This window comes from Centropristis striata, chromosome 17, assembly GCF_030273125.1.
Source record: "Centropristis striata isolate RG_2023a ecotype Rhode Island chromosome 17, C.striata_1.0, whole genome shotgun sequence".
Lineage (NCBI taxonomy): Eukaryota > Metazoa > Chordata > Actinopteri > Perciformes > Serranidae > Centropristis > Centropristis striata.
In genome coordinates, this window is record NC_081533.1 from 7,783,597 (window position 1) to 7,894,261 (window position 110,665).

The following is a 110,665-nucleotide window of genomic DNA, read 5'->3' on the forward strand; positions in this document are numbered from 1 at the left end:
TGGGAGCGGAGACTGTAGGCCCTATTGTTCACGGTTAAAAGGGAAGATAAATAAGATGGAGTCATCTGAAGAATAGCCCTATAAATTAACTGGTACCAATGGCTGAGCCGGCGCACATATAGAGATGGCCAATTCACTTTACTGTATAAGACACAGTGATGAGTTTGAGCTCCATAGTTTGTAATAAACCTCAAAGCACCGTGATACACACTATCGAGCATGTGGAGGCATTGTGCAGAGGCATTCATATATAACACATCACCGTAATCAATAATTGGAAGAAAGGTTGACTCCACTAGCCTCTGTTTCACCCTAAAAGAAAAGCAAGACTTATTCCTAAAATAAAATCCAAGTAAAACCTTCAGCTTCTTTATAGTATATTGAATATGTGCCTTAAAAGACAAGTGGTCATCAATCAGGAACCCCAGGTATTTGAAAGTAGTTACAAGTTCAATTTGTTGACCATTGCTGGTGACAATGACAGACTGACTTGGTCTTGCTGATTTAGAATTAGTGAAGAACATAAGTTTTGTTTTATCAGCATTTAGAACAAGTTGCAGTTGGCAGAGTTGTTCTTGCACTTTATTAAATGCATTCTGCAGATATGAAAACACTTCTGCAGGTGTGGGTGCAAAGCAGTATATGACTGTGTCATCAGCATAAAAATGGAAGGCTGCATTTGGGATATTCATTCCAATATTATTTATAAACAAAGTAAATAACAAAGGGCCTAGCACTGAACCTTGGGGCACCCCCTTGTGGACAAACTCAACCTCAGAAGAGACACCTTCTAATTGGACAGCCTGGCTTCTGTCTTTAAGATAGTTTGCAAACCATCCAACTGCATGCACAGAAAACCCAACTGCTGCAAGACGTTCAATCAAAATGTCATGGTCCACGGTGTCAAAGGCCTTAGAAAAGTCTATAAAAAGAGAAAGACAACACTGTTTATTGTCTAAGGCTTCAGTTATGTCATTTATAACCTTCAAGGCTGCAGTGGTAGTACTATGTTTTTTACGAAATCCTGACTGAGAAATCGATAGGATAAAATTAGTGGCCAGGTATTCTTTTACTTGTTCACTAACAAGGAATTCAAGTACCTTAGCCAGAACAGGCAGTTTAGAAATAGGCCTATAATTGTTTAAAATAGTTGGATCTCCTCCTTTCAAAAGGGGGATAACAAATGCAGATTTCCAGACTTTTGGAATTACATTGGTCGATAAACTAAGATTAAAAATATAACACAATGGAACAGCTACAATATCAGATGCCAGTTTTAAAAACAGAGGCTCCAATTTATCTGGTCCCAGTGATTTTTTAGGATCAAGGTCTTTAAGAGCTTTAGCAACCTCTGCTGTAGAGAAAGGTGTGAAATTAAAAGCCTGAATGTTACCAGGGGTCCTATCAACCGGTGGAGGGTCATTGGAGGCCTGTTCACTAGGTGTGGGTTGTTTAGAGGGGTTTTTAGAGTTAAACAAGAACCCGGAGGAAATAAAATGCTTGTTAAAACAACTTAATATGTCTGTTCTGTCAGTTACTCTGCTTCCATCAATCAGCATACTGGAAGGGAGATTAACTAAATTAGAGGTAGACGATAAAGACTTAATTGCTTTCCAAAATTTCTTTGGATTTTTCAGACTTTCAGTAGTCATGGACAAGTAAAACTCAGCCTTTGTATGTCGGAGAAGAGAGGTAAATTTATTTCTCAATTGTCTAAAATAAAGCCAGTCAGTTTCCAAGCCTGATTTGCGTGCTCTGGCCCATGCATAGTTTCGCTCATGCAGAACTTCTGCTAGTTCGGTTGTAAACCATGGATTATCACGACCTTTAATTCTGAAATTGCGCAGGGGGGCATGTTTGTTAATGATATGACTGAAACTTTCATGAAAGTAACTCCAAGCTAATTCAACATCATCAAAAAGAGCAATCCTTTCCCAGTCAAAATGATAAAGGTCATGCAAGAAAGCCTGTTCAACAAACATTTTCATATTGCGCTTCTCTACAAAGCGTGGCTTACTTTTAGGAAGCCTTGTGTCTCTCACGGCCGCTATCACACAGTGATCACTCAAATCATTTGGAAAGACACCTGTTGTCACATATTTGGTAGGCATATTGGTTAAAACTAAGTCAATGAGTGTTGCTTTTGAGGAACATTTGGGGTTGGGTCTGGTAGGGGAATTAATTAATTGTGTGAGGTTAAGAGAATCACATTGTGCTTTCAGGTCGTCAGACACAGGCTATTTAATTGTTGTTTTTCCCTGTCCTTATATTGTAATCATCAGTCCCAGTTTAAATCTCCCACCAAAAGTAATTCCCTGTATTTCAGCTGTGATAAGAATTTAACAAGGGAAGACAATGTGCATTTTTAGGAGCAGATGGTGGTCTATAGCATCCTACCAGCATGATACAGTGATTCTTTGTTAATTCTATTTCAAGAGCAAGCAACTCAAGTTCTTTAGATACTGACTCTTTAAGCACTAAATTAACATCAAAATTGCTCCTGATATACATCGCAACACCGCCCCCTTTTCTTGGACGATCAGCACGATAAACATTGTAGCCATTGACAGAAATATCCTTATCGAGCACAGATTTGGTGAGCCAGGTTTCAGATAAGACAATGACATCAGCATTTGTTGAGTTTATCCAGACCTTTAATAAGTCCATCTTATTTAGTAGACTCCTTGCATTTATATGGATTAATCCAAGACCAGTTCTAGATTTAAAGTCTGCAGGGGTGTAACAATGTGCCGGTGTATCAGGGCCCGGGTTAGTCTCAACATTCCCTGAGAGCAGTAGCAATAGTATAACTAAACGTTTAAGTTTGATGCTACAACCTTTTACATCCGACACTTGGCCGGAGGGGTAAATGTTAGCAGCAGAGGAGGTTGTAGAATTACAAAAATGCTCACTCAAGACAAGGAGACAGCAAAACTGCAGGGACATGTCAGATTTAAGCAGCCACTTGGATATGCTCAAAGACACGGCTATCCTATGCTCATGTGAAGATGTAAGAGTAACTCTGCAACAGTCATTGTGGGGCAAAGTCACATTTTCATAGCTGTGGTCTACCCAGTCGAATATGTCCTCCTGAGATGATGTTTTAGGAGGAGGAGGACTGCCACACATGTGGGGCCACCACCCAGCTGGTCCAACCAAGGAAATAAAGCCTAATACAATGATAAGCGACATTGTAAAAGAAGACAGATAAACTGAAAACTTCACTGGAGGCTTGGGTTGGATGGAAGCAGAGCAGGGTGGATGGAACAGACCTCAGGCTGCAGAGCAGGGTGGATGGAGCAGGCCTCAAGCAGCAGAGCAGGGTGGATGGAGCAGGCCTCAAGCAGCAGAGCAGGGTGGATGGAGCAGGCCTCAAGCAGCAGAGCAGGGTGGATGGAGCAGGCCTCAAGCAGCAGAGCAGGGTGGATGGAGCAGGCCTCAAGCCGCAGAGCAGGGTGGATGGAGATGGAGAGGGCCTCAGGCAGCACAGCAGGGTGGATGGAGATGGAGAGGGCCTCAGGCAGCAGAGCAGGGTGGATGGAGATGGAGAGGGCCTCAGGCAGCAGAGCAGGGTGGATGAAACAGACCTTAGGCTGCAGACCAGGGAGGAGGGAGAGGGCCTCAAGCAGCAGAACTGCTGTATGCTGGTGTAATTTAGAATCAATCTCAAGCCCCACCACAGCAGCTCCAGGCAGAAACTCAATCACACCTCACAGTTCCAAGAAGCTCAGAACAGGCTGCGGCTAGCTAACCAGTCCATAAACAAAACAATCAGGTCTGAAGGAGAGAACAACACCAGGCGACCTTGGAGCCTCTGTCTCTCTGCCTGCCTCTCTTTTTCTTTCCACACTGAAAATAACTCAAAAGATTTACTTAAAAAATATATTGTCAGTATTTGCACACAAATGATTTAAGGAAAATTTAATGCTGCAATATCAAATAACACTCACTGGCAAGTATCATTACTCAAAAATTCAGGAACACTTTATATATCTGTACATTGAAAAAACACAAAAAAACAATAGCTACTCAATAAAAATGAGGCAACAGATTGCACACAATATTATTAATTAAATCTAACTACGTTACAAGTTGAGTTAATAACAACTTAAAAGGAAGTGCCTGTCAATTAGAAACAGACAAAATTCTCTTGATTTAGAATTACATACTCATAAAGATTATATTTAAAATGATCAAAATAAGTAGAATACATTTTTATATTAAAGTTACTTAAACAACTGCCTCAAAATCAAGGACACATTTATATTGAATACATTTTATCAAATATATTAAGTAAAACAAAGTGACTACAGAACAAGTCAATTAATCACCTTTGACTTTGTAAAAAATAAAATACAATAAAAACTGAGCAGGTAAAAATTTAACTAAAGCAGCAGCTGGCAAAGCTGTTGTACTGGACATAAATATTTCATTAGACTGTGCAGGTGTCCCAATCATTTTGTACTTATTACAGATCTGGAATAGTACTTTTTAAATATGTAGTGAAAAAACTTATAACCCTCTGAAACAGAGTTTCAACATTCATTACAGAAATCACTCACACAGACATGCTCAAAACAACTTCTGGGGGAAGATCAAGACAGAAAAACAGTCTCTTAAACTTTTAGCAGTGGTGTAAGGATTATTCATACCCTTATTTAAATGAAAAAACAAACAAACAAAAAAATTACAAGTACTGCATTAAAATTTGTACTAACAGTAAATTAAAGATGTATCTCCAGCTAAAGAAATTCAAAGTAAGACTTAGTATATTTTTAAAAGAAAAATATCCAAATTTTGAGTACAAGCAGGGTAGTGACCGGCCTTGACCAGTGTGTGGATACTCCCACCTATATTTTTGTATGTATAAGACATAGTAATGTAGTATTTAAACTTATTATTACCATTATTAACCTACACCAACTGTTACTATCCCCCACACACACACAAGCACACACACACCCACGCAGCACCCACTTTTCATCTCACACACCTGTTTTCATCCCTATATTGAGTGAAGACATGCTCTTTAAATTTGACTTTGAAGTGTTTAATTCTTCAGACATCCCATTCCAAATTTTTACTCCACTGAATGAAATGCAGAACCTTTTTCTATGATATATATGTTCAGATAAATTACTTTGCCACACATGCTGAGTCACAGATTGTATTGGACGCATTTGCCCCGTGTTATGAACCAGACTGAGAAGCTTCTACAACATTTATAAGAAATGTTGCGCTCAATCACTTGGAGTTAACTCAGTTCGCACACAGTTTTAAATACAATCTTGACAGAGTCATCAATAGTTTAAAACAAACCTCCCACAATTACCCACAGACAATTCTCAGAGTAGACACACCAGATGCGATCTTTAAATTCACTCTATGAGAACAGACCCAGCCCATACATTTCAACCCTTCATGAATTACTCTGATTGATTATTATATAAACACACATGTTATGAAAACTTCTTGATTAGAACAGTCTTAATTAAAACATCTTGATTAGAACAATATTGATTGGAGAAATACAGCGAGACACTTTGCCTCCTGATTTTTGGCCGGATTTTCTAAAAAGAAAATCCCCCTTTAATCAACACAGAGAACCGTATTCTCTGTCTTCAGGCTGGATTAAAATCATGTAATCCACCTTTTCTGCAATTTATACAGCGGACTCCACGCGGATCCCTGTTTTCGGCAAGACTCGCCGGTCTCCCTTTACAACAATAGGCCTTACAGCGGGACCGTTATCCCCTGTCTTCGAGCTGGACAGTCTTATGTCCCCTCTTTCTTCTATTTTTATTTTATTTTATTTTAATTTTTTAATTAAAATAAAAAAATGTATTTGTTTTATTTCACACTCCTCAGCCTCCCCGGAAAAGTCTACTCCAGGGTGCTGGAAAGGAGGCTCCGGCCGATTGTCGAACCTCAGATTCAGGAGGAACAATGCGGCTTCCGTCCTGGCCGTGGAACAATGGACCAGCTCTTTACCCTTGCGAGACTTCTGGAGGGGGCATGGGAGTTTGCCCATCCAGTCTACATGTGTTTTGTGGACTTGGAGAAGGCCTACGACCATGTCCCTCGGGGAGTCTTGTGGGGGGTACTGCGGGAATATGGGGCACCGGGCTCGTTGCTACGAGCTATCCGGTCCCTATATAACCAAAGTGAGAGCTGTGTCCGCATACTCGGCACAACGTCAAACACGTTCCCAGTGGGTGTTGGCCTCCGCCAGGGTTGCCCCTTGTCTCCGATTCTGTTTGTGGTTTTCATGGACAGGATCTCAAGGCGCAGCCGGGGGGAGGAAGGGATCCGGTTTGGTGACCTAAGAATTGCATCTCTGCTTTTTGCAGATGATGTGGTTCTTTTGGCTTCATCAAGCCGGGACCTCCAGCACTCATTGGGGCGGTTTGCAGCCGAGTGCGAAGCGGTTGGGATGAGAGTCAGCACCTCCAAGTCTGAGGCCATGGTTCTCTGCCGGAAAACGGTGGACTGCCCCCTCTGGGTGGGGAGAGAGGTACTGCCTCAAGCGAAGGAGTTCAAGTATCTCGGGGTCTTGTTCACGAGTGAGGGTAGAACGGAGCGTGAGATGGACAGGCGGTTTGGTGCAGCGTCAGCAGTAATGCGGGCGTTGTACCGGACCGTCGTGGTGAAGAAGGAGCTGAGCCGGAAGGCAAAGCTCTCGATTTACCGGTCCATCTACATTCCAACCCTCACCTATGGTCATGAACTTTGGGTAGTGACCGAAAGAGCAAGATCGCGGATACAAGCGGCTGAAATGAGCTTCCTCCGTAGGGTGGCTGGGCTCAGCCTTAGAGATAGGGTGAGGAGCTCAGACATCCGGAGGGAGCTCGGAGTAGAGTCGCTGCTCCTTCGCATCGAAAAGAGTCAGCTTAGGTGGTTTGGGCATCTGGTAAGGATGCCTCCCGGACGCCTCCCGTTAGAGGTGTTCCGGGCACCTCCAACTGGTAGGAGGCCCCGGGGAAGACCCAGAACACGGTGGAGGGATTATATCTCTCTCCTGGCCTGGGAACGCCTCGGGGTCCCCCAGGAGGAGCTGGACGTTGTGGCTGGGGAGAGGGACGTCTGGACTGCCCTGCTTAGCCTGCTGCCCCCGCGACCCGGCCCGGATAAGCGGAAGAAAATGGATGGATGGATGGATTTGTTTTATTTATTTTTTTATTATTTTTATTTTTTTTGTAAGTCAATAAATCTTCTTGACGTATTGTATTTCTAACTATGACATCTGTTTTCTATTGACAACAACTCAATTTTGCAATTAGGCCAATTTGCACAGATTTTATTAAAAAGGTTTGTGCTCACCTTCCTTTTGATTAAGGTACCCTGCTGTTGTCAACAAAGTCTGGATGTCAGTGGTATCAGCAAGAATTCAGGCTGTTATCTATTTCCAAAGAGAAATACAGGTTAAATTTCAGATCAAGCACATATAAAAAATTAATTTTAATACTCACGTCCTCCAGCTTCCACCCCCCATCACGTCGGGGTCACCATTTGTTAGAAAAATTGCATGAGGAAACCTTCAAAATTGATAATCTGTCACCAACAGAAAAAACCTCACCATTTTTCTGCGCAGTTCGTTGATGGGGAAATGAAGAGCTGGAGACGTCCAAGTTCTCAGTTTAATATAGTTTTATTACAATACGTCAAAAAATGTGCACTTTACAGAGATTCTCCGGGTTCAAAAACTCATGTCCCTGAATACAAACAGACGTGTTTCAGTTTGTGAAGTCTGAACCACGACTCTCTCCCTGGAACCCATTAAAATAACCTTACAATTGTTTATAAAACATGCTGGTCGATTTCCTTCAGGAAGTCCCGCCCTCTTGATCGCTGATTCGCCAGTTTTAATTAATACAACGGCACGTCAATGCCAGCTGGGCAGACGATCTTGCTGCCCCGGACAAGGCCATCCTGGCCTCTTCTCCAGAAGATTCAACAAAAAACATTCTGTCTTGTTATTGTGTCTCACAAAGATAGTATGTCTACAGAGTCAAAGGAATTTCACTGTCTCACATAGATTCTAAAAGTCTAAAAAATATGAAACAGACACACATAATCATTGTATCAAATCATATTGTCTAACTTAATATAAATGCTATTAGATACTAGATATTTATTACACTCAAGGTTTGACCTTTGATAGTGACCTGCGTCACTCACAGGGACACACACAGGAAGTCAAACAACAGAGAAGCAGAAATCAAGCATAAAATCATTTACAAATATAGAAAATAATCAATTATTTTAACACTAAACATGCTGGTAGATTTCTTCCAGGAAGTTCCGCCTACTTCATCCGCTGATTCGGCAGTCTTAATCAATACAGGGACACGTCATGCCACCTGGGCAACAATCTTGCTGCCCGGAACAAGGCCGTGACATCAAGTCCTGACCTGGCCTCTTCTCCAGAACATTCAACAAAACCTCCTGCCTTGTTATGTCTTACAGAGATATTATGTCTTACAGAGATATAACAGGAGCCAAAGGGTTTTCACTGTCTTACATGGATTCTAAAGTCTAAAAAATATTAAAAAGTGTTAAAATAATTGATTATTTTCTATATTGGTAAATGATTTTATGCTTGATTTCTGCTTCTCTGTTGTTTGACTCCCTGGTGTCTGTCCCTGTGTCTGTCTCTATTGTCTGACTCTGTGTCTGTCTCTGTGCGTGACTATCAGGTCAGCCTTGGTAAATATCTCTATGCATTTATATTAAATCAGGCAATATGATTTTGATACAATGATTATGTTTGTGTGTTAATTTTGGTTTAGAAACTTTCATTACATATATTTCATTGTCTGTTTCATGTTTTTTATACTTTTAGAATCTATGTGAGACAGTGAAAATCCTTTGGCTCTGTAAGACATACTATCTTTGTAAGACATAACAAGGCAGGAGGTTTTTGTTGAATGTTCTGGAGAAGAAGCCAGGTCAGGATGGCCTTGTCCGGGGCAGCAAGATCGTATGCCCAGGTGGCATGACGTGCCGTTTTGTATTGATTAAAACTGGTGAATCAGCGGATCAAGAAGGCGGAACTTCCTGGAAGAAATGGACCAGCATGTTGTGTAAACAAATGTTAGTATTTTTAATGGGTTCAGGGAGAGAGACGTGGTTCAGACTTCACAAACTGAAACCCGTCTGTTTGTATTCAGTTTTCAATTTTCAAAGTTTCCTCATGCAAGTTTTCTAACAAATGGTGACCCCGACGTGATGGGGAGTGGAAGCTGGAGGGCGTGAGTAAAAAATTATTTTTTTATATATGCTTGATCTGAAATTCAACCTGTTTTTCTCTTTGGAAATAGATAACAGCCTGAATTCTTGCTGATACAACTGACATTCAGGCTTTGTTGACAACAGCAGGGTACCCTAATCAAGGAAGGTGAGCACAAACCTTTTTAATAAAATCTGTGCAAATTGGCCTAATTCCAAAATTGAGTTGTTGCCAATGGAAAACAGATGTCATAGTTAGAAATACAATACGTCAAGAAAATGTATTGACTTATTAAAAAAATAATAAATAAAATAAATAAAATAAATAAAATAAATAAAATAAATAAAATAAATAAAATAAATAAAATAAAAATAAAGGGAAAGGGGAGACAGAAGGGTATGTCCAGCTCGAAAACAGGGGATAACGGTCCCGCTGTAGGCCTATGTTAGAAAGGAAGACTGGACAAGTCTTGCCGATAACAGGGATAAGAGTCCGCTGTATAAATTGCAGAAAAGGTGGATTACATGATTTTAATCCAGCCTGAAGACAGAGAATACGGTTCTCTGTGTTGATTTTAAAGGGGGATTTTCTTTTTAGAAAATCCAGCCAAAAAACAGGAGGCAAGGTGTCTCGCTGTATTTTTCTAATCAAGACTGTTCTAATCAAGACTGTTCTAATCAAGAAGTTTTTATAACATGTGTTTGTTTATACAATAAGAAATCAAATTGTTTTAATCAAGACGTTTTTATAACATGTGTGTTTATATAATAATCAATCAGAGTAATCCATGAAGGGTTGAAATGTGTGGGCTGGGTCTTTTCTCATTGAGTGAATTTAAAGAACACACGTCTGGTGTGTCTACTCTGAGAATTGTCTGTGGGGAATTGTGGGAGGTTTGTTTTATACTATTGATGACTCTGTCAAGATTGTATTGAAAACTGTGTGCAAACTGAGTTAAACTCCCAGAGATTGAGCGCGAAATTCCATAGGATTTTCGTAGAAGCTTCTCAGTCTGGTTCATAACACGGGGCAATGCGTCCAATACAATCTGTGACTCAGCATGTGTGGCAAAGTAATTTATCTGAACATATTTTTCATAGAAAAAAGGTTTTGCATTTCATTCAGCGGAGTAAAAATATGGAATGGGATGTGTGAAGAATTAAAACAATGTTCAAACATTAAACACTTCAAAGTCAAATATAAAGAGCATGTCTTCACACAATATAGGGATGAAAACAGGTGTGTGAGATGAAAGTAGGTGGGTGCTGCGTGGGTGTGTGTGTGCTTGTGTGTGTGGGGGATGGTAACAAGTTATGTAGGTTAATAATGGTAATAGTAAGTTTAAATACTACATTACTATGTCTTATACATACAAAAATATAGGTGGGAGTATCCACACACTGGTCAAGGCCGGTCACTACCCTGCTTGTACTCAAAATTTGGATATTTTTCTTTTAAAAATATACTAAGTCTTACTTTGAATTTCTTTAGCTGGAAATACATCTTTAATTTAATGTCAGTGCACATTTTAATGCAGTACTTGTACATTTTTTTGTTGTTGTTTGTTTGATTTCCATTTAAATAAGGGTATGAATAATCCTTACACCACTGCTCAAAGTTTAAGAGACTGTTTCTGTCTTGACCTTCCCCCAGAAGTTGTTCTGAGCATGTCTGTGTGAGTGAAAGGTTCTTGAGTGTCTGAGTGTGTTATTTCTGTAATGAATGTTGAAAGAGGGTTATAAGTTTTCACTACATATTTGAAAAGCACTATTCCAGATCTGTAATAAGTACAAAATAATTGGGACAGCCGCACAGTCTAATGAAATATTTATGTCCAGTAAAACAGCTTTGCCAGCTTCTATTTTGGTTAAAATTTTACCTGCTCAGTTTTTATTGTATTTTATTTTTACAAAGTCAAAGGTGATCATTTGACTTGTTCTGTAGTCACTTTGTTTTACTTAATATATTTGATAAAATGTATTAAATATAAATGTGTCCTTGATTTTGAGGCAGTTGTTTAAGTAACTTTAAATATAAAAATGTATTCTACTTATTTTGATCATTTTAAATATAATCTTTATGAGTATGTAATTCTAAATCAAGAGAATTTTGAATGAATCCAACACAATAGAATTAGTTTGTTTCTAATTGACAAGCACCTCCTGTTAAGTTTTTATTAACTCTACTTGTAACGTAGTTAGATTTAATTAATAATATTGCGTGCACTCTGTTGCCTCATTTTTATTGAGTAGCTATTGTTTTTTGTTTTTTTGACAGTGTACAGATATATAACGTGTTCTTAAATTTTTGAGTAAAATTATGTTCTTGTTTATGTAAAAACAAATAGACTTTACTTAATTTGGTTAAATAAATATAACTTAAAACTTGGATGGAATTAAGTAAATGTTACTTAATATCTTCAGAACTGTTATGTTTTATGGAAAGTAAAATTTACTTGATACTTGCAAGTGAGTGTTACTTGATATTGGAGCATTCAATTTTACTTAAATCATTTGTGTGCAAATACTGACAATATATTTTTTAAGTAAATCTTTTGAGTTATTTTTCAGTGTGGAAAGAAAAAGAGAGGCAGGCAGAGAGACAGAGGCTCCAAGGTCGCCTGGTGTTGTCTCTCATTCAGGCCTGATTGTTTTGTTTATGGAGACATAACATTTTTCTTTTCAAATTAACAGTTACACTCACTTACCTATTCTGACTTTTATCTTTGGTTTATGTTTTGATTGATTTATTATCCTTTATGAGTTATGCTTTGGGTGGAGGAGTTTTTTCCTGCTCTGTGTGGAAGCGTAGTATAATTGTAATTTACTGGTGTGCAGAATGTTACTAGCCTGGCTAACACCAGACCGAAATCAAATTCGAGCGCGCAAGGCAGTCTGGGTATACCCAGGCTAGAATGTTACTGTAATGTAAACAAATGTTCCCCTGTGAGGCCAAATGGCGTTACCCCTTTGGGTTTCGTCTTACTTTTTTTTTTACTAGTGTTGTGGTGGCTCTGGTTAGAGCATTTTGTCTCGGGGGCACCTCCATGGTCAAGGGTTGGTCGCCAGTTTCTGGTTGCTTCCCCTCGCCATGGTTTCAGTGCATAAGTACCCGCCGCTGGTCATCCACATGAAGACTAGGGTTGAGATTAGGTAGACAGTAATGGTCAGGTAGTCAGTGTTAGAAAAATTGCATGAGTAAACCTTGAAAATTGAATAATCTGACACCAATAGGGAAATACCTCACCAATTATTTCTGCGCAGTCTTTGATGGGGAAAGGATGAGCTGGAGACGTCCGAGTTCTCAGTTTAACATAGTTTTATTACAATACGTCAAGAAATGTGAATTACAGAGCTCTGTGATTCACTTTAGGAATCAGTTTAACTGTCCCTGATACACACAGACAGGTTTCAGGTCATGAAGTCTGAAAACCTCGTCTCTTCCCCTGCAAAAAACCCCAGTTCCACACTAACATTGTTTAATTATATCATGAAGGTAGATTTCTTCCAGGAAGTCCCGCCTTCCCCCTCCGCTGATTCGCCAGTCTTCTTTCATACCGTCACGCGTCAGGCCACCTGGGCAACACAATCAATGCTGCCCAGGACAAGGCCATGTGACCTGCTAACAAACTTGTTATGACGAACAAACGGCCTTGTTATGTTCTACAGAAATATAACAAGAGCCCAACTATTTTTCAATGTCTACATGTTCTTTTAAAGTTTAAAAAAATATAAGACAGACAATACTATTTTTTGTGATTATAGAATCTCAATTAGTTTAAGCAAATGGAATGTATGTAATCAAAGTAATCATAGATTTCTACATCAACATTAACACACAAACACAATCATTGTATCAAAATCATTTTGCTTGATTAATATAAATGCATAGAGATAGACATTATCAAGGTTTAGTGAATTACGCATGCATAGTGACCTGTGATGACTGTTGGAGAAAAATCACAAAGAGAAAAAAGAGAGGAAGACAGTAGCATTTCATTTTCAACAACGTATAATATTCTAATTATTCTAACAACAGCTAGAGGGGAGCATTGTTTACTGTCTAGGCCATAGTGTTTGGCTGGTTGTGTATTAATTTTTTGCACACACCCAAGTATGACAAGTATTGATAAGTTATTTTTTTATTTATTTTGTTCTTTATTTTTTATTTCTCCTTTTAGTGGAGCTTGTTGGCTTTCTGCACAAAAGAGCAGCTGTTAAAAATAGCACAACATTTTGGCCTTGACGTTGGTGACAAAATTATAAAAGAGTGAAACTTGTCTTGAAGGCCAGTTAAAAAATAATTAAATAAATAAAAGAGGGGGGATTTGTCAGAAGTCCTGTCAGCTGTTTTCACCATGTAATATGTTGTCTCTGCATGTTGCAGCAACAGATTTAACGTTTAAACAGCAGAGAGGTTGCTTTAGATGCAGACAGCTTCAGATGCATAGAGAGCATGTTTAAATTTAGTCCATTCATTATATTGCAAATATATATATATATTTATATAGCAAATTGCAGCCGTTTTAAATGCAGTCTATTTTTACCCCATTGGTCAAAGTTATTTTATGATAAATTTCTATAATAGGCTAAAAGCATATTTGACTCACAGTCTGCCTGAATTTATATTCTTGCCCAACATTTCTTGCAATTTATTCTCCAATACTGATTCAGTTATCAGTGTACTGAGATATTTTGTGTTTTATTTTGGTTTCATTTCCACTGAGTGTGCTTCACTATTCTACAGTAAATGTTTTCAAGCACCAGCGACTTTGGGTGAAAGGGGGGTGCCCCTGGATTTACCACGGTTGGATCATGTGTCCTTTTGCTGTACATTAATTGCACTGGAAGCCTCCTGTCTACACAGGTCCAGGAGACATGACAGCTCCAGACAGAGAAAGCTCTGGCAGGGTGCAAGAACCTCCAAGTGTGTATGGCTGAAGGTCATCAAAAGGAAGTGGACAGAACCACGTTGGGCAAGTCCATATCAGGTTGAAAACAGCAACGACATGCTGTGAGAATCATACATTCATGAAAAAATCATATTCATATAATCAATTGTGTTTGACATTATATACTGCAAAATGTATTTTTTTTTATAAATGGGTACAGAAAGATTGCTTTGGATACGGCTGTGTTGTTCTGTTTTGAGAATCTTAATCAGTTTAAGCAAATGAAATATATTTAATTAAAGTAATCACAGTTTCTAAATCAACATTAACACACAAACATAATCATTGTATCAAAATCATATTGCCTGATTAATAGTACCAAGGTTGACCTTTGATAGTGACCTGCGTCACGCACAGAGACGGAGAACAGAGTCAGACAAAAGAAACTGTAGTCAAATCATTTAAACAACGTAGAATAATCAAATTATTTTAACAGACACCAACCGAAAATCCTCACCCCTTTCTCTGCTCCGATCGTTTGATGGGGAATGATGAGCAGGAGACGTCCAAGTTCTCAGTTTAACATAATTTTATTACAATAAGTCAAGAAATGTGCAGTACAGAGGTCTCTGGGTTCACTCTACATGTCCCTGATACACACAGGCGGGTTTCAGTTTGTGACGTCTGAACCCCTCTCCTTTCCCTCAAACCCATTATTTATCCTAACAATTGTTTACTCAGACATGAAGGTAGATTTCTTCCAGGAAGTGCTGCCTTCTTGATCCGCCGATTTGTCAGTTTTAATCAATACAGGGACAGGTCATGTCACCGGGCAACAATCTTCTCTGCCCTTCACACTGTGTCCTGACCTGGCCTGTTCTCCAAAACATTCAACAAAACCTCCTGCCTTGTTATGTCTTACAGATATAATTTGGAGACACAGATTATAGAATCTTAATCAGTTTAAGCAAATGGAATATATTTATTTAAAGTAATCACAGTTTCTAAACCAATATTAACAAACAAACATAATCATTGAATCAAAATCATATTGCATGATTAATATATAAATGCATAGAGAGAGATAGTACAACCAAGATTAGTGGATTACGCATGCATAGTGACCTTCACCACACAGAGACAGACAACAGAGACAGAAAGAGAGACAGAAAAAAGAAACAGAATAATGTTAGAAAAATAGCTTGAGGAAACCTTGAAAATTGAATAATCTGACTCCAACACCAAAAATCCTCACCTATTTTCTCTGCGCAGTCGTTGATGGGGAATGATGAGCAGGAGTACGTCCAAGTTCTCAGTTTAACAAAAGTTTATTACAATACATCAAGAAATGTGAAGTTACAGAGCTCTGGGTTCACTTTTTAAATGTCCTTAATAAATAAACAAATAAATAAACACTATACACACTACACACACTACATACACACTATACACACACTAATGGGACCTGCAATTATATTGCTCTTTTCTACACACACTATACACACTACACACTACACACACTACACACTACATACACTTGTTTTCATGGTGCATAAGAGTTAGACCCACCTTCATAATGTAGGCAGACAAATGTAGCTTTCAAAATAAGAGCATGTGGCTATGTAAACAGAGTCCACAGAATTTACAAGAAGACTTTCAAAATAAAACTGCCTTAAATAAAACAGAAGAAACGTATTCTGCTTTACAATAATTAATTTACATATGCAAAGATTCAGATGGAATAGTTCATCAGAATGAGGGAGGAACCAAGTTTAGACGTTTATTCTGCCCTACAGTCTAACTGCAGTAACTGGCAAAGGGTAAAACTGAAGAAAAAAAACAACGCTTCAAAGTATTTTAATGTTTCTAACTGGCCATCCTAATGGCTTATAGGTAGGTCAGTGATATGAGACCTATTTCTACACGTATTGATGATGTAATTTTTATGCTCTAAAATCATAACAATTTATTTGACCTCTGACCCCGAAAAGTAGTTACTGCACTCTGGTTTTGCTGTAAAAGGTTTTGATTGTAATGTTGTTGACTTCTTTCAGCTTTTATATTTAGTTTTCAGTGAAGAAACATTTTCATTTAACAAAATTGATTTTGTTAAGTGTATTAAGTGTTCATCAACTATATTCAAAGATTTGTGTATTTAGACTAAATATTATAAAGTAATGTTATATTTTAGTCTTTAGTCCTTTTCTTTAGTCTTTAGTACTCCTCCCCCTCTTACACCTGAGCCTTGTTAGAATAATTTGAATATTATACGTTGTTGAAAATGAAATGCTACTGTCTTCCTCTCTTTTTTCTCTATGTGATTTTTCTCCAACAGTCATCACAGGTCACTATGCATGCATAATTCACTAAACCTTGATAATGTCTATCTCTATGCATTTATATTAATCAGGCAAAATGATTTTGATACAATGATTGTGTTTGTGTGTTAATGTTGATGTAGAAAACTATGATTACTTTGATTACATAATATTCCATTTGCTTAAACTAATTGAGATTCTATAATCACAAAAAATAGTATTGTCTGTCTTATATTTTTTAAACTTTAAAAGAACATGTAGACATTGAAAAATAGTTGGGCTCTTGTTATATTTCTGTAGAACATAACAAGGCAGTATGTTTGTCATAACAAGTTTGTTAGCAGGTCACATGGCCTTGTCCTGGACAGCATTGATTGTGTTGCCCAGGTGGCCTGACGTGTGATGGTATGAAAGAAGACTGGCGAATCAGCGGAGGGGGAAGGCGGGACTTCCTGGAAGAAATCTACCTTCATGATATAATTAAACGATGTTAGTGTGGAACTGGGTTTTTTTTCTGCAGGGGGAGAGACGAGGTTTTCAGACTTCATGACCTGAAACCTGTCTGTGTGTATCAGGGACAGTTAAACTGATTCCTAAAGTGAATCCCAGAGCTCTGTAATTCACATTTCTTGACGTATTGTAATAAAACTATGTTAAACTGAGAACTCGGACGTCTCCAGCTCATCCTTTCCCCATCAAAGACTGCGCAGAAATAATTGGTGAGGTATTTTCCTATTGGTGTCAGATTATTCAATTTTCAAGGTTTACTCATGCAATTTTTCTAACAGCCTCCACCCTTATCTGTCACAGAGATGGGGGTGAGGTTGGAACTGGGAAGACTTTGCTCTGGGAAGGCTGCTGGTCCAGATGCTGTGTGTCCAAGGCTGCTCAAAGACTGTGCTGCCCAACTGTGTCAACCTCTCCACAAGATCTTCAACCTCAGTCTACAGTTGGGGCGTGTTCCGGCACTGTGGAAGATTTCCTGTGTTGTGCCGGTACCAAAAATAAAATGTCCAGCTGAACTTAATGACTACAGACCAGTAGCCCTCACTTCTCACATCATGAAGACCTTGGAGCGGCTGATTCTACGCCTACTGAGAGCTGAAGTCAAAGACAAACTCGACCCCCTGAAGTTTGCATACAAACAACACATGGGAGTGAACAATGCTGTCCTCTACATGCTTCATCGTGCCCTTGCTCATCTGGAGGAAACTGGTGCTTATGTGAGAATCATGTTCTTTGATTTTTCAAGGGCATTCAACACCATCCAACCCAACATACTCAAAAACAAGCTGACAGAGATGGGAGTGGATCTTTCCTTCATCTCCTGGATCACAGATTACCTGACAGGAAGACCACAGTATGTCAGGTTGGGGAACTGTGTTTCTGGGACATTAATGAGCAGCACAGGGGCTCCACAAGGGACTGTTCTGGCTCCGTTCCTGTTCACACTGTAAACAGGGGACTTCAAATACAACTCTGAGTCCTGCCACATCCAGAAGTACTCAGACGACACTGCTACTGTGGCGTGTATCAGGAATGGACAGGAATCTGAATATAGGGATCTGATAAAAGCCTTCAGTGACTGGAGTCACAAGAACTATCTCCTACTGAACACCTCAAAGACTAAGGAAATGATCAGAGATTTCTGCAGGTTCAAGCCCCCCCTTCAGCCAGTGAACACCTGTGGGGTGGACATGGAGGTGGTGCCAAGTTCTAAGTATCTAGGTGTATACTGGATAATAAGTTGGACTGGTCCCTAAACACAGACGCTCTCTACAAAAAGGGGCAGAGCCGCCTCCTTTTCTTCTTGAAGCTCAGATCTCTGGACATGTGTAGTAAGATGCTGCAGATGTTTTATCAGTCTGTGGTGGTAGTGTGTTGTTTTATGCTGCAGTCTGCTGGGGAGGCAGCATCACACACAGAGATGAAGGCGGTTGGACAGACTGGTCTAGAGAGCTGGTTCTGTGGTTGGAGCCAGGTTGGACACACTGGAGGAGGTGGTGGAGAGATGACCTGTCAACATGTTCCAGTCCATCCTGAAATACCCAGATCATCTGCTACACAAAACCTTTATGGACCAAAAAGAGATACAAAAGATCCTTCTCTCCTACAGCCATCAGGCTGTCTCATTCTAACAGAGATTCTACTAGACTAACTGAATTTACCCTTGGGGTTTAAATAAAGTAATTTTGACTGATTGATTTGATTGATATCAATATAATTCAATTTCTTTTTTTCTTTATATATAAATGCTGTCCTAACTGGAGTTGGACATATTTAGTTCTTTTGTAATGTTCGTTCTTCTTTTCTCATATAAATATACTTATTTCAGAAGAAGATTGGCCTATTTTATTTCAAAGGCTATTTTTATTTAAGATATTTTTTTTATCTAAATGTGCACTTTATGAAGCTATGATTTAAAAAAATAAAAATAAAATAAAAGGTAGTCCTGTTGTTATACAGTATTTATGTTCATTTAAACGGTTTCAATAAAACTACTTGTGACTTGTCACATTTGACTTTGCCAAAACATTTGCTCCCACTTTTTTGGGATATATATCATATATCCCAAATATATTGAGATCCTCGGTTAGAGGTCTCCTGACTTCATTTGGTTGGAAAACAGCATTTGAGCTAACAATAGTTAGCACACACACAAAATATAACACCATCCACATAATCAGGAGTTGCAATTTCATGTTCAGAAATGGAAAATAATTTTTATTTAATTTATTTGAAATCACATGTACAATCACTAGTTTAAGAAGCAGAAAAGTGCGTACGACTTTCCCCATTTAGTTGACCACAAACATAAACTGCCATGACTGTATTCTGACCTCTGTTGAGGCTACAATTTTATATTTTAAAGGATATTAACATCTTTATTGCGCATATTACAACCCCTCCATACCATAAGAGCATCCTATATTGTTATATATTTAAAAATGTATACACAATAACAATAAAAACATCTTAAAAAACAAATACTCATATGCATATCATGTCTTTCAAGTATCTCTTAGGGAAAGGTGAGTGTTACTTTCCATAAATAACAAATATCATTATACACACAACTCCAATGTAGTGGAATTTACATTTTAATCAAACGAGCACAAGTACACTTTAATTCCGTTTTATGGCACCTCATGTACGACCCAGATTCCTAAGAAGTCTGGATGTTTTCCTCAAATGTAAATATATCAGAGTGCATTCATTTGCTAATTCTTTGTGACATATGGTCAATTGAAAAAAAGACAATTTAGTTTATTAAAACTTTAACTTTTGTTTTTGTAAATATATTCTGAATTTTTAATGCATTATCTTTTTATTTATGTTTTACACAGCGTCCCAACTGTTTTGGGATGGAGGTACATTTAGCCTATGTGTAAGTTGAAGTAATAATGAAGCAGGTGGAGGAGGGACAGTGGTTGGCACAGATGGACTCTCTCTATGTTCATATTCAGAAAGTTGGACAGGATTCCTCAGGAGACCTGAGGCTTTCACTACATGGTGGCACATTTTGTAAATGCAGCTAAACTAGCACATTCATTATCTTCAAAACACATTTTAATGGGCTTTTCAGAATGACATGGTCCTGGGTAAATACACATGTGAGAAGTTAACCTGGTTACACACACTCTAAATATGACTGACATGTTGTTTGATGGGGAACATTACATAGTGGAAGCCCTGTCCTCTTCTTAGGACAGATAATGTATTTCTTTCATATTTTTTTATATTTTAAATTACATGGTTACCTGCTACTGCACTGGCTAGAAAAACTTGAACATCTTAAATATTCCTTTAATTAATTACACCCAACAGTGGAAATAGTAAAAAAAAAAAAAGAATCTCTCAGATAAAATCCCTTAGTGCTCCTTTGGCTTGCTGACATGGTCATTAGTGTGGATGGTAGAGATAGGAAAGATCTCCATGTTTACAGCTTGGGAGCATTCACTTCATTAGACAATTTGGGGTTTTAATTTTCCACAAACTTTAGAAAGTTTGGATTTTTAGAGTGGTGGATGTGTTAGTTACAGTAGTCGCATACCAAGGTTATTATAGTTAACAAAAACAAAAACAAAAAACAAAAAAAAATAGAATTGAAAAAACATTTTCGTTAACTGAAGTAAAAATAAAAGCAAGTTGTTTTTTTTTTAAAAAGATAACTAACTGAAACTGTATTTTGTGGTTACAAAACTAACAAATTATAGTGAAAATGTCCTTTGTTTTCGTCTTTGTCCACTTTTTCATAAGTTAACCTTTTTGGTTGATATGAAATCTATTTCATCTATCTGGTTTTATGACTTAATAAACTTATTGGGGCTGAGATGGATCAGACAAAGGAAATAAAGGAAACATTTATTGTGACTTATTGAATCTGGCACCCAACAAATAACCCATTACAAAAAAACTAAAACTAACACTAAAACTAATAAAAACTAAACGAAAACTAAGCATTTTCAAAAAAAATAATAATGTAATTAAAACTAGCAAACTCACTCTAAAAATGAATTAAAACTAACTTAATTTGAAAACAAAAAATCACAACGAAATTAAAACTAAAACTAATGAAAAATCCAAAACTATTATAACCTTGCGGCATACATTTGGAGAAGCAGGCTGAAGTATAGACAAAGAAGCTAAGCAGTGTACTGCAGAGGACTTGAACATCCGCTAAATGTATTTTACCCGCCTTAAAAAAACATTTTCAACTGGCTATATGCCACTTCATTAGGTACTCCCTGCTAGTACCGGGCTGGACCGCCTTTTGCCGTCAGAACTGCATAACTCTTCACGGCATGGATTCAACAAGCTGCTGGAAACATTCCTCACATATTTTGGTTCATATTGACCTGATTGCATCATGGCTGCAGATTTGTCGGCTGCTCATCCATGATGTGAATCTCCTTTTGAGCTGATTTGAGCTTTGTGACATGGTGCGTTATCCTGCTGGAAGTATCCATCAGAAGATGGGACACTGTGGTCAGAAAGGGATGGACATGAAAGCAACATTATTCAGGGAGGATGTGGTGTTTAAACCATGCTCAGGGGCCCAAAGTGGGCCAAGAAAAATATCCACCATTACACCACCATCTTTCTCCATCAGTTAGTTAGTTTGTGTTATCGTGTGGCATTTTAAAGGGTTAGTTCGTCCATCCATTCTCATCCGCTTATCCGGGGCCGGGTCGCGGGGGCAACAGGCTAAGCAGGGCATTGCAGACGTCCCTCTCCCCGGCCACAACGTCCAGCTCCTCCTGGGGGACCCCGAGGCGTTCCCAGGCCAGGCGAGAGATGTAATCCCTCCACCGTGTTCTGGGTCTTCCCCGGGGCCTCCTGCCAGTGGGACGTGCCCGGAACACCTCTAACGGGAGGCGCCCGGGAGGATCCTTACCAGATGCCCAAACCACCTCAGCTGACTCCTTTCGACGTGAAGGAGCAGCGGCTCTACTCCGAGCTCCCTCCGGATGTCTGAGCTCCTCCCCCTATCTCTAAGGCTGAGCCCAGCCACCCTACGGAGGAAGCTCATTTCAGCCGCTTGTATCCGTGATTTTGTACCCAAAGCTCATGACCATAGGGGAGGGTTGGAACGTAGATGGACCGGTAAATCGAGAGCTTTGCCTTCCGGCTCAGCTCCTTCTTCACCACGACGGTCCGTTACAACACCTGCATCACTGCTGACGCTGCACCAAACCGCCTGTCCATCTCACGCTCCGTTCTACCCTCACTGCTGAACAAGAACCCAAGATACTTGAACTACTTCTCTTAAGGCAGTACCTCTCTCCACCCAGAGGGGGCAGCCCTCCGTATTCCGGCAGAGAACCATGGCCATGGTTAGTTCAGATTCACTAAATTTGCACGATATCTCCGTCCACAGCACTACAAGGCTTAGCTTCAGTGTCTGTCCCTGCCTGCTTCTCCAAACTGGAGTGTGCCAACCGCCATCTACTGTAGCTTATACACTAAGCACCTTTTTCAACCACACATTAAGAATTTAGAGCTGTCCCTTTAAGCACCAACATAAATATATTCAGAGCTCCTTGAAAATTCTGAATTCCCCAGTCATAATTAGAAGTCCAACTGCCTTCAGCTGCAGCTGAACCAATGCAAAAAAGTTGGATCCTTTTACTTCCTTACGGTGCACCTTTATGAGAATTATTCCTTTTAGGGGATATTAAGGTTTAGCCATGTGACTGATTGACAGAAGCCTCAGCCTATCACACACAGCTGTGGTGTTTGCAGTATGCTAGCCCCTCCCCAGTTCCTCCCAGGGCTCCCATCTGACTTGATGTTTTAGTTCCAGTAAGTGACAAAGATGGCAGCAAGCAGAACACAAAAAAGCTTGAAAACATCACTTCAGACACTAGTGTGTGCGGTCATAGATTATGTCCATGTTCTTCTAAAGTCAATGGTCCTACTGACAGCAGTCGATCTATAGCATCAGGAAGGGAAGGCTCTTCCCTGCTGCAGTCACACTGTGATTTAAGCTGGTGGGGTGAAGTGTTTGACATGAAATCTTGGCTTTTGCAGCTTTATTCAACCAAAGTACGAGTTAGAAAGTCACTTAGCATGTTGACAAGTCTTTGTACATGTGTTGCCCAGCGTCCTATTGAGTCCGGACAGGCAACTGAATTCCACATTGACATTTGTCTCTCACAGCAGAGCTGCTGTGATTGGGCGGTGCTGCTGTCAGCTACAGCTTCAGCCAAGGAGGACACAGTTTCCATCTTTGGGTTATGGAACACAACACATCTGCATTTCTCTACAGTTTTGAAGAATCGATCCATTTCCTCTCAGTAGCTGCTCTCATGTCCAGTCAGGATGTACAGGTTGCTGAGTGCTGAGGGGTCATCTGTTGGTGTGCTCTGAAGAATGATGTCCCTGAGAGGGAAAAAGCTCAAAGCTCATTCAGGGTGAAGCAATTAAAAAAATGCACAGATGACCCAAAGCTTGTGATTTAATCATGCGAAAATACAGAAATACAGAAATAATCCTGAAATCTGGGAACTAGAGATGGATGAATATAAATGTTGTATTAATTCATCTCAATAATGTGAACTCTAGGTTAATCACATCCTCATAACTTATAGTCACAAGCTAGAGACCTGGAGCATTCAGGAGGAGTATGGCTGTTCCAGCTATATTAACCCATTGAGGCCTAAAACGCCTGTAAAACCTCTGGCCGATTTTAAAATAAGCCCCTAAAACCTGAAGTTTTTCTGGAAATTCAACAGAAGTGTCAACGCCTCTACTTAATAATAGATTTTTCAGCCTCTGTAGCAGATAGAAATTAAATTTAATAAGCATTTGAGAGCTTATACAAATACTACAAAACGACGTATCTGCTTTCCAGGCTTCAATGGGTTAACAGGTGGGGCTTCTCAGCAGTTTAGAGCAGCTATTCTCAACCTTGGGGTCGGGACCCCAATTGGGGTCGCGAGATGATTTCTGGGGCTCGCCAAATCATTTTGGAAGTCAGCTCTGTGTTAAAGTGTTCATGTCTTAATGTGTTTTAGTCTTTTTGGTCACTTAATGTCTTTTTTTGGTCATTGTGGATTTTTTTGGTCATTTTGTGTCCTTTTTTTGGCCATTTTGTGTCCTTTTAGGTCATTTTGTGTCTTTTTTTGATCATTTTGTGGTCAATTTGTGTCTTTTTTGGTCATTTTGTTTCTTTTTTTTTTACATTTTGTGTCTTTTTTAGTCATTTTGTGTCTTTTTTGGTCATTTTGTGTCTTTTTTGGTCAATTTGTGTCTTTTTTGGTCAATTTGTGCCTTTTCTTTGGTCAATTTGTGTCTTTTTTTGGTCATTTCGTGTCCTTTCTGGTCATTTTGTGTCTTTTTTGCTCAATTTGTGTCTTTTTTGATCATTTTGTGGTCCATTCGTGTCTTTTTTGGTCATTTTGTTTCCTTTATTTGGTCATTTTGTTTCTTTTTTGGGTGATCTGAACTGTGCGTGTGAGATTGTGCTCTGTGATTGGGGGTCACGGACAACATGCATGTTAAATTGGGGGTCGCGACTCCAAAAAGTTGAGAACTACTGGTTTAGAGAACAGAAGTGCTCGTCACCCAATCGCTGAAAATACAGAAAGCTCCAAAATATGGAACGTTTTTTAAATCAAATCACAGCATGGATTTTTCTGTAGTGTTCCTCGAGATCTTGGTGTCTTAATGTGGCATTCTGGAGGGATTTTTGACCATTAATATTGGCAAAGAAAAGGCTAAATTTAGGACCAATTGTGTGTAACAAATATCATCCCAAAAATTGCAACAATTTATGACGCACAAATGAGCATGGGAGCATAAGAATTTATATATTATATCATAATGTTATAAACCCTTAAAATGGGCTGAATGCTAAGGGGCTAATATTAAAACACTGCCTTTATTATAAATACAACTATCACCACTACTGCTTCCACTTACTTTAACCAGTTACAGTACATAACAACCATACCTATTCATACCCCAACTCCATTCTCCAACCAAGTAACTTTATTTCAATGCACAATGTAAACCACATGTACCGCATACCAAGGTTATTATAGTTAACAAAAACTAAAGAAATACAAAAAAACTAGAATTGAAAAAACATTTTCGTTAACTGAAGTAAAAATAACGTTTAAAAAAAAAAAAAAGATAACTAACTGAAACTGTATTTTGTGGTAACAAAACTAACTAAAATTATAGTGAAAGTGTCCTTTGTTTCCGTCTTTGTCCACTTTTTCATAAGTTAACCTTTTTGGTTGATATGAAATCTATTTCATCTATCTCGTTTTATGACTTAATAAACTTGGCTATTTTTCTTGTTCTTTCTTTAATTAAGTATTAGTTTAGTATCAAGCTGCCAGGAACCCAAAATACAAACTGCACAATGTAAACCACATGTTTAAGACTGTAACTGTAATCCATGGGGGAGAAAAAACCCAAGTCAGCAACAATTTAAAGTCAGCTTCAATCACCTGGCATCTAAATGTACGCAGTCTAAATATCTAGATTTTAACATTCACAGTAGGAATATAACTTGATCTTAATGAAGTGTATTCTTAAAGTAAGCCTTCAGTGACTGGAGTCACAAGAACTATCTCCTACTGAACACCTCAAAGACTAAGGATCTAAACCTTATTCTGGTTATGGTATTTGGGTTATCTCTTGGTTTTTAAATACATAGTCACTTTTCAAAGACATATGAGAAAGGCCCACATATCTGGAACACAGAGAACTGAATGTCTGCTTCAACTCTTAGGTTGAGTCTTTCCTGTTTACCACTGTCTTTTATTCAAATAAATAAACTTTTCTCCCGATGAATAATAATATTAGGAGATTAGCGTACTGTGAAAACGTACCTGCTTGTTCCCAACACTCTGAACGCTCGACTCTCGTCTGTAATTTCTTGCGTCACCTGCAGATAAAGATGAAAATCACCTTTTTATAGAGGCGGTGCAAACATGACAAACTTATGACATCAGCTGTGTCCCAGCCTGACGTAAATGGAATCCAATCACCTCGTTTGAATGAAAACTCTTCCCTTTAAGGCCGTGCTTCCAGAAAGCCAGGACACTATCCTGCAGGCAGACTGATAGAAGACGTCATGTCACTTAACAGTCAGCAGGAGCACCAGGTATCACTCACTCTTTATCACATGATTGTTTCTACCTAGAGTTTCGATGGGGAAGTCAAAGACCATCTCAGCAGCCAGCTCTTTGGATGGAAGCCCCCGGAGGTTCACAATCTTAACAGTTTCTGTCCAATGAACATCAAGATTCAGATACAGTAGATTATGAAACAGTGCACTGAAAAAAGTCATTTTGACCCTTAGTAAATGTTACATATATTATTTAAGCATATTTTAATAGAAAGTATGTGTTATTTAACTCCACTTATAAAATACATGTAATTTCAACATATAATGTCAGAATTATGACTAATAATAATAATAATAAATCTAAAATTATAAATCTTATTTTATTTAACCCCCTAAAACCTGAAGTTTTTCTGGAAAATCAACAGAAGCGTCAACGCATCCTAATAAATATAAAAAAAATTTGTGATGATTTCTGAGTTCTGGAAAAGTCCCATGTTGCATTGCGACACTCCCACATGTAATCTGATGCATTTCATTGGCCAAGAGACCGAAAACAGGTGGAAAAAAATAGAAATATTACAAAACGCCATATCCGCTTTCCCGGCTCTAATGGGTTAATTAAATGTAGCTCGGAAAAATTAAGTTAATCCAAATTTCAATTTTTTTTGTCAGTTTAGACTGTTCATTCCATCCTTATGATTCTGGTTGACAGAATATGAGCAATGTGTTTCTGCTTTATTGTGTTGTCTTGTTTGTATCATATTAAAGTTGGTGGTCTACACATCTTGTGGATCTCAGTCATGTATGATAGCTAAAAAATATTTAATTAGAATCAACTTAATAAAAAAAAAAAGGTACAATTTAAACATTTTAATTGATTTGAAAGAGTACAATATATTTAAAAAAAAAAAAATACACAATTTATTTAAGTTCATTTAAAGTGGGTTTAATTGGATTTACTAAGAAAAAATGAGTAAAATGAACTCAAAATAATTGAGAAAGAATTACATAATATAATTTTTTAAAATGTACTTAAAATGTATAAGTCCAGTCAACATAATAAAAATATCTAGATTCAGATAAAATTATTTTGTGCAACCACTTGTCATAATAAAATGATGTTGATCAACAAAACATTTTTTTGAGTGTCTAAATATGGCAGGAGGATTTGTAGCATGTGTTGAGATGGAGGTGGCTTACTTTCTAATGCAATGAGAATAGTGTCTCTGTCCAGCTGGGTCACCTGTACTGCTTTGAGTGCTCCACTGTCTGCAGAGATAAAAGAAGAGATGGATGCTCTCAGCTGGGCTCTACAAACAGGCAGTGGGGAAACACTGCAGTCCATCCTACCTGGTGATGAAATAGGCGTGCTGTTCAGCTCTATAATGTCAAACTGGAGCTGTGGGCTGATTGGACGCTTCCCGTTACTACAGTCTCTCACACCAACACACAGCTGGGGAAACTCATCTGACACCAACACCAGCAGCTCAAATATCGGCAGAGAGTCAGGAAGCCTCATCGCTATGTGCTGCAAGTCAAACACAAAGCAACACAGAGAGTCAGGTTGCATGATGATGTGTGGAGATTTCTGTTACAATTGCATTTTTTCAAGTCAAGTCAAGTCAATTTTATTTATATAGCCCAGAATCACAAATCACAGATTTGCCTCAAAGGGCTTTACAGACTGTACATGGTGCAACACCCTCTGTCCTTAGACCCTCACATCGACCAGGAGAAGAAAAAAAACCTTGGGGAGAGCAACAGAGGACTGGATGGCAAGCACTTCTGTTCTAGAAAGTGCTAAGGAACTAGGGTTGTGAAAAGTATCGATACTCCAAAAACTATCGATACTAAAACGTAGTATCCGGATACGATACTCATTTTCAAAAGTATCGACCCCCCCGGCACAGCATACAACCTCAAAATATTGTTCTAATTGTTATTGTTTATTGTATTTATTTATTTTTATTTTTGTTGCACTACCTCAGACCTGAAGGTAGACTTAAGTATTTAACCTGTGGTTCTGTTGCATTTTTCTTGTTAATAAAAATATTTCTGTTAAATTTTGGGGTCTTTGTTTTTATCTAGATAGATAGATAGATAGATAGATAGATAGATAGATAGATAGATAGATAGATAGATAGATAGATAGATAGATAGATAGATAGATAGATAGATAGATAGATAGATAGATAGATAGATAGATAGATAGATAGATAGATAGATAGATAGATAGATAGACAGATAGACAGACAGACAGACAGACAGACAGACAGACAGACAGACAGACAGACAGACAGACAGACAGATAAATAGATAGATAGATAGATAACTTTATTCATCCCCGAATTCGAATTCCCCGAGTTTGAATAAATAATAACAACAGTAGAAAAAAAACACAGAATAGAACAAGGTCACTTACGAAGTTAAAAGAAGAAGATCAGTTGGTAGGTTGGCAAGATGATGGTAATTATACTGATGATATGATGGCAACAATGCTATAGTGACTAGGCAGTATATCACAATAATAATAGTACAGTATATAATATATAATAGAATACCTACTAATAAATAGTAACAATATCAAATAAATAAATAAATAGTATACTATGTTGACTAACATCATCCCACATGAAGAACATTGAGCTCAGTGAATCCACACAAGTCTTAACTTTCCACTGATACTCAACTGCTGTAATTCCAAGACCCCAGTATATCCATAGCATTTGCTAGAACAGACAAAAAATAAAGCATTTTCTGTATACTGCATGCAAGAAACTGATCTGTCATTTTTTATTGCCAAAAATGACATAAGATTAGCATAAAGTGGGCATGTCTGTGAAGGGGAGACTTGTGGGCACAGATATATTGTGGTGAGAGGGGAAGGGAGTTCTTTGAAAAATGACCATGCCAGTTTTTTTCCTTGCCAAAACAATTTAACCTAACTTTAGGAGCATTATTTAACCCCTTTCAGATAAGTTAGCATGGCAAGGCTGGTGTCAATATCTCCACCTTAGCTCCAGCTTTTAAACTCAGCGTTACAGCAGCTTAAAGCCAGTGATGTCCACCGAGAATGCCAGTGGTCCTGCAGGTCTCAGAGGGTTAAAGAGAGAACAAATCGTTCTTGCTATAAAGCTACAGCTATGTGTCAAGGTTGTTTATCAACTTTATTAAAAACGCGTTAAAAACACAACATTGTATGCAGTTTGTGCATGTCAAAATTGTGAACAATTGGACTTATGTACAAATTGCAGCAGGGAGGTCCTGCGCCTAAATGGTTAATATGAACAGGAAGGAGATATGCTTTAAAATTTCAAAGGAAACATGGTCAGACTATTTAAACTTCTCATATAAATCGGAAATTCTTAAAAAGTAAAAGTCTGATATAGTTCAGACCTGGTTTAAAACAAACTAAAAATCTAATTTTACCTAATAGCTAATTTAAGACCAGCATAGGTTTTAGCCCCACGACAGAAATATATAAAGCATTATATTTCTCTGAAGTGTCTGCACAAACCTTTAGATGCATGAACTTCTGCAGAGGCTCATACCACAACAGAAGAACCAGGCCGGATGGAACTGCCCCACATAGAAATGTACTGTCTGTGTACGGGTTTCTAGCTGTGAGAGAGAGAGAGAGAGAGAGAGAGAGAGAGAGAGAGAGAGAGAGAGAGAGAGAGAGAGAGAGATGATTATTGTGCTATTATTATTATTATTGAATAAACGTGCAGAGTAATTAGAGTAAGGTCTTCATCACTTACCTACACTACATCTCCTACAGCCTTTAGTGTCTGGGATCTTCACAGATATGGCAAACTTTCTGTGGCTTGAAAGAGAACGCACAGTTCAGTAAGAGCCCCTTTCACAACATAGATTTCACTCATGTCAATATGTGTAGGTATACAAATATTTACTTTGGTGCCACCCAGTGGTGGTATCAAGAAAAACACTGTTACTACTACTGCAACTACAGTTCTACCCAGGCGGCAACCTCCGGGTCTGAGCATGGAGGCAAACCAGGAAGTGCCTTGAGCTGCATTCTACTGAAAATTCCAGCAGGGGGTGCTAAGTTTGGCTGCAAAAAAAATCTGTCCCTTCATTTCAGTGAGAAAACTTCTCACTTGATTTATTACCTCAGAATTTTTTTAGGACAACACTATGGTCTCAATCACTAGTAAAAAAATCTTGATGTTAATAGTTCTAATAATGGGACCATTTAGAAGAAAATAGAAGATACAGAATCTTATGATTTGGGGCGTGGCTACCTTTGATTGACAGGTCACGAACAAGGCGAGCCGTCATCAGGAGAGAAGCAGAAGGACTTTTACCGGTTTGGTTTCATAACTTTGACCCTTTCACTGTATTTTCACTTAATGACAGTTTATTTGAACGTTTTGTTCAGTAAATGTCTTGTTCAGCGTTTGGTTGGACTAACAGACACTCCAAGGAGTCGCTGCTCAGTTTTCTGAGGTCAGTAACATACATTTTGTTTTTGTTTTTTGCTAGGCAAAACTAACATCCCAGTTAATGCTCCAGTTAATGCTAACATGAATTAGCAGCGACTTCTCTCAGTCAGGTTGAGGTGTAGAGAGGCTGTAGTCAGTGATCAGATCCCTCTCCTCCTCCACAGTCCAGATATGGTCTGCTCCCCGTATCAGAAACAAGATGGCGACGAGTATAACGCTGAACTCGATGCTTCCAACAGGCCACAAACCAATGGGTGACGTCACGGTGACTACGTCCATTATTTATATACAGTCTATAGCTGTGTTCCAATATCCATACTTCCATGAGTACACCTAAACGCAGTACACTATCCGCACTTACTAAGTACAAATACCCTTTGTGTTGTTTAATCGTTGGTTTACTTCTACAATCCTGCAATATGGCTCCATTAACGCAGCAAATCATTTCGGCCGCCATTTTTTTCGAGCTGAGCGGCTGTGCCTGGCTCCGCCTCTTCCGATACGTAGACAAGATGGCGGCCGTGGAGGGCGTAAAGTGTACATCGTTGCACACTCAGTGTTTTGACCGTTATGAGGACACCATCTGGGTCCTTTAGGTACACTTCTCTTCGCCACGATCGGAATTGGAACACCGAGCGTACTCAAACTAAGTATAGTAAGTACGGGTAGTATGGCTATCAGAACACAGCGTATGGTTCTACCACAACATATCCACTGTCCTGTCCTACCTGGAGCTGATCCTCTCAGTGAGGCGGCTGGTGCTCAGTGATAAACTGCTGTGTTTCTTCTGCATATGTCCTCTCTGCTCAAACAGTGCCGGCAAACTGTGGGAATAAAGTTGGGAAGACTTCCCTGCAGGATGGATACTTTCTTAGAGCAGCAGAAACCACACAGCACTCTGTGTTTTCTGACAAAGCCATCATTTGAAGAGATTTAAAGAGATGTTTTACCTGATACGGACATCAGCACGTTGTTCATAATGTAGAGCCAGGTGCATCGCTGAGGGAGCAGCTGTGGGAACAAAGACAAAACAACTTTCAACAATTCCTTTGGGTTCAGATTTACCATGTGCTGTTCTATCCAGTGTTGCAGATAAGGGAACTACATGTCATTGAACTAGTAGTTGAACTACATTTAGCAGTAGCTTGCTGGTAGGTCAACTGCAATTATATTTGTCGACTGATTCTAGTAAATATTTATTTTATCCTGACCGTTGTGAAGGCATGCTGAAGCAATGGCATGTCCTGCATCTGTTCATAGAGATTAGCCTAAATGTCCCCTGGACCTTTTAAACACCATCAAAAATAACCAATGAAGTTTGGGACTCAGGCTATAAACGAAGACTGGCACATGGAAGACAAAGTGCCACCAGAAACTGAATTTGAATTATTTATATTTGAATTGCTTCACTTGAATAATTACATTAAAAAACTGAATTTGAATCACGTAATTTGAATTTGTATTGTTCAATTTGAATTATTGCATTGAAAAACTGAATCTGAATTGCAATTTGAAATTGAATTTATTAGTTTGGACCTGAACATTCCGTTCTCACAATTCAAATTCAATTCGCAAAATTAAATTAAAATTTTCTGTGACGAACATCCGGGTAGTTGAGGCAGAGCAAACGAGCGCAGATACATAGATCTCCTCTTCGGCCAGTCAGCACCTCTGTTTTATTTTGTAACATTTGTTACCACCTGGTTGCCACTAGCCACGAAACAGAGGAAGAAGTTAGACTGACTTGACCATGGATTGGCCGAAGAGGTGCTATGGCAACCGGGTGGCAACAAATGTTACAAAAGAAAACGGAGGTGCTGATTGGCCGAACTGAATCTGAATTGTGAGAACTGAATGTTCAGTTCCAAAGTAATACATTTAATTTTGAATTAAAATTCAGATTCAGTTTTTCAAAGCAATGATTCAAATTGAACAAAACAAATTCAAATGATGTGATTCAAATTCAGTTTTTTAATGCAGTTATTCAAGTGAAGCAATTCAAATTCAAATATAAATAATTCAAATTCAATTTCTGGGGGCACATATTTCAGCCAATACAACTCCAGTTTTTATCACAAACACATTCACCAACTCAACAAAGCATGTGTAAGATAACACAACGGCACACCTATCTCTATTTGGAATATTTTGCTGTGTATTGTGTTGCAACATATTAATGGTATTTACTTATATGAGTCATTTTTCTTACCTTCTCTAGTGTATCTTCATGAAGTTCATTAAGGTTCAGTATGTAAATACCCTCCTCTGCCCCAAGAATAAGGTATTGATCTAAGAGGGAAAAGTGTTTGTTAGAGTGAAAATACTTTTTTTTCTGCACCATAACACAAGAAAGCAGAATATTTAAAGAGCTGATGACATGTGCAGCAAAGCTGACTCTATTCTGTTATGAAGCACATCCATTTGAGACTCAGGGAATGAACATGCTCTTACCTCTTGTCTTGGGTAAAATCCATGTGACAGCACAGTGGATTTTAAGGGGACAACCATTGAAGACTTTGGAGAAGCAGGCACCCATCTACAGAACCAGCACAGCAACTCAATCACTAATGGTCTTACGTGGTTATAATGGAAATGTACAATGTTAAGTGTATGATTATTACAATATTAACTTTATGTAATCTATTTAAAGTTGCACTAGGCTACTTTGCACATCTGCGACTCCAAATCCCAGCAAGACATTTCCAAAGATACCAAATGTACCTGGCTGAATTTAGTGGAAATGTGTATAAAATGAACTCCCCTACAAAGTCTAACTGCAGTAGCTATATTTTTGGTCAAAATTGAGTTATAACTAAAAATGAACTCCTTGATGTCTGTTTTATCTTGTGACAAAGTTTTAGATTTCAATTTTGCTTTATTTCGGGGAAATAATCATGAAAATTGCAGTAACTGTTTGCTTTGACTGTTAAACAGTGAAGTCTTGTATTTCTTTATTGTGTGGAATAGTGAAGACAAGAATAATCGTAATTATATGTTTATTTGATAGGGAAATTAATATCTAGATAGTGATTAAGTAAAAAAGTGAGATAAAATGATAATAAGACTAAAAAATAACATTACTTTATAATATTAAGTCTAAAATACACTCCTCTTTGAATAGACTTGTTGATGACTTGAAATTGAAACTTGAATTTGAAAATGTTTATTCACTGAAAACAAAATATGAAAGCTGAAAGAAGAACATTGTAGTTACTGCACTCTGTGCTTTACTATTAAAACCTTTTACAGCAATGCAAAACCAGAGTGCAGTAACTACATTTTTGGGGTCAAAGGTCAAATAAATCGTCATGATTTTTGAGCATAAAAATGACATCATCAATACACGTAGAAATAAGTGTCATATCTTATCTACATAACTTACCTACCTATAACTAATTTGGCTGGCCAGTTAAAAAAACATTAAAAAACTTTAAAACAGTTTTTCCCAGTTTTACCCTTTGTGTAGTCACTGCAGTTAGACTTTGTAGAGCAGTGAAGCGAAAGCCAACAGGATTAAATTCGAATAGTGAAGCGATAAAATCATCAGCTGGGTTTTTATATACAATCTGTTCCTAGTGCAGCTTGTATCACGCCATGCAAGAAAGCTTATCTTGTTAGTCTTTGGGGCATGGCCACTGGTGAGCTTTTATTGTAGGTCACATGCTGTTAGATTTCACACTTACATGGACTTGAGGGGTGGGAGGAAGTCCATGACAATCAGCCCTCTAGAAATGTCAAAGGTTATACTTAAAAAAACATAGGGGGTGATAAAAACTGTACATCAGATGCATGACAATCAAGGTCTTGTTTGGTTTACATTAGAAAGTTATTAGGTTAGGAAATCACACAAGCTTATTGATGTTTCCAACTCATATGAGAGACAGATGTTGGGCTTAAACTCACAGCGTCCTCAGTCTTTTTCCTCAGTGTGCTCCATTCCGGTGATAGTGGCGTCTCTCTCTTTGGTGAGGAAACAGGCACAACCTTTCTCTTCTCTGCTACTGCAGCATCCCCCACAGGAAGACATGGATCACTGCAGCGCTGTCTGATGTCCTGTGTGGCTGAACACCTGGCCAACACTAGTCAAACACAAGAGAGGGGATGGGGAATGATTTCTGTCTTTCTAGGTTTTAACTTGAGGTGGCCCTGAGCTGGTTTGGACCATGGACTGTAGAAATTACACGTTCAGATGATGTCACCCATAGGTATGTGAAACAATGTTTTAAAGTCTTGAGATTGGCATTTTGGCCGTTGTGGTTTCAACCAAGGTTATTATAATTTTGGATTTCTCATTAGTTTTAGTGTGTTTGCTTGTTTGAATTAGTTTTTATTTTTTGGAAAATGCTTAGTTTTAGTTTATTTTTTATTAGTTTTAGGTTTTTTTAGGGCCGCGTTAATTAAGATTAATTAATGACACAAAAATGAACATGTTAAAAAAATTGACGCATTTTAACTAGCGTTGATGAGTTCAGACAACAACAAACCACAGTGAACATGAAGGAAGAAGCTGATGAGACCTTTGGTTGGCCCCGTGGATGATGGGACATTTAGTTACTAAAAACCAACTGATGGAAGCGTCGATAAGAGCATGGTTGTGTTGCTATGCAACAAGGAATTCACATATCACCGCAGCACATACAGCCTCAAGTATCACCTCAATGCTAAACATATAGCAGCTAGCGGCTAGTGTGGTAGCTAGTGTGGATTGTGTTTTACTTAAAAAACCAAAGTATTATAGTTTACAGAAGGTCTACCTACCTATAGGCTACCTGAATTTATGAAATGTACTATATTTATAAATATGCTATTGCTACACTTAATGGCAAATATTGCACTGGTCTGTTGGACTTGAACAAAAATAAACAATATTTTTGTTGCTTAAGCTTATGTATTCAGTCATTATTCAATGGTATACTAAAAATCCATGTGAAAATAATTACTTCTCACTGTTCTCAGGTCAAATATTAATATGCGATTCATTTCGATTAATTAATTACAAAGCCTCTAATTAATTAGATTATTTTTTTTAATCGAGTCCCAGCCCTATTTTTTTTGTAATGGGGTATTTGTTGGGTGCGAGATTCAATAAGGTCACAAAAAATGTTTCCTTTATTTCCTTTGTCTGATCCATCTCAGCCCCAATAAGGTTATTAAGTCATAAAACCAGATAGATGAAATAGATTTCATATCAACCAAAAGGTTTATGTATGAAAAAAGTTGACAAAGACAAAAACAAAGGACATTTTCATGATCATTTTAGTTAGTTTTAGTTAATTTTGTAACCAAAAAATACAGTTTCAGTTAGTTATCATATTTTTAAAAAAAACCTCTTGTTTTTATTTTTATTTCAGTTAACGAAAATGTTTTTTCAATTCTAGTATTCGTTATTTTGTTAGTTTTCGTTAACTATAATAACCTTGGTTTCAACCAGAAGTGAGGATATTAAGATAAGAGGTTGGGCCTGGGGCTGGGGAGGAAGTGCCGAGTAATCAGCCAAAGCTTGTGGTAGCCAACTCGTTTGGTGAGCAGGGTGCATTTGTAATTCATGTGAACTTTAATACAAATTTGGGTTGCTACTTTTGGCTATCAAAAAATGGCTTTAGGGGCGAACCGGTGGCACACCTGGAAGAGCTCATACCATAGAGGCTTTGTCCACTCTCTGTCTCTTCACTGTCAATAAAGCCGAAAAAACGGCCGAAAAAGAATAGCCAACTCCTTAGATGGTAGGGGTGTGCATTGGCACTTCCCTCACAATTCGATTCGATTACGATTCACCAGGTAACGATTCGATTCAATTCTACGATGCATTGCGATGCATCACAATTATACTGCACACAACAAGGGACATTTTTCGTCAGTCATGAGGCAATACAAGCAGTCAGATAGGCCTAATAACAATAGATTTTACTGGCTTTATTTTGAAAAGATGGCAAAATGAATCTCCTGCCTGAGTTCATCTAAAAGTAAGGAAGGAGAAATGCCTCCTCCTGCCATAAAAAAGGAACCTGCTGAGGTGAAATTTACATCAGCATAATGTCGAGCCCTTGTTCCTGAGGTAGGGAAGACGTTAGCGATATCCCACCTAGCTAGCTACCGCTAGTTTTCATGATGCAAAAATGTAACGTGAACGAGTTGACTTTAAATAGGCAAATACAATGGTAATCACCTATCAATAGTACTTTCTATAAAAACGTAAATGTTAGCTCTGCTGGATTGGCTCATGTGATGTGTTGTACCTGTAGTGGAGGTGGAGTCGGAAGTGACAGCTGTGTCGGGGCCCAGTGTGCAGCTGGGTCTCACCGATTGGTCACTGTCCTCTGCGTTGGGAGTTAACGAGCTGAAGGCTGGCAGGGAGGCTGTCGATGGACTAAACAAACCACTCTTCCTACCTCCCTAAAAAACACCAGCAAACACATTAACCATGTAACCATTTTGCTTCAACCAAACCAAACAAGTACTTGGTTATAATGCCATATAAGCCACAGGAAGTGACATGAATACAAGTTAATATAGTCACTGAACACTGTTGACAAAAAACAAGATAAAAACAAATAAATCTGAGGGAAATGATCTTGCTGCATGGACAGATAATTTCACTTGACAAGATTTCTTAAATTAAGATCATTTAATCTAGAAATAAGCATGTTTTGCACTGGAAATAAGAAATTAACTCTTAAAACAAGATACATTATCTAACACTTCTAAATATTAAGTTTTTTTTTATCTTGGTAAGAAACTAATAATTGTCAGGTCACTCAAGAATTTACTTAAGTAAGATAAGTATACTGCAGGAGAATAAGGAGTCTTATTCAAGTTTGAAATGCATATTCACGTTTAGAGCTGAAATCGTTCCTTCCACGAACCACTGTTACATGTCACGAAACACAAATGTAATGGCATGTGGTCGAGAAAGAGAGTCGTGTGTAATATGTGTTGTGAAGATAAGATGAGTTGGGAAGACAAAGATACATGTATGAAAGTGTAGAAGGATTTAGATCCCTTCAGTGTAGAAATGGCGGAGCAGAGATTTAACACTATTTTGTATTTAATTGCTGCTGTTAGCAAAATTCCCCATGAATATCTATTGGTATTATCCCCAGTAGTACAATCTTTGGAACTTTTGTGAAGAACATTGGTAGAACACTTCTTTAAGGGCCTCACACACGCCTTTCCAAAATTTAGGGCATGTCCATTATATGTGTGCCCAGGTGGTTGTGTGGCAGTGTATCACATTTTCAATTTAACAGGTCACATCAATTCAATTCAGTTTCCTATACCTTTTATGTTTGCCTTCTATCATTGACTTTATACATAAAATAACTCTATTACTTGTCAAGTGTTTGAGTTGGCAATTTTAAGTATGATTCATATTTTGTTTTTCAGCTGTTTAAACAGTATACTCAAACCTTGGATAGAACCAGTACATAGTATGCAATTGGACTGCAGCTTCAATCTATGGTTGTATAGTTACCACTCACATCAGTAGATGGCGCCCTCCTAATGGTTAAACTCCTGAAAAAGACAGAGGTGCAATAATGTCCTGATCAGGCTCCAAAAATGTCAGAATCAAGTCACCTAATGAGATCCAAGTAAAACATGATGGAAACAAGCTGGACAACAAAGGCAGATGCTGAAGATGCTGAGGGCAGGGTAACAGCAGCACACAAACACACATCTTAAAGAAACAACACAAAACAAGCAGACAAAAAGCCCAAAAAGCAGGGAACCAGTGGGTTTGTGCTGAATTACATTCACATCCAGTTCATCAATGAGTACAGCAGCACTTATCTCCAAAAATAAAATTAGGTTCAATATAAAATGATACATAACATTTACCCCACTAACAAATGTCTGTCAATATTGATGTTAATTGTGTGTTTTGTAATGCTGAAGTGGAAACAATCATGCACCTTTTTGTTGAATGTCAAGTTTACATCACCTCACATTCCAACCTACAAATTAATCTGAAAGCCATAGATATACTTTTATATTATAGAAATGAAAACGGGAAAATTCAACACTTCATTAATTTGGTTATTCTAATGGTGAAATTCCACATAGATAAAGCCAAATTTTCCAAAGGTCGACCTTTCTTTCCTGTTTTTGAAATTTAATTCAGCAACTACCTTGACTGTATCAAAATAATAGATAATAACAAATGTATACATACTGTTAACATAATTCAATAAATATTTGGAGAAATGAAATATGTCATGCCTTTTTCTTTTTTTCCTCCTTCCTTTTTAATTATTTTATTAGTCTGTTTAATTTACACCTGTATTGACATATGCACTTCACTCACTCTGTCTCTTTTTATTTATTTTCTCAATTTGTGATGCCACACTTTGTTTTGTTCTACCCAAGATGAATGTTCTGACTGGAATTGGAACTTCTCAAAGTTTTAGGAAGAACAAAAAGCACAGTACAGCAGCACTTTGGGGTTGGGATTAGCAGAGAGGAAACACAAACCCACTGATTACAACAAAAATGTTTGGCATTAGCTGATATAAAAAAGTTTTAAAATAAAGTTGATTTGAGGTAAATTTGTGTGTGATGGGGGGCACTGCTGTTAGGAGAGGCTGGCGTTGATGAACATGGCCTACCTCAGCTGCAGAGCTTGCTCCACACATTCCAACAGGCTCCTGCAACAGGAAGACCTGGTGTTTATCTGACTACAGGTCTGAATGGCCCAGAACAATGGGAGGGAAGGAACCAGAGGTCCTCTACTGTTGCCTTCTGAAGCTCCATTCTAGTGCTGATATTTGAACTGACGCTCAGATATTCTGTGTCATACTAAAGGATAATTCTGCTTTATTATAACTCAGATCTGGCTATCACTACTGTCAGGAAAGATAACATTGTACTCACCAAAGTGATTGCAATGTAGAAACAATCTAATACCACATAGGTTATTTGTTCCGACCCTTCAAAACGACCCACAGGAATGTTTCCTAAAGTGCCCTTACCAGTGTCAGGACAACAAGATAGTTTTGTTAGGCTAAAAAAAATGACTTTGCGTCTGTAGATAAGTACATAATGTAGTTACGCAATGACACAAGACGTGACACACCTACGTAACTTGGTCACTTTTGGTTTCAGATAGGATTGTTGAACCTGATAATGTAATAAATTCCCGATAATGTAATAAAAATCTGCACTTGAGTCCATTTAAAATGTAATAAAACCTGATAATGTAATAACTTCCCGATAATGTAATAAAGTGCATTTCCCAATAATGTAATACACTTTTAACCAATAATGTAATAAAGTATAACATTAATGGAGGTTATTACATTATCAGGTTAGCCTTCATTTCGCAAGTCCTGATAATGTCATAATTCCCCAATATTGTAATAATTTAACAGCAGACCCATTACTTGGGTTCAAGTGGTGATACTGTGTAGGCAACTCTAGCTCAAGAGCTCTAGCGCCACCAACAGGTCAAAGTTGAATGTTTATTAACTTTTGACCCGTTCATCCGTTTTTCACAAAGGATGTATCACTGGAACCCTTGGGCCGAGCTCAATGTATCCTCAATGGGGGTTTTCGGCCATATTGGATTTTCTGCCATCTTTGATTTGATCAAAAACCTTCCATTAATGTTATACTTTATTACATTATTGGTAAAACGTGTATTACATTATTGGGAAATGCACTTTATTACATTATCAGGAAGTTATTACATTATCAGGTTTTAGTACATTTGCAATGGACTCAAGTGCAGATTTTTATTACATTATAAGGGTTATTACATTATCGGGAATTTATTACATTATCAGGTTCTACAAGGATGCAAACATTGTTTTCCTGGGTCAAAGACCAGTGTTTGTTCTAACCATCCATCCATCGGCCCCTTCCCTAAGTGTAATGATGATGTAATGATGATAATATAATGTGCTTGTATAATTGAGCTATGGGGGCATTATTTTTGTCAGACTTGGTCAGGTCTGTATATGTTCAGTTCTACAAGGAAGTACAAACTCAATGGTTCGAAAGTGTTCGAAGATCAAGAGTGATTTCTTTAGTGAGTACAATGTTAATATCACTGATATGAATTATTTTCAAAACTACAAATATAAGACCCAAGTAGTAATAAACCAGAATGATCCCACTGGTAATATTGTTAATTTACCAATTCTGCTACTACTACTTATTTTTTTGCTGCCGTACTATTAGCAATACTACTATTACTACTACTACTGCTTTCAATAACAAAACATACTAGATAACAATGAGCCCATTAAATCAGTCTGACTAAAAAGGGTTGACGCAGGTCAATAAAGAGGCCCCAACACTTTATTATCCACATTCTTTCATTAAAGGTCCACTCTCTCTGAGTGTGTTATAGTGCCCAATAGTGCCACCAAATCCCCAAAGGCAAGTTTGATGTAGTGGCCCTACACCCACTTTCCCAAAATAAACAATTATACATCACTACACACAAAGAAAATGGCTGTAAAATAACAAATACATTTCTCTGACCACTTTAGAAATAAATTCACTAAAGTTATTTCAAGATTTGATAAAGATTTGAAAAAGTATTAAATAGCAAGAAATTAAATCTGAAAATCTGAAAAGTGCTATTTAAATGAAATGAATGGGGCTCCATACTGACACACAGTATCAAGGAGTACAAAGCATATTTCGGGTTATGCGCACAACAAATTCCTTCATTGGAAATGCTCTGTGTAGCAGTAGTTTTGCAAAAATAGTTGGGTTTGGATTTCCATGAGCTCAGTCTCAGAAATGCAAACGAATCTCAGCTTGTATGTGAGTCTTAAATGGTTAAGTTGTAAACTAAACCTGCTAACTGCTGTACAACTCACAGTGTAGCTGCATCTACTTCCAGGTTCTCTCTGAATGCAGACGAGATGCTACAGTGACTCACTACCACTTCTAGAGGTACAGGTGGTATTACAGGACAGGACAGCCCGTGGCCAGCTGGTTAGCATGCTAATCCCATAGATATCTCTGCATCACAACAATGTCCCTTCATATATATATATATATATATATATATATCTTTTTTGGAATTTTAGAATGTTTTAAACTAAAACTCTGTCCAAATCTTACAAACAGAAATCTTTTTCTGGGCCTATAGAGAGCCCAGGCAGGGAAGCAGGCTACTATCTACGACTATACTGGTTTTGGGTAAACTACAACCCTTATCCCTTATTAAAAGTTGATGTCTAAAAGTAAATAAAACTGAATGTGATAGTTTGCTAATCTTTGATGACATATATTCAAATGAAAACTGTACAAAGACAATATATTAAATTTATTTACGTTTAACACAGCATCCCAATTTTCATGGACCCGGGGTTGTCTTCCTTTAATATCGATACTGAAAAACAACAGATATTGTCCTTTTCATCGTTTGCCTTCTTCGTTCTTGTGAAAATCTAGCTCCTACATAAGCTACAATGCAACTTGACTATCAACAGTTGGTTTATGGTATGTAATGCTAGTAGCGGCTAATGTGGCCTCTAGTCTGCTGCAGGGAAAGACATCCGGTAATCTCACTTCTCTCTGACTCCACACCTCATTTTTCATTTTCAAACTTGTAGTCTTCAGACCCAGCCCACCCAGACTCAAGTGACATCAATTGCTCTGAAAAAACTAAAAGGCTTTCGGCAACTTTTTTGCTTGTACAGTAGTACTCGGAAACACCTGTTTCTCTTTAAGGCATCCCTACTCAGGTCACTGTTTTCTAGCTTTTTATTGAAATACAAGATGGGAAGAAATGTTTGGATTCATTGGCACTATTGGACACTGTTTAACTACTGACTGGTTGAAGAAACCATCATATTCCTCATACAGACTGAAGGTAGAAGAGTGAAGAAGAAAATGGAGAGAAGTCTTACGGTGAGCTGTCTTCATCTCCAGACAGACTCCAGTCATCATCATAAGAGCCCTGCTGAAGGGGAAAAAACAGAGCTATTCGTCATGTTCATGTGTTTTCATCCGTGTCATCAGTATACAGCACTGTCAGTGCTGTCACAAAAATATCTTGCAGAAAAGGTGCATTACCAAATCAGGATAAGGCTCAGTGACTTTCCTCAGTGGAGGCCCGAACTTCACTTGGTCGACTGCAAAGGAAGCACGATGAGAATGAAATGAAATGAGTGCTGTGCAGTATTCACACAAAACTGAGGGTTCTATCATAGCAAGACAATAAAAAGCCGATGTGCTCCCACACAATCCAGGCCTTTTCATTCACTACTGACAAGAACCATGTTTCCTTTAGGGGGAAGAGTGGCCACCTGGAAAGTCTCAGGCCACGCCCTCTCAAAGGTCCGCTCACTCTGCGTGTCTCCACTACAAGTTAGCCCCCAGAGGGATTTAGAGACTCTGGAGGTGATGTATGGTTTTCGATTAAACACGGGAGACGCAACTGTGGCCCCTGTCACTAACTGTGCACAAAGTCAGCAGCTGATCATAAACAAAGCAGCATGGCTAATTATGCACAGCGTCTCCGCTGATCATAAACATAGTGATTGTGAATTAACCGGCATAGCTAACTGTGCATACGGTGCTTGTTGTAAACAAACAGAGATCGCTAAGTGAACACCTCCTGCAGCAGCACATACACACTGTACTGCTACAGAGCTAACTGTTAGCCTGTTAGCAATTTGCAGACAGGACGTTAAGGGGTTAACATCCCCTCCGCCTCTGCAGCTGGGAGAAACACTGCTTCGCCGGCTTTTACAAATGGCGCGTGTTGTTGTGGTGTAGAGTACTACGTCACATCCTGCTTAGTGTTCTATCCAATCAGAAACCAGGCTTTTTTTCAGGGGAGAAAAACGGCCCTGCACTTCAACAGGGACAAAAAAAGTCCCGTCAAAAGACCGCTCAGGACGGCTCATACTCAAATTAGGGGCGTTTCTGCGAGTGAGACCCGCCTCATTTCAGGTATTGGGCTGTTGTGGAAACAGCCCAAAGCACTCAGTCTCAAGTGCATTGATTAGTGGGAGCTACACACAGTAAGCACCCGTACAACCACACATCACCTCTCATGTTATTACTGAGTTGGCTTCTTTAGCCCTGACCCTACAACATGACAATGGTACAATGTCAAAACACACCCACATTCTTAATGTTTAATAGTTTCTATTTAATTCAGGGGTTTCTGGCTACAGTACTCAGTTTCATTCTGCAGACTAGCATTTTGAAACTATCGTGCATTGGTTTCTCTTTTGAGTTGACTAAGATGTGTTTAACAGGAAGAAGCAGGTGGTTGTGTACAAACAGAGAACCTGAGCAGTCAGTTGAAGCAGAATATGGGGAAACGAGTGAACCACAAAGCGGAAGTTGCTCTCTCAGCTCAGTGAGCTTTCATGGTGTTACTGAATGCCTGCATCAACATTTAAAAAATGTGTCTGCAAAATGTCTTCACTTATTCCACATCCATAATTTTTAATGTTTTACTACTTTCATGAGTTACATACTATGAATTGTTGTCGACCTTCCCAGCGGTCAGTGGCTTCACTACAGTATGAAAATCCACTTGCATGAACTTCAAACAATCCTGGAAAAGATATTCCACCACAGTGAACATGATTTGTCCTTTTGTGATCATGTTTCTGCACGGTAACAGTTAATGACAGCTGTTGGCCTGTGCAAACCATTAGCTGCCTTATCTTCCCTGTATATATTGTATTATATTCTTTATTTTAATTCTCATTAACATTAGCAGCATAACTCCACGGCAGTCCACCAATTTGGTCCAGGCAAAAAAAAATCTCATCAGCTATTTAATGGATTTCTATTAAAGTTGGCACAGATGGTCCCCAGAGAATAAAGCTCAACTACCTCGATGATCCTTTGACTTTTCCGTGAGCGCTACCAGCAGATACAAGTTTTCATCTGTCTTGAAATTACTCCATCATCTGCTATGATGTATTGGCACAACATTTTGTACTGACATTCATGGTTCCAAGAAGATGCACCCTACTGAATTTGGTGATCCCATCAGTTTTGCTCTAATGCCACCAGCATGTTTACATTTGCATTTTTTTTAAGGAAACTTCTCAACAACTATAATAGCTACATTTATGTTCCCCTTAAGATAATTTGAACCTGCAGAACTAAACTCTGAGCATGGAGGCAAACCAGGAAGTGCTTTAAGCTGCATTCTACCGAAAATTCCAGCAGGGGGCGCTAACTTTGGCTGAAAAAAAAAAATCTGTCCATTTATTTCAATGCAAAACGAGAAAAATTCTCACTTGATTTATTACATCAGAATTTTTTTCAGGACAACACTATGGTCTCAATCGCTAGTAAAAAATCTTCTTCAAGACAATCTGATGTTAATAGTTCTAATAATGGCCCCATTTAGAAGAAAATAGAAGATAAAGAATCGTATGATTTGGGGCGTGGCTACCTTTGATTGACAGGTCACTAACAAGGCGAGCCGTCATCAGGAGAGAAGCAGAACAATGCGTATCCACTGCAACGTGTCAATAAAGTTATATAGATATAAAAAAGGACGTTTAGCGGTTTGGTCTCATAACTTTGACCCTTTCACTGTATTTTCACTTAATGACAGTTTATTTGAATGATTTGTTCATTAAAATGTCTTGTTCAGCGTTTGGTTGGACTAACAGACACTCCAAGGAGTCGCTGTTCAGTTTTCTGAGTTAAGTAACATACTTTCTGTTTTTGTTTTTTGCTAGCCAAAACTAACATCCCAGTTAATGGTACAGTTAATGCTAACATGAATTAGCAGTGACTTCTCTCAGTCAGGTTGAGGTGTAGAGAGGCTGTAGTCAGTGATCAGATCCCTCTCGCTCCTCCACAGTCCAGATATGGTCTGCTCCCCGTATCAGAAACAAGATGGCGACACAAGATGGCGACGAGTGTAATGCTGAACTCGATGCTTCCAGCAGCCAGTCCACAAACCATCACGGTGACTACGTCCATTATTTATATACAGTCTATGGTACGGACAGACATCGTTGAACCATAATGACTGACTGCTATAGAAAGTGCTGAGGCCATATGTATCAGCCTAGCAGCAGCAGCAGCAGTAGTAGTAACAGCAGTAGCAGTGTGAGCCTTCAAAGCCCATATTGGTCAAACTGAGGTGCAAGTGTTGAATGTGTTTGTGGCTTGTGTGCCTATGAATAGCACACTATACATAAAGGAAGTTGAGGTCAGGTTGCTTTATGATTTGGTGCTGGGCAGAGTGTGAAGCCAGATGATCACACCAGAAACTCTTACGCCACAACAAGCCTATTGGTGGTTGCAGCAGTATGAAGTCACTCCAGCCAGTGCATAGAAGTACCACTGTCTGTCACACACCACTGGCATGTTCTCAGTGCCATCCTCTGACGCAGCCTTCATCCCACATGTATGGACGGGCTGCAGGCTGAGGGCCGCCACCAGCAGGCTGACTGAGGGGCTTTTGTCCTCATTCATTTTATGGAGATTAGAAGACTGGCAGTCATAGGAGACAATGAAGCCACTCTTCAGCAAGTACAACCAGCATACAGTATATTTAGACATGCCTGCATACAGTTACAAGCACAGCTATCAAGTGCACTCACACATACAGTGATTGTCAGAAACACACTGTACAAGTGTGCAGTATTAAAGATATATATGGATGATATATTTACATGCAAATTATGTAGAGCTACATCAAGACTGGCTGCACATAATATATAATGTTCTCCTGTGCTTTTGTTGACATACAGTGGTAGGAAAATGTATGTGAACCCTTTGAAAAGACCAAGTTTAGTCATAAAAGTACTACAGAATGGCTTCAAAAAAGGAAATCTGTCTTTTGGAGTGTCCCAGTCGGAGCCCAGACCTCAATCTAATAGAGATGCTGCTGTAGAATGACCTCAGGAGAGCCGTTCACACCAGACATCCTGAGGATATGTCTGAGCTGAAGCAGTTCTGAAGCAAGAATGGTCCAAAATTGCTCCTGAACGTTGTTCAGGTCTGATCAGCAGCTATCAGAAGTGTTTGGTTGAGGTTATTGCTGCTAAAGGAGGTTCGACCAGTTATTAAATCAAGGGTTCACTTACTTTTTCCACCAGCACTTTGAATATTTAATGGATGTGATCAATAAATATTAAATAAAGAAAATCTGATATTGTTTGTATGGTATTAGGTTAAGCAAATTGTGTTTGTCTATATTTGAGACTTAGATCAAATCACATTTTATGACAAATTAATGCAAAAAACAGATAATTTCAAAGGGTTCACATACTTTTTCTAGCCACTGTAACAATATATTGTACATTAATAGGGAGTTGTTTGAGATGAGTTTAAGGAATAGTTTAATAATGTTGGGAAATACATTTTCAATTTCAGTCCAAAGATAGATTCCAATCTCATGTTTGTGAGTTAAGTACACAGCTGGAATCAGGACAATTTTAGCTTAGCTTAGTTTAGCATAAAGACTGGATGCAGGTGGAGTCTCCAGCCATGCTAGCAGCTCTGAGACTGTAGTTGTGATAAATGCTTACATCAGCATCAGCATTACATTAGTAGAATATTTTGCATTTGGCCAGTTCATCAATGTCTGACATGAGCCGAGATTACTAGCCCAAAAAATGCTAAAGGTAAAAAAGTTTTTAAAAAGCATGTGTAATGCTCACCATGATCACTATGTAAGTTTAGCATATTAGCATGCTAACAGTATCTATAATTAGCTTATTAGCTCTAAACAGTTACATGCTGGAACTATTTTATGTGTGTCCAGCACATGTGTGAAGCATTTCTGTTTGTGAATGGATAGAATGTCGAGCTATTCCTTTAAAGAAATGCTTCAACACAAAACCTGTTAATATCAGTTTCATCTATCTGCATCAAGTACAGGACATGTTTAATCTAACACACACACACACACACTCAAACACTAAAAATGTCATCAAATGGCAGTGCCGGTTCCTTTAAAAGAAACGTGTGTGTGTGTGTGTGTGTGTGTGTGTGTGTGTGTGTGTGTGTGTGTGTGTGTCCTCACATTGTTCTTCAGACAGGGTCCTCTCTACAGGCAGGTGTTTCCCTGCTGACTGAATCTTGTCAGGAGCCACTTCCCCAACCTGTCAACAGATGATTCATTTCAGCAAAAACCCTGATCCCAAATTTTCTGTGTTGTTAGTTGGGAGCATACATTTGATTGTAACGTCACAGAATGGTCACCACTTTAAATTCTGCCTGCTTGATGAAACATGAACAGCATATCTGCCCCGTCAGCTCCTTGTAGTACTGACCTCCATGTCGTTGTCGTCCATGCTGTGTGTGTGGGTGGTGTGGAGCTCAGGGTTGTTGGCCATGTCCAGCAGCTCGATGACCAGGTTACGGGTCAGGAGCTGTGTCACGAACGGATGCTAGAGGGAAAAGTCACAGATGGCCTTTAACAATACTAAAATCAAACACAAGCTGCCAAATCTACACTAACAGGCACACCTAATCGATTATCAGAATTAACCCTTTGATGCACAACATGGGTCAAAAATGACCCGCATTCATTTCCCATGTTATTTAATGCTTGCTGTGTTTCTGTGCTCTATCTTTTAATATCAACTTATTTTATGATTGAATATTCCAAGTATTCTTTAAATATCTTGGTTTTTTTAATAAAAAACAGATCATTATTTCCATTTTTCCTCTCATACTTTATGAAGAAAGAAAGTTTTTGTATTATTACATAGCTAACTACTCGGCTAAGTAGCTTGCTAGTAGTAGCTTAGCAAGCTACTTAGCTAAATAGTTTAACCAAGAAGTTAGCTAAGTAGCTAACTAAGTAGCACGTTACTTAGCTAAAATGGATATGGGTCATTTTTCACCCATGTTATGCATTAGAAGAGTAGTGACACAAAAAAGGGATTTTATTTTAAAAAAGAATAAAGGAAAACATAAAATTAGGATGTATATGATGATCAAAAACAAACTAATTGAGGAAAACCTGGAATACTGAATGATGAAAATAATTTTTTGCAAAGATATAGAACATAAAAACTCATACATATCGGGTCACTTTAGACCCATGTTGTGCATCAAAGGGTTAAGAAAGGACATTGCAAAGCTGGTCCAGACCAACATCTCCAATTAAGATAATTTTTATGATAACTCTATTTGTCTACAGAATCTTTGCAGGTTTCTATCAGTGATTTTAATAGTTAAACCTTTTGGTTTGGACCTCCACCTTACAGTCAAGTAGCAGTTTGTAATATATTCATATCTGTCCAGACTCATGTGTAGCTGAGCACCTAACATTGGTGTCAACAACTCATTATCTGACCAAATGTTAAATATGGTAACAGACTCCCTTCTGTTCTTGAGTTATACTGTTGAATAATGGTTAAAAAATTACTTTTCTATCACAGTAAAGTTTACTTTTTGGATATAAAATCCTCACTGAATCATTTCATCCTAGACATTTGTGTGAAATGTTGTCATTATATTGAGTAATGGCCGAAAATCTCTTTCTTGAGCTCACTGTGACCTATAACTTTGACCACCACAGTCTAATAATTTCAGCCTTGAGGTCAAGTGGATGTTTGTGCCAAATTTCTAGCAATTCCCTCAAAAATGTACAAAAATGAGAGAGACAGATGTAAGGAGAAATAAAGGGCTGGGCAATATGATGATATATATTGTCAAAAAAACAACGAAAAAAATATCTGTTGTGAATATTTTTCTATATCGTCCATATCACAAAATATCAACAATATCACAAAAGAGAGCGACCGACCATGCGATCCTTACAAGTGGGAGTTAGCTGAAGTAAACAATATAAAAATACTCAGTCATTTTCATTTGAAGCAACTACTTATTCACACAGGAGTGTGCAAAAATAGGCTTTATGTTCATGTGGTTATTTCAAAGAGAGTATTTATTTATCAAATCCCCAGAAAACATGTTATACTTTGATGTACTGTACAGTGCCTTGCAAAAGTACTTATTCCCCTTGGATGTTTCACCCTTTTGTTGCTTTTACACATGAAATCATGGTCAATATAATTTGGCCTTTTTTTAAAAGAATTTGCAAAAAAAAACTCTTTAATATCAAAGTGAAAACAGATTTTATATAGTATAAAGTTTAAAGTTAAATAGTATAAATTCATTAAAAATCTATAAGGGAAAATAAATGATTGCATAAGTATTCATACCCTTTAAAATAACTGAACTAATTCAACAAAGTTCCAGCTAGTTAATGCAGCAGTGTAAAGATTTTTAATTAATTGATACTATTTTGTAAAAATCTTTTTTCACTTTGATATAAAAGAGGGTTCTTTTGCAAATTCTTTCTAAAAAGGCCAAATTATATTGACCTTGATTTCATGTGTAAAAGCAACAAAAGGGTGAAAATTCCAAGGGGTATGAATACTTTTGCAAGGCACTGTATATCATTATCAAGATATAAAATGATCGCCCAGCCGTAGTCTACAGTAAAGTCTATAAATAACAGTATAATGTGTAGAAAGTGTCAGCTGGTGTTTGTAAAGACACAACATTCAGTATGAATGGATATGAAGACGGATGGTTGACTGCCCTTTATGAATGAGAAGCTCTAAAGAGAAGGCTAACCTGCAGCAGTGTCTCAGCGGAGGGTCTTTTACGAGGGTTTTTAATGAGAGCCATCTTCACAAAGCTCTGGAAACCTGCTGACCTGCAGGAGAGAGAAGAGAACATATTGACCAATAAAAACAAGAGAATAAATTATTCTAACACATGCTTTCTGGTCTTAAAAGGAGCAGACGGAGAGTTAAACTCACCATTTGGTTTTATCCTTTAGTCTTGGAGGCTGGAAGTTGCTCTTGGACATCAACATCAGCGCTCTGAAACATTGTTTGAAATGTCACTGGGCTGGAAAATGTCTTCATTGTTTACACAATGTGACTGCACAGGAATAAAATAGAAAGCATGCAGCCAAAACATTGCAATAACAAGTCTCCTGTGTTACTCACTCTGCTTTGACTTCATTAAATCTGTCTGTTTCTAGCTGTCTGCGTCACTGATGTCTCTGCTGACTCACCTCATTGGGTGGAGGTCAAACATGGGCGGTTGGAGCTCAGCCAGCTCGATGGCGGTGATGCCGACGGCCCAGATATCACAGAGGTGGTTGTAGCCGCCCTTCTTCTCCACTGCTGCCACTTCTGGAGCCATCCTGGACAGATGGACAGAAGAGGACAGGGGCATCACATTTATATGTCCTAAAGCACATGGACAGAGCAAACATTGGCCGATGACACAGTTTGGTTACATGTTCATTTACCAATATAAATATAACGTTTTTTAAGTCTCTGTAATTTACTAAAACAGCACGGCACTGTAGTTTTTATCAAACGTTAAACAAACAGAGGGACATTTTCAGTGATGGGTTAATCCACATTTAGTGCTCTAGTATTTCAGGCCGGTGAAGGAACATGTCATCCAGTGCAGCAGTGAGGCTCATTTAATTATTATTCTTTCTTTTTTTAATGGCTTTTGGACAACAATGGAAATGTATTAATTATAAATGGAATTGCTCAAGGCAGCATCATGGGGCTACTTAAACTTTTATTTTGTATTCATCACTATACCTTTCTACACTGCGATATACAAAATTACTGTTTTATTTGTTGCTGTATCTATGGGACTATAACTCATATGATTTATGCAAAGTACACAATGCACAAGGTCATACAAGAGTTTCTTAGAATGTGAGCGTGTGGATTTCCCCTCTGGGCAACTGCACTATTTTATACATTACATGTTTATGGGTTGTGATAAGTAACCGAACGTAGTAACATCTGTATAAAGTTATTAGTGGCTCATGAGGAATGTGAGCAAAAGTTTACTTTTTTCTTGGTCGGAGACAAATTTGCAAAGCATTTGCAACAAAAGTTATAAACTCAGGGCAAGGAGTAAAAGAAGTATTCAGACAAAGCTGAGCTAAACTCAATGCACATTGTTACACAAAACTTTGTATCAGTGAGTTGTTTGTTTATTTGAAGCCTGAAGTACACTGTAGAAGGACTTCAAGAAAAGAGGCTGAAACTAAGGTTTTCACACTATTTTCTACCAAATAAAGTTCAGGTCAATATCAGAGTGGCACTGAGGACAGTCAAAATCATATTTTGGTGAAAGCACGAAATAAAACAGTGGTGTCTGGAAAGTACAGTCACTATGCTGCGTACCAAATTATGTGAATGTGGCATAATGCAGGAAAACAGTTTGCATTGTGGGTAAATTAGATTAGATTAGATTATTCGCAAGGGACTATGAATCTTGGACCAGTGTGAGCAGGCAACATGGTCTCACAGGAATCCGTGAAATAGCCACGGAATAACTCAAATTTCCGTGAAACTGACACGGATTACGCTACAATGCAAGCTAATGACAGTCATATCCCGTGGCTATTCCAACATACAAAGTGATTATGTACATTCACTGAGTGAATATTTAGAAAATAAAACATATATTTATCGCTAGAAATGTGATCAAAATCCATTTTTATGCAGAAACTAAGTCAAAATATTGATTTTTTTCACTAAAAATGAGAGAACTGACCGCCATGTTTTTTGTTCTGACCGCCGGGAACTTGAAAGTCACGTGACTTGGAACAAACCAATGGGAAAAAATATCCATGGAATAGCCACGGGATATGACTGTCATTAACTTGCATTGTAGCGAAATCCGTGTCAGTTTCACAGAAATTTGAGTGATTCCGTGGCTATTCCACGGATTTTGAGTTAAGCAAATCCGTGGCCATTTCACGGATTCCTGTGAGACCAGGTTCGAGCAGGATATAAATTAATTTGCCGGGACATTTTACCAGCCAAAACACAGGAACACAGGAACTTTCAGGGTGCGGTTGCAGGGATGACTAGAGAAATAAAGAATTATTTTCTGATTGCTTTACATTATGTTTTAAGACAGACACTCTTAGTTTCATTTTGCTCCTCTGCATGTCATTCATTACATCTAAACATCATTGCAGTGAGAAAAAACCTAAACTTTATTTTTCTTTTCAACATGTTTTTCAGGTGAAATGTGAGGTCACACTGAACTGCAGGCTGCAAGGTGTGTTAGCCCTGCAACGTCCAGCAGCTTCTGTCCCATGTAATGCTGCTTTTTCATATGTCAAAGGATTAATTTGCCTGATCTTTGCAGGACCACTGGAAATGCAGACAATAACACACTCTAAAAAAAATGACACTGGCTCAACTTAAAAAAAATTGCTGTAACAATTTGCATTTATCTTTTTAAGTAAGTCCAACTAAGACATTATTGAGTATTTCCCATGAGACTTTTATAGCTGGACTAACTCAATTAGTCAAGTACAACCAACATGATTTGTTTTGTCCTTTACAAGCTTCATAATGAGTTGAACCAACTCAATTTTAGATCAATGTTTTAGTGTTAATAAGTGGTCAAATTACTCTATAGAAGTTGCTATAACTCCTTTATTTTACTTTCTTTCTACTCAGCAAAGTCCATGCAAATTGTTACCTCAATTTTATTGAGTATAAGTAACTTATTTCACTTAAGTCAGATATATTGTAATACAATATTAAGTTGCATTACCTTAATACTTTTCCTTGTTAAGTGAAGGCAGAAATGCTTATCCAAAATCAATATATTTCTGAGTTAAGACATCTTTCTTCATTTTTTATTTTGATCAACTTCTTGAAATAAGTTATCAACTTAATAAAACAATGGACATGTAACAAATTGTATTTTTTATGCTGAAAAAGCTCATGTTTTTAAGTCATACTAACTAACCTCCTGAATCTTTTCTTAGAGTGCAGAGTGAAGTAACCTTTTAGAAGTCCTGGGACTAAAATGACTAGGAACTTCTTGGTGGAAACTCATCATCAATCCATTTCCAAAACATAGCAGTATTGTGTCACTCAGCAAAAATCCCTACAGGTTACATCCCTCTCTGCACGGTGCTGTAAACAGACAGTGGCTGAGTGAGGTCTTCACTTCCTTCATCTTACCAGTAGGGAGTTCCTATGAAAGACTTCCTTTTGGCTACAGAGGCACTGATCTCTGCTGCCACTCCGAAATCAGCTGAAACACACAAGGTCACACTGGAGCTCAGAGGCTATTATCCATTATAAATGGCCTATTTAAGCACACTTGATGAGTGTGTGTAGTTAAAGAGGTATAGCACATGTGCACGAGTGTGTGTCCAACACTGATCACCACTGACCCAGTTTCACGTCTCCTCTCTCTGTCAAAAGGATGTTGGCTCCCTGCAGAGAGAACACACACACACTGATCTGTGTCTGAATCTGCCTTAGTATAATAATGTATAATAACAACTATACAGTAACAACTGGACAATGTTAAAAAAAAAAAAACTACTGTACCTTTATGTCTCTGTGCATTTTGCCAGTTTCATGCAGATGATACAAACCCTGGAAAAAGACGAAAAAGGAAACAAGCTGAGCTTTGTAGATATAATAAGTGTATTAGTTCTCTAATACAACCCAGATTCCAAAAAGTTGTGACTTTGTGTAAAACATAAAATCAGAATGCATCCAATTCATAATTCAGTGTGTATATTTACAAAAACATAAGTGTATCAGTTTAAACATAAAAATTAGGGCCTGGACTCAATTCAAAATATTATCTAATTAATTACAGGCTTTGTAATTAATTAATCGTAATTAATCGCATTTTAATCGCATATAAATATTTGACCTGAGAACAGTGAGAAGTAATTTTTTTCACATGGATTTTTAGTATACCATTGAATAATGACTGAATACATAAGCTTAAGCAACAAAAATATTGTTTATTTTTGTTCAAGTCCAACAGACCAGTGCAATTCTTGCCATTAAGTGTAGCAATAGCATATTTAGAAATATAGTACATTTCAGAAATTCAGTTAGCCTATAGGTAGGTAGACCTTCTGTAAACAAGAATACTTTGGTTTTTCAAGTAAAACACAATACTTTCAAGTACATTCAGAACATTGGAAACCCTGACTATTATAAAACATCTCTCTGTTGCTTCAGAGGCCATAACAGACTTTGTTGATTTACCAACAGCTGGTTTAAAAAAATCAAATTAATTTCAGTCCAACTTTCTCAATAACCTTGGCCAAAACAATAAAGAGTTCAAAATAAAGTGCCAGTTGCACTAACAAAATGTCCCATCATCCACGGGGCCAACCAAAGCGTCTCATCAGCTTCTTCCTTCATGTTCACTGTGGTTTGTTGTTGTCTGAACTCATCAACGCTAGTTGGTGCTCCAGTATAATCGGTCCGCCTGAAACTCATCCAGTGAGAAACGTTCCGCGGTGCAAAAATAAGTGCGATTAAAATGCGTTACATTTTTTAACACGTTCATTTTTGTGTAATTAATTAATCTTAATTAACACGTTAAAGTCCCGGCCCTATTAAAAAATATATTATCAGTTTTCAATCTAATAAATGTCACAAAGTCTAGAAAATGATCACATTCTGTTTTAGTTACGTTTTAGACAACGTCACGTTATTTATAGAGCACATTTAAAAACAACCTCAGTTGACCAAAGTGCTGTACAGTTATTAAAATAGAATAAATCACACACAAATATGTATAAATAAAAACAATGAAACAATAAAATACTAAAAACAGTAAAATAATAAAATAATAATAAAAACTCAATCCAAAACAGAGTTAGAGATAAAAAAAAAATAAAACAAATAAAAGGGTAAAAAAAGTAAAAAGAAAGCCAAGGATTCTTGCCTAGCTGGGACTGAACGCCAAGGAGAATAAATAGGTTTTTAATAATGTTTTAAAGTGCCCAACAGACTGTGCAGCTCTGACCTGGAGAGGTAGGCTGTTCCACAGCTTTGGGGCCGCCACAGAGAAGGCTCTGTCCCCACGAGTACGGAGTCTGGACCGCGGTACGACCAGGAGCAGCTGGTTAGACGACCTAAGTGCTCTGGAAGTACTGTGGGGTTTTAAAAGCTCTGATAAATAAGATGGTGCCAGACCATTTAAGCACTTAAAAACAATTAATAAAACCTTAAACTGGATCCTAATATTTACAGGTAGCCAGTGCAAAGATGCAAGGATGGGGGTAATGTGATCACGCCGTTTCTTTCCAGTCAGCAGGCGGGCGGCTGCATTTTGAACAACCTGTAAGCGGCGCACTGCTGACTGGTCAAGACCAACAAACAAAGAGTTACAGTAGTCTAGGCGTGATGTGATGAATGTGTGGATGACTCGCTCAAAGTAATTCGTGGGGAGATAAGCCTTTACTTTAGACAGTAGCCGTAGCTGGAAGAAGCTAGTTTTGACTGTGGAGCTTATCTGTTTATTAAACTTGAAGTCAGAGTCCAGAATAACCCCAGAATAAGGTTTCTTGCAGAGGGTTGACAGAGAGATTCAAGGCTACCAATGGCGCTGTCATAGCCATCTAAAATATTTTGTTGGCCAAATAAAATGATCTCAGTCTTGTTTTTGTTTATTGACAGAAAGTTTGCTTCCATCCATGACTGGGTGTCTTTTAGGCAGTCTAATAAGACCTGCACAGAGGATGGGTTATTCATTTTTAGCGGTAAATATATTTGTACATCGTCCGCATAGCAATGAAATGAGACATTATACTTTTTAAATATTGGCCCAGCTGCACAGAGAAGCTCCTATCTGACAGGTAGGACTCAAACCATTTAAGAGCGGTGCCTTTAATGCCGACACAGGTGCTTAGGCGAGACAGGAGAATGTTGTGATCAACTGTGTCGAAGGCAGCTGTCAGATCCAGAAGGACCAGGACCGCAGGGTTACCAGAGTCCACTGTTAAAAGAAGGTCATTTAAAATTCTTAAAAGCGCCGTTTCTGTGCTATGGCGTGACTTAAAACCAGACTGGAACTTCTCAGAGATGCCATTAAAATCAATAAAAGACTTCAGCTGTTCATTGACCACCTTCTCCAAAACCTTAGAGAGAAATGGGAGTTTAGAGATGGGCCTAAAATTTGATAAAACTGTGTGATCTAGATTATATTTTTTGAGGAGGGGCTGGACCACAGCATGTTTAAAGGTAGCTGGGACACATCCAGACATCAAAGATAAATTAATCAGATCCGTAACACAGGGCCCAATAACATTAAAAACATTGTTCAAGAGACGGGGAGGGATGCTGTCAAGAGGACAATAAGAAGGCCTGAGACGGTGGACAACATCAGTTAGCTCTGAGACAGACACTTGCTGAAATGTGTCAAAAACTGCAGGGCTAGTGGGAGAGACAGCAGGATCTACTGCAGATGGCAAAAGGAAATTGAAGGAATGAAGGAACAACACCATTGTGGTCACAGGGGTTTAAAATAGTATTCAAAGTATTAAAAAGAAACTGAGGTTTATGACTATTGACTGATATGAGGTTTGATAAAAACTGACTCTTGGCAGTTTTAACAGCTTTTTGATATTGATGTAGACTGTTTTTTTAAACACTCCAAAACCCCAAAGAAACGTGAAGGCGATCTTTCTTCCACTTCCTCTCTGCGCGTCTACATGCACGTCTTAAAGTGCAAGTGCTGTCATTAAGCCATGGCTCAGCTGCTGGCTTGGAGCGCTTGCATTTAAAAGGGGCCACTAAGTCTAAAATGTCAGTACAAATACTATTAAAAGTGTCTAAAAACTCATCAGGAGTTAGAGACCCATTATGAATCTGAGAATGTAGCACTGCATGATTGAATGCCGCAGAAAAGTCAGAAGCAGTTGACGGGTTAATTGTGCGCACACAGCGGTCCGTGGCGCACCGCTTCACTTGCGAGCGAGGCAGTGTCACATTAAATAAGACAGCGAAGTGATCAGAAATTTGCGTGTCACAAATCTCACTGACATTTAACTGCAGCCCAAAGGATAATATAAGGTCCAGAGTGTGGCCCTTCTCATGTGTTGCATCACACACAGATTGAGTAAGGCTAAAAGAGTCAATAAGATTGAGAAAGTCTTTCACCATGGGTCGAGATTCACAGCAGACATGGATATTAAAATCTTCCTTTATAAAATCCTTATTGAACTGAGGCAGACGATAGACTACAGCGCACAGGACGGGTGTAGAAAAGTTCACAATGAATGTCTGCAGCTCAAAGCTGGAGAAAGTGATCGGCTGTGACATTCGACATTGAAAACGGGATTTAAACACAGATGCTACTCCTCCACCTCGGCCAGTGGTTCGAGGGGAGTTAAAAGAAAGACAGTCAGGGGGGAGCAACTCGGAGAACTGGATAGACTCACCGACTTGAATCCTCGTCTCTGTCAGGAACATAAAATCCAATTCACGTGAAGTGAAGAAGTAATTCTGGATTAACGTCTCGTTTGCTAGCGATCTAGCATTCAAGAGAGCCAGTTTGAGAGTAATCTCCTCGTAGGCTTGGGTGGAAATGCGGGGCAGAGGCCGCAGGTTCCTACAATCCACACCGCCGTTGCGGACCCGGTGACACCTGGAAGGGGTTACCTGGAGACAGCTAGCGGCTGGGTCGGAAGGTACAGCAGGCTGGATCCAGCGAAGACATCGCAGCCGAGAGCCTCCGGCAGGATGGCGAGGATCGGTCCGACAGGAGAGTCTTCTGAGGATCTTCAGTTTGACTAGGACACCGGCCCTCTTTCCGCGTCTTCTGGAACGTTTCCTCCATGAACTGACAGCCGGTACGCGCAGCAGGTAAGCTGGCACAGACGCCAAGGAAGGAGGGAGACCTGATCTTTGGTCACCCAATTTAAAGTTTAATTGTGTCTGAGAGGCTCTAATGTCAAAAAGAGCTTGCCGTTCATATATCAGCAAGGCAGATGAATCCTGGCAGAAACAGCATAATAATACAGCAACAAATATCAATAGCAGAGCTGGCAGACGGCAGGCCGCACACGCTGGCGCCATCTTGCAATCGAAGAAGTACAGAAAGAAAACGCCACATTCTCAACTCGCATTGATGATCTCGAGGAGCACGCTATCTACACAAGTCGCCCGGTTGACAGAGAAGACCGAAGATTTGGAGTCCCGACAGCGGCGAGATAACTGCAGACTAGTTGGAGTGGAAGAGGGACTTGGAAATACTCAACTGGAGAAAGCCGTGGCTGACCTGCTGAAGCAAGCGCTCGCTTTCGACTATTCGCCAACGCTTGACCGGGCGCACAGGAGCCTTCAGCCGCACCCCAAAGAAGGGGATGCCCCCAGGCCAATAATCGACCTGCCCCCAATATGGGGGCAGGTCCCATCACCCACAAAGGAAAGCGCTTCTACATCTACCCAGATTACTCGGCTGCTGTCAGAAAAAAAAAAAAGCAGCCTTCACCGAGGTGAGAGGGTTGCTACGCCGGTGCGTGGGTGTGTAATACGGGCTCCTGTTTCCAGCCACACTGAAGATCACTACCCCAGCTGGCGAGCATTTATCTTTTGAAGACCCGGTCAAGGAAAAGCACTACATTGAGACCAATCTGCGCCCACGGGAGACGGAGGGAGAGCGACAGATAATTCACTGGGCCATAACAGGTATCATACGCTGCATATTAACATTGCAGTAGTCTGCACACGCTGATTTATATGTTGACTGGTAAACGTCACCACACTGCAGTTGGATGCCTTTTATGTTGGACTATGGACAAGGCTAAGTGACATTTTTCATGTTATTTGTCATCTGAGGAATGTAAATGGGGGTTGAAAAAAAAAAAAAGATGAATAATTATGCACAGTTTCCTACAGTATGAAGGGTGACGTGGAGAATATCTTATTTAATAATGTTAATATTCTTCTCCGTTTTCCTTTTTGTCTGCCACGTTATTGAAGTGCATAGTGTTTAAGTTTTAATCTGTTATTTTAACCCTAATAGTACTCTCTCTTTATTTTTTAATGTTTACTTAATGAATCCCCTATTATCACTATCATAACTAATTTTATTTCTGTGCTGCGATTATAAAATTTTAACTAAAACCCTCGCAACGATTAGGCACTGTAATTCCCACAATTATTAATGAAGATCAAACAGGCTTCATTCCTGGACGGCAATCATTTTTTAACGAGAAGATTATTTAATGTGCTATTTTCCCCCCATTCAACTGTGCAGCCAGAAGTTATTTTAAGCCTTGACGCTGAAAAGGTGTTCGATAGAATAGAATGGACCTATCTTCTTGCAGCCTTAGAAAAATTTGGAATGGGGCCCACTTTCTGTAGGTGCATCAGAGTCCTATATTCAACACCTTTGGCTGCAGTCAGGACAAATGGCCTGATCTCAGAATACTTTTCGCTCCACAGAGGTACAAGACAGCGTTGCTGTCTGTCGCCATTCCTGTTTGACATTGCAATCGAACCACTGGCAATTGCTATTAGATCAGATTGCAGGATTAAGGGTATATCCAGGGGTGAAATACACCATAAAAGCTTGCTTTATGCTGATGATCTGCTCTTGCAGATATCAGACCCAATTGAGAGCATTCCCCGCCTTTTCCACTGGCTGCAAAAATTCAGTAGTGTATCAGGATATAAAGTTAATTTATCAAAATCTATACTTTTTCCATTGAACAATCTGGCAAAACAGATCACTTATGATAATGTCCCTTTTAAAATTGAGAATGATAAATTCACCTACCTGGGATCTTTCAGCATAACTACAGGTCTATTTTAGATCGTACCAAAACTGACTTGGATAGGTGGTCGAAACTCCCATTCTCACTGGCTGGGCGGATAAATGCAGTGAAGATGACTGTAATGCCCAGGTTTCTTTATTTATTTCAAATGATCCCCATTTTTCTCCCCAAATCTTATTTTGCTCAGCTGGACCGCTTTATCTCCTCTTTCATATGGAATAAAAAACCTGTACGTATAAAGAAGGCAAGCCTGGAGAGAATTAAATCTGATGGTGGTGCGGGTCTACCTAATTTTTTATTTTACTATTGGGCAGCTAATATTGTCAAGTGGACATATTGGATCACCACGTTCGCAGACAAGGAGGGCCCGGCCTGGGTTAATATGGAACTGGGAGTTACACTCCCAGTCTCCCCGATCTCAATCTTAACTGCCCCTCTCCCACTAGAAATCAAAACACCTGAACTGAACTCTAATTAGGCGGTCCAAAACTCGATTAAGATCTGGGGTCAGTTTAGAAAACATTTTAATTTGACAAGTATATGTAGGTTCTGGCCAATAATGTTTAATCATCTTTTCGCGCCTTCTCAAATAGATCAGGCATTTGCTGCTTGGCACAGAAGTGGCTTGATCTACTTTCAAGACCTTTTCACGGATGATGGCTTTGCATCATTTAAACGTCTATGTGAAGATCATAATTTTCTAAAGTCTCATTACTTCAGGTATCTTCAGGTTCGGAGTTTTACCTCTAAATTTTTCCCAGGATATCCATCTCCACCCTCCAAAGACCTACTGTATTTAGTCCTTAATGTAAATCCATTTAATGAAAGAGCAATATCAAAAATATATGCATTAATTCTGGATAGCTGCCCTCATACGTGGGACCAAATCAAGGCAGCATGGGAAGGAGAAGTTGGAGAAATAATACCAGAAGATACGTGGAAAAATTCCATACAGCGTATACACACATCTTCTCTTTGTATTAGACATGGCTTGATCCAATTTAAGGTTGTCCACAGGTTGCATTACTCTAATGACAAAATTTTACTCTAATGTTGCACCGAACTGTCCTAGATGTCAATACTCCCCTGTTTCTTTGGGACACATGTTTTGGACATGTCCCTCTCTGTATTGTTTCTGGTCTTCAATCTTCCAATCACTCTCAGCCATACCTGGCAAAACACTGCAGCCTGACCCTTTGATAGCTATCTTCGGTGTAGTTAGGGATGAGCTAAAGCTGTCCCGCTTCCACAAAAATGCCATTGCCTTTGCATCGTTACATGCCCGTCGTCTAATACTGCTGAACTGGAAGGGGAAGAACCCTCCTGCCTATGTTCATTGGATTAGAGAGGTAATGTTGGGATTGGCCCTGGAAAAAACTAGGTATGCAGTACGTGGATTGGAGGATAAATATGACAGAACCTGGTCACAGTTCATAACTCATGTCAAGAGCCTGCCTTTTGCCTGACTTCCCGTTTTTATCTAATAATTAACAACTTTTGTAAAAAAAAAAAAAAAAATGCTTAACCAATGATGTCAATGTTTTCAATATGAAAAAATCATAAATAAAGTAAAAAAAACTAAATTAAAAATAGGCAAAAGAACAATGGCACAGAATTTTCATGAAAGTAAAAGTTGCTATGATGCCATCATTCATAATGAGCTTGCTGTTTGGATAAACTTTTGGTCATTTCAAGACAAAAAAGCTGAGCAGTCCTCTGGGATTTATTCATTTTCATTTCAGACTTCTTTGTTGATTATCCAGTAAAGTGCAGAGAGCAGAAGGTCAGTCCCTGACAAACGTCCTGCTGTGGACGTTGTTGTGCTGCAGCAGCATTTACCTCGACAGTATACTTAGTGGTCTGGCGAGGTTAAATACTATTTAGCTCTTCTGCGGCTGGGGAAAACACATGACTCATCCTGCCAGAAGAGTATCTTTAGAGATTTCACAATGCAACAGCAACAAGCTGCCTCTCACACAAAGAGCCTTACCTGGAGGGTTTCTCTGCACACGTACGCGATCTGCTTCTCCTTTAATGGGCCCGTCACTGAGGAGAACACTTTGATTAATAGCACAAAGAGCCTGCAGGTACATCGCTAAAGATAGAGTCCAACTGGCATTCAGAGCTCCACATCTGTTTCATGTAATTATACTAATGTCTCAAAATGAACATGGTGATTACACTGACATTTTGGGAAACTTGTATGGGCTTAAATATGTGCCACTAGAAACTGAATTTTCTGCGACAAACATCCGGGTAGTTGAGGCAGAGCAATTGAGTGCAGATACACAGAGTGCGTCTTCGGCCAATCAGCACCTCCGTTTTCTGTGCTTGATTGCTCTGCCTCAACTACCTGGATGTTCGTAATCCGTGTATCATTCGTGTATCATTCGTTCTTTCCATTTTCAATTAGCAATCGAAAATCAAATAATGAAAAATTGACTGGTTATTTTGTTATTTGTTTTTTATTATAACACAAAAAACAAAAAAAAATGCTTGTTTTTTCATATTTCAATGTTAGGTTCAGATCAAAAATACAAAATGGAAAAACAGGCACCAGGAATTAATTTGATTTTAATATTTAATTGGTCGGGTTTATGTGACCCGGAAGTTTGAGTGTGTCAAGTGAGCCGTCATTCTCTTCTCCATAGTCAAACCAGCCGTCCCTATATAATAATAATAATAATAATATATAATGTAGTGCGCCCATATTGTGATATTTATGGTAAAGTCATTTACCATAAATATCAGCGAGCTGACATGAAGGATAAACACTTTACTGTCATTCTTTATCACTTTTTTTCAGTATACCAGCAGAGAGGAGATGAAGTATTAACTTTACATGAACACACCACATGAAATAATTAAATTGCGTTGAAGACGTATTTGTCATGAACAGTTCTGTGAATATCACGCAATTAATCTTGTTTCCATATTTATCAGTTTTTTGGCCTGGTTGTGTAACACTTTATTCTGAAAACTGAAAAACGCACGTCGACAGAACAAATACATTTTCTGCACGATGCAATTTGATTATTTCACGTGGTGTGTTCATGTAAAGTTAATACTTCATCTCCTCTCTGCTGGTAAGAGTTTTATACTGAAAAAAAGTGAGAAAGAATGACAGTAAAGTGTTTATCCTTCATGTCAGCTCGCTCTGAGCAGTTTCAATGAATTTACCATAAATATCACAATACGAGCGCACTACATTATATTCTATTATTATTGTTATATAGGGACGGCTGGTATGAAGTACGGAGACAGCCGCTCCTAAATAATGTAGTGACCCGTATTGTGATATTTATGGTAAATTCATTGAAACTGCTCAGAGCGAGCTGACATGAAGGATAAACACTTTACTGTCATTCTTTATCACCTTTTTTCAGTATAATGCATATCAGATGGTTGACAAGTACCTATATCATGGCCCTTTCCATTTTCAGTTCTGATTGGCTGCATGTAGTCCATTATTCCTGACGATGGAAACTCCAGTTAAACTGTCTGTTCACGATTCTAAACCAATGCACTGGCTAGTCGTAACCATGGCGACAGGGATGCAGTCGAAGCCTAAAAGTTTATTATCTATTGCAATAATTTCCAACACTGAGGGGCAAATTCACAAAAGGATTGTGAGGCTTTGTTGCCGCTAAACATGTCTATACATCTTTTGGATGAGTAAAACACATGTGAACCTGATATGGATCTTTTTCACCTTGCTCTGGGTAAAGGCTAAGAGTACTCTGCAAGAACAGGGACATTTGTTCTCTCTCCCAGGGTTCGAAAACAGAATGATGTCATTTTGAGGTGGCAAGAAAAAGTAATTTCTGGCCAGGACATTTCATACTTCACGAGAAACTCCTCTGCAGAACTCCTCATAGGGCCCTCCTACTAAAGCACACGCCTCATTCAAATTCAGATTTCTGACCAATCAAACAATAGTTACCACACAAGAACAAAGTTCTGCCCAGATGATGTGTCAAGAACAGAGAAATGTGTTCTCTCTCCCAGGGCTGCAGGAACAAAATGACATCATTCTGATCTTGCAGCCCTGGGAGAGAGAACACATTTCTCTGTTCTTGCGGAGAACGTATGAAGGCTAATATTTCTCTGTTCTTGTGGATTATGTAAAGGTCTTCAGAAACAAAAGAACAACATTTATACTGTTTCTTCAAATGTTAATACAGCATATTTTTATACCGTGGTACATGTCCTGAAGTGACCCCCCACCGCAGTACTCCATGCAGATCCACAGCTTGGTGTTCCTGGACAGACAAACAACTTTTATGTTTGTGTTTGACATGAGCTCTGCTTATTCTCCAGATGAGCAGGGACTGTGAAAGACAACACTGAAGCACTCCCAAGTAGACACTCCCTAATATTCTGAAACTCCCATAAATACATAGACTATCATTCATGAGCTGTAGTGCCAACAGTCTAACTGAGCCCTAGATGAGTGGGAGAGGAATTCAGCAGCAGTGTGGGGAAAATAAAAGTCAAATTCCACATATTTCAGTCCACCAACAATCCCAGGAATCCCACACATGTGCAGTGGACAGGCTGACAACACACACCTGTGGTAGCTGCCGAAGTAGGCCACAATGTTTTTATGCTTGCACTCCTTCATCATGGTGATCTCCTGCTGGATGGACGTGATGTCATCACCTGAACACACAGTTTAGTAAATAGGTCTGGTGGTAGTGCAGTGATCTATCTATCCAGCCATCCATCCATCCATATATCCATCCATCCATATATCCATCCATCCATCCATCCATCCATCCATCCATCCATATATCCATCCATCTATATATCCATCCATCCATCCATCCATCCATATATCCATCCATCTATATATCCATCCATCCATCCATCCATCCATCCATCCATCTATATATCCATCCATCCATATATCCATATATATATATATTTATATATATTTATATTCAAAAAATTATTGGAAAGACATTCTAAAACGGCACTGTCTGACACTGGGGAAAGTTGCATACTTTCTGTCCTGCTCAAAGAAAGATGAAAATAAGGATAATAACAATAAACATATAAATAAATGCATTGTGTAATAGTAAACTCTTTTAGGTTCACTGTTTACCACACTGTGCAAAATAGGTCCAGGAAATAATATTAAAAATGAATGATAAAAAAACAACTACAAATCTAAAAATGTTTTTTTTTAAATAATAAAAATGAAGAAAATATATATCTAAGCAAATACAGAACAATTCACACATGGGCCTAGCAGACTGGAATCAAGTGGAGAGCACTAATCTTGTCTTGTTCTAAGTTGTCTCTTTTGTTTCACTGACAAAGGCAGAGTTTGTTTTTTCACACAAGCAGTTATGAGCATGTTGAGTTATGAATAACATACCAGGGTCGAGCTTGACAATCTTGATAGCTGCCAGTTCAGCTGTCTTGATGTTGCGAGCCTGAAAGGGAGGGAAAGTATACAGTCAATGAATTAAATAATGTACATTATACACTGTGGTTTCATAGTGTCACACAGGATGTAGGATAAGCCAGAAATACACCAATCATTCAATCAATCAATTGTACAAGGTAAACTCCAGTGAAATGCAATCCAGTCAGCTCCTTCAGCTTGTGCATGATTAATCATAAATCTTCACACAGAAAAAGAGCCACCCGGCGGTGCTGTCCACTATTCCAGGATTCAGTCAAGTTTTGGTGAAATAAAGGGCACCACAGCTCCTGACAGCGTGCTGGAAACCGACACAGCACCTGCACACTGGCCAGCAGGGTGCCTGCAAGTCAGCCCACCTTTAATATCATATAAGGTCAGTGTGGATTGCGGTGTGTGAGTGTTGGAGTGAGGGGTTAGTGTGAGTCGTCAGCAGCATAGCCCTTATCAGACCAACCCGACGTATATGTCACACTTCCTTACACTGCATGTGAGCAAGAATAAAGTAAGACAGCCTTAAAAACCTCATCTACCCCTTGCATTAATATATGCCCTGTACTTCTATTTTATATGGATAAGGAGTTAACACATGTTAGTTTTCTGAGGTCAGTTACGAACATTTAGTTTTTGTTTTTTGCTAGCCAAAACTAACATCCCAGTTAACGCTCCAGTTAATGCTAACATGAGTCAGTCAGGTTGAGGTGTAGAGAGGCTGTAGTCAGTGATCAGATCCCTCTCACTCCTTCACAGTCCAGATATGGTCTGCTCCCCTTATCGAAACGGTCACTACGTCCATTATTTATACTACTATTATTTAGTCTATGGTTAATACTGCAGGTGGAAATGGGGCCGAATTGTATTGCTGGACTGAAGCATCACTATGGTGGTTAGGTGTCACCTAAAGCAAGCTATTCGTGTACACTCACCAGCCACCTTATTTGCCAACAGCTGTACCTAATAAAGTGACGGTGTGGTCTTCTGCTGCTTTAAGGTTGGACGTGTTGTGTGTTCAGAGATGGTCTTGTGCAGACCTTGGTTGTAACCAGTGGTTATTTGAGTTCCTGTTGAACCAGTCTGGCCATCCTCCTCTGACCTCTGGCATCAACAAGCATCAAGGCTCTCTGGATAGTTTCTCTTGTTCAGGCCATTCTCTGTAAACCCTAGAGATGTTTGGCAGATCAGCAGTTTGTGAAATACTACGACCAACAACTATGCCACGTTAAAAGTCCCTTTAATCACCTTTCGTCCTCATTCTGATGCTCGTTGTCTACAGGCCTAAATGCATTGAGACGCTGCCATGTGATTGGCTGATAAGATATTTGCATTAACAGGTAGTTGAACAGGTGGACATAATAAATTGGCTGGAGACTCTAGATGGTGTTCCTATTGGTACTTGTCCATGGAAAATATGTTTTACCCCATGTATAATGACTTATCATTTCTCTAGAATTCAGCAGTTTCTTAGGTCAGTTGAGGTAATACTTTAGCTGCCTGGCTCATGACAGCTATAGTGAACAGAGCAGAGTGTACCATGCCTCATGTGTTTACCCCTGCTGTAGCAGAGAACACCAATGTGGTTTTGAAAGACTGTGTGTTGAACCTTCACACAACTGGTATCAGGTTGCTCTATGCCCCAGACATGCATATTGTGTTTCGCAGAACAATGCAAACTGGCTTTTCATTACTTAACATTCCCTTACCTCAGAGGACATGACACATAACACAATACAAGAACCGAAACACCAATATGTAGTAATGATTACAACAGGCGGCTGTGGCTCTGCAGTCTATTGGAAGACACATTACATGTCAACCAGTGTTGCCAAAATGTCTGATTTCTTTTCATATGGGATGCATGTTGTGATGATAATTTAAGATAGCTACTACTCTTCTTTTCACTTTTATTTTTGGAGAAATGGTGCAAAATACATACATCTTACATACCAATTATTTCAACCACACACTTACACACATAAGCCCTCCTATCCATAAATGTGTTACATTACTTATGGGGGTTGTGGACAGTGGATGTTTAGGGGGAGATAGCAGGTCAACGGTTGAAGCCACATAGAGGGATGAACATCACCTGAAAGTTGGGGATCTAAAGCTTAATTTCATATGCAGCTCAGCACTGTGTGTCAAGTTGTTCCAGTCTGTAATAAAAATGTATTGGTGAATCAATGAATAAATAAACTAAAATGATTAAAGTTTATATGGGTTTAGAACATTATGATATGAGTATATAAAGTCAATTCCAATGGTCAATTATGTTCCATAAATTGTTGCAGCAATTTTTGGGTTAATATTTTTTATAATTTTCTATCGGGTTTTTTTTAACTCAATAATTTCTAAAAATGCTCAAAACATTTTTCAAAATACCACAAGACATCAAGACTTTGAGGAACACCATAGACAAAAACCAGGGTTTGATTTAGTTCCAGAAACTTTTGGCTTTTTGGAAATTTCTGCAACAATTGCATTTTTTGGTAATTGTATGGTGAGCACTTCTCTTGGGTCAACTGTAAACCATCCATCCTCTGTATGCTCAAGGTCTCAGTTTGTAGTTGTACAGTTTCATGAGGCTTTGATAATCATCAACACATTTCATACAATGAGGTCAAGTTTCAAGAAATGGTCTCACTGCAATGAAATGGTTACTATGAGGACAAACATCATCACACATGCTAAAATTGGGCTCAGTGAATTCACAAGAGTCCCAGCTTTCCAGTCATATCCAATTATGCAATTCACAGGGACACCAGTATGCAGAAATATATTCAAAAACAACAGACCATAATAGGAAAAACGGTGTGGTTTTTACCCAAAATGTGTGGGATATCATCAATGGATTCCTTAGATCTGCTAGTTTAATGTGACGTTTAAAGTGCACACTCTCTTTGCAGTTATGGGGGCTTGAAAATCAGATGTGGCACACATATTTCTGATCCATAACACACATTTTCTACACACAGAGAGTAGAGACATTAAGCTGCGGTTGGAGCTTTGCCACCTGCCTGCTCCATCAAGTCAAGAAAACCTGGGCATTTATCCAACTGCTCAGTATGCTACTTTGATGATGAAGACCTAATTATCTTCAGTCTGCAGTTTCACCTTGGCTTTCCCCTTGTATTGATTCCACAGCACAGGAATCAATACAAATAGTATTGTCACAGAGCTCTTTCCTTCTGGCTAGCCCAGACAGCTGAGCCAAAAAGTAAAGGCAGTATCACTTACTACACACTCTCATAAAAGGGTGAAATGGTCAGGGAATCACCAAACACACTGGAAGTCATCAGCCAGGATTACTGAAGGTCCACAGCAGATTTTCTGGCCATCAGGCTTTCCTGTATCATGTTACAGTACTCAGATTACTTTTTTGTTCTAACCAGAAATGTAACGGGCTGCTTTCTCTCAGCAAATATGTTCAAAGTAAGTAAAATGTTTTTGTTTTGTTTTTTTAATTTAAAAAGTGTATTAATCTCTTTTTATCAAATTATATGAAAATGTATTAAGGGTAATACAAATTTTCAAGAATAATAAGACTTTAGGGTCACACCAGATAAGCATCTAGAACTCATGGTGAAATGCAAGTAAGCTACAAAAAGTGTTAAAAGGCAAAACTGTATGACTATTGCCTATTTTGTATTGCTAATGTGACTGACTAATGAGACTGGCTTCCTCAGATGTTTTTGTTCCGGGGTCATACGCCAGCGACGGGTTGGAGCATGGGAGCTTGCACACATGCTAGGGGTGCACCGATTGCAATTTTCTGGCCGATCACCGATTTTTAAAAAGCCTGACCTGCCGATTCCGATTTTGGCCGATACAGATTTTTTTTATAACTCACAGCATACACCTTCAATGTCTGAATCTTATTTTATTGAAAAACAATAACACAGCAGTATTTTTCTTTAACAAATAAAGGAAATCACAATGTCTGAGGTTGTTAATAAAATATTGAACTTAAAATAAATAGCAACAATTTACAGGACAAACTAACAAAGGAACTGCAACCATAAAGTGGTTTTTGTTCTGTACAACATACAGACAACTAGGGAGGGCATCGATTTTCGAATATTCAAATACTCATCAAATCATTAAAAAAATCGAATAGTTCATCATATCTGGAAGAAAAAAAAGTTGTATTACTGGTGCCTTCCACACGAGGGCAGCGTAACATTTGATGATACAGTGTGGCGGCTAGATGCCAAACTGTAGAAGAAGAAACAAACGGAGAGGGTTTTCCACGGGAGTCTATGGGCCAGCATCGCTAACTGTGCACAGAGTGTCCGGTGCTTGTTGTAAACAAACAGAGATCGCTAAGTGAACACCTCCTGTAGCAGCAGCACATACACACTGTACTGCTACAGAGCTAACTGTAGCTAATGGACTCCGGCTCGTTAAGAAGGGTAAGAAGGAGTCGCTGGATTTGTCTCCAGTCGCTTTCTTGAAAAATAGTTGCTAAGGGGGGGTCTGAAAAGTTGCTGAATTTAGCAACAAAGTTGGGAGCACTGCTTCGCCGGTGGGGGGTTATTATCGAGGTAGATAAGATCGGTTTGACGTAAAGGAATCGGCTGATCGCCGATCCCGCAAAATTAAGGAAATCGGCACCCCTAACACATGCGTTGTCTTGTCATACATGCTGGTGAAAATCCTATTCCAATCACATTATCTGGGTGTCCTAATGGGAGTTGGAGAACTCCGACATCAGTCAGACTAACACGTTTACGTGCACTTCAGTTGTCCAGTTATAGTCAGATTAAGTGAATAATTCGTTTTTTTTTCAAGTGTCATGTAAACATACTGAATAACTAAGAGATGCAAAAGAGAAAAATGTTTAAAATACAGGGGGGCTATAAAGACATCTGACATAATTATTATTTCTTTAGCTATCAACAATACAACAATGTGCCCAGTTGGATATTATCTGCATAATGTATTATTCTGAAAAACATGAAGCACTTAAATGTTGCAGACAGTTCACATTGACTCCACTTCTATGACCTGAGATGGAACTGTATTGTACAGTTGGACAGTGTCTAAAGAGGTAAATGCTGAGGTAAAGCTGACATACATTTAACCCCAGAGTGTTGAATATAATAATAATATTAAAATGTGTCCCAGTAGCAATGCCAACCAGTTCACCCAGTCAGGGGGAATGTGTGACCCAAGTCTGTTCCCAATGCTACATCAGAGGTGACGGTGGATGTTGTTCTAAAGAAACTATACTGTGTTATCAGCTTCCTCAGTTTTTCCTGGGAACATCAGTCATCCCATTTAGCGACTGCACTGACGTCATCCCGGCTGTGTTTCACTCTGAACATCCACAACAAATACAGACAGCCACCAATGGGACAAGCACTTTGCCTCAACATAACCTGTGGCTTGGCTGCACTCACTTCCTGTTTTCTTTCCTGTTCTACCGCTGCACTTCCTGTGACTAAAGTGATAGTAACGTCTCTGAGATGGTTTTTACATAGCAAGCCTGAAATAACAGCACTTAACGGTAACATACAAATGCGGAGCGGAAGTCTCACAGTCCTTTGATCAGGCTAGAAGTGATATACAGTCTTTGGCTGAACTGTAATTTCTTCATAATGAGACCTGCTTCATTCCCTATTGAAGTCAAGTCAGATTGCCTCCAAACGTGATGTTGAGCTGAACATCACTTGAAACTGTGAAGATAACAGAAGTGAAATATAGATGTCTGCCGAAGCTGAACACAAACAGTAAAGATACGAGACATAAAACCAAAACAGTGAGAACAAAGATGCTTATACATTCTGCAAAGCTGAACGTATAGGAATAATCTTTGAGTATGTCACTATGAGTGGAACCAGTTATTGTTGAAATCACAAGACAAAAAGGGCTTTCACAGTGTGGTTAACCCAGTGAAAAGGGGATCTGATGAGATGGGGGAGCAGAACAGAACAAGATATTTTTCAAGGCACTATAAGGACAGTTAAATATTAATTGATAATATTCTTTTCAACCTATCATTGTTAGAAGTTTATTCCCGCTATGAGCATTTCTTTTATTACTGTTGTGTGATTTTTACCAGTCAAGATGCTAGTATTGACTACACTGTCAATTTTCTAGTGTGTATTGTTTTATGACAACATAAGTACAGTTATTATAGAATGCATATAAACATATAGGACAAAGTGCAAATATCCATGTCAAAGGATAGGTGTAAGAAGCAGGAACCATCTCTCTGTACACTTTGACAGGGGCAGCATAGTGGCATTTGTTGTGAAATAATCCATTCAATATGCTGTAAATCATGACATCAGTAGAACATTTACATTAGCTAAATGTTGCACTTTTAACTAATGTAAATGTTCAACTGATGTTCTACTTCCCTCCTTTTAAAGTCATTTATTAGGACACATCTAACATAGTTCTGGTCAACAGTTTAACGATTGTTCTAAATCACTAAACTACAGGAGAGAATGATTCTCATGCTTCATGCTGGACCACAGTAGCAGATGTGAGGCTAATTTTACAATGAGTTCAACCAACTGCGAGCTAAACAGAAGCCACGTTATCAGTTTTTTTAGCCAGGACTCATTAGACAGGACTACAGACCCTTGCTAATGTTACAAGGTAGTTCCCCATTTAAAGCAACTATTTCTTGGCAAACAACAGTGCATCAAGCCACCCAGCACCTATGTGTCTGGCTATAGGTTACACAGGTGATATGGCCATAAACACAGGTTTTGAAAAATTTTGGTTTTGGTTTTGACATGCACTGTGGACCCTTGTTATGTGGTCCTGTTATGGTCATGATAATGCACGCAGACATGTTCTGAAAATATTGGAAGTTGGTTGAAATCTGCCTTTTCCAACATTCTTTTACATCTGTACACCTCATTGTGCACTTTAGCTTACATATTTGGGATAAAGTAGTACTGTAATGGACATGTTTAGAATATTTCAATAGAATATTTTCAACCTCCTGAGCACCAGTACTTCTCTCTAAAAAAAAGTTAACTTCTTTAGCACAAAATGTGCAACACTCCTGCAGTATGAACTGTGTCTGAGCAGATGTATGATAATGCAGTGCACAGACTCACCAGATTTTTTGACATTGTTTTATAATCCTGACTTTGTAATTAACCTCCACAATGTGATATGAGCTGCTCATTATGCTCAGCTTTCACGTCTCACAGATGAAATAGAAATGAGGAATCTAAATGTGTGACGCAGTAACAGTGTAGTATAAGGCCAGAGGGAAGGCTACAGTCTATCTGCAGTGTTCCTTTAACACACCATAATGTGATAATAAACAGGAAAGGTCCATCAGAAACACTGAACAAAGGTTACTTTATAACTGCTAAGTTAAGATTCAACAACAATTAATGAGGAGATCACATTCTATCTTCTTAGCCCCGGGCACCCTTTGCACTGGGCCACCCATCACCCATCCTTAGCCCTGGGTCATCCTTAGCACCCAGCCACCCATAGCCCTGGGGCACCCTTAGCCCTGGGCCATCTTTAGCCCCGGGCCATCTTTAGCCCTGGGCCATCCTTAACCCTGGGCCATCTTTAGCCCTGGGCCATCTTTAGCCCTGGGCCATCCTTAGCCCTGGGCCATCTTTAGCCCTGGGCCATCCTTAACCCTGGGCCATCTTTAACCCTGGGCCATCTTTAGCCCTGGGCCATCTTTAGCCCTGGGCCATCCTTAACCCTGGGCCATCTTTAGCCCTGGGCCATCTTTAGCCCTGGGCCATCCTTAGCCCTGGGCCATCTTTAGCCCTGGGCCATCTTTAGCCCTGGGCCATCCTTAGCCCTGGGCCATCCTTAGCCCTGGGCCATCTTTAGCCCTGGGCCATCCTTAGCCCTGGGCCATCCTTAGCCCTGGGCCACCCATGGCCATGGGCACCCCATCACCTATCCTGAGCCCTGGGCCATCATTAGCCCTGGGCTAAGAGTTAAGCCTGGGATAGCTTAGCCCCTTTCCACTCACATTGTTAACCCAGGTTTAATCTAAGCCCAGGGAACACGTGGTTGATGTTTACATTCTAGAATGACATTGCTTACTCGTCCCCATTACACTCTGGCAACTTTTATCCCGTGTTTAGTTGATTTTCAGAAATCTTTAACTTGCATACTTGAGGCTAAACATGCTCAAAGCAGGGTCAGCTAGCCCTAGGCTATTGTCAGGGTTAGCCAACGTTGGAATGTGCCAGAATTGTGCCAGTGTGATAACTGTTAGCCCCAGGCTAAAGTTCAGTGTAAAAGACCCTTGTAGAGAGAACAAATAGACTTGTTTTCTGCAAGGAAAAAAACTGCCCCAGATCTCGAAATCCACACTTACAGTAAAACCCAGGGCAAAAAAGTTCATGCCAATTTTGTGTTGAATGCCTGGAATTTCAGAATACTTTCCAAGCTAAAATGCCAGCTTACAGTGCTGTGTAGAAAAAAAGAATCCACTTGACCACACTGAAGTTAGAGACCACTTCAGGGGAGAAATGCTCTCCATCTGGACTGGCTGTGGCCAGTTGGAGCCACAGGAGGACATAGATCAAGATTAATAAAAAGGTCACACACACACACACACACACACACACACACACACACACACACACACACACACACAGAGTTTCCTCTGAATAATAGCAGTGTAATGAGAGTCCATTGGAAGCCCACTCAGTCACATGTCCAGGGGTTTCACCCTTGACTGCTGCAGTTACAGATCCACCAAACCCACGAACAGCAGCAGTGGGAGTGATAATGTACTATTGTCTGTCACTGTATGTAGTACTGTTCCCATTCACAGCAGACACACAGGCTGCAGAATGTCCACATGTTACAGTAATGAAACAATGCTTCAGGACAGTCATCTTACTATTGCTCATATCAGAATGTATAACCATTTTATTCTGCAGTCTGTCATTGTCTAAAGAGCTGACAATCACATAAATATCAAATAGTGTTCTTAGTGGAGAATGTACTGCTGCTGAATGTTCATTTAAAGCTGCTATTTTTATTTAAGATATATTTTTTTTATTTAAATGTGCACTTTATGAAGCTTTGATTTAAAACAAAAAAAGTTTCTCCTGTTATACAATATTTATGTTCACTTAAATAAACAGTTTCAATAAAACTACTTGTGATATATCATATTTGGCATTAACTGAACATTTGCTCTCACTTCATATATCGGGATAGGAGTTTTGGTCCGTATCACCCATCCCTATCTGCGAGCACATTTTTTCAGACAACCCTTTATGAAAAGACAGCAGTTAATATTTGTAGAAAATAAACAAGTTTTGCTGGACTGAAGAGTGTTAAGAAGGAGGTGTGCTTGGATTGAAATGGTGACAGACATGCTGTGGGAATTTCAAAATAAAGACGCCTCTTAAAGGTGATGATATGGATCAATGTTTTATTGTCTCTTTGCTCTGCACCATGTGTGGGTCCAAAGCCTTGTGAACACAGAGATCAAAGGAGGGGAGAGAAAGTATTGCATGCGCAAATGGCAGCAATATGCAGTGAAGTGGCCAAAAGATAATCAATGTGGCTTTAAAAGAGTACTCCACAATGAATTATTAAACTTCTGTAAAGAGGTCGACTGATATTTGCATTTTTTACTTGTATCGGCATCAGTCGAAGAAAAGGCAAAATCGGCTTCAAGAAACAGCCCAAAAAAATCGGCAGCACATATCTGGGATCAGTTAAGACTGATCGGTCAAAATAATCGGTATCGGCCTTAAAAAAAACCAGTATCAGTCGACCACTACCTGTAACACTGTCAGACTCACAATGGACAGTTTTTTAACAAAAAACCTTGCAAAACCTTGGACCATGGTAATCAACATCCAAATCAATATTCGTTTTTGTCTCAAAAGCAAGAAATGGAGCTCCTCTGGTCCATGGATGACAGAGAAGCATCCGGAGGGGACGTGACTGTCAGCAAGGAAGAAACTAGAGGAAGTTTTAGAAGACAGGATGATGAAAAGTGCATTCCACCGGGCCAATCTCCTCCCCGATGTCTAAGCTCACAGAATCTTCAGAGCCCCAAAAATGGTATTCTCTTTGTTCCATGCATTTATCTTACCTGTCAAAACCCGGGAAATACATTACCCACAATGCAATTCAACCACTGGCACTCTAGCCTGAGATTTGAATGCATCATGCTAGTGTTGGGGAAGCTACTTTGGTCTGCTTTCAATGACTTCACACTATAAGAAGTTAAAGCAACCTGAGGGATAAATCTAGTTTGGTTAACTAAAGCTACTTAGAACAAGTAGTTCAAATTACTAAGCAAAAAATTATCAAATTGACAATGTACATATACCTCAAAGATCATACTACAAAATAACTGCCAGTGTTCAAGTTCAGAAGGCTTATTATCAGTAGAGCAGCAGGAAAAGGAATGTGACTCATCGTACTTGACGACAGATGCTGAAATGGATTATATATTGTAGGGCTGCACAATTCATTGAATTTTAATTGTGATCACGATTTTGGCCGCCACGATTAAATTAACCTGATCGTCTGCGATATTTCCATTTTAAAATGCAGCTCTCCTGCATATCTAATCAAGCACTTTCTACACCAGTAGTCCACCAACCACCAGGGGGCGGGGCCGTTTTTCTCCCCTGAAAAAAGCCTGGTTGCTGATTGGATAGAACGCTAAGCAGGATGTGACAGTACTGGACGCCACAACAACACGCGCCATTTGTAAAAGCCGGCAAAGCAGTGTTGCCAACTTAGCTACTTTTCCTTAGCGATTTTTCAAAAAAGCGACTGGCAACAAATCCAGCGACTTTTTCTGGTGTTATTGGAGACTTTTGGAGACTCGACTCTAACGAGTCCCCTCTGCGGGGGCCGGTGGCTCATTAAGAAGAGTAAGAAGCAGCACAGTCCTCCTGCAGCAGTCCTCCTGCAGCAGTCTCTCCCAGCTGCAGAGCCGGAGGGGATGTTAACGCCTTTGCGTCCAGTCTGCAAATTGCTAACAGGCTAACAGTTAGCTCTGTAGCAGTACGGTGTGTATGTGCTGCTGCTGCAGGAGGTGTTCACTTAGCGATCTCTGTTTGTTTACAACAAGCACCTGACACTAAAAACTGTTCCTATTGTTTGTTTAAAAGTAGTGCAATAAAAATACAGATGTCTTCCCTAACATGATGAATAATCGTGATCAATAATCGTGATTACAATATTGATCAAAATAATCGTGATTATCATTTTGGCCATAATCGTGCAGCCCTAATATATTGATATTTTCTTTACCTATGGCATGGGACGCATTCACAATCTTTGTGTGTGTGTGTGTGTGTGTGTGTGTATGTGTGTGTTACACAAAGTTCAGGTCAGGTGTGTGGTTGTAGCTGTGTGACGGATGTCAGCGCCTAGGCACGCCTTCACAACAGCCAGGATGAAAAAAAAGGCTGTGGGCTGCCAAAGGGGGATCAAATATAGTAGAAAAGCAATAGTACAACAATAATAAAAATAAAAAAAACATTCCTTTCCTTTTATGGCCCAATTTATAGTTTGTAAATGGAGTGCACTTATATAGCGCTTTTATCCAAAGTGCTTTACACTACACTCATTCGTTCACACACACATTCATACCGCCTTCTGATCAGTAGGCAACCGCTCTACCAACTGAGCCACAGCCTCAGTTTGTAGTCTCAGTAGTTAAACTGCACACAAATATGGGCAAAAAAAGTAATTTACATACTTGTATCACTACACAACTATAAATGCAGTTGAACTACCAGCAAGCTACTGCAAAATGTAGTGAAACTACTAGTTTAGTTTAGTTCTACTAGTTCAATTACAAGGATTTTACTAGAGGAGCTACAGAGTAGGGCTGGGCGATATATCGAGAGTTTGTCATATTAATTATTTTGTAATGTTCGTTATTCTTTTCTCTTATAAATATATTTATTTCAGACAAAGATTGGCCTATTTTATTTCATAGGCTATTTTTATTCAAGATATGTTTTTTATTTAAATGTGCACTTTATGGAGCTTTGATTTTTTTTTAAAAAGGTTCTCCTGTTGTTATACAGTATTTATATTTACTTAAAAAAACCGTTTCAATAAAACTATTTGTGACATTTCATATTTGACTTTGACTGAACATTTGCTCTCACTTTGTGATAAAAATATCAGGATATATATCGTATATTGATATTCAGCCTAAATATATCAGGATACGACTTTTGGTCTGTATCGCCCAGCCCTACTACAGAGGTCTGGTCACTTCTCTCTAACTCCATACACCACCCACCATTCTTTCCTACCAAGAAATTTGAATTTAGCAGATAAACAACTGACGGAACACAAATTAAAAAATTAAATGTGTCAAACACAACTTATCCAAAGACAACAGAGCAGCCAACGTTTGGTCACTTTCAGACAGAAACCCGTGGAGTGGAGAACGTAACAAATACAGGGCACTCTGGGACCGTTTTGACCTCACTTGTCACCCCTCCGTATGTGGGCCGAGCAGCTTCCGGAGCTGCTGCTGCACTGATTGACTTCAGCACAGAACATTACGTGAACAGTTTGACACGTCTGTCGTGAACAAACCACTGAAAGTAAAGTGAAGAGAGAAGAAAAGGCTCCCAAACAGGTTGAATCTGTAAAGAGTTGTTCATCCAGCACAAGTCCTCCATGTTTCAGGTCTGCAGTGTTAAAAAAAGAAACAATGCAAATTCTTGTGTTGCTTGTGCAGGATGCACACGGCACCGGGGCGGGTTAACAGCACAGGATGTTTGCATCCTCACTCTAACCGTGATGTGAACACAGACATAAGCCGCTTTTCAACTGAATATATATACTGTCATTACTAGGGTTGTCAAAAGTATCGATATTCAAAAAAGTATCGATACTAAAATGTTGTATCTGGATACGATACTCATTTTCAAAAGTATCGATACCCACAGTATACACAGTCAGTATACAGAAGCATAGCGTTAATAAGTTTACATAAATGTTGGTGACTGAAAAGTGTTATTTTCTCTCTTGAAGTCCCGAATGAAGCAGAGAAAAGTCGACAGCAAACAGCAACCAAACAGCAACACACACAGCCCAAAATATTGTTCTTATTTGTTATTGTTTATTGTATTTATTTATTTATTGCACATTTATCTCAGACCTGAAGCTTATTATCATAGTTGCAGTTTCTTTTTGCACAACTGTTTTTATTATAAATATTTAACCTGTGGTTCTGTTCATTTTTACATGTTTTGCAATTTTCTTTTTAATAAAAATATTTCTGTTAAATGTTGGTCTTTGTTTTTATCCTTGTGGTATCGAAAATGGTATCGAGTATTGAATATTTTAGTGAGTATCGGTATCGAGTTGAAAATTTTAGTATCGTGACAACCCTCGTCATTACATATACGCTGTCAACCGTAATGCACTCTAAGAAAAGATCCAGGAGGTTAGTTAGTATGACTTAAAAAAAATACAATTTGTTACATGCCCATTGTTTTATTAAGTTGATAACTTATTTCAAGAAGTTGATCAAAATAAAAAATGAAGAAAGATGTCTTAACTCAGAAATATATTGATTTTGGATAAGCATTTCTGCCTTCACTTAACAAGGAAAAGTATTAAGGTAATGCAACTTAATATTGTATTACAATATATCTGACTTAAGTGAAATAAGTTACTTATACTCAATAAAATTGAGGTAACAATTTGCATGGACTTTGCTGAGTAGAAAGAAAGTAAAATAAAGGAGTTATAGCAACTTCTATAGAGTAATTTGACCACTTATTAACACTAAAACATTGATCTAAAATTGAGTTGGTTCAACTCATTATGAAGCTTGTAAAGGACAAAACAAATCATGTTGGTTGTACTTGACTAATTGAGTTAGTCCAGCTATAAAAGTCTCATGGGAAATACTCAATAATGTCTTAGTTGGACTTACTTAAAAAGATAAATGCAAATTGTTACAGCAATTTTTTAAGTTGAGCCAGTGTCATTTTTTTAGAGTGTGTTATATCTAACAAATCAATCTATGCTTGATTTATTATTTCCTTCACCATCCACCCATCCACCCATTTATTTTCTTAGTTAACTGATTAATATTAAGAAGCACTTGGTGATGCCTTCACTTTGTCAAACCATTGATGTGATAGAGAATTATCAAACATTTTTGAGTTTAATTATCCGTCAGTCAAATAATGAACTAACTGTCGCAGGTGTCGACATTCCACATGATTAGAAATATTATGATATGCATGTATCAATATTTCAACATAAAATACCATTGTGATAGAGATTGAGGGGTTTCAGTGGAATGTTACTAAGTTCGTATAGTCAAGTAATGTACTTAAGTTCAATTTTGAGGTACTCGAGTATTTCCATTTTATGTAACTTCATACTTCTACTCCACTATATTTCAAAGGTAAATATTGAACTTTTAGCTCCACTACATTTAGCTGACAGCTTTAGATTTAACATAAAAAATTAAACCTCATAATAGTATATACAGTAGTTAAAATGAGCCCTACCTGAGGAAATCGAAACGCTGCTGACATAAATGCATCCATAATAATAATCTAATACTATATTTGGAGCTGGGCCATTCTGCATAACGACTACTTTTACTTTTAATTATTTAAGTACATTTTGATGCTGATACGTTTGTACTTTTACTTCAGTTTTGAATGCAGGACTTTTACTGTATTGAGTAGAATCATTTTACAGTGTGGTATTAGTACTTTTACTGAAAGGGACTTGAATACTTTCTCCACCACTGATTCCATTTCTATAATGTCTTCCTTATGAAAACAACATAAACCTGTGGCACAACCAATGCAACAGGCTGCTGCTGTGCTTTGTAAAACACTGTCTGTCTTCAGGGGACGGTCTATCTGGAAGGGTTGGAAAGGCTCTAAAGGCTCGAATATGACATAATGCCCACACACACACACACACACACACACACACACACACACTGTTTTGGACCCTTCTCCTTTATAAAAATATTCCCCAAGCATTAAACAAACTGACTGTGTGACCTGCAGGACGGAGAGGCAATAATTATCATTCATTAGTTGATATTTCATGCAGCACTTTATTTGGTATATTTAAGAGACTTCCTCACACACAGTTTCACCTTGATGACAGGAAGTAAAGAGCCTGCAGTGTGTGTGTGTGTGTGTGTGTGTGTGTGTGTGTGTGTGTGTGTGTGTGTGTGTGTGTCCTGATGTGTGTCTGTGCTGCGGTGGAAACACGAGGAACACTCACCTTGAACACATCTCCATAGGTGCCGCACCCAATCCGGTGGATTAACTCGTAGTCATCCAAAGGGTCCAGGAATGACACCCCTATCCTGTCCATGTTTGGAGACACCTCTGGGTGCTGTGAGCCTGGCGGGATCTACTCACACATCCCAGCTGCTGATGTCCGGGGAGAAGGCAGCAGCTCGTCAACTGTCTGGCTGGCTGTTAATGAGCACTAATTGGAGCTGACTAATTGCTGGTGCATCGATCCCGCTGCCAGACACGCAAAACTCCGCATCCGCTGCCACACTAGAGGCGTCTCGGAGCGACTAGTCCCACAGCTGCTCGAGTCACATCACGCATGAGCGGAGTCCCTCCACACTGTAAAAAGACTGAGAGCAGCCGTTGAGCTCTGAAGCAGACAGGCTCGAGGCTGCGCTGCTCCAGGGGCGGAGCCACGTGGAGCTCATCCAGGGCTCGGCCCACTCCTCCTAAGGTCCGGGGCTCCGGGGGCAGAGCCGGCCCAAGCCTCCATGGGGCCCTAAGCAGAATTTGATTTTGGGTCCCTCTATTTCTGCCAATTTAATTTAATTTAATAATTGATTGTTGATCATTCACACACCTACTATAAACTCATTGCGGCTCTGTCAGTGTTGTTTACATGATCCTATTGTCAGCCTGATATGTCTTTACACATTAATGGGGGTGGCCCAATGCAATAATAATACAAATAATACCAATGAATAAATGATGTCCAGGATGTCACATAATATGGTTTTTAATCTCAAAATGTAGCACATTCAACGAGAAGAGCGAGCTAGGGTTGATTTACACATCGTTCCAAATGGTAAAATATTATATTTAAAAAAAACCTATATTATATATATTTTAGTAAAAGTTTCATCTGGTTTATTATTTTTGGCTTCAGAAAACTGCAACAACAATGTGCAGCAAACAATTTGTGCAAACAACAAATCTCAAACTATATATAGTAGCCGGATTTGCAAAAACAACTAGCTAATTTGCTATTAACAGCTACACAAATCTCTTTGATAAACAATCCATTACCAAGACAACATACCTTTATCTTGGCATTTTTAAATAAAATAAAAAATATTGTTTTGAATTGCTCTTGGGGGCCCCCTAGTGGCCACGGGGCCCTAAGCAGTCACTTAGTTTGCTTATGCCTTGGGCCGGCTCTGTCCAGGGGCATGTTAATATTCTCACATTATAGCAACTTTCGACACTATTTAACAAGCCATTTGAATCTGAATATCATTTGTGAAAAACATGATGCCAACATAGACTGTATATTCTTCTTATTACATATTCTTAGAACCTACTCTCATATACTCTTAGTCAAGGCCAGATTAATCATATGGGCAACTGGGCAATTGCCCAGGGGCCCTCAACCTCTAAAGGGCCCAGGGCAGTGTGGGCACAAGCAAAATATCTGCTTATCTCTCGTTTTTTGTTAAACTGTCCATCGGAGCCGTTGCTCAAAAATTAATTTTGAGGTGATTTAAGGGTGATTTCTGTTTAAAATGAGCTGAGGACCAAAATGCTACTTGATTGTAGATTCTTGATTTTTGTTTGTGTCTTATCTTCCTCTGTGATACCTCTATCAATTCAATATGTTTGTGCTGCTGGGAATAGGTGTTATTAAATAAATATTGGATGCTTTGAACGTGGTTACTTTCTTATTTTTTTGTGAAAATTGAGGACACTTCCTTCCCTATTTTTTTTTCTTTCTTTTTGTACGGTGTCCTTGAGTGCCAAGAAAGGTGCCTTCCAAATAAAATTTATTATTGTTGTTGTTGTTGTTGTTGTTGTTATTTTTATTATCTATGTAGTGGGTCAATTTTGCCAGATTATACTGATGACGATGTGTTTTGTTTTCATAACATCATATGTGATTGAGTGGCTTGACAAGAGAACATTGTGGTGCATTTGTAGTTCTAGTAATTAGTTAGTTATTGATGTATTGAGTATATTAACTATATATTACTGTAATTTATTTTACTGCAGGTAATTCACTGACTGTGGGTTATGCTGCGTTCGATTGCACTCGGTCGGAACTCGGAAAGATCCGATCACCAAGTCGGAAAAGTGCATTAGAGCGGCCCTTGAACTCGGTATTCCGACTCAGGAATTCTGGTAGGATCCAAGCAGCCCGAGTAGGTCAGAAATACGTGGAAAATGTCAAAGCAAAATGGCGCCACACACCGTGAGAGGTAAACAGTCACTTTATCTTCAACATTTAGTCTGTCATGTGTCTTTTCATTTATCATTTGTGTTACCAAAAGTGTATTACTTTGGTATTTGCACTCCCCTCTGTTAATTAAAGAGTTTGTGTGAGTGTAGTAGGGACAAAAAAGCTCAGTAAAAGTGTAAAATATATTATAGTTTTTCCCATATTAGGTGGCAGATGTACTTCCCCAGAATCATTTATAAATGCTCGAAAGACATCCAAACAAACACCAATTTGCTGTGGCCGGCCATGTTCTCCGAGGTTGAGCAATGAAACGCATTTACCTCGTAAATCTGAATTTTTCGGAATTCCAAGTGCAATCGAACGCAGCATAAGTTCCTCATGCAACCTCACTTCAAAAGACATTCCTTTAAAACCAAACTTATCTGAAAAATGACCACTCCAACAAACCCCAGAGTGATGTATATAAAATGACATGATATGATGTATTCTTTGATTTCTTTATGTTTGGCCTACTGTATGTCCATAGCACTGACTGGGTTTAAAATGAGCCCATAATATTTTAATCGACCCTGGAGGAGAGCTGAAATCTAAGTTGTTCATCATGCCCCTCTAAATTAGTAGATTGGACATGATTAAAACTCAAACTAGAGGTCAAATATACTTTTCCTAAAGATGGTTTCCGTCATTGAAGTTGTTAATATCATGTTTGTTCAAGTGGTCATTTTACTGATATGTTTTTAATTTTTTTATTAGTCATTACATGATAAGCTATAACGATAAAACGGGGTAGAAAGGTCATGATGGACGCTGTAATTGACTGGTGGGTGGTTGGGTGTGAACTGGATACAGCAGGCTCCACTCTCCAGCCCACGCCAGCTTCTGTTGAATCTCCACAGCTGACAGCAAGAGGAAGGCTGTCCTGCACCGCACACACAATTTAATTTATCCTTTATTTATTTTCTCGAGGAATCATTGAGGGCAACCCCTCATTTGCAATGATGTCAAGAGGACAGAGAAAACACAAAACAGAGTACAGAGAAAACATGAAACAGAGAACAGAGAAAACACAAAACAGAGTACAGAGAAAACACAAAACAGAGAACAGAGAAAACACAAAACAGAGTACAGAGAAAACACGAAACAGAGTACACAGAAAACACAAAACAGAGTACAGAGAAAACATGAAACAGAGTACACAGAAAACACAAAACAGAGTACAGAGAAAACATGAAACAGAGAACAGAGAAAACACAAAACAGAGTACAGAGAAAACACAAAACAGAGAACAGAGAAAACACAAAACAGAGTACAGAGAAAACATGAAACAGAGAACAGAGAAAACACAAAACAGAGTACAGAGAAAACACGAAACAGAGTACACAGAAAACACAAAACAGAGTACAGAGAAAACATGAAACAGAGTACACAGAAAACACAAAACAGAGTACAGAGAAAACATGAAACAGAGAACAGAGAAAACACAAAACAGAGTACAGAGAAAACATGAAACAGAGAACAGAGAAAACACAAAACAGAGTACATAGAAAACACAAAACAGAGAACAGAGAAAACACAAAACAGAGTACAGAGAAAACATGAAACAGAGAACAGAGAAAACACAAAACAGAGTACAGAGAAAACACGAAACAGAGTACACAGAAAACACAAAACAGAGTACAGAGAAAACATGAAACAGAGTACACAGAAAACACAAAACAGAGTACAGAGAAAACACGAAACAGAGTACACAGAAAACATGAAACGGAGTACAGAGAAAACACAAAACAGCACAGACAAAAAACATGCAAAAACATTAAAAACAGTTACAGTGAAAGGCAGAGTTATTGGTTATCATAGTTTTAAACTGGCCCAGAGTTATAATTGGGTTGTTGAGTGGATGTTGTAAGATTTTCCAGGTTAATGCAGCAGAAAAACTGAAAGCAGTTTTTCCAAATTCAGTATTAGTCCGGGGAACATTGAGCATTAAGCATTAATCACTAGAGCGTGTTGGATAATTACCATGTGACCAGTTTAATAAAGTGCTGAGGTATGATGGCATGTCGCCTATCAAGACTTTATAAATGAAGAGGAACCAGTGCATCTCTTCAGTATCTAGGTGTATACCTGGATAACAAGCTGGACTGGTCCCTAAACACAGACGCTCTCTACAAAAAGGGGCAGAGCCGCCTCTTTTTCTTCTTGAAGCTCAGATCTCTGGACATGTGTAGTAAGATGCTGCAGATGTTTTATCAGTCTGTGGTGGTAGTGTGTTGTTTTATGCTGCAGTCTGCATGGGAGGCAGCATCAGACCCAGAGATGAAGGCGGTTGGACAGACTGGTCTAAAGAGCTGGTTCTGTGGTTGGAGCCAGGTTGGACACACTGGAGGAGGTGGTGGAGAGATGACCTGTCAACATGTTCCAGTCCATCCTGAAATACCCAGATCATCTGCTACACAAAACCTTTATGGACCAAAAAGAGATACAAAAGATCCTTCTCTCCTACAGCCATCAGGCTGTCTCATTCTAACAGACTAACTGAATTTACCCTCTGGGATAAATAAAGTCATTTTGATTTGATTGATTTGAAATTATCCCCCAACTGTCTTCATCATTCTCAAACCAGAACACAACAAATGCTAATCATTCACCATTCAGTCATCACTGCTGCAACCTAAAAAGAGAGATGAAAAAAAAATCAATTGCTGATATTTTTTTAAAGTAACACAACAATGGTAAGGTAGGAAATTGCCATAAAAAACATTACGTATCTATTATAGTTATACTATACTGCTGTAGAGTTCACACAATGAATGAACTGCTCTTATTGCATATCAATTATCCAGCACAAAGCCAACCAAAGAAATGTGCTCTTTAATAATCTTGCTTCATTGATTTGCTGGTTCAGTCAGAGACACTGAGATTAAATGAAACAGATTTTTTTTTAAAGTCTAAACATATGGAAAACTAATGACATTAGTTTATGTTTAGTGCTAATGAGCACATTTTAACATGCCAAGCTAAGGTGGTGAAAATGATAACCAAGTCAAATGTTTGACTTCTTCATTCAAAATAGATGCCTGGGTCAGAGCACGCAAAACAAAAATCGAGGCTGATCGGATCACTTTTCGCCAGCTCCGCAATAAATGTACTGCACTAATTAAGAAGGCTAAATCAGAATTTTACTTATCCGAAACAACCAAAAATTTAAATGACCCAAGAAAATTCTGGAACACTGTAAAATCTGTTTCTGGTGCAATGCCCTCCACTGAATTGCCTAACTTTCTGGTTAAAGATGCAGTAAACCTCACCAACAAATGTGAAATGTTAAATTATTTTAATGAACATTTTAGCACTGCCGGGCACTTGTTTGATCTTTCTAACAGTAATTTTAAAAGCACCGTTTTATCTGATGAACCTTCTATAGCGACTCGTCTCCCTGTTGATTGCTCTTTCCGTTTTGAACCTGTGTCTACTTCTGAGGTCCGTAGTGCACTAAAAAACTTGGATTCCAAAAAAACAGCTGGTCCAGATAGCTTGGATCCATTTTTTCTTAAACTGGCTGCCGACTTAATTGCTGAGCCTCTTGCCAGTGTTTTTAATCTAAGCCTCAGCACAAACAAACTTCCGAAAGTTTGGAAGTCTGCATTTGTCCTCCCACTTCTAAAAGGAGGTGAACCCTCAATTGTAAATAACTATAGGCCTATCTCTAAATTATGTATTCTGGCCAAAATTTTTGAAAAATTGGTCTGTGATCAATTGAAGGATTTCTTGGAACTGAAGAATATACTAAATCCTCTTCAGTCTGGTTTTAGAAAGCAGCATAGCACTGTTACTACTGCCCTGAAAGTTTTAAATGATGTGTTTGAGGCATTGGATTCGAAAAAGTTTTGTGTGGCTTTGTTCATTGACCTGTCTAAGGCATTTGATACTGTGGACCATGATCTCCTATTGCAAATTCTATTCAAAAATGGTATCTCCAAGCAGGCTGCTTCTTGGTTTGCTCATTATCTGGGAAACAGAACACAATGTGTTCAGATGGCCGGAGTTAGTTCCTCCTTTCTTAAGGTCACAAAAGGTGTACCGCAAGGCTCAGTCTTAGGACCCATCCTTTTTACAATTTACATAAATAATCTGTGTGCCAACATATCAAATGCCTCATATCATCTCTATGCGGATGATACTGTTATTTACTGTTGTTCACATGCCATTGCTCAGGCTTTTGAATTTCTGCAATCTGCCTTTAATACAGTGCAGACTCGTCTGGAAAAATTGAAACTGGTTTTCAATGCTGATAAATCAAAACTAATGATTTTTGCAAATTCATCTACTCCGTTGGAAAATATTCCGTCAATCAAAACTGTCCGGGGTGAAACTCTTGAGCTGGTCACCAATTATAAGTACCTGGGCTTCACCATTAATGAAGAACTGTCCTTCAAACTGCACCTGAAAAAATTGATTTCAAAATTAAGGGTGAAGCTAGGTTTCTTTTACAGAAACAAATCATGTTTTTCCCTCAGGGCTCGGAAGCTTCTGGTCTCAGCCACCTTCTTGTCTGTACTTGACTATGGCGATGTTGTATACATGTCAGCTTCAGCCACCTGCCTACAATCTTTAACTCCTGTGTACCACTGTGCCCTGAGATTCATCACTGGCTGTAGCCGCCTCACCCACCATTGTGAACTCTACGCTAAAGCTGGCATGCCCTCCCTTACTGTAAGACGTCATACGCACTGGATGACCATGATCTATAAGGCTCTTCTTGGCCTGCTTCCCTTATACCTATGCACTTTCCTTAAGAGATCTGGTAGCCGTTATGACCTCAGATCCAATGATATTGTGCACCTTTCTGTCCCTCGTGTCCGGACTGAAAAAGGTAAAAAAGCTTTCAGTTTCTCTGCCCCCTCTGCTTGGAATACCCTTCAATCTGAGCTGAAACTATCAGAACTTATTCCTTTGGGAGCATTTCGCACAACTCTCAAAAAACGTCAATGTAAATCTTTTGCACAGTGCTCATGTTCCTAATTTGCTACTGTATTTATCACTGCTGCACTTTATACTGCTTATTTATACCACCTATTTACTCGCACTTTAGTACTTTTTAATATGTTGGACTTTTCGCTGCCTGTTTATTGTTATTGTTCGTCTGTCTTGTAACTTTTGACGTGCGCTGCTGCCTTCTTGGCCAGGTCACCCTTGTAAAAGAGGTCTCCATCTCAATGGGTTTTTTATCTGGTTAAATAAAGGTTAAATAAATAAAATAAAAAATACCTCACAATTCTGATCTAAAAACATATTGCCTTAGTACCTATATACTATATATATTTTTCTTTTATCATATCCAGTGGTGGAAGAAGTACGTCAGTAAAAGTACTAATACCACTGTAATGTGGTTTAATTTTAACATCTGTAATCAGTTTATATTCAACAGATTTTTTCATGTTAAATCTCGACTTGAAAAGCAACTAAAGCTGTAGGCTAAATGTAGTGGAGGTAAAAGTGTAATATCTACCTGTAAAATGTAGTGGAGTAGAATAAGGTACAAGTATAAAGTTATGTAAATAAAGTACAAGTACTGCAAAATCCCCCCTACTGCAAGACAAGTCCAACACCCTGCTCACATTCAGCTCGGTCAGCTCTGCCCTACAAAGTCTAACTGCAGTAGCTACATTTTTAAATGAACTCCTTGATGTCTGTTTTATCTTCTGACAAAGTTTTAGATTTCAATTTTGCTTTATTTCAGAGAAATAATGATGTAAAAATTGCAGTAACTACAAAATCCAACTCGAAACCAAAGCAGACCACAGTAAGTTCACTTTCCAAGGTATGCTTTGGATATATTTATGCATTTAAACTTAAAACTAAAGCAGTGTAGCCTTGTATCTCTTCATTGTTTTAAATAGTGAAGACAAGAATAATATATATACATTTATTTGATAGAAAGTGATTAAGTGAAAAAGTGAGATAACATGATATTAAGACTAAAATATAACATTACTTTATAATATTAAGTCTAAAATACACAAATCTTTGAATAGAGTTGTTAAACACATTTTTTTTTTTAAATACACTGATAAAATCTATTTGAAAATATTTAGTCATTGAAAACTAAATATAAAAGCTGAAAGAAGACAACAACATTATAGTTATTGCGCTCTGTTTTTGCACTGTTGTAAAAGGTTCTAATTGTAATGCAAAACCAGAGTGCAGTAACTACATTTTTGGGGTTAACGGTTAACTAAATCGTCATGTTTTTATAACATAAAAATGACATCATCAATACATGTAGAAATAAGTGTCATATCAGTTATCTACCTATAAGCCACTAGACTGGCCAGTTAAAACATGTTAAAAACTTGAAAGCAGTTTCCCTGAGTTGTACCTTTGCGTAGTTACTGCAGTTACTCTGTAGAGCAGAGCTGTGAACATGTGCTGTTATATCTGATACACGTCACCACGTTCTATTTCCATCAGGTCTTTATTACTTGCAGATACAAAAACAAGAACAAAAACCACAAGTCATCAAGCAAATAGGATGTAGCAGGGCCACCTAATGCGGCTCCGTGTCAACAGTGCATGGTCTTCCTGGTCTTCTCTAATCATTAGAAATAGGCCTAGCTTAGCTATTGTCAAACCTAAAGGCCACCTACTTTAGAAAAGAACAAAGGCAAAGTAAGGCAACAAAGAGCTAGCAAGAAAGAAGCTGTCGATAGAGCAGAAGTGGACAATGTTACACAGTAACTATCCTAAATTAATCACTTCCAAGGCTTCAGTCATGGACAGGTTCCTAATATTTACACATCAGTACGTTGTATTCTGGTCGTCCTCGTTACTTTGGCTTCAAACATCCACATGTAAGTTAATGAGAAGTTAATAGTCAGTGTGCAATTGGCTGCCAATTAAAACACAAACTAATGATGAATGAGTGCTTACAATCGATCAAACCAGGAAGTACCCCAGAAAATCTTTTTTTCTCTGTCTGTCAGTTCAATAGAAACAGAATGAAATGTTCACTCCTTCAGTTCAAACCTGATATGATGCTTAACTCAAGTGTGCAACTCAAATATATTGCTAGTAACAATGATATTGGCTGAAGTTGACCTCTGGATGAAAACACTGGTAAAAAGTTCCACAAACAAAGCGAGGTGAAGCGGGGTGTCCGTGCTGCTGTTCACAGTATGTCCTGCTCAGTCTCAACAACTTCTACAACAATCAGCAGCTCTACAGTGACTTGCGCTGGCGCTTCATGAAGGACATGGAGTAATCCCCGGCCGGCGTGCTCTTCTGTCTCTTCATCTGGACCTGTGATTGGGCGGTGAGCTGCAGCTTGATGGCGCTGGAGTTCACCTTGGCTGCACACAGCAGCTCCTTCATCCCCTTCATCTTCTCACTCTGAAAGGTGACAACAGGACCGGCCGGGGAGACCGGGGACACCTGCTGCTGGGACGAGGGGGAGGAGTCTGGGCTGGGGGAGTTAGGCTTTCCTTCAGCATCTCCGCCCCGCAGGCCCTGGGAGGAGCGGCGGCGGCCTCCTCCCTCTCCCACCTTCTTGGGCTGAGCTGCTCCTGCTCCTGCTCCTGCTGTGGCTGCTGGCTGTGTGGAGGGGGAGGTGGGAGCAGCAGTGGGAGGAGAGCTCTGCTCGTCCAGCTTGGACTCTCTCCTGGGACCTCGTCTGCGGCCCTCCCTGGGGTCGTCGCTGGACAGGTCGTCATCATCCTGGGACTCCGGCTCTTTGGTGATGATCGTCACCTTCTGACGCACCTTTGGCATCAGATCACACGCTCGTTATTAGCTTAAAAAATAATATCAACACACTCCTGCAGACACATTGTACTGCCTGTGGTGTATGGGCTGAAATATGTGCCACCAGAAACTGAATTTGACTGATTTATATTTGAATTTGAATTGCTTCACTTGAATAATTGCATTAAAAAACTGAATTTGAATCACATCATTTGAATTTGTATTGTTCAATTTGAATCATTGCATTGAAAAACTGAATCTGAATTGTAATTTGAAATTGAATTTATTAGTTTGGAACTGAAACATTCAGTTCTCACAATTCAAATCCAATTTTCTGCTACAAACAACCGGTAGTCGAGGCAGAGCAATCGAGCGCAGAAAACGGAGGTGCTGATTGGCCTAAGTAGTGATATGGCAACCGGGTGGCAACAAATGTTACAAAAAAAAAAAAAGAGATGCTGATTGGCCGAAGAGGCGCTCTGTGTATCTGTGCTCGATTGCTCTGCCTTGACTACCCCAGAAAATTGAATTTTGCGAACTGAATTTGAATTGTGAGAACTGAATGTTCAGTTCCAAACTAATAAATTAGGGCTGAACGATATGGACAAAATTTCATATCTCGATATTCATGCCAGATATCTCGATATCGATACGATACGATATGACTACGGCTTTCGGTGAAAACCAAGCATTTTTCAGAAAAATAAAAACATCATAATACAAAAGAGTGCAGTTTTATTGATTAGAACTCACTGCCAGTCATTAACATTAACATAAAGTCACTCAATAATAAATAAATTAAAAAAAATTAACATTTTACTGCAGCTCCGCTTTGACAATAAATAACCAATGCAGCAGCTGGTGGAAGGTGAAACATTGATCGTCGCAATTTTCGCCAAGCACGACCTGCACAACACCTCGCTCTGGTCGACATCATCCTTTCTAAATCCAAAATACCTCCAAATAATGGAGGATGATTTATGTTTTGGCACAAAATTAGATTCTGCACTGCCACCGGCCGCATTATCTTCTGCAGTCATGTCACTTTTCTTTCGTTTCTTTCGTTTTGATTTCCCCGCTGTGAATGTCCTGTGTGTGTGGCTGTGTGCGTCTCAGTCTACGTCTCCCTCACTCCCACCCTCCTATGTTTGTCAGTGGTTGGCTTCAGCTGTCGATCCACAGCAAGCATGAAATAAGCTTTGTGGTTGGCTGGCCGTAGTGGTGCGTTCAAGGGCAATCTTAAAAGTAATGTTTATGGTGACTGCCAGAGCTTTACATAATATATCGTTTATATCGTTGCTTTTCCGATATTAATATCTTGACTGTTCATATCTCGATAAAGATACGATAACGATATATCGTTCAGCCCTATAATAAATTCAATTTCAAATTATAATTCAGATTCAGTTTTTCAATGCAATAATTCAAACTGAACAATACAAATTCAAATGATGTGATTTAAATTCCGTTTTTTAATGCAGTTATTCAAGTGAAGCAATTCAAATTCAAATATAAATCAGTTTCTGGGGGCACATATTTCAGCCCATAGTAGGTGGTCATTTTGAAGTTCAAAGGCAGAGCTATTCTGGGGGTTTCTCACCTGAGCATCAAAGCGGCTCAGAGACTGGACCAGGTAGGTGGCCCAGCCCACATGAAGGACCGGCGTGGGACTGCCCTCCTCCCATTTGCAGATGCCATCATAGAAACACAGCAGGTGGGCAAAGCATTCTGGGTCCTGGAGTGCTGTGAGGGCTGCTGCGTGCTTGGGATGCTCCTGAAATCAGAGCATTCATTAGCCATGTTTCTATTAAAGTCCAAGCAAAGTCTGAAGTGCATGTCTTCAGTCTGTTCATGTTGTGAAGTGTATTAAGTATGTGCTTTTGTTGCTGAGGTTTGTTTCATTGTTTTTTCCTCCTTACCTCTCCTCACGTTGTGCTGTATTTCTTTTCTTTCTTTTTCTTTTCTTTCATCTCCCTGTCCTGTCCACCTCTGTCATATTGTATGTGTGTTTTAAGTATACGTTTGGACGGGTTGATGGCTAATCTCATTGTACTAGCACGCTGTAAAAAATGTCTGTCGATTTTACGGTGATAAACTGCTAAACCACCACAGTAAAAGACCGTCAAATGAAAAATGGGTTGATTCAGTTTCAGTAACAATGAAACACCGTAAATGTAGATATCAGCCAAAACAGCATTTTTTACTCCACTGTAAAATACACTGTGATATGTATTTAATGTAATATATACAAGCCACCACTGTAATTTTTGCATTTATCTTTTGTAAAAAAAACTTTTTCTCACTGTTAAATGTACTAAACACCATATTTCTAACAAAAATATACTGTAATATTTAATGGTGAAATCTTTAATTTATGCATTTTCATTAATAAAGTATTTTCTTGTCAATTATATGGCAAAACAAGAAACAGCGTTTCTTTTGATGGAAAAACCTTTCATTTATACAGTAAAAAATGGAATAAAATGGCAACCTTAAACGTGAAATCAACAGTGCCAATATCGTTTTACCGTAATATTAGAAAAAGTTTGACCCTATTTATTACGGTAAAGTTCTGGCAACCACAGCTGCCGTTTTTTTACCGTAAAAACAACAGGTTTTTTTTTTTTTTACAGTGTACTTGTTACTTTGTGCAATGACAATAAAGGCTTCTGATTCTGATTCACCACTGCAACAGGTAAATAAAAGGCCGTTCCTTCGTTTAAGAGAAATATGAATGCATGTACTGTGGATTGTGCACATTTATCTTGGAGCCTGAGCCAGTGCAGGGGAAATGAGCTGACCAGATACAAAGTTGAACGTGCTGGATTGCAGCCCTCCTCTGGCTGGGAGTACTTGCCTTGTCAGCTCCTTCTCCTCCCTCTCCTCCCTCCCCGGGACTCTCTGCAGCAGCAGCCGTCTCCTTTAGCAGAGTGGGGATAACATCATTTGCAATGTCAAAGAACTCCTTGTAGATCTCCTCGTCCTCACGGAAATAGTTATAGCTGTGAGAGCAGGTGAGAGGAGAAGGACTTTTAATTACAGCAGGGAGACAGTCAGAATATATCCTGAAAATGTAGCATTTCTTTTCATCTCATATAAAAGACATGATAATATAAAGTTGAGATGAAGAAAGGGCTGTTTGATGTGCTTCAGGATGGAATGCTGACTGCTGGAGGTACCGCACCAGCCCAGACAAGTGAATTCTGCTGCATAATCTACAAAGAATCCACTGTTATGATCACACACATTGCCTCTCCTTGTGCACAGAGGGCGAGCTCAAAGTGAGGAACAATGAGGGAGCAGGAAAAGGAAGCTGATGGATGGGGAGGGAATGTGTGGTCTGGTGGGTCAGTGCTGGTATTTTTAGCTGCAGCTCATGAACAGAGAGCAGAGAGTGTGAGGATGCTGGACACATCCTGGCTCAAACACCACACCCTCTCGCTATCTAACGGGACTGCTCTATTTGTGCTGGAAATCCACCACAGTGGAAAAAATCTCTACCAGATCCAAGATTCAGCTCAATACTGATCTTTGAGATGACATTTGAGATGATCAATTATGCATTTGGTATTATTTTTTGTAGTAGTCACAACACAAGTCAGAGAAGATAGCTGTGCGTTTACTGCCATCTGGTGTTCAAATGATGGAACAACAACTGATGCTGCTGAGGTAGGGGACGCTCACACACAGACAAGTTCAATTGGAATATTATATGATAGGATTTCTTCTCATCATTTTGTGAATGACAACTTGTCATACATATTGAATGATGGCCATTTTAAAATTAAGACATATGATGATCTTGCACATCCATTTGGAACCTCTACAATAGTCGTGTTTCTTTTAGGGGGAAGAGTGGCCACCAGGAAAGTCTCAGGCCACGTCCTCTCAAATGTCCGCTCACTCTGCGTGTCTCCATTACAAGTTAGCCCCCAGAGGGGTTTAGAGACTCTGGATGTGACGTATGGTTTTCGATCGTCGCAGCAAATTAAACACGGGAGACGCAACTGTGGCCGCCGTCGCTAACTGTGCACAAAGTCAGCAGCTGATCATAAACAAAGCAGCATGGCTAATTATGCACAGCGTCTCCGCTGATCATAAACATAGTGATCTTGAATTAACGGGCATCGCTAACTGTGCACAGAGTGTCTGGTGCTTGTTGTAAACAAACAGAGATCGATAAGTGAACACCTCCTGTGGCGGCAGCACATACACACTATACTGCTACAGAGCTAACTGTTAGCCTAATAGCAATTTGCACACTGGACGCTAAGGGGTTAACATCCCCTCTGGCTCTCCAGCTGGGAAAGACTGCTGCAGGAGGACTGTGCCGCTTTGACTCGTTCTTACTCTTCTTAACGAGCCGCCGGCCCCCGCAGCTCGTTAAGAAGAGTAAGAACGAGTCTCCCAAAGTCTCCAATAACACCAGAAAAAGTTGTTTTTTCTGCCAGTCGCTTTCTTTAAAATTAGTCACTAAGGGGGTCTGAAAAGTCGCTAAATATAGCTACAAAGTTGCTGAGTTGGTAACACTGCTTCACCGGCTTTTATAAATGCTGCATGTTGTTGTGGCGTCCAGTACTACGTCACATCCTGCTTATCGTTCTATCCAATCAGCAACCAGGCTGTTTTCAGGGGAGAAAAACAGCCCTGCTCTTCTAAAGGGATGAAAAAAAGTCCCATCAAAACGCTGCTCTGGGCGGCTCATATTTAAAAAACATTATGCCGAGTTAGACCCACCTCATTCCGGGAAATGGGCTGTAGTGGAGGCACCCTTAATCATGCAGACAACATCCCTTTTAGTTTAATCATATTTATCGGTAATATATAACTGTTAAAAACTGAAATATCAGAACCAGTCTGCTGTTGTTCTGATGAGGATTTAGCCTCTGGGGCAATGCCACTACCTCTGGAGTTCCTGTTAGACCCATTGTAGCTGACAATTATTATCGGCCGATCACAGATATATTGGGATCTGCATATGTTGTACGATATGTGCAAATATGAAAACTGTTTTTACAGAGCATATAATGCAGAAAATAATGTTCAGGGGATTCATGTGATATCATGTTTATTTTATTAATTATTTAAAAAAACAAGAAGAAAAAAAGGTCAACATTAACTAACATACTGTACTGTTTATTTATTTATATTGATCTTTTTTACCCCCACAGTTTTAATTGTTATGTCATTGTATGTATAATGTATAATAATGTTAAATGTTCTTTAATTATCTACATTTTTTGTTTGTCTTTTTTTTTGCTTTATTGGATAGTAGTAAATACAGATTAAAAGGGGGAGACGTGCAGGAAAGGGCTCCGAGCCGGAATCTAAGCCAGACTTGCTGCTTTGCGAGGACTAAAGCCTGAATGCTATGTGCTCTACTGATCAGCTGGAATGCCCTTAATGAGATGTTTTTTGTTTAATAAAGCAACCTACCGAGTACCTTTGTCACGTCATATCACTGCAATATACACAGAAAAATTTTCCATCTCAAAAACTTGGGTCGCCATATCAGTGACCCTGATATCATGCTCTAGTTCCAGTGTAGTCAACGGATATCTGGGCCAAGACTTGCTTTTTGTCTGATAAGTAACTTGAGACATGAGAATGGAGTTGGGAGTTGAGGTTCTAGCCATGTTTCCATTAAAGGTGAAGTGTATTTAATAGGGCCGGGATGTTAACACGTTAATTAAGATTAATTAATTACACAAAAATGAATGTGTTAAAAAAATTGACGCATTTTAATCACACTTATTTTTGCACCGCGGAACGTTTCTCACTGGATGAGTTTCAGGCGGACCGATTATACTGGAGCACCAACTAGCGTTGATGAGTTCAGACAACAACAAACCACAGTGAACATGAAGGAAGAAGCTGATGAGACCTTTGGTTGGCCCCGTGAATGATGGGACATTTAGTTACAAAAAACCAACGGATGGAAGCGTCGATAAGAGCATGGTTGTGTTGCTATGCAACAAGGAATTCACATATCACCGCAGCACATCCAGCCTCAAGTATCACCTCAATGCAAAACATATAGCAGCTAGCTGCTAGTGTGGTAGCTAGCGTGGATTGTGTTTTACTTGAAAAACCAAAGTATTATAGTTTACAGAAGGTCTACCTACCTATAGGCTACCTGCATTTCTGAAATGTACTATACTTCTGAATATGCTATTGCTACACTTAATGGCAAAAATTGCACTGGTCTGTTGGACTTGAACAAAAATAAACAATATTTTTGCTGCTTATGTATTCAGTCATTATTCAATGGTATACTAAAAATCCATGTGAAAAGAATTACTTCTCACTGTTCTCAGGTCAAATATTTATATGCGATTAAAATGCGATTAATTTCAATAAATTAATTACAAAGCCTCTAGTTAATTAGATACATTTTTTTAATCGAGTCCCCAGCCCATTTAAAGACAAATATCACTTTAAAGAAAATGTGCATTTGGGATGTTTCCATCAACTGGTTTAGAGCCAATTAAAAAAGCGATATGAACGTACGTTGGTCAGAAGATGGCAGTGTAATGAGTTTCAGTAGGCTAATCCGTCAGTAAACAGTTGAAGAAGAGAATGCGTGAAAGAGGGAAAAAAAAAAGGTTGCTAATGGGACGTCTTCAGAAAGACGCCGAGAGCGAAAACAGCTACTACGTCATGTTAATTAAATGTTTGCTATGTCAGAATTAAAAAATTAAAAAGCGTTTCCATCTCCCGTTTAGCGTTATAACTATTTTTTTTAAAAGACAAAAAACACCTCAAGCAAGTGTGAAAAAAAACATTTATCCACATTTTTGAAAGTTTTATTGAATTTTGGTATCATTTCTTATTAAGCGCAAATGTGGTCTGATGGGTTCTGAGATGACATTTTCAGCCTATGCATTCTGCCTCTTTAGCTCTCCACACGGACTGCTTACCTGCACGCAACCATCGCCCACTCAAACATCAATACAATGTATGATCTCGCACATCTTGTTATTGTGTAAGATGTTCTATATCGCATCAAACTATATTGTGTGATGTCTCCCATCCTCCCCGTGTTATTATATTATATGTTGTTTATTTTTATTTATTTATTTATTTTTTGTACGTATGTATGTGTGTATATATATAATTATTATTATTCTTTTTAATATTTTTACTATTATTATTATTTTATTTTTTTAATTAGTTATTTTATTTATTCTTGTTTATTTGTTTTCTCTCGTTAGCACTTCTTGCTTTGTTTGCCTATTTATTTTCATTGTGTTATACAAGTAAGTGAGCCATGTTATGTATATTTATATATATGTCGTAGCATCTGCCCCTCATCCACACACGCACACGCACACGCACACGCACACGCACACGCACACGCACACGCACACGCACACGCACACGCACACACACACACACACACACACACACACACACACACACACACACACACACACACACACCTGTGATGCCTCTGTGCAAATTGTTTATCATGTGGTCCACATGGTGTAGTGTATTTGTCTCTCATGTCACCTTGTTTGTTACGTCATTTCACCAATAAGAAAAAAAATTTCCTCAGTATTCATCTACAATGTTGAAAATAATAAAAATTAAAGAAAAACCATTGAATGAGAAAAAAACAAAAAAAACAAACGGGAATGTTGTACAATGTAATGTGTAAAAGCAGTGTGAACTCACTCCTGCATGACCTGAGCTGCCTCAGCCCAGGACTTGAGGGCCTCCTGCACATCCCTGTGTCTGTAGTGGAACCCAGCCAGGTACATGTAGGGGTAGATGTGCTCGTTGTTGTAGTACTTCTGAGCAGAACTCACAGCCTGAATAGAGACAAACACAGGAAGAAAGACTTCCTATCAAACATCCCGATCTGTAAACATATACAAGAAGCATTCGTATAACACTCCAGATTTTCAGTGCAGAAAATCAAACTGTTGTCACATTTACAGTGGCAAGAAAAAGTATGTGAACCCTTTGAAATGACCTACAATTCTGCATTCATTTGTCACAAAACGTGATCTTATTTGCATCTAAGTCCCAAGTATAGACAAACACCATGGCCCTCATTTATCAAACCAGCGCAGATCTGAGTGTATATGTGGTCTTACGACAGGGTCCACGTGTGACTTATCAAACGATCGTATCTCTCCAATCACAGCGTGAGAATGATCGGCTGTTGATAAATGTGGTGGCTCGAAACATGCGTCATTTAAATGTCACGCCCTCCAGAGTTTACCACACTGTAGGACACAATACGGCCAAAAAGAGGATTTTCCCCCCCTAAACTCACCTTTATTAGCAAAGTGCAGAGTTACAAATAACAACAGGAGGAAATAGACATATTACAGAAATACGCAGCGACGGAGGTTTCTGAAATAAAAGTTCTTATAGTTATAAACTCAAACAAGTTCAGTGAATATTTTACATTTGGAGCACGGACTTAAAAGTTTTCACAGCTTTTTGGTTGAAGGAGGTAAACAATGTTTAAAAGTAAGTTTTAATCCCAAAAGAAGAGGAATTTCTCAGAGTCAGAAAGTAAAAAGGGTTATGCATCCTGATATATAAAGCCTAATAATCTATATAATATCCTTCCTGAGTCTGAGGGATTTAATTTTAGCGAGGCAGTTTGGAGTAAATTGGCAGGTAATATTCCTGAGTTGAAGAGCGGAGTATTAGCGGAGGACCAGAGATGCAGCAGCTAGTTGCTAGCTGTTAATGACTGGTCTGCAGAAGAATGGAGAGAGCAAACGGAGTAAGGAAGGTCCAATCTCGAGGCAGACGAAGGCCAAGCCCGGGTAGAGACATTGGAGAGATAGCAGCTGGCGGCTAGCAGGCCTAGAGCCGGCTGATCGTATCTGCGCCGGGGTGGAAGAGGGCAGCAGCTAGTGGCCGCGGTGAGCAGACAGGACCAGACGAGGAGGTAAATAAATAAAGAAAAAATAGTGTGATCGTCAATGTGTGTGTAAATCTAATGTGTTAAATATAGATGAGTCCACATTTAATTCATTAGTAGGACAAAAACAACTAAATAAGGGCTACATTAAATGTTTTTTCATTTATTTAAATAAAAAAAATCACTACAGAAAAGTTTAAAAATAAAGGCTATATCGCTAGAATAAGGACATGTGTAACATCCCTCCTGCAGTATACACAAGTAACCTCACCTAGCGGTAACCTCGCCTAGCGGTAACCTCACCTAGAGGTAACCTCCCCTAGCGGTAACCTCCCCTAGCGGTAACCTAGCCTAGCGGTAACCTCACCTAGTGGTAACCTCACCTAGCGGTAACCTCGCCTAGCGGTAACCTCACCTAGAGGTATCCTCCCCTAGCGGTAACCTCGCCTAGCGGTAACCTCACCTAGAGGTATCCTCCCCTAGCGGTAACCTCGCCTAGCGGTAACCTAGCCTAGCGGTAACCTAGCCTAGCGGTAACCTCACCTAGTGGTAACCTCCCCTAGCGGTAACCTCACCTAGTGGTAACCTCCCCTAGAGGTAACCTAAAAAGAGATCTCAGAAGACCTGCGATCAAGAATTGTTGATTAGCATCAGACTGAAAGGGGTTACAAAGTAACCTCAAATACTTTAGGTGTTCACCAGTCCACAGTGGACCATTGGTCTGGTCCACTAATGGAGATGATTTAGTACTGTGGCTACTCTCCCTAGAAGTGGGCGCACAGCCAGGATCACTCCAAAGGCCCAACGCAGTAAGTAACAAGTAAAGACTTGAAGGAGTCATTGGAACTTGTCAACATCTCTAGTCATCTCTAGTCTACCACACACAAGATTGAACAGACATGGCGTCCATGGCAGGACACCACAGAGGAGACCGCTGCTTTACAAAGCAACATCACTGCATGCCTGAAGTTTGCCAAAGAGCACCTTGATGCTCCACAACACTACTGGGAAAATGTTTAGTGGACTGATGGAACTATGGTGGAACTGTTCATGAAGAACACGCAGCACTATGTATGGTGTAAAAAGGGCCCTGCATTCCAACATGAGAACATCATCCCAGCAGTGAAGTATGATGGAGGGAGCATCATGACTTGGGGCTGTTTTGCTGCCTCAGGGCCTGGACCACTTACTATCATTGAGTGGAAAATGAATTCCCAATTTAATCAAGGTATCCTACAGGTTAATGTCAGAGTGTCTGTCTGCCAGCTGAAGATCAGTAGAAGTTGGCTGATGCAGCAGGATAATAACCTAAAACATCAAAGTAAATCTACTACAGAATGACTTCAAAAAAGAAAATCTGCCTTTTAGAGTGTCCCAGTCGGAGCCCAGACCTCAATCCAACAGAGATGCAGTAGAATGACCTCCAGAGAGCCGTTCACACCAGACATCCTGAGGATATGTCTGAGCTGAAGCAGTTCTGAAGCAAGAATGGTCCAAAATTCCTCCTGAACGTTGTTCAGGTCTGATCAGCAGCTATCAGAAGTGTTTGGTTGAGGTTATTGCTGCTAAAGGAGGTTCGACCAGTTAATAAATCAAGGGTTCACTTACTTTTCCACCAGCACTTTGAATATTTAATGGATGTGATCAATAAAAACATGAAATATTATAATTGTTTGTGTGGTATTAGGTTAAGCACATTGTGTGTGTCTATACTTGGTACTTAGATGCAGATCAGATCACATTTTATGGCAAATGAATGCAGAAAACCAGGTCATTTCAGAGGGTTCACATACTTTTTCTTGCCACTGTATGACAAGCTGGAGGCAGAAAAATATATGTTAGAGTCCAAGACGGTTTACATAAAACTGTTTTTATAAAGATTTTAAAAAGTGTTAACATTTTGGAAAATATTGAATCCTAAAACAAACATGTCCCAACATGCTTCCTGTCTTGCAGCTGTGTAACTTGATGGAAACCTCTTTTACCTTGAGGTGGATTTTCAGAGGGTTCTCCTTGCCAGGGATTGGATCCTGGTCTTCAAGGTCTGCCAGAGTGCCCATGGCCATAGGGTACCTGGTACACAGAACAGGAGATTAGCACACTTGGGCTCTTCACAGTGGGCTCTTCACAGTGGGCTCTTCACAGTGGACAGTCAGTGGGAAGAGATATTTCATCCCTTCCTTACTTCATCAACAAACCCTCACCTGTCCAGGTCTCCTCGATCGTACAGCAACCACAGCAGTTTCTGTTCAATCAGGGACAAAGAGAGAAGGAAGAGATCAGAGGGAGTGACACATGACGCTCATGAAAAGAGATCTAACAAACATGGAGAATCCAGTCACAGTTCATCATGGTATCTTGACAACAACTGAAATACCTGAAAGTATGATCAGTTTGGTGTCGGATCTGCTTTGCTTTCACAGTGCATAAGGGTTTCACAACCAAAGTCCATTCGGTTAGTCCCAATCAGAGTGAAATTGATACTTTTGGTTCGTTTTGTATTTATTCTGGGGTGCTTTCAAATTGCACAAATGTAAGTGGACCCACAAAAATAAATTGCAGATTACAAGTGCATGTTTTTTTTAACCATTTTTCTATAAATTCTGATTAGTGATGCAATTCTCCAAACTCATTTATTCACAGATGAATTCTTGATTGAAAGAAATAATTAAATAAAAATGATTTAGGGCAATTCTATGTAGCTATGGGGCATCTGTGGCTCAGTCGATACGGCTGATTGGAAGGTTGGTGGTTCGATCCCTGACCATTGCAGCCTACATGTTGAAGTATCCTTGAGCAAGACACTGAACCCCAAATGTCTCCCGATGCTGCGTTCATCGGTGTGTGAATGAATTCCCAATGGTGGCAGGTGGCCCCAGTGTGCCCTGGTAGCCTCTAACACCAGTATGAAAGTGTGTGTGAACGGGTGAATGAGCGTAGTGTGTAGTGTAAAACGCTTTGGATAAAAGCACTATATAAGTGCACTCCATTTACCATTTACCAAACATTACAGAAAATCTTGACGATGTTTGAGTAAAAAAAATGTAAGCAAAGAGAATGAAATCCAGCTCAATTGGTGCAAAATTGAGTCTGAGTAATTAAAAAGGGGAAAAACATTCTAGCTGCATGACATGAGAAAATGATCAGGGGAATTTCCAGTGAACTGTTCAGTTTCAGAGAGGCTCTCTGGTATTCAGATCACTGCTTCCTCCAGTGGCTTCTGAGAAACTCAAAGCTGTGGTTTGTTCCAGGAAGCAGATTATGTAAGAACGTAGTGTACTCTGCAGGTAGCAGCGCTCACCTGTTGTAGCTGCAGGAGCTCCGAGCTGTCAGTGTGCAGGTCCAGTGAGGGGTTGATGGCACACACCATGAAGGCCACCTCCATGTTTCTGTCACATTTCATGTAGGAGCCCTTCAGATACAGCCAGCTCTGAAGGAGGAAGAAGGAGATTAACAGGAAAGTGAATATCACAATCACAGGAAGTAAACATTAAATACTAAACATTATTAGTCTGTTATTCTATTATTAAACTTTTCCATCATAATCTAACTTCTTGTTTATTTAGAAATGTTGGAGAAAGATTGCAAAATATTACAAATGGGATATTTCCTCATAACAACAAAAATACAGTGCTCTGACACTAGTTCTTCACTGTTCGTCAAAGCGGGGGCCGCGGAAACTTTGATTCATGTTTTTGAATATATGTTTTTTTTGTAGATATGGACCAATAAGTAACTTTATCCAGCCTTCAGATAGCTTTTTATTACAATTCAAGCACTTTTTAAGCACTTTCAAGGTATTTTAATCAAGTATTTTCAGACATTCCAAGTCTTTATCATGAATTTTGTTTTTTTCCCAGATGTTTATGTTAACGTTGTTTGTAGGTTTTAATTGTGATTAAAGAATCAAGTGAGGACTTTTCCTGCTATGAATAACAAGTGAACACAAGAAAAAATTATGACAAAGCTCTAACTTTATTTTAAATATGAAACGACTTTTGGTTTACATGAGTGATTGTGTAGATGAAACAGCAGAATATTTTGATTATTTTTCAATGAGCATATTCAAATTCAAGCACATTCCTTACCTTGAAACCTAAAATGAAGTATTCACCGAACTTCTCAAAACCCTGTTTTTCACTGGACAGTTTTGGTGACATAATCCTGTTTAATTAGTTCTAGGTGAGCTCAAGAGGGGGAATACAATTAGCCTATGGCTAAGCCCCGCCCCTCCACTCACTCGGACAAACAGTCAACATTGGGTGACAGGCGCTATGGCAGCTGTCACGTAGGAGACATTTCACAGGAGGCAATTGATCAATTTTGGAGGACAAGCCTTTTTATCTCCGTTAGTTTGGTGCTATAGTATTTACATGAATCATTCAGCACAACATTGCTAACACTTGCTATCTTGGTTATTTACAGATAAGTTACTGAAGCTAAGCTCCAAAAGTAAACATTAGTATAACTAGAGCCCTTTGGACAACAGCTAACGATCATGTAGGATTGCCAGAATACAAAAACTAGCAGATAACAGGCCAATGATGTACAACGCAGCCAGAAGCTAACGTTAGCCTAACGTTAGAAAGGGTTAGGCCAGTGGTTCCCAAACATTTTCTGCTGAGTTTTTCTGAAGAAATCAATGTGCTTGTCTTTGTTTTTTGGGATGTGAACTCTCCAAGTGGCGTCTTAACTTGTTCGGCTTCATACTGTCAGAAACTAATATTTTGAGACACACAACACACTCTCTTCATTACCCATCGTTGTTCTGGTGAAGCCGAGGGCCAGATATGCCTCATCATACTTTCTTGTCTTTGTTTTAATAGTTGTGACATTCGGTGTGGATTCATCTCCTGTTTTTCGTTTACCAAGCTGAACTTGCACAAACTTTTCCATGATGTGCTAGCTAGCAGTGAAGAAGAAAAATGCATAATTTATATTTAGCCTCACCGCCCCCCTGTCAAAACTCCGGACCCCCCAGTTTGAAAACCACTAGGTTAGGCTAACGTTAGCTAACTTTAGCCTAAAGTTAGAAAGGGTTAGGCTAACTTTAGCTAACGTTAGGCTAACCTTAGCTAAGGTTAGCTAACGTTAGAAAGGGTTAGGCTAACGTTAGAGATGTTAAAGATAACTTTAACATCTCTAACATCTAAACAGCTCTAGCACAGTGACAATATTTTGCCTAAAATACGTTGTTGACTTTTTTTTAATCCACGTTTAGTTGGTGTTGTGATCTAGCGCATAACTTTGTGGCTTGGGAAAGGGTAGAAAATCGACCCCGTGGCCCAGCTTCTCAGGATACCTACCTCGGAGTTGCATGTACCCCATGCACACCGTTTGACCATTTTAAACTTAAAATGCCATAGGTCAATTGTGCTTACTGACAGCAGGTCATGTTGCACAATATTGAACCTCATGTGTTTAGTGATCTTTTCTGGTGTTACAGAGAAATAAACGATGCACTGACTCACACACAATGTAATTACTATTATGGATTAAGGATTTGAACAATGACTGAAGTGTCTTCAAGTGCTGTTTAATAGTCTCATCGCTATATTCCAGGTGATTAGAGGAAGGCTCACCTTCTCATTGACTCCTGCTGCGACTGTTTGTCCTCGTCGATCCTCGTTGCCCTTTCCGTGCCATGTGACCTCGGCCGTCTCTTCGCCGTTTTTGCTGAAAATCACCCAGGCGTGGTCCTCAGACAGCGCCAGGTGGACGTCCTTCAGACCAAGAACCTGACAGGCTGCCACCACTGCGAACGCCACACCGGAGCTGTCCAGTTTAGTACCTGGTTCAAATTTAACGCAGAATTATTTTCATTAATTTGACATCATAATTTAATTACAGTTGATTAAAGTCATGACAAACATCTGTATAAAACCTATTTTATTGTAACTAGGGTTGCAAAAGAAGCTGGAAACTTCCCACTGGGAATTAAAGGAAATTTATTGGAAGAAACCGAGAATTTACAAAACTGAAGGTTGGCCCTTAAAAGGAAACTTAATTTGAGTTGAATAAAATATATTTTGGCATGATTTTGACTAAAACAACCAGATTTCATGCAAGTACACTTCCATGAATCACACTGCTTACTGCAGGGCTACTGAGGCCACGCCCCCTAACTCAACAGTCATGTTTTTGTTGTTCAATGAAAGAATTGATTTTTTTAAATGGTATTATTTCGCATGTACATCTAGTTGTGACTAGGGGTGCACCGATCGATCGGCGCCGATTTCCTTAATTTTGCGGGATCGGCCGCTCTATCTAGCGATCTTATCTACCTGGAGGCCAGCTCGTTAAGAAGAGCCGCCGTTATTGGCAGTTAGCTACAGTTAGCTCTGTAGCAGTACAGTGTGTATGTGCTACTGCTACAGGAGGTGTTCACTTAGCGATCTCTGTTTGTTTACAACAAGCACCGGACACTCTGTACACAGTTATCAATGCTGGCCCATAGACTGCCGTGGAAAACCCTCTCCTCAGTTTGTTTCTTCTTCTACAGTTTGGCATCTAGCAGCCACACTGTGTCATCAAATGCTACGCTGCCCCCCTGTGGAAGGCACCAGTAATACAACTTTTTTTTCTTCCAGATATGATGAACTATTTGATTTTTTATGACTTAATGACTATTTGAATATTCGAAAATCGATGCCCTCCCTAGTTGTCTGTATGTTGTACAGAACAAAAAACACTTTATGGTTGTAGTTCTTTTGTTAGTTTGTCCTGTAAATTGTTGCTATTTATTTTAAGTTCAATATTTTATTAACTACCTCAGACATTGTGATTTCCTTTATTTATTAAAGAAAAATACTGCTGTGTTATTGTTTTTCAATATAATAAGATTCAAACATTGAAGGTGTATGCTGTGAGTTATAAAAAAATCGGAATCGGCCAAAATCGGAATCGGCAGGCCAGGCTTTTTAAAAATCGGTGATCGGCCAGAAAATTGCAATCGGTGCACCCCTACTTATGACAAAACAAAACGTTTATATTTATGTTTGGACATGATACAGTTTGTTTAGATTACCCCCAATTTCCAGTTCATTCCCATTAATTCCCATAGATTCCCATAATTCCCGTGAAAAGCTTCCGATTTGGAATATTCCCCAAATACCCTAGTTTAACACTCGTGGAAATTTACTGAAATCCCCCCCCCCCCCCCCTTGTGAGCCCAATTGTAAGACATTTAAGGGCGTACCAGTGATGAGACTGAAGAGGGACTGGATGTGGGCCCGGTCTTTGAAGTAAGAGCGGCTGAGACTGTTCCAGATCACATCTGACACTTTCTTCACCAGCTCCCTGCTGGAGCCTGCAGCAGTCCTCCGGTACTGGGACAGGTCCACAGCACCGCGGATCTGGGCCGTAAACCGCTCATACAGTGCAGAAATCATGCCCAGCTCCACTGTGGGGAAGCAGGAGTTGGGACAGTCTGGCTCCAGTGGTTCAAACCGGACCCCCGGAACGTTTATGGGGATGACCCGGTTCACAGCTAGGAAATGCTCTACAAAACCCAGGACCAGGGAGAGAAGGGCTAGGTCTGGCTCCGACTTGCGAAGCTCAGCATCAAAGAGCTGAACCACACCGTCGATCCCCCGCAGGGGAAAGTGCTTCTTCTGGGCTGCGTGCAAACCCATGACGTCTGTCAGTCACTCAGAGCTCTCCTCACCTGCAGGAATCAATGCAGGAAAATATCGATATAGTTAAAAAAATGTATTTCTTATTTTTTCTTTATGTGAATGCTGCCCTTACTAGGGTTTGTCATATTTAGTTCTTTTGTAATTAGTTATTCTTTTCTCATATAAATATATTTCTTTCAGAAAAAGATTGGCCTATTTTTTTTCATAGGCTATTTTTTATTTAAATGTTAAACTTTATGAAGCTTTGATTTAAAAAAACGTACTCCTGTTGTTATACAGTATTTATGTTCACTTAAATAAACGGTTTCAATGAAACTACTTGTGACATGTCATATTTGGACTTTGACTTTTATTGTTTGCTCTCACTTTTAAATAAAAATATCAGGATATTTATCGTATATTGATATTCACCCTATTGGTTCCTTCTAAAGACAGAAATCTTTAAAAACAAGCACACAACTGTAGCTTTTAGATCCCGACAAATATATCGGTTGACCAATATTATAGATCAGTATTAGTGTATATGCTGTCTGATATGTGCCGTAATAAAAACATTTTTTGACACAATACCCCCCCCCCCTTTTTTTTAAAAAGTCAGCAATTGAGTGAAACTGAACAGTAAAGATGTTTATTTAGCTAGTTATTTTATTCTCACTTAACATTTATAAAATTGGATGACAATATAATTGATTGATTGTATAATGTTTTACAATGTTAAATATTATCTAATAAAGTATATGTTTGAGAAAGAAGCTCTCTGGGCACATTTGCGGTGATGAAAAATCGTTACACAATTCACAAAAAAAAGTATATTTTCATTCCATCTCAAAATATAATAACTATATTGGCCGTCATATTAGTTATCGATGAATTTTACCCTCTAAAATCAGCATGGGCATCAGTCTCAAAAATCCCATATAACTCGGGCTGTAGCTTTTAGTAAACATTATTCAAACAGGAGGGCAAAGTGCAATTGTTCAGGACTATTTTCAGCAGTGGATTAATCCACATTTAGTGAGCATTTGGGGCAGCAGGATGTTACATGTGGGACTGAGTTAAAATAAACTACAGCGTGTGTTCATGGTAATGAAGGAACATGATACTCAGTGTAACCCAGTGCAGCTCACTGATGCATTTTTCATAGTTTAAACAACAATTAGAGTTCTAGAGGAAGAGGATGTATCGGCCTTTGATACACAGACACAATACTTGTTAGTAGATACATTCACTGTTGGTGTGGCTCAGTATAAATATATATATATATATATATATATATATATATATATATATATATATAGTATGTTTGTCAAAACATACTATATACATACTATATTCATATAGAATGATAATGATATTGGTTATAATCAATAAAAACATGGAAAATGTCTAGATATCAGCTCTTCAATCTAACTTTTATGAGCCATTTCTGTTGTTATCATTATATTTGTCCAAACAAATGTACGTTTAGTTGTAAAAGCCATTAAAATGAACAAACTGAAGAAAACAATGGGTGGTCTAATAATTATTACACGACTTTATATATTTCTTAAATATGTGACGAATCTGCTAAATGAGGCAGAAAACAGCTGCGCAAACCAGTACGGGCACCAGGTACTCTGGAAACCGGTTAGGACACAACACCGGTGTTGATAAACATTCTGTTACTAATCCCAGCGATTATAATGTTGCCCGTGTTATTATAAGTGCCGCACGATAAACAAATCCAAGGTAAACATAGCAGTGATCCAGAGCGGAGCGGCTTGGCTGGTTGCATAATGCTGCTAACATGGATCTATGGATCTATGGCGCTATGGTGGGCGGGGCACTCAATGCTACACCACGGCTACACTCAATGCTACACACACAAGCTTTTATAGCTTCGGGATTCCCATTATTACCACAAAATATCTCCGCAACGTCACAGATGCTTACGGTCTTTGAGTACAGACCGAAACACTCTATTAGATGAGTTAATGTATGAGCCCGGCTGGTTGACGGAGGCTAACTAGGCTAACTTTACTAAGTAAAGTTAACGTTAGCCGGTCATTTAGGCTCGCTAGTGTGTTGAATGGACCCTTCGTTGTTTAATAATTGAGTACAAGTACAGAAATATCCCTAACAGACAGTTAGCGGCGCACCGTGACACTCAGCTGGCTGAATGACGGCTGTTGTCAGAAACAGCTAACAGGCTAACGAGCTGCTAGTTAGCTAAACTCACCACTTCAGGATGCTTCTTGTCTCTAAGCTCCCCGCCAAATAAACTGCCACAATATGACGCAGCACTGACTCATTTTGAGCTCTTAGCAGCGCCACATTAGACCACTGTGTTAGAGATTACATACCCGTTTTCTCACAGCCTCAGCCACATGTTTTTGTTTGTGTCCCCCTTCTTTTGCCGCGCAGTTCAGTCTGCTCCAGAGGCGTCACAGCGTGTTAACGGTCTCTGTTTGCGTCCCGGAGCAGATCTCAGAACAACATGGCGCTCGCGCTCAGGGGCAGTTGAACGCCCAACCGCCCATCCCTACGGTTAGAGATCTGAGGCACTTCGACTACGGCTTCCTCCTCATGCATGCTGGGAAATGTAGTTCATAGGATAGATATAAGAAAGGATAGAAGGCTGGAGGCGGCGGCCATCTTACCACAGGCCGTATATAACATCAGTGTACGGGGCATGCAGCATTTAAACAACCACAGCTTGATTCATTTTAAACCGACTTTCAAACGGTTTGGTTTGTTATAAACCTCAGAGTTGTGGTTACGTTCCTGCATACTCAAGAATAAGTTTAACCCTCTGTAATCTTGGGCTATTATGTCCGTTAAAAAATCAGTTAAAAACTCTTACCATGCCATGTTGGTATCAGTTTTTTCAGCGCAACCTCACCTATATGTCCTGATAATTAATTTGCAACTTTGACTTACTTGTTCAAACTTTTGTACCCAAAAGAAAGAAAGGAAAACATCAAATGTTGCAAATATAAACACAGGTTGCATATATAACATATCACAGGTAAAATGAGGATAATATCTAGTTACATTTTTATACTAAACATATTTGATATTAGTTCCTGTTTAACTTGGCCGAATATCATCAAAAAAAATCTGGCATGGAGTTTCAAGCCAGAATTTTAGAGAGAAGTTGATGGCAAGGCTCCATGTTGCTTCATTTATTTGTCTTCACCTCATGAAGAAGTAATGTGAAGGTGCTTTTATGGACTGCAGAGGCTTAATACGTTTTTATATAAATTATTCTTGAGTATGTGGGAACATGACCACAAGTCTGAGGTTTACAACAAACCAAACCGTTTGAAAATCGGTTTAAAATGAACCAATCTGTGGTTATTTAAATACTACATGCACCGTAACTGATGTTGAGTGGCGAGCTGCCTGTGGTAAGATGGCCGCCACGCGAGGACGTCTGTCTCCATTGGCAACAGCGTGGTGAGCCCTCTGATGTGGTTCATAGTATTTATTGGTCAACTCCACCAGTAGAGGGCAGCATGCTGTCGTAGTGTTATATAGTGCAACAAAATGGAACAAAGGTAACCAT

General features: G+C 39.1%; 2 protein-coding genes across 3 annotated transcripts; both read right to left on the reverse strand.

Annotated features, from left to right (window-relative positions):
* Positions 1-23,151: 23,151 nt before the first annotated feature.
* Positions 23,152-81,076, reverse strand: map4k2 (mitogen-activated protein kinase kinase kinase kinase 2). The gene is made up of 32 exons (XM_059354857.1): positions 80,665-81,076; positions 65,395-65,452; positions 64,583-64,673; positions 64,209-64,273; positions 62,002-62,057; positions 53,809-53,856; positions 53,649-53,691; positions 53,434-53,506; positions 50,484-50,615; positions 50,224-50,286; positions 50,036-50,117; positions 47,716-47,832; positions 47,466-47,544; positions 42,521-42,579; positions 42,355-42,407; positions 39,094-39,132; positions 37,969-38,002; positions 36,727-36,883; positions 34,394-34,569; positions 34,174-34,215; positions 32,942-33,026; positions 32,700-32,779; positions 31,441-31,501; positions 31,219-31,342; positions 29,786-29,850; positions 29,542-29,645; positions 27,375-27,552; positions 27,225-27,293; positions 26,096-26,182; positions 25,945-26,015; positions 25,786-25,841; positions 23,152-23,323 (listed from the first exon to the last, which is right to left on the reverse strand). Exons 1-32 carry the CDS (start codon positions 80,755-80,757, stop codon positions 23,236-23,238), a joined length of 2,628 nt encoding a protein of 875 aa, XP_059210840.1. The 5' UTR covers positions 80,758-81,076; the 3' UTR covers positions 23,152-23,235.
* An 8,234-nt stretch (positions 81,077-89,310) lies between these two features.
* Positions 89,311-109,590, reverse strand: men1 (multiple endocrine neoplasia I). 2 transcript variants are annotated; one of them, XM_059355543.1, is made up of 10 exons: positions 109,461-109,590; positions 106,680-107,147; positions 105,064-105,272; positions 102,783-102,911; positions 101,686-101,726; positions 101,467-101,554; positions 98,272-98,408; positions 93,452-93,596; positions 92,195-92,368; positions 89,311-90,612 (listed from the first exon to the last, which is right to left on the reverse strand). In XM_059355543.1, the coding sequence occupies exons 2-10, from the start codon at positions 107,113-107,115 to the stop codon at positions 90,073-90,075; spliced, it is 1,899 nt and encodes a 632-aa protein (XP_059211526.1). In that variant the 5' UTR covers positions 107,116-107,147; positions 109,461-109,590; the 3' UTR covers positions 89,311-90,072. The 2 variants fall into 2 exon arrangements, with proteins under 2 accessions (XP_059211526.1, XP_059211527.1); XM_059355544.1 differs by lacking the exon at positions 109,461-109,590 and adding an exon at positions 109,337-109,358.
* Between the last annotated feature and the right edge of the window lie 1,075 nt (positions 109,591-110,665).

Excerpts from the sequence above, each read along its gene's own strand:
- map4k2 (XM_059354857.1), bottom strand. The coding sequence starts at position 80,757 with ATGGACAGGATAGGGGTGTCATTCCTGGACCCTTTGGATGACTACGAG. Across the intron at positions 53,507-53,648 it reads GAGAGGAGACGTGAAACTGG|CTGATTTCGGAGTGGCAGCA; the intron begins GTCAGTGGTGAT and ends TGTGTGTTTCAG. Across the intron at positions 50,118-50,223 it reads CTAAAGGATAAAACCAAATG|GTCAGCAGGTTTCCAGAGCT; the intron begins GTGAGTTTAACT and ends TCTCTCCTGCAG.
- men1 (XM_059355543.1), bottom strand. The coding sequence starts at position 107,115 with ATGGGTTTGCACGCAGCCCAGAAGAAGCACTTTCCCCTGCGGGGGATC. Across the intron at positions 105,273-106,679 it reads CCTCTTCAGTCTCATCACTG|GTACTAAACTGGACAGCTCC; the intron begins GTACGCCCTTAA and ends AATTTGAACCAG. Across the intron at positions 98,409-101,466 it reads CTCTGAAAATCCACCTCAAG|GCTGTGAGTTCTGCTCAGAA; the intron begins GTAAAAGAGGTT and ends GTCTCTATTCAG.